At 38.7% G+C, this 144,179-nt stretch overlaps 2 long non-coding RNA genes and 1 pseudogene across 5 annotated transcripts; 1 reads left to right on the top strand and 2 right to left on the bottom strand.

Moving 5' to 3' along the window:
- Nucleotides 1–31,454: 31,454 nt before the first annotated feature.
- LOC309847032 lies at nucleotides 31,455–32,114 on the bottom strand. The gene is made up of 2 exons (XR_014302270.1): nucleotides 31,979–32,114; nucleotides 31,455–31,740 (listed from the first exon to the last, which is right to left on the bottom strand). It is a non-coding gene; the product is annotated as an uncharacterized lncRNA (long non-coding RNA).
- Nucleotides 32,115–48,451: 16,337 nt separating this feature from the next.
- On the bottom strand, nucleotides 48,452–105,191 carry LOC309846350. Of its 3 annotated transcripts, none has more exons than XR_014301862.1 (7): nucleotides 105,135–105,191; nucleotides 94,757–94,836; nucleotides 87,297–87,374; nucleotides 57,785–57,944; nucleotides 55,151–55,245; nucleotides 50,278–50,536; nucleotides 48,452–49,712 (listed from the first exon to the last, which is right to left on the bottom strand). It is a non-coding gene; the product is annotated as an uncharacterized lncRNA (long non-coding RNA). The 3 variants fall into 3 exon arrangements; XR_014301863.1 differs by having other exon boundaries at nucleotides 87,297–87,346; XR_014301864.1 differs by lacking the exon at nucleotides 87,297–87,374.
- On the top strand, nucleotides 101,206–101,823 carry LOC309847214 (eukaryotic translation initiation factor 3 subunit M pseudogene; annotated as a pseudogene). Its single transcript has one exon. The product of its transcript is annotated as a eukaryotic translation initiation factor 3 subunit M pseudogene (transcript).
- Nucleotides 105,192–144,179: the final 38,988 nt, after the last annotated feature.

Below are 144,179 nucleotides of genomic sequence, written 5' to 3'. Positions count from 1 at the left end.
ATAATGGCAATGTATTTGTTTCCCTAATGAGAGATAGGTTGGTTTCAAGTTTTTATTATCACCATATTTCCAGGAGCATTCTTGTTTATGTCCTCAGATACTATAAGAAATGGAAATGGTTATATTTAGAAATGAAAATGCTAGGTTGCATTAGTTTTCCAAAGTACCACAAATTTAGTGGCTAAAAACAACACAGAATTTTTTTTACTTTAGTGTTTAAGAAGTCAGAAGTCTTTGAAATGAAATGGACTAAAATCAAGGTGTTGGTAGGGCTGCATGCCTTTTGGAGACAAGCCTCCAGGGAAGACAATTTTCTTACCTTTCCAGCTTTTTTTTTTTTTTTTTTTTAAGATTGATGTATTTATTTTAGAGAGTGAGACCAAGCAGAGGGAGGAGAGAGAGAGAATCTCAAGAGAACTCCACACTGAGTGTGGAGCCTAATGTTGGGTTCAATCCCAGGACCCTGAGATCATGAGCTAAGCTGAAATTAAGACCCCATCACTTAACTGACTGAGCCACCCAGGTACCCCACTTCTAGCTAAAAAGAAAAACAACAACAACAAAACAACAACAAAAACTTCTCTATATTTTTGGCTGTGTTCACCATCAGTATAGCTACCATCTGTCACCATACAATGCTATTAGAGTATCATTGACTCTATTCTCTGTATCTATTCATTCTGTAACTGGAAGCCTTTATCTCCCCCTTCCCTTCACCCATTCTGCCCATCCTCCGCCCATCCCCTTTCCCTCTGACAACCATCAGTTTGTCCTCTGTTATTTATAGTGCTGATTCTTGGGGGGGGGGTTGTTTGTTTGTTTATTCATCTGTTTGGGGGTGTTTTTTGGTTTTTCTTTTTCTTTTTTGTTGTTTTTGTTTCTGTTTTTTAGATTCCACCTATGAATGAAATCATATGATATATTCCTTCTCAGTCTGACTTACTTTATTTAGCATAATACCTTCTATGACAATTTCCAGCTTTTGAAGGCAGCCCACATCTTTTGGCTTATAACCACTTGCCATCTTTAATTAAGGCCAGCAAGTGAATCAGTAGACCTCTGCATTTGTCAGCACATCTTCTGACTCTTCTGCCTCCCTCTTTCATCCTCAAAAGCCCTTGGGATTACATTAGGTCCAATTGGATAATCAAGGTTATTCTCCCCATATCCAGATTCTTACCCACATCTTCAGTGTTTCTTTTGGCATGTAATGTAACATACTTACAGACTGTAAGGATTAGGACATGGATGTCTTTGGGGATGCTATTATTATACCTCCCTTATAGGTCATAAACATATGTAGTTATTCAACTTTATTAGCTATTGCTAACTCTTTACAAATAAGTATTCTCACATTAAAAATAGATAAGTTTCACCCTTTCCAAACACTTTGTGTTAACAAAATTTATAATTTTGCCCAGCTGACATGCACATGAATTATCATTTTTATTTGCATTTTTTTCTGACTACTAGTGAGGCTTTTTATCTTTTCATATTTTGAGTACACATACCAATTTAATTTTCTTTTATTTCCTTTCATATTCTTTGCCCTTGTGGTAAGTAGTCTGTCTTTTTTATTTTGATTTTAGGATCTCTAAAAAATATAATTTATAGGGGGAGGAGTCAAGATGGCGAAGAAGTAGCAGGTTGAGACTACTTCATCTAGCAGGAGATTAGTTAGATAGCTTATCTAAAGATTGCAAACACCTACATCCAAAGGCAGATTGAAGAGAAGAACAGCAATTCTAGAAACAGAAAATCAACCACTTTCTGAAGGACAGGACTGGCGGAGAAGTGAATCCAAAGCGACGGGAAGATAGACCCTGGGGGGAGGGGCCGAATCCTGGCAAGCAGCGGAGCAGGAGCACAAAATCAGGACTTTTAAAAGTCTGTTCTACTGAGGAACATCGCTCAAGAGGCTAAACCAGGGTGAAGCCCACGCGGGGTCAGCGTGGCCTCAGATCCCGCAGGGTCACAGAAGGATCGAGGGTGTCTGAATGTCGCAGAGCTTGTGGGTATTAGAACGGGGAAGCCAGCTACAGAGACAGAGCAGAGGAGTGCGCTCCCAGCTTGGGGTTACCTTGAACCGGTACCAGGCTCAGTGAGCTCAGAGCGTGGCCGGAGGCCACAGAAACGTGAGTAATTGGGCGCTGTTCTCTGAGGGTGCACTGAGGAGTGCGGCCCTGGGCTCTCGGCTCCTCTGGGCCGGAGACCAGGAGGCCGCCATTTTCATTCCCGTCCTCCAGAACTCTACAGAAAGCGCTCAGGGAACAAAAGCTCCTGAAAGCAAACCCAAGCGGATTATTCAGCCCAGCCAGCCCCTGGTAAGGGCGGTGCAATTCTGCCAGGGGCAAAGACACTTGAGAATCACTACAACAGGTCCCTCCCCCCGGAAGATCAACAAGAAATCCAGCCAGGACCAAGTTCACCTACCAAGGAGTGCAGTTTCAATACCAAGGAGAGCAGCGGAATTCCAGAGGAGAAAGCAAAGCCTGGAACTCATGGCTTTCTCTCTATGATTCTTTAGTCTTGCAGTTAATTTAATTTAATTTTATTTTCCAAGTTTTTTCTCTTCTTCTGCTAAATTTTTAAAACTTTTATACTTTTCTTTTTTAACGTTTTTTAACTAGTTTATATAATATATATATATATATATATATTATACTTTTTCTTTATTTGTTTTCTTTTTTAATTGTTTCTTTTCTTTGCTTTTTTTTTTTTTAATTTTTCTTTGTTTCTGAACCTCTTTTCATACCCCTTTTCTGCCATCACGATTTGGGATCTCTTCTGATTTGGTTAAAGCATTTTTTCTTGGGGCTGTTGCCACCCTTTTAGTATTTTACTTGCTCCTTCATATACTCTTATCTGGACAAAATGACAAGGCGGAAAAATTCAACACAAAAAAAAAAAAAAACAAAACAAGAGGCAGTACCGAAGGCTAGGGACCTAATCAATACAGACATTGGTAATATGTCAGATCTAGAGTTCAGAATGATGATTCTCAAGGTTCTAGCCAGGCTCGAAAAAGGCATGGAAGATATTAGAGGAACTCTCTCAGGAGATATAAAAGCCCTTTCTGGAGAAATAAAAGAACTAAAATCTAACCAAGTTGAAATCAAAAAAGCTATTAATGAGGTGAAATCAAAAATGGAGGCTCTCACTGCTAGGATAAATGAAGCAGAAGAAAGGATTAGTGATATAGAAGACCAAATGACAGAGAATAAAGAAGCTGAGCAAAACAGGGACAAACAGCTACTGGACCACGAGGGGAGAATTCGAGAGATAAGTGACACCATAAGACGAAACAACATTAGAATAATTGGGATTCCAGAAGAAGAAGAAAGAGAGAGGGGAGTAGAAGGTATACTGGAGAGAATTATTGGGGAGAATTTCCCCAATATGGCCAAGGGAACGAGCATCAAAATCCAGGAGGTGCAGAGAACCCCCCTCAAAATCAATAAGAATAGGCCCACACCCCGTCACCTAATAGTAAAATTTACAAGTCTCAGTGACAAAGACAAAATCCTGAAAGCAGCCCGGGAAAAGAAGTCTGTAACATACAATGGTAAAAATTTTAGATTGGCATCAGACTTATCCACAGAGACCTGGCAGGCCAGAAAGAGCTGGCATGATATATTCAGAGCACTAAACAAGAAAAACATGCAGCCAAGAATACTATATCTAGCTAGGCTATCATTGAAAATAGAAGGAGAGATTAAAAGCTTCCAGGACAAACAAAAACTGAAAGAAGTTGCAAACAAAAACCAGCTCTACAGGAAATACTGAAAGGGGTCCTCTAAGCAAAGAGAGAGCCTAAAAGTAGTAGATCAGAAAGGAACAGAGACAATATACAGTAACAGTCACCTTACAGGCAATACAATGGCACTAAATTCATCTCTCAATAGTTACCCTGAATGTTAATGGACTAAATGCCCCAATCAAAAGACACAGGGTATCAGAATGGATAAAAAACCAAAACCCATCTATATGTTTCCTACAAGAAACTCATTTTAAACCCGAAGACACCTCCAGATTTAAAGTGAGGGGGTGGAAAAGACTTTACCATGCTAATGGACATCAGAAGAAAGCAGGAGTGGCAATCCTTAGATCAATTAGATTTTAAGCTAAAGACTATAATAAGAGATGAGGAAGGACACTATATCGTACTCAAAGGATCTGTCCAACAAGAAGATCTAACAATTTTAAATGTCTATGCCCCCAATGTGTGAGCAGCTAACTATATAAACCAATTAATAACAAAATCAAAGAAACACATCAGCAATAATACAATAATAGTAGGGGACTCACTGAAATGGACAGATCATCCAAGCAAAAGATCTACAAGGAACGGTCTTAAACGACACACTGGACCAGATGGACATCACAGATATATTCAGAACATTTCATCCCAAAGCAACAGAATACACATTATTCTCTAGTGCACATGAAACATTATCTAGAATAGATCACATACTTGGTCCTAAATCAGTTCTCAACTGGTATCAAAAGATTGGGATCATTCCCTGCATATTTTCAGACCACAATGCTCTGAAGCTAGAACTCAATCACAAGAGGAAATTTGGAAAGAACCCAAATACATGGAGACTAAACAGCATCCTTCTAAAGAATGAATGGGTCAACTGGGAAATTAAAGAATTGAAAAAATTCATGGAAACAAATGATAATGAAAATACAACGGTTCAAAATCTGTGGGACACAACAAAGGCAGCCCTGAGAGGAAAATATACAGTGGTACAAGCCTTTCTCAAGAAACAAGAAAGGTCTCAGGTACACAACCTAACCCTACACTTAAAGGAGCTGGAGAAAGAACAAGAAAGAAACCCTAAAGCCAGCAGGAGAAGAGAAATCATAAAGATCAGAGCAGAAATCAATGAAATAGAACCAAAAAATAAATAAATAAATAAATAATAGAACAAATCAATGAAACTAGGAGTAGGTTCTTTGAAATAATTAATAAGATTGATAACCCCCTGGCCAGACTTATCGAAACAAAAAGAGAAAAGACCCAAATAAATAAAATTATGAATGAAAGAGGAGAGATTACAACTAACACCAAAGAAATACAGACAATTATAAGAACATACTAAGAGTAATTCTACACCAACAAATTTTACAATCTGGAAGAAATGGATGCATTCCTAGAAACATATATACTACCACAACTGAACCAGGAAGAAATAGAATGCCTGAACAGGCCCATAACCAGTAAGGAGATTGAAACAGTCATTAAAAATCTCCAAACAAACAAAAGCCCAGGGCCAGACGGCTTCCCGGGGGAATTCTACCAAACATTTAAAGAAGAACTAATTCCTATTCTCCTGAAACTGTTCCAAAAAATAGAAATGGAAGGAAAACTTCCAAACTCATTTTATGAGGCCAGCATCACCTTGATCCCAAAACCAGACAAGGATCCCAAGAAAAAAGAGAACTCCAGACCAATATCCTTGATGAACACAGATGCGAAAATTCTCACCAAAATACTAACCAATAGGATTCAACAGTACATTAAAAAGATTATTCACCACAACCAAGTGGGTTTTATTCCAGGGCTGCAAGGTTGGTTCAACATCCGCAAATCAGTCAATGTGATACAACACATCAATAAAAGAAAGAACAAGAACCATATGATACTCTCAATAGATGCTGAAAAAGCATTTGACAAAATACAGCATCCCTTCCTGATCAAAACCCTTCAAAGTGTAGGGATTTAGGACACATACCTCAATATCATCAAAGCCATCTATGAAAAACCCACTGCAAATATCATTCTCAATGGAGAAAAACTGAAAGCTTTTCCGCTAAGGTCAGGAACACGGCAGGGATGTCCATTATCACCACTGCTATTCAACATAGTACTAGAAGTCCTAGCCTCAGCAATCAGACAACCAAAGGAAATTAAAGGCATCCAAATTGGCAAAGAAGTAATCAAATTATCACTCTTCGCAGATGATATGATACTATATGTGGAAAACCCAAAAGACTCCACTCCAAAACTACTAGAACTTGTACAGGAATTCAATAAAGTGTCAGGATATAAAATCAATGCACAGAAATCAGTTGCATTTCTCTACACCAACAGCAAGACAGAAGAAAGAGAAATTAAGGAGTCAATCCCATTTACAATTGCACCCCAAACCATAAGATACCTAGGAATAAACCTAAACAAGGAGGCTAAGAATCTATACTCAGAAAACTATAAGTACTCATGAAAGAAATTGAGGAAGACACAAAGAAATGGAAAAATGTTCCATGCTCCTGGATTGGAAGAATAAATATTGTGAAAATGTCTATGTTACCTAAAGCAATCTACACATTTAATGCCATTCCTATCAAAGTACCATCCATCTTTTTCAAAGAAATGGAACAAATAATTCTAAAATTTATATGGAACCAGTAAAGACCTCGAATAGCCGAAGGAATATTGAAAAAGAAAGCCAACGTTGGTGGCATCACAATTCCGGACTTCAAGCTTTATTACAAAGCTGTCATCATCAAGACAGCATGGTACTGACACAAAAACAGACACATAGATCAATGGAACAGAATAGAGATCCCAGAAATAGACCCTCAACTCTATGGTCAACTAAACTTCGACAAACCAGGAAAGAATGTCCAATGGAAAAAAGACAGCCTCTTCAGTAAATGGTGTTGGGAAAATTGGACAGCCACATGCAGAAAAATGAAATTGGACCATTTCCTTACACCACATACAAAAATAGACTCAAAATGAATGAAGGACCTCAATGTGAGAAAGGAATACATCAAAATCCTTGAGGAGAACACAGGTAGCAAACTCTTTGTCTCAGCCACAGCAACATCTTCCTAGAACATCGCCAAAGGCAAGGGAAGCAAGGGCAAAAATGAACTATTGGGATGTCATCAAGATCAAAAGCTTTTGCACAGCAAAGGAAACAGTTAACAATATCAAAAGTCAACTGACAGAATGGGAGAAGATATTTGCAAACGACATATCAGATAAAGGACTAGTGACCAAAATCTATAAAGAACTTAGCAAACTCAACACCCAAAGAACAAATAATCCAATCAAGAAATGGGCAGAGGACATGAACAGACATTTCTGCAAAGAAGACATCTAGATGGCCAACAGACACATGAAAAAGTGCTCCATATCACTCGGCATCAGGGAAATACAAATCAAAACCACAATGAGATATCACCTCACACCAGTCAGAATGGCTAAAATCAGCAAGTCAGGAAATGACAGATGCTGGCGAGGATGCGGAGAAAGAGGAACCCTCCTACACTGTTGGTGGGAATGGAAGCTGGTGCAACCACTCTGGAAAACAGCATGGAGGTTCCTTAAAATGTTGAAAATAGAACTACCCTATGACCCAGCAATTGCACTACTGGGTATTTACCCTAAAGATACAAAAGTGGTGATCCAAAGGGGCACGTGCACCCGAATGTTTATAGCAGCAATGTCCACAATAGCCAAACTATGGAAAGAACCTAGATGTCCATCAACAGATGAATGGATCAAGAAGAAGTGGTATATATAGACAATGGAATACTATGCAGCCATCAAAGGAAATGAAATCTTGCCATTTGCGACGACATAGATGGAACTAGAGTGTATCATGCTTAAAATAAGTCAAGTGGAGAAAGGCAACTATCATATGATCTCCCTGATATGAGGAAGTGGTGGTGCAACATGGGGGATTAAGTGGGTAGGAGAAGAATAAATGAAAGAAGATGGGATTGGGAGGGAGACAAACCATAAGTGACTCAATCTCACAAAACAAACTGAGGGTTGCTGGGGGGAGGGGTTTGGGAGAAGGAGGGTGGGGTTATGGACATTGGGGAGGGTTTGTGCTTTGGTGAGTGCTGTGAAGTGTGTAAACCTGGTGATTCACAGACCTGTACCCCTGGGGATAAAAATATATGTTTATAAAAAATAAAAAAAAATCTTAATAATATTGAATCCAGCAATCCATGAACATGCCATATTACTCCATTTATTGAAATATTTTATTATTTTCTTCCAATTATGATTTGTTGTCTTGATTGTAGAAGTTTTTATTTTTAATTTTTAAAATTTAAGTAGGTTGCTCAATTTATTCCTAGTATATAAACTTTTTAATGCTGTTATAGTCTTGTTTAACATTTTTGCCACTATTTATGTTACTAGTATATAGAAATACAATTTTATTTTTTTGTAATTTAATTTTTAAAATGACATCATACCTAACATCTTCGCTAAGTTCATTTATTTTAGTAGTTTACAGATTGTTTTGTATTTTTGTTAAAATAAAGCTTTATGTCTTTCTTTCCAATTTTTATGCCCCTTTTTATGTCATATTATAATGACTAAAACCTTAATTACAACACTGAACAGAAGTAGTAAAAAGCGGAAATCTTTGTGTTCTTCCCTATCTTAGGGTGAAAACTCTCAATATTTACTGTTAAGTACAATGTTAGCTGTGTTTTTTCAAATAGAAGCCCTTTATCAGATTTTTTAAAACGTCACTCATATTCTTAATTTGTTGATCAGTCTGTTATGAAGAGGTACTAAATTTTGTGATTTTTCTGCATCTATAAAAATAAAATTTCTATTTAAAAATGTTTTCTCTTTTATTAGTTTAATGTGGTAAATTACATGATTGATTTTTTTTATAAACATATAATGTATTTTTATCCCCAGGAATACAGGTCTGTGAATTGCCAAGTTTACACACTTCACAGTACTCACCATAGCACATACCCTCTCCATAACCCCACCACCCTCTCCCGACTTCCCTCCCCCCAGCAACCCTCAGTTTGTTTTGTGAGATTAAGAGTCACTTATGGTTTGTCTCCCTCTTGTTTCATTTATTCTTTTCCTACTTCCCAAACCCCCCATGTTGCATCTCCACTTCCTCATATCAGGGAGATAATGTGACAGTTATTTTTCTCCAATTGACTTATTTTAGTAAGCATGATACCCTCTAGTTCCATCCACGTCATCGCAAATGGCAAGATTTACATGATTGATTTTTTTAAAAAATTTATTTATCTATTTGACAGACAGAGATTACAAGTAGGTAGAGAGGCAGGCAGAGAGAGAGAGGGAAGCACACCACCCGCTGAGCAGAGAGCCCAATGCGGGGCTGGATCCCAGGACCCTGGGATCATGACCTGAGCCGAAGGCAGAGGCTTTAACCCACTGAGCCACCCAGGTGCCCCTACGTGATTGATTCTTAAAGGTTAAGTGAACCTTTCATATCTGGGATAAATCCCACTTGTTCATGCTTTTTATATATCACTGTGGTCAATTCTCCATTATTTTATCCAGGAGTTTTTGCATATGTCTTCATAAGAAATATTGACTTATAATTTACTTTTTTATTAATGTCCGTATCAGTCATCACTGTGTGGCCTTTACAAAATGAATTGGTGAATTGTTCTTCCTTTTTCTTTTCTGAAGGAGTTTCAAAGTAACACTGGTATTAATTCTTGCTTAAATGTCTAAAAGAATTCATTAATAAAAACTTCTGGACCTGGAGTATTTTGTGTGGGGGAAGATTTTTTATTATAAATTTAATTTAAGAGATAGAGCACTCAAAGTTTTAAACTTTTACTTGTGTTAGTTTGGGAATTTGTGCTTTTTCAATAATTTGTTTATTTTATTATATATTTGAATTTATTGACATACATTATTTTATATAATGTTTATACTAGCACCTTTTCCTTTTTAAATATCTATAGGCTCTGTAGTGATATCTCCTATTTCATTTCTGATACTGTCATCTCTATTTCTTATAGTAAGATATATCCTACTAAGCATTTATTATTACATGTTAATTAATTTATATTTCACTTTTCAACTAAAGTGATTTGGTTGATTTTCTCTGATAACTATTCTCTAAAGTCAATTACTTTTTTCCATTCGATCAAGCAACATTTATTAAGCTTCTACTAGTATGCCAGACACTACCCTAATTATTACATACACACAAAGTAGAAAAGCCATGCTCCCTATCCTGGATTTTACCATTTAATAGGGAATAGTTATGCCAGTAATCACAAACCAATATGATAAGGGCAGTAACAGAGGTACATACGTAGTTCCACGGAAGCATAAGGAAGCCTGGGAAGCTTTTACAAAAGAGGCCATGAATGAACTGAGACATGGAGGATAAGAAAGAACTTTCTAATCAGACAAATGGGAAGAGAACCTTCCAGGAAAAGGGAATACATTTCCCAAGATTACAGACATTGGAGCATACTGTGTTTTTGAAAATAAATTTTTCTCAGAGTTGCTTTAGCTTACAGTTCAAATTAGAGAATTGTAGAACATGAAGGTTGACTGATTAGATAAGGATAGAATCTTTAAATTTCTGGTAGGCCATACCAAAATAATCTACCTTTTATCCTGTTACCAAAAGGCTAAACTATTGAAGAATATTGGCAGTGGTATAATATGATGAAAATTTATCTTTTCTGAAAAAGGAATACAGAATTAGAAGTGAGGAGAATGGAGACAAAAATACAATAAGTAGAACATTTACTGAACACTTAAAATCTACCAGTTACTACATTAAGTCTTATCATCTCACTTAACCCTCACAACAATTTCACAATTTGTGAAAATTTCGAATATGAAATTTTTTCATGATGACTATTTTCATCTACCATATTACATATAAGTAAATTAAGCCTCAGATTGATAAATGATCTTGCCCAAGCTTTCACATAGTATGTGGCAAAGAAAATTCAACGTTTTCACTCAGGTCTGTCTTAACTCGACCAGTTCTGATTGCACTAACCAAGCTGCCTCTTATCACAATTAGAAGGGATACTGCAATCATCAAGGCTAGAAATGAGTCCTGAACAAAGTCAATGGCACTGAGGATGAAGAGCTGAGCCCAGGTTTGGTTCGCTAAGAGGTCGAATGGATGAAATTTAGGGTCAATTAGTTTTGCTCTTATATTTATTATTTCCTTCCTTCTGGTTTCTTTTGAGTCGAATTAATAGATTTTAACATTTTTGGAACAACATGAAAGTTGCACAATAACCATCTGTGCTTTATTTTTTTGTTGTATGTTTAACATCTCTGTATGTATAAAAATATCAACATACTTCTAATTGTTTTAAGCAGCTAGTATTCTCTTATATTTTTATATTTATCCACACATTTGCCACTTGGTTCCTCTTCATGACTTCTTAACAGTTTTGTTTCCATCTTGGGACACTTCCCTTCAGCCTGAAAAACTTGGTTATCCTTGCTCGGTGTACCTACTAGCAATACATTTTATTAGATTTCTTTTGTAGGAAAGCATTTTAATTCCATTCCAGTTTAAGAATTTGGAAGGGGGCAGTGGTTAAGTCTAGAAGTATAGATTGGTAGTTTTTTAAATTTTCTTTCAGCACCTTAAGAATGTCATTTCATTGAGTTACAGGGTCTATGGTTGCTGTTGTGAAGCTGACCATTGGAATTTTTATTGCTTATTTAAGGGCACTATATCTTTATTTGGATCATGTCATATTTTCCTTGTCTTGTTTGATTCTCAGCAATTTGTCTATGAAGTTCCTAAGTGTGATTTTTCTTTCTATTTATCCTTAGTTTTCTCTGACTTTCTGAACCCATGGGTTGATTTCTGTCATCTGTTTTGTAAAGTTCTCAACCCCTATTGTTTCAAATATTATTTTTGCTCCATTTCCTATCTTCTCTTTCTGCAATTCCACTTACCAAAGTGCTAAGTCATTTGTCCATAATCTATATATTTTAGTCTCTGTTCTTTTTTAAAGACTTTTTATTTCTCAATTGGATATTTTCTCTTTACCTGTATTCAGATGAGCTTGAGACATCCCATATGTCAGAAAGCAAGGAAATACTAAAAAACCTTCCTGCCAATGGCCAAATATGAGGTAATTTGAGTGACAAAATAAATGGCAATAGTGTTGGATTATGTATCATAAAATAAAATACTTATCCATTAGTTCATGGTGATATAAATAGATAGCTGGATCAACCAATAAATGATGAGATGAATAACTCTTCAATACAGTAAAGTTCCAGCTAATTATTGCAGAAAGAATGATAGCAGTAGAAAATCTCCACTTGGCAAGCAACCCATTAATAATCGTTGCAGTTAAAAACATCAATGGCTAATGAAATTGGTAGGTGAAATTATGATGAGAATCAGGACATTTGCATGGTCCCAAAGTATTTCCCCACATGATACTTATTAATTACAAGGGAAAAAATAATAACTTTATAGTGGAGAAACCTGGCAGACATACCTCTAATCAAGCAATCAAAGTTAACATCACCAGTAATAAGGCATTATGTACCCACTGATACGATGCACTGCAAAGGGTCCAAAATTACTTCTGTGATATTTTTGCCAAAAATGTATAATCTAAATCCAATCATGAGGAAATATCAGATGAACATGAATTGAGGGACATTTTACAAAATAACTAGTCAGTGTACTTCAAAAGTATCAAGGTCATAAAAGACAAAGAAATACTGAGAAACTGTTCTCGACTGGATGAAATTAAGGAGACGTTCAAAGTAAATGTGATGTGGGATCTTGGATTAGATCTTGAATCAGAAAAAAAAAATTAATGGCACAGTAGATGAAATTCAACTAAGGTCTGAGGTTCATAATATTGCTTCAGTTTTAATTTTCTGATTTATAACATGATACCATGATTATATAAGATGAGATGGTATAATTGAGGGATGAGATGGTATAATTGAGGAAAGAGAAGTGAAGGCAAAAGAGAACTTGGATGTACTATTTTTGCGATGTTTTCTATGTCTATAATATTGTCAAGTAAAATGGCTAAAAAATTAAGTGCCTGTCTTCTACTTAAAATATCTAAATCACAACAGAAACAAAATCTGTTTCTCTTATTGTGTTTCTTGGTTTCCAGTCAATTTGTACTGTTTTAGCATGCCTCATGATTTTTGATGCAATGTCAATGTGGATGAAAAATAAAGACGCTTGAAGATGTTCTTTCCTCCCAGTGGAGATTAATTTCTCTCACAAGCAAATGCAGCACAAGGGGATCGCTGAGCTCCTGTATAGAAGTGGTCAATAAAAGAGTCAAAGAGTAAACCTTCTGGACGACTTTTTTTTTCCCCCAGAAGGCAGGAGGATGTGGGCATGCAAGCACTCAACTGTTGTAACATTAAAGGAGCCATAGATGATACCCAAAGCAGTGGATGTGGTGACTGTGGTCAAATAAAACTTTATTTACAAAAACAGACAAAGTTTGCAGACCTTGCTATAGAGGATTTATAATGGCTGGCTTGTTCTAATTTGCCCTTACTTCTAGTGGATGGCTTTCTGGAATCCCAGGAAAATGCTGAGAATAGTTCCCATGCTCTTTAACCTTATTGGGACTTGAACTCTAAACTCTGTCTCCCCTGCTATCAAAATCTCTATTTAGCCCATCAGCCTTCTAGTTAATGCTTTCCAGTCAGTTCGTCAAAGTCTGGCCCTGGGACAGTCCAGGATTCAACAGTGGTTTGAGGACATTTGTATGTAGATACAGCTTTCTCCTCTTAACTCTGCTTTTCCGGGTTTTGTCCCCACTTATTTCAAGTCTCTCTAGCAGCCCCAAATCCCTAGTGTTTCCAGTGCAGTAAGATGCCTCTCTGGCCTGCTGAGAAGTGGGAAGTGTTCTTGGAGGAGAAGACAGGTACATTTGGGGCGCTCATCTGCAAAACACCCCTTCTTTTAAGAACAATTCTACCTACAATTTCTGGCTACTTTGGATGTTCTCTAAGGCCTTCAGAGAATTGAGGGTTGTGTTGTGTTGTGTTATGCTTACTTTGTTTTGATTTTATTTTGGGGGGATTCAACTTTTATAAATGTATCTATGAAGAATAAGTCTAATATAAGCTACCTCACTATGACAAGCATTGGAATTCTTGCTTAATTATTTTCCCCAGTGTTACTTTGCGTTTTCAGTTTACTATGTGTTTTCCTGTCCATTCTTGCATTTAATTGGATTTTTACTGTTGAATCTACTTTATTTCCCTCTTTTCTTTGCAAATTGATCATTTACTTTCCATTCTTAGTTACAAAGATAGGGTTGGTGAGGGGATTCATATTGGAGGGTACAGGAACATGGGTCAAACAGCAATGGGTGTCATCCGTTCTAATCTCAAAGCAAGGAGGGAGAAGTGACAGGAACCTGGAAGAGCTGTGCCTCTCTTTCTTGATTCCAGCCGTAACCTTATTAAAGGATATGGTAATCTTAAGTGAACCCACAAGAGGAGAGTAAAGAGAACACATCTAGTTGACCTCCCTTCCCACCCTTCCTTTGATCTTCTGCCAGGATTCCCAATTGACAGAACTCAACCAGAAGCTAGAGGGGTGAGAATCAGGATGACATAATATATTCACGTCAGCCTTCCTGGGCAGAGGGTAGGTATAGAGGGTAGGTATATTTGTATCAGGTGGGGTGAACAGAAAATACAACACAACCCCTTCTCAATACACTGGTATCTTAAGTGCTTTAAGACCAACTATTCCCTCTTGATGGAGCATTGATGATACTGGGGTTAGCATAGTTCCCTTCCAATTACCTCCTTCCCACCATTTAATTTAATTTAATTTAATTTTATTTAATTTAATTTTATTTTATTTTAAGAAAGGGAGAGGGAGCATGTACATGCATGCACGTGTGGTGGGAGAGGTAGAGGAAGAGGGAAAGAAAGAATCTGAAGCGGGCTGCCCATCCAGCATGGAGCTGGAGGAGGTGGGGCTCCATCTCAACCCCCTGAGATCATGACCTGAGCCGAAATCAAGAGCTAGATAATTTGATCCACCTAGACATTCCCTTCCTTCTTGACTTTTAATTTATTGTTCTTCACTATTTAGTTTCACCTTTATTTTATTCCCCCAAACTATCTATTATTACTATTACTATTATTATTATTACTATTTTATATAGCCACTGCTTATTTAAATTTACCCATACATTTATCATTTTTTGTTGTATTACTATTACTTCTCATGTGACACATTTTGCTGAGATTATATTGCTTCTTTCTGAATTACATAGTAGAGCAGTTCGTTTAGCAAGGGTTTGAGTATAATCTTCTAAATCTGTAAACAAAAATATCTTTATTTCGCCCTGCCTCTTAGTCGGGAATTCCAGGATGACAATTATTTGTTCTCAGCTCACTGAAGAAATGACTCCATGGTTATTGGGCTTCTATAGGGGGTGTTGGGAAATCTGTTTCTATAATTCATAGTCCATTGAAAATTATCTTTTTACTCTCCTTGCATTTAAAATTTCCTCTTTGTCATTTATGTTCAGAAATTTTCATAAAATGGTTTTGGGTACAGATTTTTGTTTGTTTGCTTGTTTACAGATTTGTTTTTATTCTGTATAACTTGATGTACTTCTTAAATATGAGAATTCTTACTTTTTGTTAATTTTTGAAAACTCTTGGTGACTTTTACTGTTGTTCCACTCACAGACCCCTTTTCCCTCACAGCAATTTCTTGCTTGTCTGATTTTACTCCATATCTTAGAATGGTCAATTCCAGCAAGGTACTTTTTTCAACTCTTTAATTTATGTCTTTAATAATTTTAATAGTTACACTGTAATATTTAAAAACAATTTCCATTAACTGAACTTTTTGGGCATCTGATCTTTATTTCTTTGAATCTGTCAGTTCATGTTCAAGTTGATTGGGATCACATGTATATTGTAATTTAAGAGTAGGCTCATACATGAACAACCTGGGCCCCGAGAGTGTCCCTCTGGAGAGGTTTTGTGTTTCATGTTTTGAAGTGTAAAAATAAAACTAAATCAGGTGGAAGATAATGGCTTCTGAAGGGAGATGGTGGGTACTTAGAGGTTATTATACAATTCCCTCTACTTTTATAGATATTGAAGTGATACTAAGATGAATAATTTAGCCAATTCATTTCCTCCTATAGTCATTGAAATTAATTTGGTTTCCTAGGTAGTTTCGGTTCCTGTGTATACATAGAGATGGGTTGCATTCTTGGGCTAATATACAGCATGATGATAATGAGAACTCCTTATGCCTTTATTTATTTATTCAATACATACTCATTCACTGCACCATGCTAAGCATGAACAACTCTGACATAGTCCCCACCCTTGTAAAGTTCATCATCGGGTAAGGGCACCAGATTATTATCATTAAAGAATATATGCCAAGAACAGAGGAAGAAAGCTGGACTCTGAGGCAGCAAGTCAGGCAAACACAGGTATTGATTAAAAGGGACTAGGAATTGGAAGATACTCTATGAGATACTGTCACTAAGTTATGTTCTTTAGAAGGATAACTATCCTGCTGAAATAGATAAAGTCAGTTCAAGCAAGAGGGTAAAATACTTCTATTTTACTGAACCAAAAACACCCATACTGGTGTTATTTTTGATTGTCATCATCCAGAAGGGACACTGCTGTGTAGACTCTGTCACCATGTCCAGTCCTCACAAGACACTGCAAAGTAGGTGTTTTTTTAAATGAGAAAACTGAGAGAAGTGATGGCCCAAGTTTATGGAGCTGTTAAGTGTATGAGCTGGGATGTGAATTCAGGTCTATGAGCCTCTGAATCATGTTCTTTCCACTACATCATGTTGCCTCCCAAGTAGACAAGTGCCTTCTCCATGGAAATGTGGGATTTTGAACTGCCCAGATATTTTAATATTGTGAATTAAAGGCCTTGTTGGTGTAGGTACAGGGAAGCATTTAATTCATTATAATAACGTCTTTTCTTCGTTCAAATATTTTCCTATTTTTTGATTACTTGCCTCGGTCCCATGTGAAGGAACTTTTGGAAGCGTCCTGCTGGAGTGTCAACATCATAGCTAAATGTTAGGCTCTGAATTTTATGATGTAAATATTTACAAGTGCATGCCAGATCACCAGGGTAACCAGTCAGTTCTTGTCCTGGTTTTGAAATATTGGGGTCTGAAGACAGAGAAAGAAGGTAGAACAAACTTCCAATGTCTGAAGACAGCAGAGTGTAGCTCAGAAGCTTGGCCCCTTTTATTTTCCATGGGTTTACCTTCTTGACCAGAATATCCTTGGTAATAGCATTGTGGTGCCCAACACCGGCCTCTCAGAACCTGCAGCTATAATTTACGACTTTCTTCTTGTCAGAGAACTGGCTTTGACCTTGCCACACTTTAATCCTACTGACCGCCTTTGGAGAATAAGGAATAGCCCATCAGTTTTTCCTCAGCAGAAAATAAGAAAAATAATCACATATTTGAATGAAAAATCAAAACCTCTACCAGTTCAGATCTTTCTCCAAGCAAGAGATTTCTGGGAAAGGAATAATCCACCAGACATTTTTCCAGAAACTCTCACTTCATTATCCCTGCGAAAGAGTTTAAATTGCTGAATTACCTCCTTCTGTGGTGTGTCTGTTTAATTCTGTCAGTAATATTATATAGAAATGCCCAGCATCCCAAACTTGGAATATCTTAAAAAGTAGCTGAAAATAATGCAGACACTTGCCAGTAACCAAATATAGAATTTTTTTTAATTCTTAATTTTAATTTAATTTAATTTTAACTTGATTTTAATTCTTAATTTTGACCGATCTTAACCCTATAATTTAAACTCTTTCTAAAACTCTGAGACTTAATTTCAATAACGATATCATCTCTTATTCAGATTCCTTCAATTTTTCTTACCTGATACACAGTATTTTACAGAATAACATATTTTCTTCTACTGTCAAATACATAGAGAGGACATGACTTCATTTGGGTAATTTTTAAAATTTTAATTAGAAAAAATTTTAATAGTTTTGATGGATACAATTCCTTCATTGGCATAGTTTTAAAGTCATTATGTAAGAAAGATACATATAGGGGATGATGTACTGAATCTATACATTCTCAGAAATTTTCACAGAAGCTTCCAGAATAAGAAAGACTAGCTGAATAGTCCTAACCAAAAACTAAATAAAAAATTAATAAATCACAGTACAATCAATTTTCATTTGAGAATGTGCACGTTTCTTGATTTTGTTCCATTTCCTCACATTTCAAGGGAAATTCTCTCTTGGTTTTGGTACTTCATTGAGGTGATTTTTAAAATATTCTATTAAGCTGATTAAGATAATTCACTGCTGCAGGTGTTACCCTTATACAGTGAACTGTTAATAACATAATCATTCACACTTGCAAAGTGATTCAGCATCTGGTTCAATGCTCCCTCTTCTAGGGGTCCTGATAAGTGCTAGGGAATTATTCTGGGGGAAAAACAAGCACTATCCCTAATAGTATGCACCACAGTTGTCACAGAATGTTTATTGTTTCCATTCCAACTTCACTTTGTTTAACTGCAGAAGCCCTTGTGAAATGTCAGTGGAGAAGCTGAGAAGACGACGCACTTCCATCGTCCTCTTCAGATCGCGTAGTGTTATTTTGAGCATTAATTAGAAAAATCACAAGAATAGTCAGGAAGAAGGGAGTGGGCATGGAGTTGAAACACACTTCAGAGCAAGACTCAAGGCAGCAGTTTACAAGAGGAAGCAAAGAAGATTGTGTCTAATTAGAACTTCGGGGGTAATTTCAAAAGGTCTGGTGTAATTACCTGAGCGGGAAGTTAGCCAGATGGAGGGTAGCACCTCTAGTTAGGAGAAAAAGTTCTATTTATATTCACAAACTCATTCAACTATAATTTCTAAGTACCCGTGAAGGAAAATAAGATTTCTACCTTTCAAAATGTTGTGTTAGGTAGATTTCGAGGTTCTGGGTGCCATGTTTTTGCTAAAACTTAATATCACTAAACAACAAATCATGTGCTAATCTGATATCAAATCCTGCCCCATTTAGAGATAAAGGTACAGACTCTGCTTTCTCTATTCTAAAGGGGTCTTGCCTTCAAACATAATGAAAGATACCTAAGAAGTCATCATGGTGAGTTTTTTTTTTAATGTTTTAATCATTGCATATGTTAAAAACGGTTTTCGAATTCTTCTCTAGACAAACTTTCAAAACTTAGATGGTAGAACACTATAATATAAATTATTTGGTAGATTTAATTTAAAATGTAAAAATATGCTAATTTCCATTAGTTCACAACAAAAAGAAAAAATGTTTGAAGAGAAAATTAATGTGGGGTAAGTGATTAGCTTCAACGTTGAAAAGCAGTGTGGTCAAGATAACCAAAAAACACAATTTTTTTTTCTTTCTGATAGACACACATGTAGCATCTTCCATGCATGTGTTTCCAGAAGAGGAAAGCTTGCTTTGAAATTTAATAGAGCCATGTTGCCATGGAATAAAATGTTAGATTTCTTTATATTCAGCCTATATAGCACATTTGAATTATTTTAGGCATTTTATTTCATATGCTAAGCCTAAGGACAGCAAATAATTAATATTTTAATATGCTACACAGTGTAGCAGCTTGCTGCTTTTATCGTCCAGCTGGGAATTACAGAGCCCTCCGCTTTTTCTCTTGAGCTCCCTGATACAGTATGGCCAACCAGCATGTGAGCTGAACTACTTTCTCTTGTCAGTGACTTTAACCTGACACCGCTAGGTCAAGGCCATGGAACCACACCATTCTGTTTGGAGAAGAGAGACATTTCTTTTGTCTGCTAGGTCATGCTTATTATATGAGGCAGCTTTGCAACACAAATTACTGTCCTCTGTTAGTCACTGGAAAGTCTGTCCTAATCAGCAATGTTAAACATAGTTACCCCCAGGAATGAAGAACAGAGAGGAGGAGGAGCCCAGCAGCCACAGGTGCATGGTGCTGACCACTATCGGACATTTTGGCCATGCAACCAGGGTGTGTGTTGTGGTTGGGAGCTTAGAGCAGAAGAATGATAATAGGAACTAGGTTAGTTGTGGTAAGAAAATGAGAAGGTAAGAAATGAGACACTCAGAGGTATGCTTTCTCCAACCATGTCTTATGGTTTTAAAACTCAAATAAGTGACATTTCCAGGATGGACCTTTGTCTTCAAGACCCTTTTTCTTGGCTGCGGTCTCTTTCTCTGCCATAAAGGAGGCTCATTGCCTGGAGAGGGGTGGAAAGGAGCTAGGTTGCAGAGTTCCAAGCATCACCCAAATTCCCAGGTCGAAGTCATTTGGATAACAAAAGAAGTAGATCTCTAATTCTGTGAGTTCCTCTGTGATGCTTGGTTCCCTGGGCTTCTGCTCAGGCGCAAACAGCACTTTCAGTCACCTGCCAGCAACCTCTGGCACTTGGCTTCTCTGCTGCCATTGAAAAGGGCATGTGGTAGGCAGTGATGGGAAGGTACCCAAGAAGAAATGGTCAAAACATTGGTTTAGTGGTCATCTTATGGTTTCATGAAACCAATTCTTGCATCTGTAGTCAGGCAAAATTTAAGTTGTTGTTACTCTGACTGGGGCTTAGAATCAATGAGAATAAGGTCAAAATTCTCTTTCTTCACATGCGGAGACTCTTCTTTAAACTGAGCCCTTTGACTTATAATTTCTGATTCTAATTACCCTTTCTCTTAACTAGTATTAAAGCTTATATTGATTGGCCAGTGAGTACGTAATAGCATTTCACTAAAATCAGAGGATCTAGGAAAGATTAGAAGTATTTACTGGAAATCTAATTTGGCTAAAAGCAAAGCATCTGGCAAGTTCCTGACTTCCTTAGCTTAAGACTTCTACACCCAAAAGGTAGAAAGAGTACACTGATGTGAATGTTTAGAAGCTCTTATTGGCTATTGGGATAATGTGACCGTGTAGCCTTTTGTAACTTGATAATTCAGGGAGGGAAAGGCTAAGCATAATGAGATAGGCACGCTAGATAAAAGAAAGGTAGGAATGAAAAACACAAAACAACCACACAGTAAATGCAAAAAAAGGGGCTACTTCCAGTACCTAAAAATAACTCAAAAATAAAAATGACAGATAGTGGTACAAAGATGTCAAAATTTAAATCCTAATTATCTTTTCATACCTGATCACAATAAGGAAGGAAAGTAGAAACTTATAAAGCGGGAGGATTTCTTGGGAGAGTATGTGTAAAAAGTAACCAGGAAAACTTTAGAAATGGCACAAACCTTTAAGAAATTGTCAGAGATGTTAGATTGTAGGATATGCAGAAGCATTGGACATTAGGGGGGAAATGTAAAAGAATTCTCTTCAACCAATAAAACTATTTTTAGACTTGAAACAGGCTTTACAGGGCCAAGCTGTTTTATTCTCAAACATAGGACTACAGCATACTTTTTTTAAGATGTGGAAATGGAGCTCCAGAAGGCAAAGATATAACCAAAAGCATGCGGCTGATGAATGGGGGAACCCAGACCACATTGTGCTTCTTCTGAGTGTGTACCCTGTGTTTTCCTCACTGCCGAGAAAATGAACATCTTACCAGATGACTTGCAATATGTAAGGTAGCTACTCTTAGGGCTAAACCCCAACTAAACAAGTTCTGCAACCAGGTGATGGACATTAAGGAGAGCATGTGATATAATGAACACCAGGTAGTGTAAAAGACTGAGGAATCACTGACCTCTACTTCTGAAACCAGTAACACATTATATGATAATTAATTGAATTTAAATTAAAAAAATAAAAATAAAATAAACAAGTACTGCATTAGGGAGGCCTGGCTTAAGATGAGCAGGTCTGCAAATAACTTAGCTTTGGGGTGCCTGGGTAGCTCAGTCGGTTAAGCATCTGCCTTGGGCTCAGGCCATGATCCCCAGGGTCCTGGGATTGACCAGTATGCTGTGCTCCCTGCTCAGTGGGAGTCTCTTTCTGCCTCTCCCTCTACTCCTCCCCAACTCTTGCTCTCTTCCTCTCTCTCTCAAACAAATAAAATCCTAAAATCTTTTTTTTTTTTTTTTTTAAAGAAAACAGAGGCACCTAGGTGGCTCAGTAGGTTAAGCCTCTGCCTTCAGCTCAGGTCATGATCTCAGGGTCCTGGGATCGAGCCCCGCAGCGGGCTTTCTGCTCAGCGGGGAGCCTGCTTCCTCCTCTCTCTCTGCCTGCCTCTCTGCCTACTTGTGATCACTGTCTGTCAAATAAATAAATAAAATCTTAAAAAAAAAAAAAAAAGAAAAAAGAAAACAACTTAGCTTTTTCCATAGACTTATTCTATTCCTTACTCAATATCTTATAAACAATCTTTGATGATCCTTATTCTCCTATACTTTGGCTGGACAACTTCAAGAACACTGTATAACTTATGGGTCACATTTAAAGCGAAGGGAGGCTATAAAGCTCATTCAGAAAAGTCTAGAATTAAGATTTGAAATGGTGTCATCTGTGTAAGTTTTAAAACATGAGTTTCTCATCTAAGCACTTAGAGTAACCAGGCTGCTGATAGAAATAACTGAAATAGAGTAAGAGCAGAGAAATATTGCCAGTTTTTGTCCCCTACTACTAGGGGACAAAAATCAGTGTAATCCTGATGATAAACAAAAACTGGCAGTCTACTTCAGGTCATGCACCCCTGGAGAGAATGACCAGGCTGTGGCATACAAAACGTAGCATATCTGAACAAAGGCAAGCACCACCCACCTCTAGCCAATTACCACAGTGTAGGAACGCTTGCTTACTCAGTGCTACTAAAAATCCTTATTTTTTCAAGGGAAAACTGAACTTTGGGTATTTATGCAAAATCACCCAATCTTTATGCATTGGCCCAATTAATAAACAAGCCAATAACCTCAACAACAACAAAAACCAGTGTGTGCAATGAAGACACTATTTCCAAACTTGATCAGGCCATAAGCTAAAAATTTACTCCCTCTGAACTGAAGGACTTAGGGATGTTTATTCTGAACAAGAAAGAATGCTAATGGTAACCTCCATTTTTAAAAATGGATATTGAGTGAAAGAAGGAATCGGTTATTCGTTCTAGATGAGGAATGCAAACTGACACTTACAGAAGGTAGACCCCAAGGAAGAACTTTCTAAGAGAGATGTAAAGATGTCCCCCAGAGGCATTGCCTCAATGAACTGCTAATTCTGCTGCCTCCTGGAAAACATAATACAGTTTAGGTGATAATCAGGAGAGATCTACAAAACCACAGGAACATTGCCCTGTGTGTATCCAAACCACGATGTATCTTTTTCTCACATAAATGTTTAGCTTCAAACACTGGATTTCAAGAAATGTGTAATTTACCTGAAGGAGGTAAAGAAAAGAAAAAGTAAAATGATCAAGGAAACAGAGCTACTCCTTTCCAGGAAAAATACAAAAGATTAAGAATCTTAAGTGAGTAAAGATTAAGAATCTTAAATGAGTAAATAAAATGGGGAGATGACATAATTATAGATCAGCACTTGATAAGCTCACGTATAATCTGCATTTCTTTTTTTTTTTTTAAGATTTTATTTTATTTATGACAGAGAGAGAGAGAGAGCAAGAGAAGGAACACAAGCACAGGGGAGCTGGAGAGAGAGAGGCAGGGTCCCCGCTTAGCAGAGAGCCCCAAACGGACTTGATCCTTGGACCCTGGGGTCATGACCTGACCTGAAGGCAGATGCCCAGTGACTGAGCCACCCAAGCGCCTATAATCTGCATTTCTTAAGGGTTATGGTGCTCTGACTTTCTCTGACTTAGTTGCCCTGGTCCATTAAAACTTCTTGGATCCCTATGATGTCTAGGGACATTTGTGGGGTTCATATTTCCATGGGAAACACTTAGAAAGCTTTGCCCTGGCTCATAATTTTGGAATGTTTGAATGGTAGGAACTCAAGAGATCACCTAGGCCAATTTCTCATCTTCTGAGGAAGTAACTAAGGCTCTGAAGATTTAAGTGATATTTATCAGTTTCCCAAGTACAGGCAATGAAATGGGAACTCATAAGCTCAACCCTACACCATTTCTATGGCCACATTTCCTTAGTCTTTAATCATGAACAAAGGGGCCAGTTAAATGTCAGTTTCAAACCAACGTGGAAATAGGAGAACACTCCTTGAGATTAAGGGAGAGAAAGAGAGAGAAGTAAAAAGAACAGCAAAAGCACCACAAACACTGAGAAATAGAGAAATATTATAAATAAAATAAATATTACCCATACCAGCTCCCCAGGACTGCATGCCTTCTCAGCATACCTCACTGCAGAACTGTTCTAGAGCTAGTTCCGTGTCCAGCCTCATGATATTAGGTTTAACTAAATTATAGGACCCTTGAGCTCAGGCAGATGTAAAATTGTTGAACAGAAAGCATTCTAGTGTTCATATTTCTGCTCAGTGGGAGATCAATTTGCAGATTAGATGTTAAGCAGGAAATGACTCTTCTCATTAAACGGTGTCTAAGTGTTCCTCCTTCCAGCTTAGCCTGTGACTAAAATCTCTGATCCCACAAGAAAAAAAAAATGTGGTCCAGGAAGATGGCAGGCATAGAGTGTGGACTTAGAGACCGCTATGGCTAGGTAATCACACAGATGTTTTCATTAGCAAATGGTCCAAGAAAGTTGGATATAGGAAAATGTCTTCTATTCATTCATTATTGAGTTTCTATGATACACTCTGGGCATGTTAGGGCTAATGTAGTAGATGAAGTAGTGGGTTAACTTCTTGCCCTCATGAAGTTTTCATTCTTGTTGGGAAAAGGGAAAGAGCAATACACAAATATAAATAAAAATCAATAACATAAAGTAAAATAATAATAGTTATTAGGAAAAATTAAGTCTGGTGAAGAGAGAGGAGAGCAGGAAGTATACACTTTCAGAGGTGATATTTGAACAGAGATCTAAGTAAAACAAGAGAACGAATGAATACATAAATGGAGAAAGAATTTCTGGAAAAAGAAAACCAAATTGAGCTCAAGGAACAGCAGAAAGATCAGGGCAGTGAGCACAGGAGATAACGGCAATTCAAAACTGACAGCTAATCAAAAGAAAGACTGTATTTTCAATTTCACTTCAAATGTATAAATAAAAATGAAAATTTAGTAATGATAACCTCAAAGCAGGAATGTGAAACTCCAGTTTTGAGCAGTTTATTGGAGAAAAGAGTTTAATGGGGCCAAGATAAGAAATGTCAGAATTAAAACTAGTGACTCATCTTTATTACTTGCAGATTACTAACAACTTATGTGATAGAACCGCAAGTGGATATTATATATACATTTATATAGGATAAAAAATGATTGGAATTTTAATACACTGTTGGAGTATAGTAATTGTGAATAAGTTCCTTAGCTTTATAAAATTCAGGATAAAGAATTCCTTTAGATACTTTTACTCAGAGATGCCTAAATGACCACCGTCATTATTGCACTGTCCACTTTCATGAGTTATAAGAGTACAGATTGATAAAAATATTCTGGCAAGCTATTAGGCTTTAGTGTATAAGGAGCCTTGAAAAAAAACTCATGCCATTAGACACAATAATTCCACTTCTAGGAACCCATCCTAAGGAAATAAACAGATACAGACAAAGATTTATGTGCAGGGATATTCACAACAGCTCTATTTATAATAGTGAAAAATTAGAATTGGCCTAAATGTCCAACAACAAGAATTATGGTGCATCCATATGACAGAATATTTTGCAACCAAAATATTTTTTCTTTGAAATCAAAGATTTTTAATAAGAAAGGGGAACTCAAATGAGCTCAAATAAAATGGGAAAACATTCAAAAAGTTAAAATATACAAAAGATGTATGTGTCCATACCTATCAAGGAGGAAAAAAAACTGAGAGGGGATAGCACCAACCAGTTTAGTAGTTGAGGGACAGGGAGTTTTTATTTTCTTCATGTTATTTTTTCCCAAATTTTCCACAAATTGAGAACCTATCACTTCCATATATTAAAAAATAAAGAATGTGAACATTTGACTCTCTTCAGATGGCTCCCCTTTGTCAAGATGGAAACTTACTATTTCCTTCAAGTCTTCAAGTTGGCTCTAACAGATAGTATTTAATATATTTGTCCAGCTCATATCTAGGTCCGGAAGTTATACTTGCCTTGAATGTAAGAATTTCGATTTTTAAAAAAAGATGTTTAGGTCCCTGCCAGAGTTTTCCGCAGTGTGTCCCGTTGTGTTTCCAGGAGATGCTCTTTGAAACAAATATCACCCCGATTAAAAAAAAAAAAAAAAATGGGGAAATGTTACATAGTGCATCCTCCTCTTAAAAGCCACATTGCATGGTAAGATGTTCAAGTTTCCAAGATGTGCTATAATATAGAAAATGAAGTGAACTTGTTTACTCAACATATACCAAACATGATGAGAAAAAGATTTTGTTTATTCTTCAAATGCTTTCTTAGAACATTTCTTCAGCCCAAGAATTCTATGGGAAACGCTTTGTAAAATATAGTATTAGATGATTTTGAGAAAAACAAATCAGTAAAAGACTGTCAAAAATGGAGTGCTTGAGGGAAATGTTTTCAGAATTGTTAAGACTAAAACCTTTTAAGTTGATAGTAAAGGTACAACTATGACTTAATCTAATGTTTCCATTTTACTTCTATTAGAAACCTGATTCTCAACAGGATCAAATCATATTGACTATTTACTCATAGGCCTGGACATAGATGAGAATGATTCAGTTTAGTTCATTGAATTCGATCACTATGTGTTAGAGAAAGAAAACTCATGATTTGGTTAAAGCCCCACTTTCCCTTTGTGCCTAAATCCAGAGACAGAACAGCATAGTAATAATTTAACATTTATGGATCGAATGAGTGAGTTGAAAAATAAGTTATTCTCATCCAACACCTTGAATACAGCAAGAAGGACACAAACCGCTCTACGTTTTTGTAAGGATCTTATCACTGAAAAACATGTTAAAGTTGTCATCTATTTTAAACCTTGTGTCTCCAGAGAGCTGAGCATTCTTTAAATTAAAAAAAAAAAAAAAGACTGATTGATTGATCTGAGAGAGAGAGAGAGAGAGAATATGAGTGGAGGTAATGGGAGAGGAAGAGAAATCTTCAGGCTGACTCCCCTCAAGCATGGAGCCCAAGGTGGGACTCCATTCCAGGACCCAAAGATGTGACGTGAGCCAAAAACAAGAGCCAGACCCTTAATCCACGGAAAGATGAGCATACTCAACCTCATTTCCAAGAGAAAAGCAAGGATGTTAAGTGACATGCTCAGGGTCACATAGCTCTGTTTAGTCTTCATCCAAGATTTCTTGGCTCTTTGCTTCTGGATAGGAAGAAATGGAGGTAGCTATCTGAGCTAATGTGACTGGGAGAATAGCCAACCACTAGACCCTACAGAACACCTCATTTTCAGTGACTATGATCCTATGTCCACCTGTGGGACCCCAAAGTCACCAAGTCAGCCACTAAAGAACCCAGTTCTTCAACAACCCCTTCTGCTCTGCTGTCCTTGGAATCAGTATTTGAAGGATATTCACGTTTTTAAATCAAGACTTATTATTCTGTCATCAATAGGGTCATAAGAGAAACTCAGAATGGCCAGGATGTCCCCTACCCATTTGGAACAGATAACTCTTTCCGTTTCCTGAGTCAGAGACCCTTAGGACCAGGACACACGGCTCTCAGGACTTTGCAGAATCTCCTTTGGCAGGTTACAGCTTCTAAAGAGAAATCTCCATCCTGCCTTCTTCATAAGGATGCCACAATGATTTCTTGAATGGGTTTAGACTTTACAAAAGACAAACAAACAAACCTATACACACAAAAAAACCCCACCACCACCACCGACAACAACAAAAACTATCTTCAAGGTACTTCTCCCTTTAAATCATACAAAATTCCTTAGGAAGGGAATTTAAAATGGCCAAATGCTGCTTTAAAATATAGGGAGAGGAGCACCTGGACGGCTCAGTCGGTTAAGCGGCTGCCTTTGATTCAGGTCCTGATTCTGCGGTCTTACGATGGGGCCCAGCATCTGGCTCCCTGCTCAGTGGGGGAGGCTACTTCTCCCCTTGGCTACCCCACTGCTCCCCCTTTATGTTCACCCTCTCTCTTGAATGAATAAATAAATAAAATCTTAAAATATATATATATTGGGAGAAAACAAGAACAACAAACTAAAACAATAATCATTATACCTATCATTTACTGAGTGTTTTTTGTCAGTCACTGTATAAACACTTTTTCACCATTTTATATAATCCTACCTTATGAAATAGATCTTATCCCTGTCTTACAGATGACAAAGAATGAGGGTTAAGGGAATAATAAGAATCCAGCCCTACCTAGGTTACTCGGCTCATGGAACTTCAGTGTCAGAGGTTGAAGCCCCCCCACATTTAATTCCTCCTAAACCCACACACTTAATATCTATATTACTAACTTCCAGAACTTCAGAATGGGATCCTCTCCTCAAAGGTAATATGGCGATATGTTCTGTATCAATAAAGTTGGTTAGTTCTTGAATTAAGGCACCAATAAAGCCAGATGTCAGAGCTCTAGTTCGTGTGTGGGCTTGTTGATTTCTTTCCTCTGGCCACAGAGTGGGTCTCTAATCTCAGCCAGCTGGCCACCCTAAAACGTGCTGTTAAGAGACCAGACAGCAAAACACTGTAGATGGCTTTGTGAAATCCACCAAAGTTACACACACAGAAAACGACATAAGGTCAAAGTACTATTATTGTTGGTCAATACCGTCTTCTCTGCATGAGAAGGACAGGGTTATATAAAATCTTGAAGTTGAGTCTAACACTAAGGAATGGAGAGGGTGAAGCACTGAGCTCTGTTTGTCTGTGACATGACCTTGGTGGAGAAGTTTCTTTCTTGTGGATATCGACCATGTTTCAAAAATTCCAGTTATTACATTTTACCAAATGGTGTTGAAGACACCAAGCATGCTATGTGGAGATGCTGGCTCTCCCACCGAAGAAAATGGGTCGACTTATTAAAATGCCAATTAGCAAATATGTAGGAAATGGGCTTTTCCCCTTTAGTTCGATGAGTATTAAATCAGTGTTAGAAATAAGGAAATATTCATTTCAGCGTAGGATAAAGAGTTTAAAAGGTCAGTTTGAGGTGTTTATAACAAACTGGAATCAGAGTGAGGCAAATAAGAAACAGAAATTTCCTTTTTATTCAGATAGAGAGAAAAAGTACACGGGTAATTGCCTGAAAATTATACTGGCTTTCAAAATGAAAAAAAAAAATGAAGCTCCTCTGATATTGCATGAGAATGTAGATGACACTAATAATAGAGCACATAACGTTTCTTCTCAAAAACCTTTAAATTTTGCATTTGGTTGTAAAAATATGCACAAATATAATGGAATCAAAGTAGCTTGACACTGTAAACATTTTGCAAGTTTTAACTTGAAAATCTGGTAGCTTAAAATCCTAGTTTGAGAAGTTCTTAGTTGAAATAATTGTATACCTTGAAGGAAACCACAGACACAAGTCCAGAGCTGGCCTCTTTCCTTCAAAATTAGTGGGGGATGCTGGCCCTCAATGGCCCTCAGCCATTGGCCACGTGCAGCCTCTCACGACGTCTTCACAGCTGTTGTAATCTAGTGATCCAATAAGCCATAAATTTCAAATATTTACCAAAATTACCACTCTATTTGAGCACCTCTTTTTTTTAATAGAAAGACAAAGGTTTCGATGAAAATAAAGAATGGAATTTTGTGTGTGCGTGCAATGCGGAAACTAAAAAGGAGATGCGTAGAGCCCAGAAAACCCCAAGCGCAATTAATCAGATGGCAAAGTTCTTGCCAAGGGCATGAAAACCAAATGCTTTTCTTCACTAAATCTAAATCAACGTTTGTCCGAGGCTCTCATTTCATAATCATTCTCCTCATCCCTGCCTTAACTTCTTTTTTTCCCTTTAACCACCATTCCTCCATATCTACTACCCCAAAGGGCCAACCTCAGAAGGCACAAAAGCCCGCTAATGCTGGGCGAAAGTTGGCACTTCATTCTTCATTCACCCTCTGAGCCTTTATATTTTTCCACCCTCAAAGACAGATCTTGGAGATGGGTAGAGCTCTCGCCTTCCTTAATTTTGGATTTCTTGACTTTTGTCACTTTAAAGCAGATCGTTCAAGTGATTTAAATGTGACTCTCCCCGCCTCCCCCCACTCCTTGGGGTAAAGGGGAGGGTAAAGAATTTAATGTTATTTTTAACTGAACTATCTTGTTAACCTTGGGGGACATCCCTCGAGCTGAAATCCATTCAAGTAATAATAGCTCAGCAACTCCTTCCCTGCAGAGAGCTCTGCCTAGAGTCAGTCTGGAAAAACTCTTTAACAGCACAGTCTCTGCCTGGCGCTTTTCTTTTGGTTTCTGTGGAATTTTTCTTAGTAACAATTTTTAGCTGAGGGGGTTAGCGACAATTGTAAACTAAGGAGCGCTGAAAAGAGAGTGTGGTGGGGAGGGCTGCTTGGAGCTCTAATTAAAACAAAGGCGGCTTGTGTGAGCGCTGTCCTCCCCTTGGTGCAGAGGGGCAAACAGCACAAGATCCTCTCGGAGCCCACAGTTCTCCAGTCTGCAGGGACTTATATTTTTAAATACAATTCAGAGTAATGCCCCTTTGTTGATTATACTCTCCTTGCCAAACTTGAGGACCTCCGGAGCTGCCAGACATTTACTTTTAAATTTCGTCTGCCAAGCTGCCTTCCAAATGCTGTCATTCTCACAGAAGGTAGGGCAGCCCGTGATTACCAGCTTACCAAATTCTAGGAAGCTTGCTCCGACCATATTTCACAGGGAGCCTGGTTCTGAGACTGAGCAGATCAAGCCAGAATTTGGTGTCACTTTCATCTTTTAGAGGGACATAGAATTGTTCTTCCTTCCTGATAGTGCACACAAGCTTGAAAGGAGAGAACACCAAAGCAAACTTCTCAGCTCCCTGTGTGAGAGCGGCAGGCAGAGAGTATGCAATCCAGACCCAATTCAAAAAGACTTGTCAAAAGGAAAGAGAAATGCACAAACACGTCTGTACCTTGTCCTCCAAATTTTAAAAGCATCTAATGTTACATAGCTCATGTGAACTTTATTTAAAGCCCAGCCGTCCAAGGAGTATTCCCTTTATGGTTTTAGTGGCTGTCTTCTTCCCTTGCTGTTCACGACTGATTATTTTATAAGCTTTTTTGTAGCTGGGTTTATTTGACTTCACCTTTTAAATGTAGCTTTGTTTCTGACCATACAGGAAGTAGAATGCCAAAGGAAAACTCTGCATGGGGTGGGGGTGCGTGCAGGAGAGGGGCATAGGGTTTGAAATAACTCTTGGGAAGACAGGAAACTAATTTGGGGGTTTCTTGATTTTTCCAGTGTGACTATCTATAAAAGCTGAACGCCAAGTTTTGATTCCTAGGTTTTATGAGGAGTACAAAACTAATACTTGGCTAGGTGTTCTCCCCCCACCTTGATGAAAAATGCAGGCAGGAAAAACAAGGTGTAGCATCCGTTTTCAATTAAAAAAAATAAAAATTTAAAACCTCTCCCTCTGGGGCTGGGACTGAGCCAGGTGAAGGAATGGGATGGGTGTAGTCACTGAGAAAGTAATGAGATGAAAATACCCTTCTGCTTGAAGTAACTTCATATTTCAGAGGGGTTCCCCCAATAAAGAAAGTTATACTCTGCTATCATTTTATTTCCAATAGTTTTTCTTTAAAAATTCATTTACTTTAAAATTTTACTAATTCCCAAAGGCGCTGGATTTGATTTCTATTTTTTCTGTGCATCTCTGATTTCTCTTCGATCCCACAGGGGTAAATATTTGACATCCAGCCATTCCCAGGGGTGGCAGACCAATGTACTAAACACAGAGTCGTTTCAGTTCACCAAGAGATGAAGTCAGGCTCCAGGGGATAAACAACCGTCCATAAATAACCTCTCAGAAATAGCCCGAGGAACATGTCCTGCAAAGAAAGCCTGGCTCAGTACATTCTATTTTGTTTATTTTGCATAAAAGTTTTCTTTGTCTAGATTCGCACCAGCATAAAAACACTTTCAGTAAAACAGGTCGTTCAAACAAAACCAAGTTAGAACGAACACACACACACACACAGAGAGAGAGAGAGAGAGAGAGAGAGAGAAAGGCCCACCTGAAAGGAAATAACTGTTGCTCCTTGAAATGCCAGGAGAAAACGAGCTTACCTGTCATTCTAGTGACTCAAAGGTGGAAAGAAAGGGAAGAAGCCGTGGAGAGCGTTCTATGCCAAGTGCTGATATTCACAGCCTCTGCCTGAAGCCCAGGGCCTGCAGGGCACAGCTGAGCACATTTTCAGTATCTGGCTCCTAGTGGCAAATCCAGCTGTTGTCAGTAGTAGGGACACAGGCTTCAAGACTTAGTATTTGGTCAAGATGTAACTGACCCATCACTACTGTGAAATAGCTTGAGCCACTTTTCGACCATTCGGAGGAAAGGTACTATTTTAAGACGTTCTTTTGGAACTGTGTTTTATGGAGATGACTTCAAGCAAAGGAAAGGGGTGGTGGGGAAGTAATAGATGGATCTGTACCGTATACTGTATTCACTTCCGAATCTGTCATTTAGCTCAGTTTCACTTTTAGTGGCCAAAGAAGTGGTCCAATTTATCTATTTGGATGACTTATGCATATCCATCAATTTCAGAGGATTAATAAAAATAGTACGAGCTCCAAAGAGCCCACCCCCATGGGGTAAGTGTAATTTTTATATTAACAATTACCTCCTCCCTTTTTAACAGTCAAGTACTTCCATTGTCATACATCTTAGTCCATTTTCCTTCTAATTTCTTTGGTTTCTGTCTTCTTTATTTTATTATTACCACCCTAGGTCAAATTCTTATCATTTCAGAAATGTATCATTATCATATCCAGCCTCCAAGCTGGCTTGACTGCCTTGAAGCTCTCTTTGCCACTACATCCCCAACTCCACCTCTGGGTTAATTATCTGAAAACTGTGCTTGTCATCATGAATTCACCCGGCTCAGAATTGTGTTGGCATCCACTTCCTAAAGGAGGAAGTCCAACCTCCGACTTTCCTCCATTCTTCTAAATTTCATGTCTACTTCGTTCACTAAACATACATGCTAGGGGCAATCCTTTAAAATCTCTCATGGTGCACGGCCGTCACCTTTATTTACACAGTGTCCCTGCTTGGACTGTCCTTTCTTCAGTTTGATGCTTCAGGGTTTAATTTAAGCCCACCCTTATTCCACAATGACCTTTGGTTTTTCTGAAGTGCTATGGAATAATACGTCACTTACTTTGAATTATTAGTTTATCCTACTTACATAGCTTATAACCTTAATGAGATTGCAAATTCCTTGAGGACCAGAACTGGGTCTTCCAAATTTTTTCCTCAGGCAGCATATGTCCACAATTAGTGTTAAAAAAAAAAAAAAAATCCTTTCTTAGGAATGTTTAAGCTACTTTATTAATATGTGGTTATGAAGAAGAATATTTCTTTGTGGAAGTCTTTCCAGCTTCCAAAAGAGTGAGACCATTTTCAGTCTCTCTTAACCGATGGAGTGGTGAACTCTCCAACCAGAACCAGACACGAGGGACAAAAATCTATGGAAATGAGAGAAAAAATGATTAGCTATTTTCTCTTGTTCTCAACTCAGGAATCTGTACACCCAAGAATGTATTTTTCCTTATCAGGCTTCAAAAGGATATTTGCCACATAAAGAACCCCAAAAAGATAGAACCTGTATAATGGATAGCTTATTAGGTAGCCCAGATTGCTGAGATTCTGCTACTAATTTCCTTTTGCTATCTTGAGGCCTTTAGTAAAGTCACATTGGATGTTACAGTCTTGTGCTAGGAAATTAAAGGGATGGTCATTGGTCCCTTGTTAAGGAGAGAGTTTTCCCCATTGGTGGCCAATATGATGGTGGCAACAGTAGATGCAGAGATAGTTCAATCTAGAAATCTGTTGTCTAACTCTCCTCCTCACCAGGAGAAGACAAAATCAAGAGTTCTGAGTTTTATATGACTTTTAATTTAAATAATGAAGGTGACAAGTAGCATTTCTTTTTTAAATTCTTATTAAAAGATGTATAATACTGAAGTCTCATAGACAATATTATTATTATCATTCATGTATTCAATTAGTTGAAGCAGGTTAAAAATCTATGCTATATAACAGATACAGAGAAAATTTCATTTTCTATAGCTAGAACTTGTTCATAAGCTTCTATTCCTACATAGTTATGGAAAGAATTTTAAATTTCCCAATCAAATAATTAGTCACTTTTGATTTAAGTTTTAAGTAAGACTTTTCCATATAATCAGTCTGCTGAGGCAAATTTTCAGTTGTTTGACTTTTTTGCCCCCATCTTTTCTTTTCCTTTCTCTTGAGGCAGCAACTTGGCACAGAGGAAATCTTCCATTATATTTTAGACCCAAGAGGATGAGGTGAATTCATTGGGCTGTGATTCCTTACCTCACATTATATAAAAAATTAATTTGAGAAACAAACTTACATGTAAGTGTCAAAATTTTTTAAAAATATTAAAAAAATAAAAAAAATAATAAAATAAATAAGATAAAATAAAAAATAAAAAAATAGGAGCAAATCTTTTTGATTTGGGGTTAAGCAATGATTTCCTATACAGGACCTAAAAAACACAAACTTTGAAACAAAAATATTGATATATTAAACTTCATCAAAAATATAAAACTCCAGAAAAAACACTATGAAGAAAATAAATACATAAGTCACAGAGTGGGAGATAATATATGCAAAGTACTTACCTTCTGAAGACCTGCATCCAGAATAGATAAATAATTGTTACAACTGAATAACAAGAAAAGGAAATTTTAAAAATGAGCAAAGATTTGAAAAGAATCTTACCCAAAATGTACACAGATGTCAAATAAGCATATAAAAAGAACATCAACATCATTTGTCATCAGAGAAACTAAACTTAAAACCACATGCAGTACCATTACATACCTTTTAGAATGGCTGAAATCAAAGACAGGCAATACCAAGTGCTGTGAGGATGTGGGGAGGTTCAATGGGACAGCTGCTCTGGAGATAGTTTGTTGTTTCTTTAAAAGGAAAGAGAGGCTGCCAGCTGTCTTTCCAAGTCCCCATTTTCTGACACTTCCTTATAGTGAAAGTTAGAGATGGCAATAGGCTTAATCAGAAGGCTACATTCTGCAATCCCCTTATTTGTTATCTGTGGGGTTAAATACTTGTCAGTAAATTATAAGCAGAAATTGCTGGGTGGGAATTCCAAGGAAACCCTTGAAATCATCACTTTCAATAGAAATATAAGGAAAGCCACAAATGAGCATCACATATGTAATTTAAATTTTTCTAGTCATCATGTAAAAAGAAGAAGGGCTCCTGGGTGGCTTAATGGTTGAGTGGCCAGCTCTTGATTTTTGCTTGGGTTGATCTTGGTGTTGTGGGATCGAGCCCTGAGTAGAGCTCCATGCTTGGTGTAGGGTCCACTTGGGAGTCTCTCTTTCCCTCTGCCTCTCCCCCCATTTGTGTGCTCTCTCCCTCTCTTTCTAAAATAAATAAATATTTTTTAAAAAAATAAGAAGCAGGTGAAGTTAATATTAATAATATACTTTATGTAACCCAATATATTCAAAATGTTATTATTTCAGCTCAAAATCAATAAAACAAATTATTTAGATATTTTACAGACTTTCTTTTTTGTTATGAAGTCTTCGAATTTTGTTGTATATTTTACACTTTCAGCACATCTCAGCTCAGACTGGCCATATTTCAACTGCTCAATAGTCGCATGTAGTTGGTAGATACTGTATTAGAGAGCAGAGTTTTAGATAAATAAGCATTTTCTTTTTGCCCTTCTGCCTTTTTTCCTTTGGAAATGGAATATATTTGTCTTGGGCGGAGTTTCAGCAGCTTTCTTAGACCATGAATTTCCTTGAAGTTGCAAACTGCAGAAAAGAACGGTAAAAGATGTCTGTTTCTGGACATCTATGTAATCTGCTTACTAGCCCTTAGGCTGCCCAATTCTTAGTATCAAACAGTATAAGCTATCCAAATTTATTCTTATCAATAAAAAGGATCACTGGATAATAATGAAGACAGAAAGACAGTGTATTATATTGGATAAAAGCACATTTTTAGAAGCCGTGCATCTAGTTGCAGATCCGGACATTGTCACATAGTGATATGTGAACTTGAGTAAACTATTTAAGTTCTGCAAACTTAATATCTTTACTTAACATAAAGTGGAGATAATAATATCTCCCTGTTAGGGTTATTGTAGGGATTAAAAAATGTTAATATATGTAGCATACTTATATTATGTGTATCACATAGTAAGTACTTTATAAGAGTCAACTGTTATTAATTCATTAAGAAAATGTAATAATTCTGAACTTGTATGCACCCAATAATGTAAGCTCCAAATATATAAGTCAAAATTGACAAAATTATAGAAAGTAGTTAATAAATCGACAATCCTAGGTCAAAAGATTGACAAATACATTTCCCAATATTTGACAAAAGAAGGATTTTAAATTTAAAAAGCAATTTAAAAATGCATACATAAATGAATGTGAATAATGTATCTTGGGTAATCTTTACATTTGATGATCTTCCAATTTGAATCCAAGCTTTCTGAAAACTATTACAAATATGAAACCGTATCAGTTTAAATAGTTTTTATTGGGGGAAAATGCTATTTTCTTAGGTTTACCATGTTATTTACACTTGGGGATAAAACATCTATTTGCTTAACTCCTTAGTTTCCTTCCATTTCATTCACACACTAAATATGTAAAAATCTGTTTTTCAATTTGACATAAATCATTAATTTCACGATTTATTTTTCACATAAATATTAAGATTCTGGTTACAAACTCTTAACTCACTGTGTATATACCTTAGCAAAACAGCATAAGCAAATGAGTGGATAATGCTTTCTTTGGAGGCTGATGAATGTTCACTTCAGTGGGAAGTTTCTAACATAGCCTTCCCCCTGCCTCCCCCCTGCTCTGGGCAGCTATTCCCTTAGTCTGTCTTCCAGTAAGACATAGCAGGTGGAAGTAAACCCAAACTTCCTAAATGTTAAGACACTTGCAATGATTTCTGTTTATAATATATCCTTTAAATTTGGGGTGTTACCCCCCACCTCCCCCACTCCCAGTTTTTGACTATCTTTAACAAAAAAAACTACATTCTGTTTGCTTGTTGGTTCTACTGAGATAACTTGTCTCGTTTGTGAAGAATCAATTTGAACAGGATTTGTTTAAAAACAACAACAACAACAGCATTAGCTCTATATTAGACTAGAGCCTGAGAGATGGAAAATGAAACAGGAGTCAGCTCAAATTTACTAAACAATCTCAATCGTACAGAAACTCCAGGCAACTAAAGTACCCTCTGGAGAGTAACATTTCATTCATGCTTAGGAAGAAGTTATTTACTTCGTGCAGGAAAGTACTTTGCTCCAAAGAGGGGCCCTGGCTCACCATAATATTGGGTTTGGCCTATCATGGGACTAGACCTAAAATATTTTATGTTCTCAATTTATTTTCTCCCACATCTGGATTAAGGATAATTTTTCTAGACCTGAATTATGGAAAATTTCTCTTGTCAAATATATATGCCATATACTTGACTGTAAACATATTGGTCTAATTGCAAAATTTACCACTGGGAAAGCTAATTATTTAAGGTGTGGATCCAAAGCAGAATTTCCCCACCTTTATGTAAACCACAAACACATATCTCTGGTCACTTGAAGTGTTGAACTCCCCTGCAAGGCAAAGAGGCATTTCCTGCTGGGCCCTCCCAGGAGGGGAGGCTCAGACCTTTGGCTAGGGGTTGTTTCCACAGGCTGGAATCCTTTTTTCCCTGGATGTGGGGGTCCTCTTAAACACAGGGGAATTGTGGTGGCCCTTTGAGGTTGCACAGGGAATTATTTGAGTGCCTCCTTTCAGTTTCACTCATATCCCTTAGCATTGCTCTAACAAGGAGCCCATTCTCTTGTTAAGGGCTTCTTTGGCAATGCCCTGGGCCTAGGTATTGCTGAACTGCCTCCTGTCTTTACCCCCATGTTTGCTGGAACCAAGAGAGCAAAAGAGAGGGATTCCCTTTTAGCTTTGTGCCAGGCACTTTTATAGTTTTGTCTTGTTTTTATTTTCCTACAGGGAAAAAAATAGGAGTTTCTATTGTCTCAGAGCACTACTTTTCAAGTTCAAACTTTAATGGCAAAAACAAAAAAAACAAAAATCATACATATTATTAAAATAGAAATATTATTGCTTTTATTTTTTAAAGATGGCAATGGCAATGCAGATAGCAAGCATGAATGCTTATCAAATAAAATTTCAATTGTACCTTTTATGGATTAAAATTTTACATATTATTCAGTATATATTCATTAGGTACACGCTGTGTACTCGATCCTAAGTATCTGTATTCACAGATAAAAACTGTGAAAATAAATAACACTTGGTTTTACTCTGAAAATATTCACACTCTCTCCTGGGAAATGTGTGTAGCAAGGTGACAGGTATGTAAATATATAATTATAATGCAATGTACATGCTATTGTAACTCAGAGAAACATAAGTTCTGAGTACTGTGTCTTACAACAATTGCATAGGGTAAACAGTATTTGATGTGGGTCTGGAAGGGTGAGTTGAATTATAACATGGAGAAAAAGCACTCTTTCTAAGAAGTGAAGACAGTATGTTAAAAAAGGAACAGTGACCAAAAATAGTGTGGCATGTTTGGGGAATAGTTAGTATTTCGGTATGGACACCAGGCAGTGTTCAATGGGTAGAGTTGATGCTAAGTGAGTTTGGAAAAGAAAATATTATCCAAGAGATAATGCATGTTAGACAAAATGTTAAGGCTTTGGGATTTTGTTCTCTGAACAATGGAGTTTGCCTTTGAAGGCTTAAAGAAAGGGACTAATAGGATTTTTTATTGAGTACTTACCATATGCCACACATTGTTCTAAGTGCTCTAGATAAATTTACTCATATAATCCCCATTATAACCATATGAGGGAAGGGCTACAATGATATCCACTTTACTGATGGTCCTGGGCAAGTTGTCGGCTTCCTCATATCTTCCCATTGATCTGTATGTCCTACACAATCCCAAGCAAAACCATAGCTGGCTTTATTTGTTTGTTTGTTTGTTTGTTTATCTTTTCCCAATATTGTCAAGCTGATTCTGCATTCATATAGAAATGCAAAGGTCCTAGCATAGACAAAGCAACTTTTATAAAGAAGAACAAAGTGAGAAGATTTACACTACTTAATGTAAAGATTTATTGTGAAGCTATAGCATTCAGATTGACAAGTAGAATGGAGAGCCCAAAGCTAAAGCCTCATATTTATGGACAACTGTTTTATTATTGTTTACAGAGATGTAAATGCTATGCTGACAAATAATAGTCAATAGTCTATCTTTTCTTTTTTTTTTAATTAATTTGTTTATTTTCAGAAAAACAGTATTCATTATTTTTTCACCACACCCAGTGCTCCATGCAATCCGTGCCCTCTATAATACCCACCACCTGGTACCCCAACCTCCCACCCCCCCCTCAATAGTCTTTTCAACAAATAATGTTGGAACAGTTGGGTATCCATAAGCCAAAAAAAAAAAAAAAAAAATCCGTCTCTCACACCATATAAAAACTTAATCACATGAATCATACACTTACATTTTAAACCTAAAACTATAAAAGTTCTAGCAGAAAACATAGGAGAATCTCACTGTGACCACAGATTTGGCAAAGATTTCTTAGATATGACACCAAAGCTCTTATCCATGAAAGAAATAAATGAGAAGCTGGACACCATCAAATTTTAAAACTTCTCTTCAAGAAATACATTAAAATAATAAAAAGGCAAACCCCAGATGGAAGAACATATTTAAAAATCATGTATCTGATAAAGGATTTGTATGCAGAATATGTAATAACTCAAAAATTTAGTAATGGAAGAACAAACTGCCCCATAAAGAGATTGCAAAAGATCAGAAGGGATACATCTCCAGAGAGGATATGCAGGTAATAAGTAAGCACATGTGAAGATTTACAACATCATCAATCATTGTGTAAATGTAAATTAAAACCAAAATGAGAGGGGCACTTGGGTGGCTCAGTGAGTTAAAGCCTCTGCCTTTGGCTCAGGTCATGATCCCAGGGTTCTGGGATCGAGCCCCACATCAGGCTTTCTGCTCAGTGGGAGCCTGCTTCCCCTCTCTCTCTGCCTGCCTCTCTGCCTACTTGTGCTCTCTAATAAATAAATAAATAAATAAATAAATAAATAATTTGAAAAAAAATTTTAACCAAAATGAGATACTATTACATGCTTATGAGAACACCTTAGGTTAAAATGTTGGACCACATCAAGTGCTATCAAGGATATGGAGCAACTAGAACTCTCAAACACTGCTGGTGGAATGAAAATTGAACAGCCACCACTGATTAACATTTTGGTATTTTTTACGAAGCTGAACATACACCCATCATATTCTTCAGCCGTTTCTCTACTAAGTATTCATCTAAGAGAAAAGAAAGCATATATCCATACAAAGACAAGTAAGTGAATATTCACAGAAGCTTAAAACTAGGCAAAACTCAAAAGGTAAACATGGATAAACAAATCACAGTATGTTTATACAATGGAATGTTGCTCAGTAACAAAAAGGAATGAACTACTGATACATCCAGCAAGACAAACAAATCTTTCAGTAATTATTGTGAGGAAAAAGAGCCTGATAAAAAGAATTCCTACTCTTTGATTCCATTTCTATAAAACTCTGTAAAATGCAGATGCTTGCTTCTAGGGACAGAGAGCAGATCAGTGGTTCTTGGGGAGGAGAAATAGAAAGATAGGAGGTAGAGATTACAAAGGGGAACAAGTAAATTTTGGGGATGATGGATATGTTCATTATCTTGATTGTAGTGCTGGTTTCCCAGGTGTACACGATGTCAAAGGGGATCAAATTCTATGCTTTGAATATTTGCAGTTTATGTTATGTCAATCATACCTCAACGAATCTATTAACAAACAAAATTTAGTGGAAAGATGTCTGAGTCTACCGTGTGATTTAACATTAAGCCTGGGGGCAAATCTGTGCACTTGAAAGCCATCATTACAATGAAAAAAGGATTACTAGTAAGTTATTCAGATGATTCTTTTCTTTGTTCATCCAGCAAATATGTATGAAGTGCCTGTTGATGGCAACAGTGCTGGGGAGGACTAGACATAGACATACAGTGGAGGACAAGCTGGAGTCCCACAGCCCTCAGAGAGTCTGTTTGGTCCACAATAGCAATACAGTAGAAAGGCTGAAAGAACAAACTTCAGGGTGCCTGGGTGGCTCAGTCGGTTGAGGATCTGCCTTTGGCTTAGGTCATGATCCCAACACCCTGGGATAGAGGTCTGTGTCAGGCTCCTTGTTCAGTAGGAAGCCTGCTTCTCCCTCTCCCTCTGCTGCTCCCACTGCTTGTGCTCTCTCTCTTTCTCTCTCTATGTCAATAAATAAATAAAATCTTAAAAACAAAACAAAACAAAAAAGTACAAACTTCAGAGCAGAAAAATCTCTCCAAGAATTCCCCCAAAGTCTTCTACTTAACTTTTTCATCTGTTGAGATTGGGCCACAGAGTTAATTTGTTACAGAGTCAGAATGAAAACCCAATTCAAGAGATTTTTAACTTCTCTATTGTCCCTCAATATTAAGAAACTCTATCCTAATTAGAAAGATTGAAACAAAATTGAAAGTTATCAACTATCTTACTATAGATTTAATGTTTTGAAAGTCATAACTATGTACCATCTAAAATCTTCCTTTATACCACCACAGCAATAAGTAGCACCCTGGGAAACCCTGGGCCAAATGTTCTCTAGACTCACTTTTAGCCTTAATATCTTCAAATCTCGTAATCTGGATTTCATCCATGTGAAAGTCAAGGATAAGTCATGCCAACTGTAATTGCCTTAGCCTTCTTTATCCTACTGGGAAAAGATAACATGTTTCTGTTGGGTCATGGGATATAATGTAAGGTTCCACACCGGCATGCAGATGATCGTCCTCACCTTTGTCCTTCTATATGTTCCTGGAAGTTGGTGGTGGGTGTGAGGATGTGGGGAAGTAAGATGTGGGAGACAGCAAGAGACTCCAAGCTGGTTCAATTCTCCCTTGGTGTGCTCAGTACAATGGAAAAGAACTGCTTGCTGAACAGAAGTGACCTCATGGGCAATGTGACTTCTTTAAGGTTCTTGGGCAGGGTCTTGACCTCTTTCATTTGATGTTGGATGAGCCACAGTTTCTAGCATTACTTTCAGTGAAGAAGAGTCTCCTCCCAGCACCTTGCTACCATCCAAACCTGCCAGCTCCCTCACACAGCAACTTTTCATCGTGGACAAAGTAATTCCATAGTAGAAGGTTTTGGTCTCATGGTGAAGATTCAAAACTTATGTTCAAAAGTTGAATGCTGAGCACAGAAGAGGTATGATCCTTCTGGGTCATACTCCATTAGAAACACACAGGCATACAACTGTGACATGCCTTAGTCACCATTTAGTTCTATTCTCAAAGGGGATTTTTCTTAAGGCACTTGCCAGCCACAAAGAACTGGAACAAAACTGGTTTCAGAGATTGCCACTCCTGGGCCAAAGCCAACATTCTCCTCTTTCTTCTGACAACGTAAGGCGTAGGCCATCAGTTCTGTGTCTCTCTCCTTTCAGGCAGGGTTTTCCACCTCACCACTTTTGGTATTTCTGACCAGATCATTCTTTATCTGGGGGACTGTCCTCTGCATTGTATAATGTTTAAGAAAATCTATGGCCTCTACCTGTTAAGTTCCAAGGGCTCTGCTCCCTAGTTGTGACAACCAAAATTGTCTCCAGATACTGCTGAATGTCTCCTAGTGGACAAAATCAGCCCCGGGAGAGAACCACTACCTTAAGGTAACTTTATTTTGGGGTCCTGAGGAAGGTCCTAGTCTGTCCCAGGCCTTTTTCTAATCTCAGTCTCAAGGAGATGAGACTGAGAATTTCCTGGGCCTCTCTCTTATTCAGATTTGACTGTTTTCCCCTCAGCAGGTTATATAACAGAAAGAAGGGCTTATTTATTAAGTTAAACAAAAGGTCACATCCATCTTTTCCCTGAGGCCAGGAAGCAGTGAGCCTGTTTCACTTATAGTTACAAAATTAAGCAAGGTCACTTAATATCTGTTCCCAAGTGCTGACCTTAAGCCAGAACACATACTTGTTTCTATTAGTGAGGATAAAAGAAAAAATAAACTCTGGGAGGGGATCTCATTTCGTTATAGTTTTATTTGGGGTCATATCCAATTAGCACTTTTTCTTTTCAATACGGCCTATTATTATATAAATAAACCACACAGAGGCTGCATTTTAATCTTTTTAGATTTTTAAATATTGTGCCTTGGGAGGTTGAATACACTTTTCAATGATAATCACTGGTAAGAGAAGCATATTTTACCCCACAGTGATTCTACAAATCGAACGTCTAATATCTTCCTGTAAGAATAGAGTCAGAAAAGGTAAGTAAACAGAAGGCAGTCTTTCTACATTTCTTGAAACCAACTTTAAGAGAACAAAGGTAGCAATTAGGATTCATTTTCTCTCCTCATCAAGACCATGTTCAGCCCCTCTGCTGAGCCAGCCTTTGCAAGAGATGGCATTTTTAATCAGTGATTGATAGTACCCACAGCTTTCAGGCGGGAGAATGTTCTTAGTGACCTCTACAGGGTTGAGGTACTGAGTTATGTTTCAAAAGCTTGACAGTGCCAAGATGTCTAAGCTTGTGAAGTTTCAAGACCAACATTATCCCGAGTTCGTTGATGATTTCAAAATGTAGATTAGCTTTGATGATGGATTAGAAGCTACAGGAAGAAATTATGAAGGAACAGTACTTCTGAGCTAAGAAAAGTCTTTTGAATCTGTTTTTAGAAAACTGACCAAACTTCTTTCATTGTCTAAAATCTTACTTGAAGTTATCCCAAGGGATTTTCCCAGAGTTTCCCAAGTTTTATCCTAGATTCCATATATTTTCTCTCTCATCTCTGTTTTCCCTTAGTGTTCCCATATACGCCTATATCTTAAAATAGTTAATCCTTCCATACACGACTCTAAAATCTATCTCTTTGGGCATTGGAGCCTGGGTGTCTCAGTCAGTTGGGCATCTGACTCTTGGTTTTTGGCTCAGGTCATGGTTTCATGGGTCGTGGGGGCAGGGATTGCTGTTTGGGTATTTTCTACCTCTTCATTTCCCTCTCCCTCCAACTTGTGCTCTCTTTCTGTCTCTTGATCAAATAAAAATGGATAAATCTTTTAAAAATAATATAAAATAAAATCTATCTCTTTGGGAATCACACCATGCCTTTAATTACCTATTGTATCCACCCTTGGATGTTGAGTACTTTAAACTCGACATGCCTAAAACTAACTTAACACCTTGCCTTCCAAATATCCTCCTCTTGGTGAATACCGTCATACACTCGTCATCCATGTCCCAAATCAAGGACTCATCACCTTTCCTCATACTAGCAGGACCCATATTTCCTCTCATCATCAGGGACTACATTTCATCATCTGATCAAGGACAATGTTCTGCTGATTCTATTTCCTAAATATCTACCCAAATTTTCCCATCTCCCATCCCACTGCCATGTAAGTGGCAGGAGTCCTGTTCTGGTTTTGCACTGGTGTCTAGATTGGTGTGTCTGCCACAACTATCTCACCTCTTCTCTCATCCTTTGCCTTGTTATGGAAATTACCTTGCTACATTAAAAACAGATCTGATTGTGTCACTGCCCTGCTTTAATATTCAATGGTTCCTTGGACCATCTGGCCCTTCTCCTCCATGTCTTGTAGATAACGCTCTTAGGGACTTGAGGAAAGTCTCAGAGGTCACAAGAATTAGATCTTTTTCCTAATTCTCACATAGGGTGGGTTTTCTCTGTCCTTTAGAGTGCCACCCACATTCCAACTCTTCTTGAAATTTTTTTTGTCAATTAGCATAAACCTTCCAATTGAGTTCATTTATAGCATGTGCTCTCCTAAGCGATTTAGAAATATTGATTTACTTAAGTTTGAAACAATCTAAAGTAAGTTTTCCTGAAACTAAGTTGAAATATGCATGAGTGGAGCTATATAGAGACACCCTTGAAAACACTTTTCCTTCAAGATCTTATCCGTCACCTAAGTAAGGGTTCTTAGAAACTGTGAGAGGTTGTGTTGATGTCAGGACTTAATTTGGGGGTTCTAAATTCCCCCTGCTAATATGTTTGCCATCTCTTTTTCCATCTGGTAAGCTTTTGCTTATTAATTGTGTATTGAGGATACTGAACTCAATGGGTTATAAATGCAAAGCAGTCATGTATTTTCTGAGCACTGCTTTAAAAATAAGGTAGCACGTGATTTGGGGTATGTAATTACAGCTCTTTATGTCCCCATTTCCCTTCTTAAAGACAGGAGAAATAATGTTACCTACCTCATAGTTGTTTTAAGACTTAAATGTATTATAACATATGAAATGTCTAAAGAAGTACCTGGCATACAGTAAGCACTCAATAAAAGTTGGCCATAATTTTTATGGTCCTATCTCCCCCTCTAAACCACAAGCTCTTTGAATCCCAAGAGCCTGCATAGTGTCTGGCACATTTTGAGTGCCTTCAAAGTATTGGCTTAATAACATAGATGAAGTAATCAAAATAAGGATTCAAAGAATTAAACAGAATTTGAAGTTGATTTGATCACATAATGCCTTTTTTCCTAAAGATTTCAAAATAGCATTCAGACAATACTTGATTCTCCCAGGAGACAATGACTATAGGTAATATCTCTATGACAGAATAATTTAGCTGGATTCAGTCATGGAGAGATTCAATTACTTTCCTGTGAATTAGTAGAAGAATCTGAACAACTACTTTACTGGTAGACTGTGAGACTTCTAAGCCCACAAAGATGGCAGAATCCACCTTTATATTTTTCCTGTACCTGGTTTTACCCCAAAGAATAGGTTTGAAAGATTATCATTCCATAGAATTCTGAAGGGTTTTATAAGATGCCTTTATGTCAGGGGCTTTGGAAAGCAAGCCGATCATGTTACCTACTTCCTACAGGCATGTTACCACTACTGCCATGACATCAGATCCCAGTTGTATCATGATGCAAAAACAAAACAGAAATAGTATTTATTTTCCTGCATAATAACAAGCAGGTGTGGTTTCATCTGTCATGAAGGAAGTGCCCTCCATCACTCTTTCTCTGAGGGTCATGAAAACAAAACCAAAATGAAAAGGGAAGAACAAAATCAATCATAGTTATCTCTTACCCTTCCAAATAGCCAAGGATTTAGCACAATGTAGACTAAACATCTGGGTGATGTTTAAGTTTTTCCGCACTTTTTATCCATATTTCTACCCAAAGATTGAACCCTGTATGGAAAGTCTTAACCATTAGCCTATGAGAGCTGAATTAACAGAGTTAATCATCACACAAAGTGTAGTTATTTATGGAATTAGAGGTGGTGGGCGGGGGAGAAAATGAGGAAATCGTAGTCAAAGTCAGTGGTTTTGTGGCCAGCTTTCTCTGGATTTATACTAATGAAAAAAGAAATGTGCTTCTGTCCAGAAGATCGATTCCAAAACAAATAAAAACACTGTCGCACTAGCCCTAAAGAGATGCCCTAACTTTCAATAAGGGCCTGGGAGGAGGAAGGTCCTTGGAGAATTATCGAGGAGTGGATGACATACAATTTTGTTTGCTAAACATTCTTGACCTTCTGTCCTCTATAAAAATAGTTTCTTTCAGTGCAGCTGAGAAAGCTATGGTTTTGCTGTCCAGTCAACGCAGGCCTGCCTCCTACATCATGGTGAACACGGGTATGGCTTCATTTCCAAGGATAAAAGCAAAAGGTGGCAGGCTTAGCCATCTCCTATTCCAATGACCCAAATGCATTGCCTCCTTCTTCCTCATTTAGAATCCTCCCCTGGGAAAGCGACTCATATGATTCCAGCTCAAAGTTTTTGACAGTGTCTAAGACCCCACATATAGAACATTTTTCTGTTCCTGTCTTGTTTTGCCCCCTTTGCCTACCCCGTGACTTACTAGGTTCCACACTACCAGGGAGTCCTGCGGTATCAGGCGAGACATTTTGATGTAATCCCACCACTGTTGTCAGAGCTATCTGAGCCAGAGGATTTATTAGTTGTGAACGCTCATTTTTGTTTTTCCTGGTCCAGTGCCAGTAAATAAGTCACCCAAACCATGGCTGAGTGTCATTTGATAGGAAAAGGCTGGGATCACAAGGAAGCCTTCTGTCGTTCAACCAAAAAAATAAAAAAACAACAACCGGGCCACCACCACCACCACCATCACAACAAACTGCTGAGGTAAGCAGTGTCCAACCCAGCTGCAACAACACGACCGTGGTGAGACAAATGAGAGCTTTCACTGCAGGATATGGAGCTCGAGAGCCCTAGCCTGGACCTGTGAACCCACTGCAAACCCCAGAACACGTGAATTAATGCAAGCGGCAAGGGACTGCTTTTTCAAACTATCAGCTCTGCCCACTTCGATCTTTCTAGAACATAAACACAGCCCATCTGAAAGGCGACTAGAGATGCAAGTCTCCTACACACAGGCACAAATCCACAGGAGTATATACACAGACGTACACACACGTGTGTGTGTGTGTGTGTGTGTGTGTTGTTGGAAAGTCATTAGAAGAACTTAATGGAATTATGCCCTACGTGAGTCGTGACTCCGGGGCTGGCTGTGAGGGGTGGGGCGCGGTGGGGGGGTGGGGTGCGGGGAGGGGGTAGGGCAGGGAGGCCAGAGTGGGATGTAGGTTCCTGCAGGGCTTCAGGAGGCCCAGAATGGGAGAAGGGGAGGAGGGGAGGGAGGCGGTCGGAACTTGGGAGGGGACTGGCTCCAGCCAGAGCCGCCAGCTCCCTGTGACTGTTGCCTGGGCGATGGCTGGGGATGATCAGGAATGCTTGGAGCCGGTATCCTTCTTTTGGACTCCGGGATGGAGCAGAAGGGGGTGGATGGCTTTTCTCTTTCTGTTTCTCCCTTTCATATTCAGCAGATTAGAGCGGCGGGTTGCTGTGGCGACCACGCGGAGGAGGGCTCCGCACACCTGCACCACCAACGCCAGCCGCCAACGTGGGCTTGGGCTGTCCTGGGGCAGTTTTTTGCTGTGGGAAACACTACAACCACCACCACCACAACAACAAAAAGAGTGAAAGAGAAGGGGGGAAGGGAGGTAGGAAGAGGGAAACAAGGAGGCAGAAAAGGAAGAGAACATATTCCCAGTTGCAGTTAGGGCAGTGTTGCTCTTTAATAAAAGGAGATAGGAACGCACAAGACAGGAGTCACAGCCCAGATACTTTGTCCAGGTAGCCGGTAGGGCCGCTCAGGTGGGGCAGGAAGGGTGGGGGCAGTCACCCACAGCCTAGAGCCACCAACTGCACACACCGTGGAGGAAGGAGTCCTGAACACAGGGAGAGCTTTAAAGCTTTAACTCTTACTAAGTAAGAGAGGCTTAACCGGAAAGTTGGTCTGTGACTCTCCAGAACTAAAAGCAACTTGTCATTTTTCTGCAGACTGAATTTCCAACGAAGAGGAGTGCATGCTAATGTGGGGGAAACACCATTATGTCTTTTCTTTTTGAGTTTGCAGAGAGGAGAAGGGGGAGAGGGGAGGAAACCCCATGAGCTCCTGAACTTGTGGAATGCTCTGGCATGGTTCCAGGTTGTGCTAATGAAGAAGTCAGCTCCATGCAGGCTCCGGGCCTCACTTCCCTCTCTGAAGCCCTGGACTCTGCCCTCAGTTGGCCCCTTCCTCCCTCCATCTGCCTCCTTCTCTTCCCATCCTGGGATTGCCTTCTGCATTGTTGTCCCTGTTTCCATTAGCAAAATGTCCCCACACAATAGCCTTTGCGAAGCACTCCACAACGACAATATTTACAGAAGGTTAAATAAAATATGTATAAAGCGATTGATAGTGAATAAGCAATAGACCTTTTGAACTCAGAGCATGCTGAGTTGGTTTATTTGTTAAACTAGATTTTCCAGGCCGCTTTAGCTATTTTAATGTCTCTCAAGCAATGCACTTAAAAGGAAAGATGATTAGAGAGAAATATTCTTAAAAAAATTTTCCCCTCTTTTCCAAGCAATGTGATTAGCAGGCAGTAGACCTCATGCCTTCCATTTTTAACATAACTGAACCCCAGAACATTTCCTTGGGATGACACAGTCGGTGTCACAACAGACCGAGATGAGATAACTGCCTGTCCATCCCATCAGCACATACACAAACAACACTGCACTGTTGTTCTTGAGGTCTTTACATATCTTTATATTGACTCTCAGGGAAAGAATCTCACAAGATGACCTAATCTTGGAGTACAGCATTTTTTTTTTAAATCCTGTTTACGTGTCTCCACCTTTAATAGAAAGTTCAAGAAACAGTTTCACAAAAAAGATAGCAGTACACTAGAACGGGGATTGGCAAGCTCTCTCTATAAAGGGCTAAATATTTTAAGCATTGTGATCCCTACAGTCTGCGTAGCAGCAACGTAACTCTGCTGTTATGATCTGGAAACAGCCCCAGACAACATGCAAGTCAAGGGCATGGCTAAAATAAAATGTAATTTACGAAAACAGGCAGAAGGTTCACTAGGTCTGTGTGCCAGTTTGCCAACCTCTGCACTAGATCCGTCCTCTTCTAAGTGTAACATGTTGAATAGGTGAGAATGCTCACTCATCTCTGAGAAAATTTCAGTTTCAGTGCCATTCTTTTCAGTTCATCTTACAGTGACATCTCATAACCGAGAACAAGCAAGCAACAAAGTCGTCCAACTGAAGAAAGTCTCCAACCTGTTCACGGGAATAGAATTTCTTGATTCTGTTAAAAAAAAAAAAAATCAAATAAGAACCTTGAATGTAAAAGGACAGTCCATATTTGTGCAGTTACAGGATATATTTGTCTCATCTTATAATGTGTGACCCTTGGACAAATAAATGACTAAGCACATTACATTTAGAAAGAGTAGAATTTGTGTGTCTTGATGGTCATGGATTTTGAAGGCCTATTTGGTGCCCATTTTCTATAGAGTCTTGTGCCAAAATGCCTTTATCAAAGGGAAGCAAGCAGTGCATTGAAACATATTTTGTCGACTGGGCACCATATGTAGAAATGACAGCCAGAACTCCCTGCCAGTTCTCTTTCAAAGGGGAGGGTGGGTCTACAGAGGTTCAAGTGTCTTCCACTGCTTCAAGATTAAGAAGTCAGCAGGTAAGGGGTTGGCGGTACAATCCCAAATCTCCTTCTGAGAATGATTTCTTTCCTAAATACAGATTTTGATTATTACTGTCTCTGAGACTTATTCTTTATTTTTAGGAATTGTATATGTTATTCTTGCTATAACTTTGTACACAGACAGCAGAAGGAAGTGGGAACATATGCTCACCTCATTCCAGTGTATGAATTCCAATGTGGATTATAACGTTGAGGCCCCGTATGTGATCTTATTCAAGACTGAAGAGCCCATTCTTTGGGAATTACACTGATACCTGAGTATGGAGTTCTGGAAATGTGCCTTGGTGGAAACCCTTGTCCAGAAGTGGTGGAGTTTGTCCAGAAAAACATTTCCATTGTCTATCACTGACCAATACATGAAGACTGAATCATAAGCACAATAATCATGTTCCAGAGCATTCCCACAAGACCTGGGGGTAGAAGCAACACAAATGAATTGGAAGAATAAATTTGAATTTCTGGAGAAACATTCCAGAAATAGCTATGATAAGAAACTTGAGGAAAAGCTAGGCTTATTTGGGTCTGGTCAGTTTGGGATTCAGAGTATTATGATTCTTTCCAACCTGGTAAAGCCGGGGACAAAGAGTTAAATTACTTACTCTGGTCCTTCATTAAGAAGGACCAATTTAAATGTATTCCCTTGTTGCTGCAGAAAGACTTAGCACTACTTTGTTAGGGACATCAATGCAGACAAATTAGCCATCCAATCTGTGAGACATATGGAAATGACCACTATATAGGAGAAAGTTGTGGTTCCATTTTCAAAAAAATAGTAAGTGTACGAAAGATACAGAACAGGAGGTCCCGCTCCCTCCTTTGGACAGCTTGTATAGAAGTGGAGAGATACAAATGATCGGTCTTACTCTTCTACTCCATGAGTAGTAAATAAATATAATGTTAAACTAAGGTAACCAGAATGTCATGCATGAAAACCCAGAAACAACATTCTCCTCTCATTTTTTATGTGCATTCTATACAAAATAAAATCATTCATGTTTACGATTAAGATTAGACCTGTATGATGCCCATAATTTCATGTTAAAAGGATGAGGAATTTTCACAAAAGAAATAGGATCCATTCCAAGAAGCTATTTTCCAGATGAACTTACAATAGGAAAGTCTTTTGACAGAACATTTTGGTGTTACTGAGGAAGTCAGATAGCAGTAAACTCTCACTCAGGGAAATACCAGAGGCTTTCAAGAAAGTTGGCATTTCCCTTTACTCTTTAAAACTGATTTGGGAAGTGACCATCATGGTGTTTTAGTGCTTTGTTGTGGGGGAGGGTTGCATCTGAATGTTATCATTTATGGATGGATTCTAAGAGAAAATACAGGTGTTAGTGTTTCTTTCTCTGTGTTCTGCCAGATTAACTTTGGAGCAGACACCTGGTGAATCATTGTCTGATAGGAGGGATTGCTTTAGACAAGTGCGCTCCTGGTTGTGATATCCAGATCATCTTCTACCCAGTTCTGCCACAGAGTGAGGACTGGCCTTCCACGCCACTGAAAGTCAGGATTCTAATTGCTATTCCCATCTTCTGTAAGAAATAATCAATGTTGACTTGTTGTTTTGAATTTTTTGTTTTTGTTTTTGTTTTTTTTAACCAAAGGAGAAAAAAAAAAGATAAATAATATGCCTGGAGAAAAACCGCTTCTCTATCATCCCTAATACCAAATAGTCAAACCCGCAGCAAGCGGATAAATTCAGAAAGAAGAAATAGATTTGATAACTGAAGCTTGACTCTTCAACTTCAGGGTTAACGTCAAATGCAGGTTGATGTCTAATGGAGAATAAACTGCGGAGGAGAAGAGAGACAGCAAGGGAAAGGAAACCACACTTACTGTTTACCCAGAACGTGCCGGCACCTTAACTAACAACTCTAAGGCCTACAAAAACCCTGTAAAATAGGCAAAACTATTCTATTTGCAGACGTGGAAATGGAAGCTCAGAGAACTTCCAGAATTTGCCCAAACCTATGGCTGGCAAACAGGGATTCATGGGAAATCTGTGAATTGGAGGTCTTTGGGACAGCAAGAGCAAAGATTTCTTAGCTTGCGTAAATCTTGTAGGAATGTAACTACCTGCAAAGGAATTTTAAAAATGTCATCTCTGACCGCCAGTCAGAACTACCATAAAAAACAAAGAAGTCTTATTAGTTTCATAAACGTGGGATTATGACTGACAATAACAAAAAATAGAAGTATGCTCCTGGTTCCTTAATTTGCTCATAATTATTACTGTCCTCGTGACCCTAGCCCAAGTTGACCATTTTCTGAGTCATACTGTCATACATAAATAGTAACAGACAGAAGAAAATACCATTGTTTTCTAGGATGAGTTTATGATGAAGAAACACACTTTTTTTGGAATTGTGTAATTTATACAATATAATATGATGTCCATATTATGTGTGCCCTATAAGGGAAAGAGAATTAAGTGTGCTTCTGTTCAAAATAATGGCAATTGAATTTAAATGATTATTATTTGTGCTGAAAGAAAGGCAGGCAGGCAGGTAGGTAGGTAGGAAGGATGGATAGAGGGACTCAGTAGATCATAAGGAGCCACTTTCCTTAGTGTGGTTACAAACTGTGCATTGACAGAATATTACCAACAGTCCTTTAAAACCTCAATAAAAGAAGCAGCGAATTTCTTCTGAAATACTTGATGTCCAAAAATATGAAGTTAAGGTTCTCAAGCCTTTGTTGATTTCCTTGAGAAAGGACAGAAACAGCTAAGGGGAATTCAAACTGCCTAGTCCTTAAAATGCTAATCAGACGCTAAGCGAAGTTTCCAGGGACCTGGACGGTATATGGAGCAAAGGCTGAAAGATGGCAAAATACGGGAACAGCTGTGGTGACCCTGTTCATCAGGGGCCTCAGGTTCTGAGGGTGAAATAAAACTCCTGAATATTCTTCTCTGTGGTGGGAAAGTCAGGGAAATGGGGAAGAAGATGAAAAGTCTAACTGCTGAAAATACATGCCTCACCTTCTCCTAACTTCAGGTTATGTATCTCTGCATTTTCTTTCCATTCAGTTTGAAGCCTCAGGCCTGTATGAGGCATCTTGTCAGGTCTGATGAAAAGTACTGGAGAAATAGGGTATAGTCTGCTCCCAGATACTTCAAATAGCCCAGAAGCGGGAAAGCAACAAGCTTGCCTCTAGAAATTTGCCAGCCAAAGGCAAGACCACTTATCCCATGTCTAAATATTTCAAATATGTAAATCACACTAATAATATTTACATTAAATCTCTTCTTTCTTCCAGTCTTGAAAATAGAGTCCCTATGCTGACTGGAAGACCAGATGCACGGTATAGGGAGTGTAAGATTCCTCAGAGCTCTGCAAGGAACATGGCAGCTTTCACAGAAAGGGACATGAGCTCCCAGACCATTCAGGGTTCCTTCCTACCCCATGGGGGTCTCAGGCACCAGAAGACACTCTTGCCTTTAATCACAAGCTCTGTACACTGCTTTTCTCCCACATACACACTGCAGCCAGACTCCCCTTGGCTTCTGACGGCCAGGTACTGGTGGCACATTCCATCTTCTGGAGAGAAAGACCCAGAGAAGATGGCAGCACAGGTCTAAAAGTGGTCTCAGGGAACTCTGGGAAGAAAATTCTGGATTCTTGGGTACTGGACTATGTTCTAGAAGGGGAGGTATGGGCTACAGATAAGAATAACCCTTGGACCCTCAGACACCTGCCTTGGCATGAGGAAAGCCAGAACTTGGCTTTTCCAACATGGTGCCAGAATGGGGGCTGGGGTCTGAAGACAGTATTCACAAGCAAGGTATTAAAATTGGACGAATATAATACAGTTCCTCATAAATATTATCCAAAGACCCTATTTCAGGTTAGATTTTTTGTTGGATTAGTATTCTTCAACTACCATGAAGAATAAGAGAAGGCATATTCTAGGGATTTCTTACTACTAATGTTCTTTGACAGAATAAAAAAGATGGAAAGGGCTCATTTTAAGTGTACCAACCTTCATAACCAATTTGCAGATATTTATAACCACTTACTGGTCTGTGAACTCATTTTTTAAATAAACATAAAAATCACTATCATCATGTTAGGTTTTCTTTCTGGAAATTTTAGGATTCCAATTCATTTTTGGAAACATGTCTTCGTATAAGCCTCCGAAATTTTTTCATTGTAACTGCCGCAGGAATTCCTCTCAAGCTTCTCTTTTTATTTATGTCATTGTGCATTTCTCTTTCTGTTTACCCCAACTGTTAATCATTTATTACTTTAGTCTCTACCTAACCAAACCTTTGATCATCATATTCATATTGGCTTTCAGGTACCTTAGTCACCAAATGATTCAATCACTCTATTGCCCTTATTTTGAATGATTCTTTTTCTCTACATTTTTCTGAAAATCCAGTCTTAGCTCCCAATACTGATCTTTCTGCACGAGTTCCAAATTGTATGGTATATCCTTTTCTGCAACAATACATTGTAAATGAAGCAAAGATCAGTTCTATTTTCTCTTCTTTTTCCCAGATACAACTTTTTGTATTAATATATTTAAAGTTCTCTACCTGTAAATATATTAATCTGTGATATAAGTTATTCAAAATTTTAAGTAGATTCTTCCAAATCATTTATTATTTTTGAATCACAACTGTATAGCTATGCTTTCTAAAAATAGATCTGCAAATTTCATTAGTTCTTTGGCATATTCAGGCTCCTTACTAAGTGCATTAAAATGGAAATGAGATGATTCTTCATTTTGTCAACAATTTTCAAAGTGACATTGGATAAGACCCTTATTACTAATTATAATTTAGCCTCATTAAATTTGAGCCTATCCAGTTCCTTAGTCACTCCCATGTGTAGTATATTATGAGCCAAGGAAGATAAATTGTTGTTCAGTAGTTAGTATAGAGTTAGTGTATGGAATTTGGTTCCTTAATTTGGAAGAATAAATTAGTGGAAATTCCACACCAAGTCCAGATTGAGGGTCAGCCTTCAGATAGATAAAGAACATAAGAAAGGTGACAACCTACTGACTCTTACCTGGGTATGGTTGGTGAACACTCTCCGCATTCCCTTGGCAGGTGGCAGAGGAAGGCGGCCTGACTCCGATCCAGGTTCAAGTTTCACTCTTAACCCTTAAAATCTTCCAGATTTAGACAAATTATCTATGCTCTTTGGGTCTTGAGAGCGATAGTTTATAAAAACAGAACAATAGACTATCTTTAAGGCCGCTTTTAACTTTTACAAACTATTTCTTGATGGTTCAAGGAGGTCTGAAATTTTCCCCCATCAGTTACTAATGAGTCACTGAAAGTCTGGACCACAAAGATTGGAACATCATCTCTATACTCCCACAGTGAGGATGCACTGAACACTTTAACAGAAGCACGTATTTTCGGTTTAGGGATGGATGACTAGAAGCAGAGAGGAGGTCTGAGACCACAGCAACTTGAGAATGTCAAATCAGGGAGAGTGGGCAAGAGGAGTGAAGAAGCGAGTATCAGAGGAAAACGAGGAGCCACTGAAGGTATCCTAGTTAGGGACATTCCTGGTGAACATGGCCCGCCAATTATTGCCAAGCTCTGAGGTTGCTAAGTTAATGTGGGCAGAGCTCACCAGCAGTCTCTGTAACAATGTTACCACATCTTTCAGTGTGGTACTAGATAGATAGTAATCTCCTCTTGAGTTGGCTTGTTCCCACACACCCATCTACAGAGAATCATACCCATCATTAACACTCCACTCCAACGCTAACTTCTTCAGGTCTCTTCTCCAATGTCACCAGGCAGAGCTAACTTCTTCTAACTCCACATGCTGAATGCACTTACCACCATTTTTCTCAGTGTTCTAGACCACTCGGCTCCACGTTAGCAGGAGGTGTTCCAATATGTGTGTGTCTCTCTCTCCCCTCCCCCCGCCACCTGCAAATTGTGTAAATAGGCCAAGAAGGACAGAAATCCCTGTCTTCTCTTCCCAACCCTTTCTAATCAATGTTCTGCTCCCCTCAAGACCTTTCCTTGGGATTCTCTAAAGCCTTGCTGAGAAACCAAAAAGTGAACATGACTGGCGTCTTTTCCTGTATGTCCCTACTGTTATAATCCAAGTTCTCCTTCAGGCAAAATAAATAGTTCTGACTAATTCAAGGAAGGTTGGGAAGGGAGGGTAAGTAAGAAAAATACAAAGATTAATATTTTTTCATCTCCTCGTGCTACACTTGAGTGACCAACTTGGGTTCTAGTGTATAATAACAATTATTATAATTCTTTCTATATAATAAAACGTTTTTGTAGGCAGCCTCTTAACCAGGGATATCCATCAAAATCACCAAATAGTTTTTAGCTTTTTTTTTTTTTTTTTAACCTCTACATGCCTGAGCTCAATGCTGGCTATCCTGATTTAGTGGGTCAGGGCTGGTTCTGGTATCTGAATACTAAAGTTCTCCAGGGATCTGGAGCACCACACAACTTTAGGTGGGAAGCTCTTATCACTTAAAACTCAGGACTCTGAAACCACAGACTTGACAGTGACCTTGAACAAGTTACTTAACTTCTCTGAAGATTAATACATACACATTCATAACATTTTATGCTTTAAAAATTGTGGTGGAATTTTTATCTGGGCTTAGAATAAATGGAAATGCCAGTTTATTTCAGAGAACATACACATACTCTAGTTTATGTTTAAAGCAAACATCTGGAGACAGGTGCTAACTTTTTATGTTTCTTTTCTTTTCTTTCTTTCTTTTTTTTTTTTTTTTTTCAGTTTTATTGAGGTAGAACTGACATACAACCAGATTTTATTTGTAACCAAAATTTTGATTTGGTCTGCTATATAGCACCACTAACAGTTTTGGAGTTAAGAAAGTAATATGGTTTGTTTGGATTCAGCTCCCAGAGAATCACTGTTTTATACTGTATCTACCTAGAATTAACTCACCAGCTCTGACATTTTAGGAAATGTTATTTTCTTCCCCCTTCCCCACTCCAGTTAATCTGTAATATTTGTGACATTGAAGAAATGTGTACAAGTTGATGTTGCTTTATAAGGATGATTTTTTTTTTTCGATTCACTTTCTCAAATGTGTCACACTTCCCAAGAACATTCTTTCTAGTGAGTGTGTGTGTAGCAAGAGATGTCTTCTGGCAATTGTGTTAACAGTTAATTTTCTGGTTCTCTGATTTGAAAACATGTTAGTTTTTAAAAATCACTTTTCCTTAGCTTTGTAAGCTTTCTTCTTTTGACCTAGAGTGTTCCCGCCTGATCCATCTAGACTCTCCCCATTCTTCAGGTCCCGATTTTTGTAATATCTTCGCTGATCACTCCTGCTCTGTTCATGGCTACCTTTCATTTTGTCCACGAGTTATTGTCTATACTGTGTATTTAACACTTACCATAGGCTCTGGCATATCTTAATATGTTGTTTCACTGTCTCAGGAATGGATTTTGTCTCCCTAATTCTTTAGGCATCATGCTAATGGAGTCTCTGTGGAATATTTCTGAGCTTCCTCCTCAGTCCCAAACAATTTCTCGCAAATAGCATGGGCTATTACCCTCTGAGGAATACTGACTGAGGAGTATTGCTCTTACATCTAGTAAATAATTATACATGGCATCATTAAATAAGTTATATCAGAGCATTATTTATTTGGGCAGAAACAAAAGATTCCTTCCTACTAATGTCGGCTCTTTTGGCCTCCCATGCTGCTCCCAATGTAAACTTCTTCACGAGTTTGATTCCTAGAAAAATCAGGGTATCTTCTGCTGACATTGAATTAACTTGGCTCATCTCAGTTTTTCAGAAATAAGAGAACCAGGCTGCATATTCTTTCCTTTCCTGTAAAACAAAAAACAAAAACCAAAAAAAGACAAGAAGAAGGAGAAGGAGGAGGAGGTGGAGGGGGAAGGGGGGCGCAGAGGGAGGGGGAGGAGGAGATGGAGAAGAAAAAGAAGATGATGACTTTCAAGTCTAGTTCCCAGCCTGTTATTTCAATTAGAGTTCAGTAATATTTACTGGCCTTCCTAGATGCCAAACACTGAGGTCCTTGTTCTATCCTAGTCGGGTTTCAGCTCCATCTGTCCAGAGTTGAGGCTTCCCCAAGGATTCCTAGAAGCCTATTTCTTATCTACTTCCTTTCCCAAGGTTTCTGGCAGCTTTGCACAGTGGCTAGAGCTTCTCATGAAGTTCCTGATATTGTTTCATGTTCCTTTTCAGAAAGCAGGGGCAAGCGAGGGATCTGAGTTATTAAAGGCTTAGCACAGCCGAGGTTGGGGTAGGGGTGTGTGCAGTGGCTCAGGAGCAGGTGAGAATGTTTCTCACTGAAATACCATTCAAAGCCTTATCTACTTGCAAGGACAAAGGCTTTGTTCTCCTCAGCATTGTAATGCCAGCTCCTGCCACTTCACAGACCACAGGGCAACTGATAAGTATTTGTTGAAAAAACACAGGAGATCAGATGCTATCACTTCCAAGATGCCTTCCCTGGCCTACTGAGTAGAACTGATTACTTCCTTTACTACATTCCAATGCACTATGCATCCTCCTTCTCTAATTAAATCTATCTTAGTGAATGGCACTGATCTGTATAGAGTAGATTTATCTGTCGCAGTGATTCTTTGAGAACAAGGCCTGTCTTACCTATTTTAGTATCTCCAACACCAAGTAAGCACAGCCCTTAAAGTGACAGCCATGTGAAATTGTTCCCTATCTTTGTAAAGCGATCATCAGTAGCATTATTCACTACATTTCATAGTATCCTTTTAAAAAGATTTTTTCCAGAAATTTCTTTCTATAAGTATATCCAGAATATATGTGATTTTTTAGACAATACTTTTGCTTTCATTCCATGAACACTATATTTGGACCCAGTTATATTTGGACCCAGCCATGGTGAGGATTCAATGGCAATTATTCTTGTATTAGTCTTACCCTTGGCTCCAATGTAGGTACCTAGCACTTTTTTACCTTTGCATTTCCTGTCTGCTTCTGACATATGCAATTTGTTGTACTTATGTATCATATAACCTTCCTCTTTTGAAATAAAATGGAGTAAAAGTATACACCTATAAAACAGTATGTGTACATTACTTTTACTCAAGCATTCAACAAAATGAAGCTAGAAACCATTGAAAACTCAGGACAGAATACGATATGCTGCTCTAAATCCTTTGACTTGAAGAAATGACAGTCAATGAGATTTGGGATACAATGAGTATGGGGAATGGATCGGGAGGTGTCAGAGCTCGTGCGACTCTTTGGATGGTGCATTCTCTGAAGTAGGAAGAGCGGAGGAAGCCCAGGTTTGGGGAGGCACTGACATAACTACTGTAATGCAAATGGTAATTATTCTCACTCACAGCCCTGTAGCCTTGTGTGGTTCACGAAGCATTCTAACACAAATGATGGTTGCAATGATGAACGTTTGTGTACTGATCTGAAGTTTATGAATATTATTTCATTTGTGTCTTACAGCAAGCCTGTGAGTTGCCAAGGGTGGATAGAAGGTCATTCCCATTTTGCAGAGAGGGAAGCTGAGTTTCCAAGGAGCTCGAGGACTTGGAGGGAGTGTTGGAAGGTGCTCTTAGGTGTGGGGGCTCTTATTTGCTGTCCTCTGGTCAACTCCTTCTCCCCCTACTTCATGGTTGCTTCTAATTTGGAAGCACATCTTAGTCAGGGCGAGGGAGGGGCTGAAGAGATGATGTAGCCTTCCGGCTGTGTGAAAGAAGATAACTGCGGAAGTAGGTATTACTGTTAAAAATTGTCCTCATTCATCAAGCTTTATTACCTGATGATTTCCTGTGAATGGCTGGAAGCAGGGCCTGAAGCCTCACCTGTCTGATTTGTTACATGAAACTATTCCCTCATCTCCTGGGTGGGAGCTCCATTCAGCAGAAGTTTGATACACTGGAACATTTAACTGGATTCTTAATTCTAAAACCATCTTAAACAGAAGAAGTAAAAGATACTTCTGACATAATCTGTTGTTTTTGAGTAAAGTATGGGCTAGCAGCACGTGTTAGACATGAAACATCAATCGACTGATTGCTTAGCATGTAGGTTTCATAGAGAGTAGTGACCGACAACCAAGGCTTGGAAATACTGTCAGACTCTGGTGAGAGACATTTGCACACACTATGAGCAGATGAGAACTTAGAGCATGCATGTACTTGAACACAAACAGAGAACTTTCCAGTTTGACCTCGTGTACCCCTGTGGCACATAACCCGAAAACGGGAAGTGGGGAGGGGGTTAAGTTGAAGGCCATGACAAGATTGTATCTTCAGTGTATGGTCCTTTCCTGAGAAGGACATTTTCTGATTCTCTATCTTACTTTTTTTTTTTTTAAGATTTATTTATTCATTTATTTGAGAGAGAGAAAGAGGGCAGGGGGAGGGGAAAAGGGAGAAGGAGAAGAAGGAAGCCGACTTTCCATTGAGCGGGGAACACAACTCGGGGCTCAATGTCATGACTCTGAGAGCACGACCTGAGCCAAAATCAAGAGTTGGATGCTTAACCAACGGAGCCACCAGACGCCCCTCTGATTTCTCTGTCTTGACCACATTGCTGAATTAAATGCTCATGTAGCAAGCCTTGATGCTCCTCACTGGTCAGATGTCACAAACCGCATGTACACACCCCTACTGATATAAGATCACAATTGTTGTCAGTTGACCACCAGAGTCAACAGTCCCTGTAATGCCTTCTCCGGGCTCTGTCTGGTAAGACAGATTTTAGGCAGACTCTAGGTTTGAAAGATAGGTGGTTAAAACATTCTTGCAAGTGCTAGTTCTCGTCCCTAAAGCAAAAAAGACCAAGAAGGCATTAGATAAAGTATGACGATGGCTCAGTTTTCAGACAGATTTTCTGGAAATCTATGACCTCCACCAGTCTTCAGGGGAAACAAAACAAAACAAAACAAAAAACAAAACAAAAAACAAAAAAACACTACCATACATTTCTGAATGTTTGGGCCAGGCTCCCTTAGTCAGTTCTCTATTTTTCTTACCACCCAGAGACTGAAGCATTTGGCATACGTGGGATTCTAGTATTTTGGAGCTGGAAAGGAAGCTCTCCCACCCTGGTTTTATCTGTAGGCTGGATAAAGGTTTGGGATTTAGCAATAGGCTTTGCTAGCTCAGCTTGTGAAAATCACATTCTTTATCAACTCCCCAGATGGTTTAGATCATTAAAAACACAACAAAACAAAACAAAAGCCCTTCAGAGTGTACACTGTGAAGATATTCTCTAATTTCCAAGAAAAATAAATATATGTCGAATTTCTCACAGATTTCTCACACTTTCTCAGTATACAGCCTGAATTGCTGTGCTGAATGGGGAACTTAAAGCCATCGTTTTTGAAACTGCAAAGCCTTGTGCTGAATACTTAACTTCCAGCAGCCCCTTTGCCTTTCTAGCTTGTCCGTCAGCCCAACTCTAAGTCAGTATTTATCTATTGGGGCTTAGCTGGAACTGAAAAGTGGATGTCTTTATTCCATGAATTTGGGGCAACTGGCTCTCAGGAAGCAACAAAAACAAAAAGGCTGTTTCGAGTCAAAGAGACCTCAAGAAACGATCCCACCATCTGCTGAGGAGAAAGGAATGAGCCTGTGGGCCCGCAGCTCTTTATTGAATAGAAGAAATAGTATTGTCGTCTAAATTTTCTGCAACGCCCTTTGGATCAAAATATGATAATCGCAGCAAATAGATGCAGCATAAAGATGCGGCCACACTTAATGGAGACTCAAAGGGCCAGACCACTGCTTGGCTTGGAACGTGTACCGTCATTTGGAAGCAAAACTGGGGGGCTGAGGGGATTGGGGTCAGAGGGAGAAAGGGAGACCTTACATTCAGCCGGCACGCACCAGTGGATAAATGGCTGGCAGTTGCCGAGCTGCGTTGCAGGGGAGCTTTTAGCGGTTTGCCACTGCCAGCTGATGTCTCTGTGAACATCAGTGCCAAGAAGCCAAAAATGAAAGCAGGTGCAGGGGCAGAGGAACCGAGTGTTAGGGAAGGGGGGGGGCGGGAAGGGGGGTTTTCAGCAACAGAACTTCTGTTGTTAAAAATTGGTGGCCTTCATTAAAACCTAAACAATGCCTCACTTTAACTCTGCCTAACATTTTTAGTCCACTAGAATCCTGCACACACACACTTAAGACCAGCCTCTTACATTTATGCGCCGGACTAAGAGACTGTGTTTTGTTTGTCTCTCTCCAAAGCTGTGGATTGTCTGCAAGACTGCTGAACTCTGATTAGAGCAGCTTTCCTTCTGAAGCCAGGAGCATCTGCTTCTGCAAGTGCCCCTCTCCTCCCCTCCCTCTCCAAGTGCCCCCTCTTCAGAAAACCCCACTTCTGCAGAGCCAGGGCCTGGGAACTGGGAATATTCCTGAACTCGGCATGTCTTTGCCGAGACTCGGTGCCAGTTCAACTCTCTGAAATGCTGCTTTCCGATGAGAAAACAGACGGGACTCAGTGCCACCCGCAATTCACGTTCCCTCAAAAGCTCTATGATCCTTCAACATCGCTCCCCAAGCCCACCCCAAGTCACAGCTGAGAAAAACAATAGAGGCATCCGAAAGAAAAAAGGAAAAAGGTAAGGGGTTCAGGACCAACAGAGGAAAAGAACTAAGGCTTGCCACAGGGCACAGTAAAAATGGAGACTAAAACAGAAAGACACCGGCCCCCTCCGCTGCCCCGCATGGCTGAGCCATTCTCAGCATGGACTTCGTCAGTGACTGTCCTCCCACACTGCAGAATGTGAAAGTCATCTTTCAGGGAGATAGGACAAAAATACAGATCACACACAGCCTTCTCACAACTGTGATAGAGGGAGAGCAAACCCTGACAAGAGGAAACAGCAGGCAATCTGTGCTTGGTTGAAAATACGCTGTGGTTTGTTTTTTTTTCACCCCCTAATGGACATTACTGCAAAGGGAGAAATATAAAGTATGTTGGTTTGTTTTTACAGGCTTTAGAAAAATAGAAATAGCAAGTTCATCTATAAGCCAGATGCTCTACCCAAACTAGACAGAGCTCAATCTATTAAAACTATGATGCTACGACACTGGGGTCACCAATTTTAATTATCATTTAAGACAGACAAGTATTGTGATTGTGGGAAAATGGTAGCGAAAATTAGGTGTGTTCCATGACCTTAGACTCGGGGAGTTTATATTCAATCTCCGTTGCTTCTACCACCAAGAGCTACTGTCTTGTCCACGGCAGGTTTGCTTATTATCAGCTTTTCAAACCCAGAAATAAGTTTAACAACTCAAATCAGAAACATAAACGGGGTCATATGCCAAAGGGTCAGTGGGTGAAAAGGAACTTAGTTCATAAAGCAAGTCGAGTCTGGGCTTTAATCTGAACGAGCTATTAAGTTGGGACAACATGAAACTGCAAAGTTTCGAGAAGTCTGAGAGAAGTGAAATTCTCTAATAGGAAGAAAAAACAAAAAACAGAAAATTGGCCAAGGGTAGGCAGCGGCATTCCAAGAAAAGACGCAGAGATAGCTAATAATGTAAAACAAGTTTCAAGCTCAGGACTAAAAAAAGCAACATTTCAAAGAAAAAGCGTGTTCAACTACAAAATGTACAGATGAAAAAATATATATTCTCAATATTACTGAGGATGGGAGTGGGATGAGCTCAAATCTTGAAGGGAAATTGAAAAATGTGTATCAAAACCTTTTTCACTTACAGAAATTGATCTCAGATGTTGAGAGATGTAATATATTTATGGATGGAAGAGTTTGTTGTGGCAATATTTAAATATTTAAAAATAGAAATATGCTAATTTTAAAACTATAGGGGATTTACTAAGAAAATTATGGTATATCCATATATTGGGTTTTCAAAAAAAAAATTCTCTTGACATGGGAAACTCCTTGCTTATATTTGCTTAGTGAGAACGACAAAAAAGAGGCTGTAAAATAGCATAACTAGGATGACTGTAATTAATAGTGAGGCAGCTATTACAAAATGTTAACAGTAGTTATTCGGAATTTCGGGATCATAGGTGATTTGTTTCTCTTAATTTTTCCCCATATTCCTTATGGTTTTCAAAAATTGTAAAATAAAACTTTACGTATTTTGAACTTTGTGTTGAAGAGTATTCTGTATACAGAAAAGTGCCCGAATAAAAATGTAGCTTAATGAATTTTAAGAAACAGAAGATATCCATGTCACCAACACTCTCCTCAAGAAACCGAACATGACGAGCCCTGGTTCTCTCTCACAAGGACGCACTCTACCCAGTCTGTAATACCATGGATGAGGTTTGACTTTTGTGTATTTTAAATAAAGGAAGTATGCAGTATTTGAGTATTTCTGTCCAGATTTTGTCATTTAACATTGAAAAGATGCTGTTTTAGCTAGGAGGTGTGACTAGGAAGTTAAGACCATTCCTGCAGGGCAATTTGCTGAATCAGAGCTTTTTTGGTGCCTCCAGGCCCTCATGCCTTTCCACCTCCCCAGTGCATGCTCTGAATCTAGCATTGGGCCTAAACCTGTCAAGATCTCTCAATGGAAAATGTTCTTTCCCTTCTGGAACTCTTCTACCATATGTATCTTATTTAAGGAATTTCGTCAGGGTCATATTATGTATTGTTGCACCAAACTTTTAATTATCTTCTCCATTTTAAAAAAAAATTTATTTGACAGAGATCACAAGTAGGCAGAGAGGCAGACAGAGAGAGAGAGAGAGTGAGAGAGGGTGAAGCAGGCTCCCCGCTGAGCAGAGAGCCTGATGTGGGGCTCGATCCCAGGACCCTGGGATCATGACCTGAGCTGAAGGCAGAGACTTTAACCCACTGAGCCACGTAGGCGTCCCTCCATGTTTATTTTCTTATGACTTTTTCATGCTTAACTACCAGTCATTGGATGCCTACTATATGCTTCAGCTACACTATACACATAATAAAATATCATCCCCATATTATAGAGAAGGTAAGTGATTTCCCACTTGGCTAGAAGTGATAAAACCTGTCTCTACCCATATCCTTGGTTGTTGTAACAGATAGTCTCTCCAATGCACCCTATTCTCTCATCTGCTCATATTTTATCCCCTCACTAGATTAGAAGGTCCTGGAGAATAATAATAATAGTAATAGTAGTAGTAGTAATAACGACAACATGTATTTATCTCTCTTTGGATTTTTCCTCCTAGACTAGTGCTTGGCATGTAGTTAGCATAATGTTTGGTTCCTGAGCATAATAAGCAAGAAGAATTTTTATTGGACTTTTCTAGCACCATGACACTCTTTATAAAAATATTTTTGTTTGATGAAACTGTCATAATTATTTATAGTGTTAAGCATAAAGATGAGATTCTGATTCTAATCATTCTGTGGAGAAAATGGGCTTGATAACTGACACAGCCAACAAATGTATTTGGAAAAGTGGACAAGAGGGAACTCTGGGTGGTTCAGTTGGTTAAGCGTCCAACTCTTGATTCCAGCTCAGGTCATGATCTCAGGTTCGTGAGATTGAGCCCTGTGTCAGGTTCCACGCTAGGTGTGGAGCCTGCTTGGACTCTGTACCTCCTCATCTTCTAAAAATAATGAATAAAAGAAGAAAAATGGACAAGGTAAACTAGATGCAGTGGTAAAACTAATATATCTGACATGAAGAATGGATCCTCTTTTATTATTTTTATTTATTTACTTTCTTGGGCCCTGTTTTAAATATCATCCTACATATGACAAAATTATTTTATGCAATACTTATGAAATGAATTAAAATACTGGTCAGAACATACCTACAGGAAGACAAAGAAAAAGAAAATAAATATTTTAGTATAAAATAAAAAGTAATAATTTTAATCTTTTTCATAACATTAACAAACATTTTAGAAAAAGTTACAAAAGCTTATAGTTATATATGGGTCTATTGTAGGAATGAATAATAATATTACAGCTTTTTCATTAAACTTTATTTTTTTTTTAAGATTTTATTTATTTGTTTGACACAGAGTGGGAGAGACCACAAGAGATCAAAGAGACTGGGAAATTGGCAGGCAGAAGGAGAAGGAGGAACAGGCTCCCTAAGGAGCAGGGAGCCCGATATAGGGCTTGATCCCAGAACACTAGGATCATGACCTAAGCCAAAGGCACGAAGGCACTCCCCTTAAACTTTAAATAGTGCTAATTCATAGTTGGCTTTGTCAAAATTCATCTTTATATCTTCATGTTCAATATACAGAGTAGGCCAATTTGTCCATCTATTTTTATGCATAGTTAATCCAAGAACACATTTTATTAAATTTTAATTTCAAAAAGTCTCTTTCACATAAAGTAACATGAGGTAACACATCAGATTCCAGATATTACAATACTGTTGATATCTTTGGTTTCAATTTGAGCAGCTCTCAGATACATTAAATCAAATAATTTTAAATACATGTTCTTATCCTTTGGTTTAAGAATTTTCCTAACCATTAGTTATGAAAGTTACTTAAGATTTATAACTTCATGTTCACAATCATTGGAACATGATTTTTTTTGCATTCTTTATTTTGCATCTGCTCTGTAAATGCAGGGAAATATTGTACCACAGGGGCTGGAGAAATAAACTTCGCAAAAGCAAGCTCTAAGAATTTCAAACTACTGCTAACTTGAGTCAGCCTGTACCACAGCCCAGTGTATGACCGGGACTCTTGAATAATTTCCATGTAGAATACAACATTTATAAAGGAATAATTAAAGTGTAAATGCTCATGTAAAGCTTGTATACAGGGGTGCCTGGGTGGCTCAGTCCGTTAAGTGTCTTATTTTTGGTTTTGGCTCAGGTCATGATCTCAGGGTCATGAGATCAAGCCCTGTGCTCAGTGGTGGGAGTCTGCTCTAGATTCTTTCTCTCTGCCTGCCTTGGCCCCTCCGCTCTGTGCTCTCTCTCTCTAAAATGAATAAATAATTTTTTTAAGCCTATGGACATTATTAAAACTCAACATTTGCCTCTAAAATCCCTATGTTGAACTCTTAACCCTCATCACCTCAGGATAGGACTGTACTTGGGTCTTTAAAGAGATAATTAAATTACATTAAAATGAGATTAGCAGTGTGAACCCTCATCCAATATGACTGAGGTCCTTATAAGAGGAGACAGACTGAGGGGTGCCTGGGTGGCTCAGTGGGTTAAAGCCTCTGCCTTCAGCTCAGGTCAGGATCTCAGGGTTTTTGGATTGAGCCCCGCATCGGCTCTCTGCTTGCCAGGGGGCCTGCCTCCCCACCTCTGTCTGCCTGCCTTTCTGCCTCCTTGTGATTTCTGTCAAATAAATAAATAAAATCTTAAAAAAAAAAAAAAAAGAGGAGACAGACTGAGATGATAGACCATGAGAACACATGTATGTTTGAATATATGGGGGCAGGCCTAGAAATGATTGGGAAAATGTTCGCCACACTCTAATGGGCAGTAATCACTCACAAGTGGTGGAGGGTAGAGATTTCTACTTTTTAGATTCGTGCCCTTTCATATTGTTGGGATAATTTTTATGACAAGCATGCATGGATTATATAATTTCAAAAGGTAATAAGTAAAATGGGGTCAATAAATGGGAGTTTTTATATAATAGAACATGAGCTCATTTTTAAATCATAGTTGGAAGACCTGAGTATATAAGGCATGTGAGAATCCTATATGGTTTTACAAGGGAGAGATAGAAACAGTGTGTGGACATTGTACGGAGACAAATTTTAGAAAAGTATAAGACAGGTTCTTTGCCACCCAATGATCTAATAGACTAGCAGCATTGTTTATATAGGAAAAAAAAATTGAAATCCACCTAAGTGCCTTACAACAGAGAACTGAGTAAGTAAAATGTGATATATGTATACAATCAAATAAAATACAACTGTGATAATGAGTGATCTAGATCTGGCTTTATCCACAGTGCTAAACCCCACAAATATATTGCTGAGCAATACAAGCAAGTTGCGAAAGTATACACATATGATACCGTTTATGAGCAGTTAAGAAACATGTAACCCAATACTCTGCACTTCAGTTTATGGATATGCATTTATTTAGCACAATTTCTAAGCAATGCATAGGAATGGTGAACACCAAATCTGGGAGAGAGGTCAGCAGAAAAAAGGAGTATTAAAAAAAGATAGCTAATATAATCCAAGTTTTAGGATTATATTAGCTATGCTTTGTTTCTTATGCTAGATGGTAGGTACATAGGTACCACAATTCTTTATGCCTTTACGAGTGATGTATTTCTAGTAAGAATCATAATAATAATACAATATTAATAGTCACTTAGCACTGACTCTGGGCCAGCCAATATGCTAAAGATTTAGTGTCTATCAGATTATTGCTTCCTCACAAAAACCCTCTCAGATGGACACTGTTATTAGCCTAATTTTACAAAGAAGCCGACCAGTCAAAGCCCAAGGAAGCTCGGTGACAAGTCTGAGATCACATCTAGTAAGTCAGGAGCAGAGCTGAGAGTTGAGGCCAAGCAGCCGTCTGTGTGGTTGTCTCCTAACTACTAGTAGACATACATACAAAAAGGGTTTTCTTGTGAGGTAATGTCTTGTCTTGTCTTTTTTTTTTTTTTTTTTTTTTTTTAATGTAATGAGTTACCTGGTGAAATAATGAGGTCCTCCGCCTTGCAAATGTAAACAGAGGACTAAGTGTAAAGTTGCTTGGGCAACATTACAGTGCGGTTTGTGGGAGGTTGGGCTTTGTAAACCGAACTTTCCTTCCAGCACAAAGTCTCTGACTTTGTAATGTCAGGAAGTTTCTTTGGAGGAAAACACACGAGCTCTACTTTAGGCATGTGGAGTTGGAGGTAAAAATGTGGCTAGCAAATAGAGATGACGGAATTCAGTTTGTGTTACAGCTAGGAATTTGTTAGCCTAATAGTCCAAATACAGAGATGGATGGGATTATCCAAGAAATATGGAGAAAGGAAAAAATGAAAGGCCCACACCTGGAACAGGAGACTATCTCTCTCTCTCTCTCTCCACATGCACACAAACACCTCACATACCGCACGCACACTCACTTGCACACATGCATTTTGTTTTTGAAGTTCATATAAACAGTTCTAGTTCTCCTTTTCATATGTGGGGACACGATTCTCAAATATGTGTCAGGAAATGAAGACATTACTCTTTTGAAGTAGGTGCTGAATACAGTCGCTTTTCAATCCAGCATACCTATCCACCCCCTCCATTCCATCTGAATTAAAATCCGAAGAATTTTTTTGAAGACGTACACACATATACACATGCACCCATGCACGTACACACATCTTGACCACTTTTCCTTTTTTTTTTTTTTACGACTATTCCTTATAATTATATCTGTACTCTTAATGAAGTAACTAGATCCCAATAGCAAATACTCCGTTTCAGCGTCTATACTTGTCAATTAAGAGAAACTATAGTCCACACACAAACACACACACACGTGTGTGTGTATGTCTCTCTCTCTACATATTTATATTTACATTTATATTTATAAGTACATATACTTTTGGATTTTTTTTTTTTTTGCCTAATAAAACATTTTTGTTCAAAAAAAAAAAAAAGAGAGAGAAACTATAGTCAACACCATAATAATTTTTAGAACTAAGGGCCCCTTGAACATTTTATAAAAGCATGCTCTTTTTACTAAACTTTAAGACAATTTCATTTTACATGGTGAAACTCATTTTAAGGAAATAGAGCACTGTGCTTTTAGAACGCTCACTTTTATATATTCACAGATTAACCCACTAGATACAAAGAAGAATTTTTTGTTTTTTCTTGAGCTCAAGCAGGTCAGATCAGCCCATGTGCAAATGGATTATTTCTCAATGAATGGATTGCAACAATTGTCTTAAAGGATGAATTTCATCGTATGTGAGAGAAAGTGTTATTATCATCCAATCCTGGTGGGATTTTGTTTTAGTTCTTCTTTAGTAAGAAAGCAGCTGTTCTGTCTTCTCTGGGGTATTGCAGAAGTGGGGTGATTGAAAATGGGAGCAGATAGAGAAAGAAAGGGAGAGGCAGAAGGGAAGCTAGTATTTATTGACTCTACTAGGTACTTTTCACCATACAAAGCTATATGTATTTGATACTCGCAATGATTTTTTCCTATTATTATGACCCCATTTTTTAGATTGTACAACTGAGTCAGAGACGTTAAGTAAATTTCCTCAAAGTCTTAGAGGACACAGACTCAGGTAACGTCTTGGCTTCCAAGTCCACACTCTTGTTTATATCACTATGTACAAATAAAGATTATTCGAAAGCATTTATCCTGCAGAAGTATCATCTGTGCTTCCACACCTTACTTAGTATCTGCAGTCAAATCAGAACTGTTCTCCAGCTATCAGAACATATTTTAACACTTGCTTCATACCTGATCGGAAAGGAGGACTGTTTGCCCTCAGTTTCTACCAGTTCTTGTTGCATACGTTTCTTTTGGTAATGCTTAACATAATACTTGGAGTCGCTGTAGTTTACATTTCCAAAATGTAAATTTATTTTATTCCTTGGTAAATAAGGATCCTCATTTGGTTTTACGTAAGTCGTTTTCTGTTTGTGCCAAATATCTTCCATTCTTTTCGACTTTCCCTGATTATTGGTTTGTAAGCATTTTATGAAAAGTTTTATTTTTAGTGGTAAGCTTCTTTAAATGAGGACCCAAAATCAATTGGAGACTGGGTCTTATTTCCTGCTATACCTCTTTACCTCCAGCAGCACCTAGCACGGACTAGATAATCAATAAATTATCACTCCATTCTGCCACCCCTCAGCACACTTCCATTCTTGGTTTTTCCACTGGCAACCAGTAATGAGAAAAGACACACATGAAATAATATGAGTTTGATAACACACAAAAGATATAATCAATTTTGTTAGCTAGCATCTGCTGTGTTGACCTTCCTATGTATATTATTATATTTAATTTCTGCAACATTTCTGTGAAGTTGGTATTGTTATTACGATCATTTATAATGGTCACTTAACAACTGAAAAAAACATGGCTTGAGAGAGCAGCAAGAATTTTCCTTTTTTTTTTTTTTTTAATTAAGTAGGCTCCATGCCTGGTGTGGAGCCTAATGTGAGACTTGAATTCAAGACCCTGAGATCAAGACGTGAGCAGAGATCAAGACCTGAGCTGAAGTCGGCCACTTAACCAACTGAGACACCCAGCTGCCCCAGCATGAATTTTTGATTTGAATGTTTCCTTTTAAGGAAATTAGGTAACTGGTATGTTAATGAAGCCATAGGTAGTGAACAGGAGTGTGGGTAAGGAAACAACAGAAAAGCAAAAGAAGAGCCAGATAAACCCCCATTAGAATAAATGCTAGAACCCTAGTTCTTTTAGCATCTTCTGTTCTCTAGTCTAATTTGGTGGAAGGTTGAGAAGGGCAGAAATTCAGGTTGGGATGGGCCTGGAGGTAATCACAAACTTTCATTGCTGTATTCATTAACCTGGTTAACAACCAATCTCTCCTCATCACAATAATGGCACCGTTGCTGCACTCTTGCCTTGGCAGCCCCTCTCGTCTCGGTGGTTGATGCCACTCACTTGATGTCTTTGGTTCCAAGCAGTAATAATGCCTTCTGCCAGGTGGCTGCTCGTAGCACTGCCAGCTTTCGGCCTGTCCTTTTAAATGTTGCCTCACCCACTTGATGTTCATTTAATAAAGAAAATAAATGTTGGGCATGCTACCATTAGAACTATCTCTGGTTACTGTGTCTGGTAGAGGCGTATACCTCCTGCACTAAATGGGGCAAGACTGCTTCACAGCAAAATTACAAATATCTGCTCTGGGATGGATATTCCATCAGTCTTGTATGTCGGTTGGGATTGGGGTTGATTCACTATTTCTCCTGTTTTCCAGGAGTACGGGAGGTCTGTTAACTTAGGGTGCAAGAGGTATGCCTTCTCCCCACATGTCATGTCTCAGACATGGTGCTGTGTGCTGTGTTTCTCCCTTTACTCCTCAAAATCATTTCAGCCAGGAAACTTGTAGTCCATGAAAAAACTGACATGCCCTGCTCACTGGGAATACTAAAGTTGAGTCAAATGCAGTGGTAGGTAGAGAAAAAGGAGGTTTTGCCCACCTCCTCCTTTTCCTTGCTCTCTGGCCAGGCCATGCTTGAGAACTAGCTCTGGTCCAGACAGCACCTAACACTAGAGCAAAGGAGAAATGGGTAGGAAAGACCTGAGGCATCCACAAGGTCTGCAGAAGTGAATGCAAAAGACAGGATGTCTGGGTGGCTCAGTCTGTTAAACATCTGCCTTGGGCTCAGGTCATGATCTCAGGGTCCTGGGGTCGAGCCTCAAGTAAGTCTCCCTACTCAGTGGGGACCCTGCTTCACCCTCTCCCCCTGCCCTGCCCCATGCATGCACATGTGTGAGTGCTCTCTATCTCAAATAAATAAATCTTAAAAAAAAAAAATGAGTGCAAAAGAATGGGCAAACAATTATAAAAGGGACATCAAACAAAGAAAAGAAGGACCTGCTCTTTGTGGTTTGACTTTTTCCCTTTGCACAGAGTATTTGCATGCAGAATCATAGTCAAATCACACATTCCCACCAAGACTTTAAATTGGAGCAATTCCATGGCTCTTCCAACGTCACGGTGCCTTGGATAGAACATCAGCCACCCTAAATGCTAACTAGCCCAATGGCTAGTTTCCAGCAAAGCCTACCCAGTGTCTGTAAACGGCAAATCAAATGTCAAGGGTCTCAAAGAATTTAAAGTGAAAGAGATTAGCCTTACTCATCTGGGGTGTAACTGTCAATGTAGAGATAAAAACTACTGTTGAATTACCAACTTGCTTAATATTGCATATGAAAAATACGATTTAGAGCAAGATTGGAAGAAATTCAAATAGCTAGCTACACACAACATACACTCGCTATAAATGAAGTATTGCCATTTACTCTTGCTGAATCTACTCCCCAAGGTAGTTTCACTTTTCACACCTAGAGAGACCCCAGCAGGATCACCTTCCTCGCGTAAGGATTGTCTGATGTTCACAGGGCAGCGCTTCAACAGCAGAGCTATTTCAGCCTGTTCTCTGTGCTTAGGGTCCAAGAAGCCTTTAATTAACTACTTACTCTAATTACTCTAAATAGAAACTTATCTGTTCCTGTGTCCTCTAGACCAAAGGACTCAAAGTCCTCGTATCACAGACGTCCAGAGAACCTTCTCTTTAAGACCGTGTGACTTCTGTGGCTAGAACAGAAAAACAAGGAAAGCAAAAAAAGCCACGAGTCTGGCTCAGGCCTCAGCCCATCATCAGTGCTCCATTTATGCTGAAATAATTTGTTCAACAATCAAAACCAGACTCTGCTCTTTATGATTTGAATTAGGTCAACTTTCTTTTTTTTCTCTCTCTCTTTCTTTAAAGGGTCAAAAACCCTTTTAAAAGTCAATTTGAACCGGGCAAGGGAAGGTTTTTAAAACAATTGCAGTGACTTCTTCAGACTGGTGGATGCTACATCGCATGTAAGAAAATTACAAAAAGTTCTGAGAGAGCTGGAAGAAAGCGGAGAGGAGTGTGGTAAAATAAATAAATACATACATACATAAACCAATAAACCAAAGAAGACAACTGTCATCTGCCTGGGGCAGTTCTGTGTCCTCTGCCTCCTGGATGTCGTTTCTATGCACAGGACAGCGGAGCAGTGTCCTGCCTTTGGGGACAAGCTGGTAGGAAATAATATGTCCTTGTATTCAGAAATATGAAAAATATATAAAATTAGATATATTTTGTGGAGTATTTGGAGTATGATTTAAAACATGTAAGCATCAAGAAGTCTAAAACATGAATAAGATTAACCTCTTATTAATCTTGTAAGACATGTAAAATGTACTACTAATTATAATATGTGGCTCATAAGGTGCCTGGGTGGCTCAGTCAGTTAAGTGTTTGCCTTCGGCTCTGGTCATTCTCCCAGGGTCCTGGAATCGAGTCCCACATTGGGCTCCCTGTTCCGTGGGGAGCCTGCTTCTCTCTCTGCCTACTGCTTCCCCGGCTTGTGCTCTCTCTCTTCTCTCTTTCTCTGACAAATAAATAAAATAAAATAAAATAAATAATAATATAAATTCACCCATTTGCTGTAAACTGAACTGATGAGAAGAAACAGTGATGGGTTAGCAAAAGTACGTTTCAAAATCATCAATCCAGGCAAGGCTTATGAAGTGAAATTCTAGGTGATGGGCCTTAGGTTATCAGTCTTTTGATTTTGTACCTTTTGAACACCATCCAAAAATATGAATCTGCTGTTGAAATTCTATGAAAGGGAGAGAGAAGAGAAATAGCCCTTCTCTTGCCATCTCGTACCCAAAGCACTCACAACCTGCACAAAATAGATCAGCACTACACCACGCAGCTTGTCGAGTGTGCTCCCCCTTTGGTTTACGTTTTGCTTCTAATCCCTTTGCAGAGGATGAATATTTAGCAAGAGCATGTTGTTTTTATAGTTCTTTTTCCACTTCTGTCTCTGACTTTACACAAATGATACCAAAATGAAGATGAGAATAGGAAAAGTCAAGCGTGTATTCAATTTGGAACAACAAGGTTTGGCTTTTAAAAAAATGCTCTTTTATGTGTTTGGGATGATGTTGGTAAGCTACAGGAAGAATTTTGCCTGTTGAGGAGAAACAAGGAAAATAGATGAAAACTAATTATTCATGCAGTCGTATTTATCATCTACCTTGTGCAGACTTTTAGAAAAACTGGAGTAATGGAGCCACAGTCTTTTTATACATGAAAGTGTGCCTACGTTTTCTAGTTCTTGGGTTTTTCATTTCATGTCACCCTCGGTTAATTATTATAATTTGTATGGCAGATAGGCTCATTAAATCATCTTTCTCGATGTAATGCCGATTCTTTCTTAAAAGCTAAATAAATCTCCAAACTCCCACATTCCTCTCTAAAGCAATAAAAAGAAGAGTGGCTCTTTCCCTAGGACAAACATGTCTGAACACTTCTCCAGTGATGATCTGCCTGTGTCCTCCGCTGGGGAGAAAGCATTCTGGTCCCCCATTTGTTGGGAAAGACCATCAGCTTTTTTCATATCATGGCACACTCCAAATCCTGGCTGCTCTTCACACCAACACACAATTTGTCCGCACTGATTTTGATCACATATGATAATACCAGTTCTGCATTTTTACTCTGCGAGCTCCTTTGACCGTACACTTTAAAGATCTATACCTTAACTTCTAATAACTAAGCCCTGTTATTTTCAGTGATGGTGTGGTTGTTAAAGCTTTTAAACTATCTCTTGTCACTGATGTTGCTTTCCCAGAGATAAAGACGCCAAGCCAATGTTTTGCCTGTAAAGCTTCCACTTAAAAATAAGTCTGGGGGTGCCTGGATGGCTTGGTTAGGGGCCTAACTCTTGATTTCAGCTCCTGTCATGGTCTCAGGGTTGTGGGATTGAGTTCCCCCACCCAGCTCTGCCCTGGACATGGAACCTGCTTAAGATTCTTTTTCTCGGTCAAGATGGCGGAGAAGTAGCAAGCTGAGACTGCTTCAGCTAGCCTGAGATCAGCTAAATAGCTTATCTAAAGATTGCAAACACCTGAAAATCCATCGGCAGATCGAAGAGAAGAACAGCAATTCTGGAAACAGAAAAACAACCACTTTCTGAAAGGCCCCTCCCCCAGAAGATCAACAAGAAATCCAGCCTAGATCAAGTTCACCTACCAAGGAGTGCGGTTTCAATACCAAGGAGAGCAGCAGAATTCCAGAGGAGGAGAAAGCCAAGCACGGAACTCATGGCTTTTTTCCTGTGATTTTTTTTAGTCTTGCAGTTAATTTAATTTTTTCTTTTTCATTTTTTGTTTTTTGTTTTTTTTTTTTTCTTCTCGCCTTCGGGTAAAATTTTTTTTTTTAACTGTTACCTTTTTCTTTTTTAACGATTTTTTACTAGTTTATCTAATATATATATATTTTTTCTTTTTTACATTTATCTCAGGTGTTTTCTTTTTTTAAAAAATTTTTTTCTTTTCTTTTTTTTTTCTTTTTTTTTCTTTTCTTTGTTCTTTTTTTTTTTTTTTTTTCCTTTCTTCCTTTTTGAACCTCTTTTTATCCCCTTTCTCCCCACTCACGATTTTTGGATCTCTTCTAATTTGGTTAAAGCATATTTTCCTGGGGTTGTTGCCACCCTTTTAGTATTTTACTTGCCCCTTCATTTACTCTTATCTTGCCAAAATGACAAGACGTAAAAATTCAACACAAAAAAAAGAACAAGAGGCAGTACCGAAGGCTAGGGACCTAATCAATACAGACATCGGTAATATGTCAGATCTAGAGTTCAGAATGACAATTCTCAAGGTTCTAGCCGGACTCGAAAAAGGCATGGAAGATATTAGAGAAACCCTCTCGAGAGATATAAAAGCCCTTTCTGGAGAAATAAAAGAACTAAAATCTAACCAAGTTGAAATCAAAAAAGCTATTAATGAGGTGCAATCAAAAATGGAGGCTCTAACTGCTAGGATAAATGAGGCAGAAGAAAGAATTAGTGATATAGAAGACCAAATGACAGAGAATAAAGAAGCTGAGCAAAAGAGGGACAAACAGCTACTGGACCATGAGGGGAGAATTCGAGAGATAAGTGACACCATAAGATGAAACAACATTAGAATAATTGGGATTCCAGAAGAAGAAGAAAGAGAGAGGGGAGCAGAAGGTATACTGGAGAGAATTATTGGGGAGAATTTCCCCAATATGGCAAAGGGAACGAGCATCAAAATTCAGGAGGTGCAGAGAACGCCCCTCAAAATCAATAAGAATAGGCCCACACCCCGTCACCTAATAGTAAAATTTACAAGTCCCAGTGACAAAGAGAAAATCCTGAAAGCAGCCCGGGAAAAGAAGTCTGTAACATACAATGGTAAAAATATTAGATTGGCAGCTGACTTATCCACAGAGACCTGGCAGGCCAGAAAGAGCTGGCATGATATTTTTAGAGCACTAAACGAGAAAAACATGCAGCCCAAAATACTATATCCAGCTAGGCTATCATTGAAAATAGAAGGAGAGATTAAAAGCTTCCAGGACAAACAACAACTGAAAGAATTTGCAAATACCAAACCAGCTCTACAGGAAATATTGAAAGGGGTCCTCTAAGCAAAGAGAGAGCCTACAAGTGGTAGATCAGAAAGGAACAGAGACCATATACAGTAACAGTCACCTTACAGGCAATACAATGGCACTAAATTCATATCTCTCAATAGTTACCCTGAATGTGAATGGGCTAAATGCCCCTGTCAAAAGACACAGGGTATCAGAATGGATAAAAAAACAAAACCCATCTATATGTTGCCTCCAAGAAACTCATTTTAAGCCCGAAGACACCTCCAGATTTAAAGTGAGGGGGTGGAAAAGAATTTACCATGCTAATGGACATCAGAAGAAAGCTGGAGTGGCAATCCTTATATCAGATCAATTAGATTTTAAGCCAAAGACTATAATAAGAGATGAGGAAGGACACTATATCATACTCAAAGGGTCTGTCCAACAAGAAGATTTAACAATTTTAAATATCTATGCCCCCAACGTGGGAGCAGCCAACTATATAAACCAATTAATAACAAAATCAAAGAAACACATCACAATAATACAATAATAGTAGGGGACTTTAACACTCCCCTCACTGAAATGGACAGGTCATCCAAGCAAAAGATCAGCAAGGAAATAAAGGCCTTAAACGACACACTGGACCAGATGGACATCACAGATATATTCAGAACATTTCATCCCAAAGCAACAGAATACACATTCTTCTCTAGTGCACATGGAACATTCTCCAGAATAGATCACATCCTCGGTCCTAAATCAGGACTCAACCGGTATCAAAAGATTGGGATCATTCCCTGCATATTTTCAGACCACAATGCTCTAAAGCTAGAACTCAAACACAAAAGGAAGTTTGGAAAGAACCCAAATACATGGAGACTAAACAGTATTCTTCTAAAGAATGAATGGGTCAACCGGGAAATTAAAGAAGAATTGAAAAAAATCATGGAAACAAATGATAATGAAAATACAACGGTTCAAAATCTGTGGGACACAACAAAGGCAGTCCTGAGAGGAAAATATATAGCGGTACAAGCCTTTCTCAAGAAACAAGAAAGGTCTCAGGTACACAACCTAACCCTACACCTAAAGGAGCTGGAGAAAGAACAAGAACGAAACCCTAAGCCCAGCAGGAGAAGAGAAATCATAAAGATCAGAGCAGAAATCAATGAAATAGAAACCAAAAAAACAATAGAACAAATCAACGAAACTAGGAGCTGGTTCTTTGAAAGAATTAATAAAATTGATAAACCCCTGGCCCGACTTATCAAAAAGAAAAGAGAAAGGACCCAAATAAATAAAATCATGAATGAAAGAGGAGAGATCACAACTAACACCAAAGAAATACAAACTATTATAAGAACATACTATGAGCAACTCTACGGCAATAAATTTGACAATCTGGAAGAAATGGATGCATTCCTAGAAACATATAAACTACCACAACTGAACCAGGAAGAAATAGAAAGCCTGAACAGACCCATAACCAGTAAGGAGATTGAAACAGTCATTAAAAATCTCCAAACAAACAAAAGCCCAGGGCCAGATGGCTTCCCGGGGGAATTCTACCAAACATTTAAAGAAGAACTAATTCCTATTCTCCTGAAACTGTTCCAAAAAATAGAAATGGAAGGAAAACTTCCAAACTCATTTTATGAGGCCAGCATCACCTTGATCCCAAAACCAGACAAGGATCCCACCAAAAAAGAGAGCTATAGACCGATATCCTTGATGAACACAGATGCGAAAATACTCAACAAAATACTAGCCAATAGGATTCAACAGTACATTAAAAAGATTATTCACCATGACCAAGTGGGATTTATTCCAGGGCTGCAGGGTTGGTTCAACATCCGCAAATCAGTCAATGTGATACAACACATCAATAAAAGAAAGAACAAGAACCATATGATACTCTCAATAGATGCTGAAAAAGCATTTGACAAAGTACAGCATCCCTTCCTGATCAAAACTCTTCAAAGTGTAGGGATAGAGGGCACATACCTCAATATCATCAAAGCCATCTATGAAAAACCCACCGCAAATATCATTCTCAATGGAGAAAAACTGAAAGCTTTTCCGCTAAGGTCAGGAACACGGCAGGGATGTCCATTATCACCACTGCTATTCAACATAGTACTAGAGGTCCTAGCCTCCGCAATCAGACAACAAAAGGAAATTAAAGGCATCCAAATTGGCAAAGAAGAAGTCAAATTATCACTCTTCGCAGATGATATGATACTATATGTGGAAAACCCAAAAGACTCCACTCCAAAACTGCTAGAACTTATACAGGAATTCAGTAAAGTGTCAGGATATAAAATCAATGCACAGAAATCAGTTGCATTTCTCTACACCAACAGCAAGACAGAAGAAAGAGATATTAAGGAGTCAATCCCATTTACAATTGCATCCAAAACCATAAGATACCTAGGAATAAACCTAACCAAAGAGACACAGAATCTATACTCAGAAAACTATAAAGTACTCATGAAAGAAATTGAGGAAGACACAAAGAAATGGAAAAATGTTCCATGCTCCTGGATTGGAAGAATAAATATTGTGAAAATGTCTATGCTACCTAAAACAATCTACACATTTAATGCAATTCCTATCAAAGTACCATCCATCTTTTTCAAAGAAATGGAACAAGTAATGCTAAAATTTATATGGAACCAGAAAAGACCTCGAATAGCCAAAGGGATATTGAAAAAGAAAGCCAACGTTGGTGGCATCACAATTCCGGACTTCAAGCTCTATTACAAAGCTGTCATCATCAAGACAGCATGGTACTGGCACAAAAACAGACATATAGATCAATGGAACAGAATAGAGAGCCCAGAAACAGACCCTCAAATCTATGGTCAACTAATCTTCGACAAAGCAGGAAAGAATGTCCAATGGAAAAAAGACAGCCTCTTCAATAAATGGTGCTGGGAAAATTGGACAGCCACATGCAAAAAAATGAAATTGGACCATTTCCTTACACCACACACAAAAATAGACTCAAAATGGATGAAGGACCTCAATGTGCGAAAGGAATCCATCAAAATCCTTGAGGAGAACACAGGCAGCAACCTCTTCGACCTCTGCCGCAGCAACATCTTCCTAGGAACAACGCAAAAGGCAAGGGAAGCAAGGGAAAAAATGAACTATTGGGATTTCATCAAGATCAAAAGCTTTTGCACAGCAAAGGAAACAGTTAACAAAATCAAAAGACAACTGACAGAATGGGAGAAGATATTTGCAAACGACATATCAGATAAAGGACTAGTGTCCAGAATCTATAAAGAACTTAGCAAACTCAACACCCAAAGAACAAATAATCCAATCAAGAAATGGGCAGAGGACATGAACAGACATTTCTGCAAAGAAGACATCCAGATGGCCAACAGACACATGAAAAAGTGCTCCATATCACTCAGCATCAGGGAAATACAAATCAAAACCACAATGAGATATCACCTCACACCATTCAGAATGGCTAAAATCAACAAGTCAGGAAATGACAGATGCTGGCGAGGATGTGGAGAAAGGGGAACCCTCCTACATTGTTGGTGGGAATGCAAGCTGGTGCAGCCACTCTGGAAAACAGCATGGAGGTTTCTCAGAATGTTGAAAATAGAACTGCCCTATGACCCAGCAATTGCACTATTGGGTATTTACCCTAAAGATACAAACGTAGTGATCCAAAGGGGCACATGCACCCGAATGTTTATAGCAGCAATGTCCACAATAGCCAAACTATGGAAAAAACCTAGATGTCCATCAACAGATGAATGGATCACGAAGATGTGGTATATATACACAATGGAATACTATGCAGCCATCAAAAGAAATGAAATCTTGCCATTTGCGACAACATGGATGGAACTAGAGCGAATCATGCTTAGCGAAATAAGTCAAGCAGAGAAAGACAACTATCATATGATCTCCCTGATATGAGGAAGTGGTGATGCAACATGGAGGCTTAAGTGGGTAGGAGATGAATAAAAGAAACAAGATGGGATTGGGAGGGAGACAAACCATAAGTGACTCTTAATCTCACAAAACAAACTGAGGGTTGCTGGGGGGAGGGGGTTTGGGAGAAGAGGGTGGGATTATGGACATTGGGGAGGGTATGTGCTTTGGTGAGTGCTGTGAAGTGTGTAAACCTGGTGATTCACAGACCTGTACCCCTGGGGATAAAAATATATGTTTATAAAAAATAAAAAATTTAAAGTTTTAAATAAAAAAAAAAAAAAAAAAAAAAAAGATTCTTTTTCTCCCTCCCCTTCTGCCCCTTCCCTCTCTCTCTCTCTCTCTCTCCCCCACCTCCATCCCCCAAATAAATAAATAAATAAATAACAGGTCTGAAGAAATTTTAAATAACTCTTCCTTTCTCTGTTCAAGTTAACAGGTGATTTGTTATCGCTAAAAAGGCTTCCTCCAAAGAATATCAGTAAAAAAAAAAAAAAAATGAAATATATTGGCTGTGGTAATGATTGATAAATAGGTAAGCTACAATTACATTTAAAAAAAAGGAAAACAAGGAGGGTTTGTAGGTGTGGAAGGGGATACCGTATAAGCAAACAGAAAACCTGCTCAGAATGTGGGAGAATACAAACAGGATGTATAAATCGCAAAGCAACACCAGAGTTTTCTGCTAGCCAAGAGACATAGAATTCAAATTCTCTTTTCATCTGGTAAGACACCAAAAGGACATAAATAATGGTATTCAGAATTATTATTTAATGCAAGAGAGAGCCAACGTCCAAGTCAGAAGGTTAGGTAACTCTTTTCTAAATGTAAACAACTGCCTTAGGCTGGCTTGTGCACAAATACAGAACATTTTTATTTCAGTTCCACGATTATAAACTGAAATTCTCTTGAACACTCCCCTCAGGATGTTCCTCCAATTCCTAGTTACTTTTAACAGGATAAATGTATGTTCTAAAATAGGGTAATGGATAAAAAGAAATAATAGTGAAATATCTAAAAGTCACAGACTGTACTCGATTATCTCTTTAGCTTCTACACACTTTTCTGTATTATCAATTTCCTGGCTTCGTCATTGTCAGAATCACAAATCATCCTTCAAGATTTCAATTCATTTAATTTCAGTCATGTCAGAAAGTAGAAATATTGTGCAAAAATAAAATATAATTGAAAGCATTTTTCAATGTAATATCTGTATGAGCACCCTGGGTCCCTGTTTCCTCATCTTTAAAAGGAGCAGGGAAAGAATATAATCTAATGTCCTTTTCAGGTGAGAAATTCTGTAATGCATGCTTTTACATGTCTGTACTCAACATGAGAGAAAATATGAAGGTAGTCACACGTAGCTACTTTCAGAAACGACTTTAAAATGGAGTCCCAGGAAGTTGAGTATGGACGATAACCAAACCTTCAAGTCCTCTGCCAAAGCTTGTGGACTAGGTGAGAATTTAGTGGTAACAATTAGCTCTTCTGACCATGGAATAATAATGACAGTGCAAGATCGCAAGGGGTTGATATCTATTAACTCTCTCCTATGAACCAGGCACCATGGGGGAATCAGATTGTACAAAGGTGAGCTCATAGCGCAGTGAAGGAGATAAAGGAGTGAACACAGACCTCAGTGCGGTTCTGATCAACACTGTGACAAACACTGTGATAGAGATAAGCGCAGAATGCAATGGAGTAATATGGAAGGAAACCTGCCAGCTGAGAAGGAGCCATGGAGGAGAATGCATACTGACAGAATCTCAATGTAGGTGACACTAGGTGAATAGCAGTTTACACTCTAAAGGTAAAACTCTACATTTATTGGAGAAAATTGCACCTTCTCAATCTTTGAAGTCGTCTCCGATCCCTCTGGCCCTTTACTTTTCCATATGAATTTCAATGTCAGTATCAGTGTCCTATGAAAACACTCTCAGAATAAGGAAACTGAATTTATCTTGAACATGATGTCTTTCTATTCATAAAAACAGTGTATCTATTATTTAATTTTGTTTTAGATCCTCCCGCAACATTTTAAATTTTCCATACAGAAGGACTTGTACATATTTTACTCATTACTCTTCTGAGTGGAATATTTAACTACATTAGAAATGATATATTTTAGGGGCACCTGGTAGCTCAGTGGGTTGGGCCTCTCCCCTTGGCTCAGGTCATGATCTCAGGGTCCTGGGATCGAGTCCCGCATCGGGCTCTCTGCTCGGCAGGGAGCCTGCTGCCCTCTCTCTCTCTGCCTGCCTCTCTGCCTACTTGGGATCTCTTTCTCATTCTATCAAATAAATAAGTAAAATCTTTAAAGAAAAGAAATGATATATTTTAAATGATTAATGTTCTATTAAATCTTATTTATCTTTTATATTAATCCTATATCCAGGAACTATGAAGAATTTCTTATTAGATCTAATAGTTTTTTAGTAGACTTGGATTTTCTATGAAAATAATCCTATGACCTTTAGATAGTGATGCTTTGGCTTATTATTCCCTTTTAATTTGTGAATATTTACTTGTTTTGATTTTTCTTTCCCTGATTTGTCCAAGACTTTTGAAACAATGTTGAATACAAATAATTATGCTGGGTATAACTGTCTAACTTACTTAAAAGAGAATGCCACAATTTTTTTAAAAGTTTATTTATTTATTTGAGAGAGCGAGAACATGAGCAGGGCGAGGGGCAGAGGAACAAGCAGATTCCCCGCAGACAGGAAGTCCCATGCGGGACGCAGTCGGAGGATCCTGAGATCACGACCTGAGCTGAAAGCAGCCGTCTAAACTACTGAGCCACCCAGGTGCCCTCACAAATTTTTTTTTTCATCAAGAATGATATCTGCAGTAATTTTATTTTTGCTACATTATGAATGGGTGTCAAATTTTGACCAGACTATTTCCTTCCTTATTTTTTTATTATAAAGTATGCCTATGTACACAAATATGTCGTTTTTAAAAGAATAATTAAACAAACACCCTTGTCAATACTACCCAGGTTAAAGAATAGAACAATGACAGTATTTTTAAAGCCCCTGAATCTTCCTCTTCAATCATATTATCTTCACAACCCAAAAGAAAAGCACTAGCATGGCATTTGTGGTAATTATTGACTTGATTTTCTTTATGTATGTATCATATATATGTATCCTAAACAATAGAGTGTTGAATTCTTTTTTCCTTTTTTTTAAGATTTTATTTATTTATTTGAGAGAGAGAGAGCTTGAGATGGGAGAAGGTCAGAGGGAGAAGCAGACTCCTCATGAAGCTGGAAGCCCAATGTGAGACTTGATCATGAGACTCCAGGATCATGACCTGAGCCGAAGGCAGTCACTTAACCAACTGAGCCATCCAGGTGCCCTAGAGTGTTGAATTCTGCTTGTTGCAAAGCTTCATACAAATAGAATCACACAAACAGTACTCTTGGTAATTTTTTTTTTTTCTCAGTATTACAATTTTGAGATTCAGGCATGTTGCTATGCAAGGCTATCATTATTCACTTTCACTTTTGTAGGGTATTCTGTTGTATGTATTATAATTTATTTAAACATTCTACTGTTGATGGACACTCAAGTTGTTTCTAGTTTTCTGCTATTACAAATAATGTTTCTGTATGCTTGCTTCAGCAGCACATTTACTACAATTGGAATGATAGATCAGCATGACCCCTGCTCAAGGATGACATGCATGTTCGAGAAGTGTTCCATATTTTTAGGATGAATACTTACCATTTACATTGATATGGATGGACAGCAGGGTATTATGCTGAGGAAAATAAGCCAATCAGAGAAAGACAGTTATCATGTGATTTCACTCGTATGTGAAGTATAAGAAACAGTGCAGAAGATCATAGGGGAAGGGAGGGAAAACTGGATGGGAAGTCATTAGACAGGGAGAAAAAACATGAGAGATTCTTAATGCTCAGAAACAAAGTGAGGGTTGCAGGAGGGGAAGTGGGAGGGGGGTGGTGTAACTGGGTGACGGGCATTAAGGAGGGCACATGATGGGATGAGCACTGGGTGTTAGTTACATGCAACTGGTAAATTATTGAACACTACATCTGAAACTAAATATATACTCTATGTTGTTTAACTGAATTTAAATACTAAAATAATAATAATAATAAACAAAATAATAATACTTTTACGAATCTTGTGTTCTGATGCTCATTTGCAAGAATTCTTGCAGGTGTGAGTAGGACTAGATTGTTCAGTCTGAATTTTACTAAATAGGCCACACGGTTTTCAAGTGACTGTGCCAATGCTCAGCAATAAAGCCCGAGCACTCAACACGGAGCCACATCTTCACCAAAGATTAGCCACGGCAATGGTTCACAGTTCTGCCCTACTAGTGGATATGTAAAGATGATACATTGTGGTTTTCATTTACTCTTCCCTGAGGTTGAGCAACTTTTCCCATGTTTATTGGATATTCATATTTTCTGTGAAATGCATATATAAGTGGTTTGCCCATTATTTTCCTGAGAGCTGGTATTTATATAAGTGTTCAGGACATGAGTATTTTGTTAGTTATATGTGCTGTGATACCTTATCCAAGTTTGTGTTTTTTATTTTAAGTATCCTTCCATTTTCATTCGGGAAAGAGTTCTTAATCTTGGTGTCATCAAAATTATCTATCCTTTTCTTTGATTTTTGCAGTTTTCTGACTTGCTTTAGAAAAATTTCCCAACCTCAAATTTGTAATGATATTCAGCATAATAGCAGATTTCATATTTTGTATTTGCTCAAAATTTTTAATCAACCTGCTGTCAATTTTATATCTGGTATGAAGAGGGGCCTGAATTCATTTTTAGATATAATAGCCAACTGTCCTAACTTTTTTATGAAATGTCCATCTTTTCCCCAATAATCTACAATGCCCTCTGTCATATTAACAGTCTGTTTATGTTTGAGTCTATTTCTGGGAATTTCTATCTCCTCTGTTTCATTCATTTATTTGTCTCTGCCTGTGTGAGTAATATAGTTTATTAATTACTGTACCCTTGTAATAATTTTGATGAATGGGAAGGCAAGTCCCTAACATTTTCTACTTCTTCAGTTGTCTAGACAATTTTTGACCTTTTAATTTCATATAAACATTTTAGAAGCAATTTATTATGTTTCAAAAAATTAAAGATCTTGGGGCGCTTGGGTGGCTCAGTCAGTTAAACGTCTGCTTTCAGCTCAGGTCATGGTCCCAGGGTTCTGAAATCGAGCCCCACACTGGGCTCTCTGTTCGTGGGAAGCCGGCTTCTCCCTCTCCTCCCCATTCCTGCTCGCTCTCTCTCTCACTATCTCTCTCTCCCAAATAAATAAAATCTTTTTAAAAAGGCAAAAACAAAAAATGAAAGATCAATAAAAGGAAAATATTATTGGTATTTTACTAGCCATAAAACTAATGTGGAAAAAGGTGACAATTTTTGCAGGATGAATTTTTCAATTCATTAATCAGTTATAGGTCTCTATTTTACATCATATTTATGTCACTCTACATGATTTCAAGACTTACTATAAAATTACAGAAATCAAAACAGTGCCGTATTGAAAAAAGGTAGATAAAAAGATCAATAGAATCCAAAATTAGCTATGGACAACTGATTTTGTCCAAATGGGCAAATGTAATTCAGCAGAGAAAGTGAAGTCTTCAAAAAAAGACATGCTGAAACCATTGGAATACTCTTATACAAAATATATACATATCTATAAACATTGGTCCATACCTCATATCTATGCAAAAATATTAACTAAAAATAAATGATAGGTGTTTGTCTAATACTTAAAGCTGTAAAATGTCTCAAAAAACAAGGGAATAATTCTTGCTATTTGGAGCTGATAATAATTTCTTAAACACAGAAACAAAAGCATGGTCTATAAGAATTGAATATATTTGATTAATATATTAAGAGACGGAAAAGCTAAACCTCAGGCTGGAAAGAAATATTATAAATCACATATCTGATTAAGAACTTATATCTAGACTATATAAAGAACCCCAACACTCAATAACAAGGAAAAGAAAACCTTAAGAAACAAGCAAAACATTTGAACAGATATTTGACCAAAATGGAAAATGAGCAGCACATGAAAAGATTAGGGAAGTTAGTCATTAGGAAAATGAAAATTAGAGCCACAGTGAGATACCACTACACACCTACTTGAATGGATAAAATGTTTTAAAATACTTACCCTAACAATTGCTGACATGGATGCAGAGCAACTGGAACTTTCACACATTACTGGTGGGAATGCAACATGGCCCAGACACTTTAGGAAACAATTTGGCAGTTTCTTATAAAGTTAAAAATACATTTATCATACAACCCTGCAATCCCACTCCTAACTATTTACTCAAGTAAACTGAAACCTTATGTTCACACAAAAACTTATATGTGAATGTTTATAGTGACTTTATTTGTAATTGCACAAAACTGGAAGCCATCCAAATGTTTGAACTAGGGACTGGTTAAACAAATTCTGGTACATCTATATAACAAAATACTACCAGAATAAAAAGAAATGAATAAGTAATACACAACAGTGTGGACAGATCTTAAACGCTTTATGTTAAGTGAAAGAAGTCAGTCTCAAAGTCTATATCCTATATTCCATTTATATGACATTGTGGAAAAAGCAAGATTATATGGACATAAAACAGATCAGTGATTTCCACAAGCTACTGGAAAAGAGTCGATTGTAAAGGGCTAAGGCCAATGGCATATTTAGGGAGGGAAGTGGGTGATGGAACTCTTTGCTATCTTGATTATGGTGGTGATTAGAAATTATATGTATTTGTTGAAACCCACAGACTAGTACCATAAAAAATTATGAATTTTAATGTACATGTTTTATAGCTTAATAAAATAATAAAAAAGTATCCTATTTCATCTGATTTTAATATAATTAAAATATTAGTTTGCTAGTATGTCTTTTTCTATCCATCTTTCTGTGACCTTATATTTAGAAGAGCACTTACTTTAAATAGGACATAATTTTTTTTCTATTTTAAAGAGTCTTGCTTTCTTCTTTTTTTCCTTTAAGATTTGTTTTATTTTTATTTGAGAGAGAGAGAAAATACAAACATAAACAGGGGGAGGGCAGAGGGACTAGTAGACTCCCTGGTGGACGGGGAGTCCACTATGGGGCCTGATCCCAGGACCCTGAGATCATGACTCGAGCAGAAGGTAGACACTTAACTGACTGAGCCACACAGGTGCCCCTTACAATCTTCATCTTTTAATTTAGCTCCTTCATACTTAATAACATTACCGATCTAGATTGGTTTGAATTTACCTTTTCATTCATTGTTTTGCATTTGGCCTATGCATTTATTTTTTTTTTTTTATTTCTTCCTTTTTGTATTCCTTTGGAATAATTATCTTTTCCTTTTCTCCATTTTCTATTTTTACTCCTCTGTTCTTCATTTTCAAGGCTGCATCTCCTGATTCTTTGTGGATAATTAGCCCTTGTTACTTGACTATTAGGCCTTTATCCATGTTTACTATCCCAGGTTTCAAGATATTAACAATTCTGACTTCAAATTCTTCTTAGGTTCTGGAAACTGGAAATTTTGTCTTTTTTTTTTTTTTTAAAGCCCAGTGTTTATTAAATATGCTTTTAGTTATATTTTAGCCAGCATTTGTATGTGTTTGGAGTGAGAGGGTGCTTGTGAGCTCAGTTTTCCATTATGTAAAATCCAGAAGTGAAAAGGGCTTTAAAACTAAGAATTGGAGAGTATGAAGTAGTTCTTTGTGGCCAGAACCTGAAGTTCTTAGTGAAGGGAGAAGGGTGGGAAATTACCAGTTGGGCAACACTCAGATCATGAAGAGCCTCACATATTGTGCTCAGGATGACAGATATTGTTGCAAAAGTGATACAAAGAGAGAGAGTTTAAACAGGAGGATGGCATGACCCGAATTGTATTTTAGGTAGATTGTGTTGGCTGCTCTGGGTGATTGAAGCTAATTATCATTGATTTTTGCATGAAACCTCATCCTTTGTTACTTCCCTTTAGGAAATTCTGATTGGGGGCACCTGGGGGGCTCAGTCGGTTAAGCATGGACTCTTGATTTCAGTTTAGGTCATGACCTCAGGGTCTTTAGTTCAAGCCCTGCATTGGGCTCTGCACTGGGTATGGAGCCTACTTAAGATACTCTCTCTACTTCTCCCTGTACCCCTTCCCCTGCCTCCTCTCAGAAAGAAAGAAAGAAAGAAAGAAAGAAAGAAAGAAAGAAAGAAAGAAAGAAAGAAAGAAAGAAAGAAAGAAAGAAAGAAAGAAAGAAAGAAAGAAAGAAAGAAAGAAAAAGAGAAAAGAAAAGAAAAGAAAAAGGAAAAAAAAAAAGAAGAAAGAAATTCTGATTCATGGCAGAAATCTCCAAAGATCTTTACATGTTCCTCAGATGTTCTCTGTTGACTGATTTAATTACAATGAAGATGTGCCACTTATACCATCAGGGGGGAAAAAAAAACAAAACTACTTTCAGTAGTTCAGGGGAAAAATATAAATCCAAGATCTCTGGCTTCTAATTGAAAATCTATATATATATATATTTAGTTGGGGAAAAAAAAAAACAAAAAACAAAACCAGGGAACCAAGTGTGAACTACATAACTGAAGCAGATGAAGAGACAAAGGAATGTCTTTGCAGAGGTAATGTTCACAAAACCAATCATTCTTGCTTTGTTGCCCTTTGCCAAAGGAACACAGAGGCCACTGGTAAGGTTCACACCAGCTCTGCCCTGAATATCTGTGCCCCCTTTTAGATTTTTCAGCGAACTGATTTAGCACCTTCTCTTTCACTGGGTATAGGACAGCTGGACATAGGGGGCCATGAGAGTAAACAGAGAAGCTGAACTCTATCAGGACCCCTCAGAGTTTGACAATGATTCAGAATTGCACCTTCTAATGGAGCCTTCCCTTTTGACTTCCATTCACACTGGCCTGCCCTTTTTCTGAACTCTTACTACACCATATACCTTGGCATTTGTTTTCTTATTACTAAAACATAGTATTTCTAATGGATATGATTTATTAGGCTTTTATGGTATTCTGGGGATACCTTATGTCCCATGTACATAAGCAATTAATTTTTTGTGGTTATTTTTTAAAAACTCTATGAAGTTAAACACTATTTTTCCCATTTTACAGACGAAGCAACAAAAATTTATAAATAAATTGTCCAGGATAAACCAGCTTATTCATTCACCGCCAAATATGTGTCTGGTATCTCTATTTCAGTTTGTAAATGTAAGTGCTTGGCATGTATATTTTATTTAATCCTCATAACTCCTCTGGACATAGATATTACAATCACTATTTTACACATGAGGAATCTGAGGAGCAGAGGTCTTAAGTAAGCACGAGTCGTCATCCAGATCAGACCACCTCCAAAACCCATGCTCAAAACAATTTCTTCTTCATCTGACTTATCCATCTATTCCTGGACTACTCAGTATCTGGACCTATATTTTTACGCTACAGGTCCCCATACTGCCCGACAAATACTGAAAAAAGAGAAAACATGTCGACATAAGAGGAGTGCCCAAAATACTTATTAATAATTATCAGAGAAATTTAAGGAGAGATAATATAATGTATCTCATTATCTAACATCACCTGGGAATAAAAGTTTAATATGAATGGGTCTTTTCAGATACCTCAAACAAAAGTGTTTATATGTAAATTATTATGTCTTTGTTTGTTTGTTTAAGATTTTATAGTTTGAGAGTGAAAGAGAGATCACAAGCAGGAGTGGGAGAGGAGTATAGGGAGAAGCAGACTCCCACTGAGCAAGGAGCCCCATGCAGGGCTCAGTCAATCTCAGGACTCCGGAATCATGACCTGAGCCAAAGGCAGATGCTTAACAGACTGAGCCAACCAAGCACCCACATATAAACTATTGTTAACGAAAACCCTTCTAGCAGAAATATGTCTTGCCTTCTTACACAAGGTGGTCAATATAATTTAATCTACTATTGTGAGTCAAGATCATTGTCAGAAAATCATTTTAAAATTTATTATAATCTAAAGATGCTAATGTAATATGTTTACAATATCTCATCTCTGAATGAAAGACTCTCTTTAACTCTTATCAGCTTTAAGTTGTTTATCTGACAAGATCTGCCCTGTTGATAACATTGTAAAATTTGCTGCTTCTAATTCCTTTGGGTGGAGGGGGAAAAAAGGATTCTAGCCCAAATGAATTGTGTGCAGTAAGTAGGCTCCGGCGTGAGAGTCTGATGTTACCAAATAGGCCTAGAGGATAAATGCCATGGCACTGTTTTTGCTACTCAAAAGGCCTTTTAAACTGACTTTCAAGGTTTTTTTGTTGGTGGTGGTTTTTGTTTTTGTTTTTGCTTTTTGCTTTTCTGGGGTTTTGCTGAGGGAAAGTAGAACCAGGTTCGAACGATCAGAAGTCTGATTCTTTACCTGAATTTATATTTATGATCTTGGTTACAATGATAATAACAGTGAGTGTTTCCCATCAGGTACCATTCTCCTTTGTTCATCTCTCTGTCTTTTCTAACTCCTTAAACTTGAACTATTAATAGAATGGGGGCTACTGGGATGGGGTGGGCAAAATGGAGTTAGTATCTAAAAAAGCTAGATGTCAAAGTTAAATATTTTTGGTTATCGTTTAGAAATAATTTCATATTTCAACTGATGATTTTGGAACTCTGAGGTTAAGAGATTTATCAGTTTACAAGGCTCCTTGGAGGTAGGACACCGAACTAGATCTCAAAAAATCCATTCCCATGTTCCTTCACAGTTACTACTATTTGCATAAAGGAGTCATTGCAGATTTCATTTTCCCTTGGAATGGCAGTACAGTAATGATCTATAATTCATTCTCATCGCTTAGTGTCTTTAGGTCAGCCTAATTTTTAGATGTCAAAAGTGAAACAAAACAAAACAAAACAAAACAAAAACCAAAATCCTGAGTATTGTCGAGCAGAGATTAACAAATACAGTTTGTACAAACTAGTCAGTTTAAAATATTTTCTGCTGGCGTCTTTTGTGAGTTAGGAACACTGGAGGTCTATGAGCTGTGAAAGGCAGACTCAAACTTGGTATTGATCTCTTTAATGAATCACGCCATCCTTCAGAGTGTCGTTCTTGAAGACTACTGTGCTTCCAAGCATTCTTCTACACACGGGAGATCCACCAAGAAATGAGAGGCAAAAACCCCATCCTTGTGGAGGAAAACAATGAGATAATGAATCTAATAATAGGTAAGCAAGTTTTATAGTATGTTAGAAGTGTTATGGGGTCCCAGGGAGAAAAAGCTGAGTGAGGAAAGGTGAATGGACGTTCTGAAGGGGAGGGACAGAAGGAGGGATGTGTTTGCTAAGCAGGTTGTGGCCCCCAGAGCTAGTTCTGCTCATCTCCATGTTGAATTGACTCTAACTTTTCCATATATGTAAGTAGTATCCTCTTAGCTATATATTAAACTCCAGTGGCTTACACTTCTTATAGTCTCCACATTGCCACAGTATGGTAGGAATTCAAAAAGTACTTGATGACTTACCATATATTTGTTCTATTTCCTGGATATCATTCAAGTAAAACTATGTTTTAGATTAAAACTGCACTTTGGAAGTGACAGAGTAAGTGAGCCATAAATGTTCATTTAAAATTTTAGATTTTTTTCTTAATTCGCTAAGACATTTGGGGAGTAAGGTGTACAAAAAAAAAAAAAATTTTTAAGTCTTATTATTTCCATTAAGCCACAGTCACCCATTAGGTAGGGTTTCCAGTCCTTGACTTTGATGCTAGCTTGAGTGCCAATAGTTCTTCATCACTAGGAACAGGAAATTTAGCCAGAAATCAGAGGAAATGGATGGCATAGTGGATAACTTAGAGTCCAGAAGAGCATGTGAGGCCCAAAGAATGATGGCAATCTCTGTTTCTTGGAAGTCTATGGCTAAATCACCAATCCATGAAAGATGTCCTGGGGGTTTGAGTCAGCAGTAAAAAGGAGCACATGTTCTCTTGCATTGTGAGACTGTTAGGTTTGGGAGAATACAATTAGTTTACATGGTTAATTAGAGGCAGGACTGAAAACTCAGTCTCTAGAAATTCATTCCCCTGTTCCTTCAACATTACTATTATTTGCATAATGGAGTCACTGCAGATTTCATTTCCTTTGGAATTTAGCAAAACCTAAAAATGACTTTAGGCCGCAACTGGAGTTCTATCTGGCAGTGAGCAGGAGAAACTCTTAAGGCATCCTTGCTCAGTTCCAGACAAACAATCTGATTACATCAGTGAAGATGGAAATCCGAAAAAGCCAAAGCACTCTGTATTTCACAACTTTTTAGCTTTATAAAAATGGCAGCAATAATCAAAGCTGACATTTATTGATTTATTTATTATGTGTCAGACTCTCTCCTGCCTGCTCTATGTCCATTAATTCACCAAATCCTCCAAAACATTCCTACAAGGCAAAATTCTGATTGTTTCCAGTTTACAAATGAGAAAATCTGGGACAAAGAAAAGATAAGGAACTAGTTCCACAAATACACAGAAAGTGACAGAGCCACAAGGTAAATCCATTCTGGATTCTTAGATTTGGAAAATACCTTGGAATGTTGATGTCTAATGCGTTCTAATGGGCCAGCAGTATTGGCTTCCCTGGGAGCTTTGCTAGATGTGGTAGAAACTCAAGTCTCACCCTAGATCCAGAACCAGAATCTGCATTTTAATATGATCCTCACGTGATCCATATGCCCATTAAAGTTTGAGAAGCACTCTCTTACAATGTCCTAGATGATTATTCAAATAGCCTCTTGCTTCCAAGATGACAGCACTTTAAACAATCATTCCTATTTCTTTGTAGAAGGGCTTTCACTAATTTTTTTTTTTTTTTTAGAAAATTTCTTCATATTTCAGTTTTCTTATTTTTACCTTTTGGTCTTCAGGTTTTATTTTCAAACCTTGCATAAGGCTAATCCCTTTTCTTATGCTATCTCTTTAAGCATTTGAGCACAGTTACCAGTTTAGATCTGACTTTACCATTCCCATCTCAGTGCCTGTGTCCTAAGCTCTCACCTACACTGGGACCAAAGCTCGTCATTATCAGACAAAGCATCCATATTTTAAAATTGTTTACCTAAGCTCTGCTTTCTGTCCTGGAGGCACTGCAGTATACGCATTCCTTCTTGGTGTGAATTGAATTCTAGGTATGGCCAGTCGCCGCCCCCCCCCCCCCCATGCTGGGAACATTTCTTTCATCCCAGACCTTCTTACTGGGGCTTTGCCTTTGCTTTTTATATTTGAGAAGTAATTTTATGCTATTTTATTTTATACTTATTTCTAAAATGTTTGCAGCTCCATATACATTGTACACATTCTCCTGCTGCTCATGGTAAGTAAGTAAAAAGTTGTGCTCTATATCATCTGTTGTCTTTTCTTCCTGACCTCTCCAGTAGAGAACTAACAAAAACATTTCTTTGTTCACTTATTATGAAGCTTACTGATATATATATATATATATATATATATATATATATATATTTTTTTTTTTTTTTTTTTTTTTTTTAAATCCCAGATCTTCCTCAAAAGCCAGATATTTGCCTTTGGAAATGGTTCAATTTTCTGCTGAGTTTTTAAGAATTTTACAGGCATTGCTTAAGACTTTAGGTACTTACTGTTATTTTGACCACTTAAATCACGAATTCAGAATCCAATACTGAAAATCATCTTCTCTGTAGTCTTCCTTTCTAGTGATCTAGATGAAAATGCACATGTACGTATTTAGAACTACTCTTCCAAGAATCCAAGATTGAATGGGTAGTGGTTGTCAAATTTTGTAATACAGGAGTATCACCAGAAAAACTGTTAAAAATGAAAATTCCTACACTCAGAGGTTCTAAATCACAGGGTCTTAGGTATGAGATAGGATTTTTTTTTTTTTTTTTTTTTTTTGACAGAGAGAAATCACAAGTAGATGGAGAGGCAGGCAGAGAGAGAGAGAGAGGAAGCAGGCTCTCTGCTGAGCAGAGAGCCCGATGCGGGACTTGATCCCAGGACTCTGAGATCATGACCTGAGCCGAAGGCAGCGGCTTAACCCACTGAGCCACCCAGGCGCCCCTGAGATAGGAATTTTTATTTTTGTCAAGAACCCTATAAGACAAGTGGTTCACAGACGGAAGTTGAAAAATCTAGATCTTTCTCAGAATTACACAGTCTCTATCAATTTATCAGCATCTGCTTCATGCAGAATGGTTCATTTTATCTGGCAGGAAGTGATCATCATTAAGCAATATTCACTCAATGCTTTCTTTGTATGAGTCCCCACACTAGATACCTAACCAAGTGTGAAAGCTTTCAAAAATGAGGAATGTCATATTTATTGTCATTGCCACTGAGCTTTCCCAAGAAACAGCTACAAGAAAAATGACATCAGCGGTAGGGAAAGGCCACGGAGTTCTTGGCGTTCCAGCAACTGCTGAGGATATATGTCTCCTTGACACTTTACACGCATGTACAGTGTCATTGTCAGTAGCTGTGTTTTTGAATACAAATAAGGAGATATAATGGTAAAATGGGAGGCTAGAAATCTTATGTACTATCTCCATGCCCATAATTTTCCATTTCCTTTCTAAGACATTTCCCCTGATAAGAAGCTTTATGAAAGAGCTTTACTGTATATATGAATAGTCCAAGTACATAAACTGGACTCAAATTTATTACATATCTTTCCAGACTTAAATGGGTTGAGAAATGGGTCAACCAGTCATAAATACTATTATATATATTTTATTATTACCTGTTTGCAGAGATTGTACTTAAGTCACTTCTGCTTTACCTCAATTCAGTAACACTCTTGATTAAAATGAAAAACCTCTCACTGGTAAATTAGTTCCAAGAATTGGTGTACTCTGGGGCTCTGAATTTATTCAGGTGTTATCCATTTATTTAATGTTGAGTGAGCACAACAAAATGCACATGTGAAAGTTATGGTTTAATTGAAAAGCATATAGCATAACTTAACTAGACCCTGCTGCATCGTGCTAAAAGTAGCGGTATGTGGGGCTAAGTTTAAAAAAATCTAATTATAAGAAGAAAAATGGTAAAGTTCAGCCAATGCCTCCAAGCCAGTATTTAGTCTTTTCAATAGGTTATGACTATATATTTGGTAATTTACAAAACCTGGCACCGTATGGCATTGATATATACAAGAGAAACACAAAACACACACGTATACACATCAAGAGAAACTCCTTACAAATCAGCAGTCACTTGATTTACAAATTCTTCTGAGTACATATAATCTAGTTCATGTGTCTTTTGGCTCTCATTCAGGATTTTTTTACCCTCAGCCTAGGAGAGATAAATAAGATTTTCACCTGGTAGAAATCACCCGCTATTCATCATTGGAAGTCTAGGTCAAAATGTAAACTCTCTGATATTGAGAGATGGCCTCGGTGTTACCAAGTTGATAGACATAGTGGGTAAAAAACACTCGTACTGGGGAATGGTGGTGACATATGCTGGTGGACTTCCATGATTGAATGGATGCTCTGCCCTGCCTGTTTCCTGTAGACCTGTAAGTTAGCGTTAGCTTAGCTAAACGTGGCGATTAGAATTAGGGTCAACTTTCATCAGTCTTCCCAAATGGCCACTTCTTTTTTCTCAACTACACTAGATAGAGGATTGGACTGTTAGAACACAAAACTGGGAAGACTTATGTTGAGCTTGTTTTCTTGTTTTCTGGCAGGTTTACTGATATTTATTTGGTCCAGAAAGGAGCATCAAGAGGTTCAAAGCAGATTAATTCCTTCGAAACTCAGGGATCCTCAAAGAGCATGGGCCTCTGTGGCCCCTCAAAGCTAAGGGGACACTTGATTTGTAAATCAAGTGACTATTGATTTGTAAGGAGGCTCTCCTGGGATGTGTGTGTGTGTGTGTGTGTGTGTGTGTGTGTAATTTGTCTGTATCAATGCTATACCGTGTCCTGTTTAACTTTGGTAGTCTTTGGTCATTCCCTTTGTTCCTTTCCTTTCATAACGAACACCTTCATCTCGAAAATATGCTAAAGGTAAATGTCTGTAAGAAAATTTGTGAATTTTGATTGTGGAAATCCAGTCTTGTGACTGGCAATGCTAGCCTTGGGTCTTCAAAAGCATTTACTAACACTTCACCTCATGAATGAAAAATCCCTAAATTTAGCAAATTTTAGTTTGGTTGATATCCTTTCCATTCAGTTGTCAAATATCTTTTGTTTCATACTGGGACTAAATTCAGCCATGGGTTGGCTACTGAAGTTTTAGATATAAATATAAAATATACAGATCATCATGTAACACACTAGACAATTAATCTTGCTACCATAGTTGAGGAAGATCATTCTTAAACCTGGTGTGACTATGTTCGAATATGAGAGTTGAATTCAAACATATAGGAGTTGGGGAGTAGGATGTAAACCACACATTTTACTTCAATCATTTCCAATATACCTGGCTTGGGGGAAAAGAGAGATTAACCAGTCAACTGCTAAAATCTCTCTTTTGTCTATGTATATTTCCTTACAGTATGTCAGATGAATCATGATTCTTTGTAAACTAGCCCTTAGGGAAAGCTCCAGTTTACTATACTGAAGATGGTTTTAATAACAAGTGAAGTCATTTCTCATTTCTTAGAAATAAGGCATCAAGAAAAAATCTCTAACTAACAGGTCATGTTGATGTAGCCAAAACAGTTATTCAAAACAATGCCTTGTATAAATGGGTTAAGAATTTCACCCAGATTCTTTTGTTAAAACCATTCCTTTGGTGAGTCTTTGCAGAGTTTTTAGGAGCATATTTAACTAATCATTATAATTAGATGAGAAAAAGAAATTAGAGACAAGAGAAATGGGAAGGAGAAGGTAGAATTATCACTATTTGCAAGTAATATGATTATACACTTGAAAAGTCCAAAAGAACCAACTGGAAAACTACTCCCCATCAGAATGTTATCAATTCTCCTTAAGTTAATGGATAGATTTAGCACAATAAATGTCAACATTTTCAATTAGACAATCTAATTTTTGGAAGATTTTATTTAAAAATGTTTAAAATGCCAGAAAACCTCTGAAAAAGAACAATGAGGGAAAACCAGACCTATAAATTTTAAAACAGATAGTCAAAGTAACTAAATCATGGGAGCATACATAGACAAACCGATGTAATGGAATAGAAAATTCAAGAAACTGCGCTACTTCAACATGTGAAAAGGTAACAGGTCCCGTCAATAGGGAAATGACAGTCTCTTCATAAATAATGCTGAGACAACTGAATAACCACTGTTTCTCACAGTATGCACCATAGTGAATTACAAATGGATCAAATATTTAATTGCAAAAGTTATATAAGTATAAAATGACAACAAGTAAAGGCTTTCATATATATGACTCAAAATCCAAAAGAAAGTTTGATATAGTGGGCAGAGTGAATATCAAAAAATTTTAATGGCCCCAGGAGTCACCAACAGAGAATCTAAGAGAAGGAATACAGTGAAAGTCTGTCTTTAAGCCCCCATTCACCACTCGTCTAGTTCCACGCATACCCTCACCCTCAGGAAACCATCTGTTCTACCAGAGTCTTCCTTGATTGAAAATGCAAGAAAATATAGATATGGAGATACACACACACACACATACACACACTCCCTATTTTATTTTAATTTATTTTCTCACCATACCACACATCTTCTCCAATTTCCATCACCCAGCCACCCAAACCCTGCCACGCCCCTTCCCCCCAGCAACCTTCAGTTTCTTTTCTGAGATTAAGAGTCTGTTATGGTTTGTCTCCCTCTCTGGTTTCTTCTTGTTTCATTTTTCCCTCCCTTCCCCTATGATCCTCTGTCTTGTTTCTCAAATTCCTCATATCAGTGAGATCATATGATAAATCTCTTTCTCTGATTGTTATTTCACTTAGCATAATACCTTCTAGTTCTATCTATGTTGTTGCAGATGGCAAGATTTCAGTTTTTAATGGCTGCATAGTATTCCATTGTATATAAACCACATCTTCTTTATTGATTCATCTGTTGATGGCCATCTAGGTTCTTTCCATAGCTTGGCTATTGTGGACATTGCTGCTATAAACATTCGGGTGCACGTGCCCCTTAGGATCACTACCTTTGAATCTTTAGGGTAAATACCCAATAGTGCGACTGCTGAGTTGTAGGATAGATCTATTTTTAACTTTTCGAGGAATCTCAATACTGTTTTCCAGAGTGGCTACACCAACTTGCATTCCCACCAACAGTATAGGAGGGTTCCCCTTTTTCTGCATCCTCGCCAACACTTGTCATTTCCTGACTGGTTAATTTTAGCCATTCTCACTGTGTGAGGTGGTATCTCACTGTGGTTTTGATTTGTATTTCCCTGATGCTGAGTGGTTGAGCACACACCCTACTTTATATAAAAAAAATATGTTCTATATTCACTATTTTGTACCTTGCTGTTTTCATGCCAGAGTATATCTTGGTAATCTGTCTGAATCAGTACACAGCATTTCCTCATTTTTTTGGTAAATATCTGATATTCTATTACAGAGACATGCCATTATTAATTTAATAAGTACCTCCTTGTTGAAATTTCAGGTTGTTTTCAATAATTTTTCTCATAAATATATTAGACATGCAAGTAACTATTTAAAACAGTATCTTGACACAGCTCTTAAAAATATAGCAATCTCATTCAGAAAACAGGCTTTACAAGAAGGTGTTATAAAAATCCTGAAGGCATATCATAATTAAGTCACTAAAGACATTGTTGATAAGATATAATAGTTTCCCCCCAAAAGAATCTTACAAGCAAATTTACTATGATGTGACAGGCAGTGTTAAGAGACTATCTCATATAAAGTGAATATGAAATTATAATCATTATAATGATCAAATTACTGTAATTAGTACATAGAGCAGAGAATTTATCTGTGCCAATTCCACATACTAAAATAGTTTAGGCAATAGTTATCTTATCAGTCACAATCCTTCCCAGAGAAGAAATAATGACAACTCTATAACATTCTATTTTCAACTTCGGGGCACAGAACTTGTTAAATGTTATTTTTATTTTAAAATGATGGTAGCAGAGATAGGATTGTGACATAATGTATTGTAACGGATTCATTTACTCATTTTGGCAAATCCACCTATTAATTATCTCAACCTCATTCTACCAATAGGGTTAACCTGATTACTCACCAGAAATAAGAATCAATATTTCATGTGTCTATTTCCCAAATTTTTGTCCAAATATTCTCTAAGATGTAAAAGAATTGCACGGTATGTTAAAAAAAAATGAGATTTTCATCACCTTTGACTCAGAAATCTAGCAGTTATAAGAAATGTTATCCTTCTAAAGGATTCTTGATGGAGGATCATAGTGGTAATAATTAATTGTACTTTGTTCTGATTCTGACTTTTGATTTTGAGGCAATAGAGAAATACCAGTCCTGAAACGCATCTGGTAAGTAGGAGAGCTGTCTGGTTGGTGTCTTGTTTTAACTTTTCATAGCTTCTAAGAAAACCATTGTCCTATATTTTCATACGGCATCTCAGACAGGTGTATACTATTCTTTATATATATATATATATATATATATATATATATATATATATTTTTTAAGGCTTTTTAAAAAATTTATTTATTTTGACAGACCACAAGTAAGCAGAAAGGCAGGCAGAGAGAGAGGAAGGGAAGCAGGCTCCCCGCTGAGCAGAGAGCCCAATGTGGGGTTCCATCCTAGGACCCTGGATCATGACCTGAGCAGAAGGCAGAGGCTTTAAACCACTAGCCACCCAGGCGCCCCAGGTGTATACTGTTTTTAGGAGTGATTACTCATCCTTTGGAATTTTAGTGGTCTGTCCCTGTGGATTTGCCTGTAACAGCTTCTCATCTTCCAAAGCATGAAACACCATAGCTTATTTTGGATGTTTAATTGATTCAACATTAATGCTGCTATGACATTTCATAATTCCTTCACATTGATAAGTTAAATTATGAAAGGTCTATTACATCTAGAGAATATGTTTCCATAAACATACTTGGTAATAATCAGACTTGAACAATGGATAACAGTACATTTGCGACCAGAGGAGAATGGTTCATTGGCTCTCCAGAAAAAGCATATCAGTAAGTATCCAGCTGATACACTCATGTGTGGAATTGGTAGGAAGTTACACAGAGGACAACACTTCCCAGCTCGGGCTGATGCCCACATGTATATTATATGAGCCTTGAATGATTGAGATGCATTTCTTTTTGACTATCTTTTGACTATTTTCTTACATTAAAACCAGTCAAATTTTGGGAAGACGAACTTATTCATTCTTTTAACCATTTCTGTGAGCACTAGATTTGCGTCATATGTCAAGTTTTATCAGAATAATAAAGCCATCATTGATTCACTTGGTCTATTACATGAACGGAATATAGCAAAAATGAGACTGCTTACTTTTAGGGGAATGACAGTGGAAAATAAAGAAATTTCTTAGACACACTGCTTCAAGAACTTCAGATTGGAGCTAATGATGTTGAAGTGTTTGTTATTGATACAGTAAGAACTAAAATGGTCTTGTTGTCATTCAAGGTACACATCGGACATTTGGAAAACAGCAATGGCAACAGCTGAATGACACATTTAATGCCTGGAAACAAAATTTGAAGAAAGTGAAAAAGAGCCTTTTGAGTCTTTCTGAAATTTTACACTATGTATGAAGTTTATATATAAATTATAAAATAGTTGTTCTGTTTTATATATATATAATAGTATATATATATATATATATACACACACACACACACACACACACACACACACATATGGCATAAAATAGTTCTTTGAGAAAATCTAAATCATAACAAAACATTATAAACTGAAAAGAAAAAGAAACCTGAACAGGAAGATTCAGGCGGTCAGAACTCAGGGGAAGAAACTTAGCCTTGCTTTGGCCAAAATGAAAAAGGATATTCTTTATTTTAAATAATATGTATACATGCATAATGAAGATGCCATCTTGAAACTGATGAGTTGTTGAATATTCAGTGCTAAAATGATTTCAAAATGGTAACTAACATAACATGGAATCGCACAGATAGCAGTGATCAAATCCTGTGTAATTTCTCCAGAACAAGAAGGAATTAACTGAATAAAAAACAAGCAAACAGGGCGCCTGGGTGGCTCAGTGGATTAAGCCGCTGCCTTCGGCTCAGGTCATGATCTCAGGGTCCTGGGATCGAGTCCCGCATCGGGCTCTCTGCTCGGCAGGGAGCCTGCTTCCCTCTCTCTCTCTGCCTGCCTCTCCATCTACTTGTGATTTCTCTCTGTCAAATAAATAAATAAAATCTTTAAAAAAAAAAAAAAAACAAGCAAACAAACAAAACCAATCACAAGAGATCAATGTGGAAAAAATAAAGTCTCTGAGGGGTGAGCTCAGCTAAAACCCTGGCTGTGGGATTCTGGACCCGTTACCTTCTATGTCCTGTGGTTCCCCATCTGTAAAATGAGGATACTGGAAACTCCTTCAGGGAAGTTGGTATAAAGATTAAATGAGGTTATTGCCAAGCATGAGACTAGCATATAGTAGGCATCTAACATTTTTTGTTTCATCTTTTCTTTCCCTTGCTTTTATTTTCCATAAACACAGAAAATCAGCAGCAGCATCCATTTGTTCCCGGCCTATATTGCTTATATTGATATATGATAATAAGTGCCTTGATTAAATTTCTCCCTCTATCCTTATTGAGAGCCAAATCACTTCGAAATCCTTCCTCATAATTTTATATGTATTTCTTATCATCATGATACAAAAGATGTCTGGGAAAGCAAATTCTACAATAATTATCAGCTGTGCACAGTATTTTACTTCCTCCCCATCATTAATATTTTCAATATTACAAGACAGAAATCCTTTGCCTTCACTTAATCACATTTTTCCTCCTGTCATCGATATAGATGCTGGTCAATCGATCCTCAAACCACATAATCTTTCTTTATTTCTTCTGCAACAATGTTCAGATGAAAACGACACAGGTCACCTCATTTGTTCATACAGAGGGCATAAGAGTAGTTGTGGCAGATTTCAGGTACTTACTTGATAGGCATCTAGTTTAAGAAGTATGTGGCCTCAATCCAACATAGTTTCCATAAGGAATTAAAGTGAAAATCTAACTATAGGAATAGTAGTTTCAGTGTTTTTGTGAATTCGGATGTGTAAGTCTATTCTCAAGTATATGAAAGCCATATATTTTCAACTATATTAGCTACTGTGGAAAAGCACTGGAAACAGACAAAAAAAATCAGTTTGATTCAAAACTAGAAAAATATACTGGGGTCAAGGAGCCCAATGAAGATTCTTTAGTAGGGAGACGAATTATCAGGACCTGGGTTTCAGGAGACGATTCTGGAAAAGGGTTTAAATTCCTTAGGTAAGGCAGAACCTGATGCATTACAAAGTGTAGCCAAAATGTCAGATATTAGAATCTATCTAAAATTAATATTCTTGAAAACTTTTTATTTATTTATTTTAGAAAGAGAGTGAGAGCATGTTATCTGGGAGAGGGGCAGAGGCAGAGGGAAGAAAATCTCAAGCAGACTCTACACTGAGTGCAGAGCCTGACAGAGCTTCGTCTCATGACCCTGAGATCAGGACCTGAGCCCAAACCAAGAGTAGGACACTTAACAGACAGAGCCACCCATGTGCCTCTACATTTAATTTTTTAATGTTGAAATGTAGTTTGATCAAAAAGCGGATCAATACATCCTTAAAAGACAACACTGTCATCTGTCATATATGTGATGGAAGGAAGTATGGAAGGAGTCCGTTCTTCTCTGGATTCCTTCCCTTATAGTTTAGCTTCCTCTCCTCTCTTCTCTTAGTCCCTCCCCTGAACTCCTCTCTTTCTCATAAAACTACTTATTTAAAATGTCACTCAAGGGGCACCTGGGTACCTCAGTTGGTTAAACATCTCCCTTAGGCTCATGATCCTGGGTCTTAGGACGAGCCTGGCGTGGGGTCCCCAGCTGAGCAGGGAGCCTGCTTTTCCCTTTCCCTCTTCCCTTACTCCACCCCCAACTCCCGTTCCTGCTCTCTCTCTCATTCTCTCTCTCCAATAAATAAATAAAATCTTTAAACATTAATAAACAATGTCATTCAATTGCTGTTGCAGAGATTTTGAAAACTTGGAGAAATCAAACGCCATGGGCTACTGTTTCATGGGTGCCTCTGATGGCTGGTCCGACTCCAAGTCCACCAAATTTAGCAACAATCAGAGGCCTTGCAGCCTCACTAAGGGAGATAGTACTTTTGCGGGGGTGCTGGAATGCAGACAACACCTGATGTCTGGGAAGGGAAAATAAACAGAGGTAAATGACCATGCTGATCTTGGCAGGACTGCAAAAACACAGCCTAAAATGCCCAGCCAATCTGATAGGCCTGGAAGTCCTACACACACAGTGACCAAAAAGGAAGTAGAAATCTGACATGTAGGAAGCAGGAGAGCAAAGGAAGGGCAGGAAGCTTAGCAAAACATGGAATACCCAGCCGTCTGAAATATCTCTGTATGTGTACACACAGGACTCAGCTTGACTGACCAAAAGGCTCCAGTTAGAAAGCTCACCCTTTTATGTGGCACTCTGGTGGCAGTTCAATCCTACTGAAAGAAGCTACAAACCATTCACAGCGTTGGTAGGCAAAATTTCACTTTCAACAATTATTGTTTTCAGGAACAAACGTGAGCATCAGACTCAGGGAAGAACTCTGAAAGCTAATCAATTCAATACATTTCACAGATGAGAACATCAAAGCTCAGAGGAGAGAAATGATTTTCCCAGTCCAGCTTTGCTGACTGGAGCAGAAGGAGGTAGAGAACTCAGGAATCCTGGTTGCTGAATTAGGGTATATCCGCCTTCTCATAGCTTGTACTCCTACTCTACCCACAGTCACTTCTTGTCCCCTCTCCAGCTCTCTCCCCTCACCACGTTGTCCTCCTCCCATCACTTTGCTGAAATAGAAATTTAAGAGAATTACCTGGGAACCTCCAATTATGAATTGTGGAAGTTGCTCATCATCCTTTATATTCCATCATTCCTAACAAGTGAGACCAACCCAAAGTGGAATATATATAAATGGTGTTGACTGAACATTTTGTAATCATGCCTTGTGCTCCAGAACAGGTGGTAAGGAAAAGTTAGACTGGAGTGGAATGTATCATTGCTTCACATTTTCCTATGTGTACGTGTTATTCTGGTTGCCCAGTTTACCCCTGCGATGGGATAAAAAAAAACAGTATCACAATCACAGCAACAAATAATCTTCCTATGACTCTTTCTCGACTCCCAATTTTAGGACTCCAGTCCTTTTTTAAATTTCTTCCCCACTGCTGGGTATTTCTGGAATTCTCCAAAAAGCGCGTGTATGCTGATGTACAGAGCTGACATTTCCCACATCCCTCACTGATCCTATACCGGAGAAATTGTCAGTCAGCCACTCTGAGTCCGTCTCAGAGCCTCCAACTTCTGCAGCTGGTCTGGAGTGAAACTTCTTGGGCTGCTGGAGCCAACTAGCAGAGGTCCCCTACAGTCACCACACACTCCCCTCTGTCGTCTAGCTCTATGACAGACGTCATGTTGCCTTTGGATCCTCTCAGACTATTCTCCGGTGGTGTGTTGCCCTTGTATTAAACTTGTCTGCTTCTGATTTCTCTTCCCTGAGGATGATTTATTTACCAGAAATATTTTCATGGGGCCTTATGAAACGAAGATTTCTGACAGACATATCCCACAACTCCATTAAGTTATCATGCTCCATATCTGTAAGATATGATGGACTCCAAAGCACACAAAGATGTATGGGTTGAAAATGTAAAGCACTGGTGAGGGTTGAAATGTAACCCACACTCCACTAGCAAACCATGCAACCGGGACTATGTCTGGTGAGACAGTATCTTTTTCTCATTTACAGTTGGGCTGTGGCCTTGCCTGAACCCTTAAATTGAGGCTTCAAACAGGAATCCCTGCTATATGGAGAACACAGACCATAAATCACATTTCCTCTGTAGTAGACTTTGTCATATGGCCTGGCAGTGGGCATAGAAACTGTAAGTATCACTAGGTAAGATCTGTGAGGTGGCAGGTAGTTCCTATCTAGGGAAAATCTCTGGTCTTGGCAGTCTTGTAAAAACAACATGAAGACAAAAACAGTTAAGGACTTTCTAAAGGGCCAAATGCTGGCTTTCTCTCAACTTCTAAAGCTAAACTCAATTAAAGCCCATGACATGTCTTTCATGTTCATCTGTTGAGTCACCGAAACGTTGTCGTGCTCAGGACCATATTCTGGTCTCAGACAACCTTCCTACTCCAGGCTTTGGGTGTTCCTGGTTCAGTACCATGTAACGTCATATTCTTCCTTTCTTGGCACGTAATACTTTCATAAAATAAGGAAATTTGATCCATAATTTTAGTATCATTGCAATTGTTGCTATGAAGACTTTGGGATGGGAAGTGGTCTAATGACCGTTAACGAAGGCCAGATTTCAGAACACCAAGTGGCCTGGCTTCTATTCCCCTTCCTCCTGAGGGGTTATGCCCACTAACCAGCGAGGACTGCCAGAATTCCATCTTCAGTCGTTTGATTCCAAACAGTATCTTACTGTGTGTAGTCAGCTAAACTTCTTGCTTTTTGCAAATCTATACTTCCCAAAAAGTTTCTCAGTGTATCGTTAAAGTTCACCGATTCAGCCCTTGCCCTTTACAAAAGTCTTGGAACCTACATACAAAGATTAAACCCGGCTGCATAAAAAGTCAGACAATCCAGCCAAGGAGCTGAAGTGGTTCCCACCCTTCACACTCGCCACACCCCGTCAGCCAACAATAAATCCCCTCCCGACATAAAAGTCCCTCTCCCCCACTCACCCGAGAGAGTAATCCCCTATTGGCAGGAAGCCAGAATGAACAGATGTGTCTGCCCCCACTTCCTGGGGTGGGGTCAGGCAGCATCAGCTTTGATCAACCAAAAGGAGGAATTTCCAGTGTCAACGGCCCTCTGCTGAGAATGCCCCAGGGTCTACTCCAAGAAGTAAAGGGACCAGGGATTAAAAAACAAGTAGGAGCATCCCAACTGGGCAGAATAGCACAAAAGACCTGTGCATCCCGAGAGGTGATGGCGTGATCGTTCCCATTTCTTGCACAGTAGTGTGAACACAAGTAAATCCACCTTTCATGGCCAGAAGCTCTTTCTGAGGAAAGGAAAAGCCTTAGTGGTGTTGAGTTTAGTCCTCCCTGTTATTCAGTCATTCTTGCCAGTAAACTAAACACACAAGAAAGAGTATTAACCCTTATGCAACTCAAAGATGTGTTACAGTAACGTTAATTAATGTTTGCATTGGACCAGACCGGGAATAGTTCCATGCACCACTCCGCTGACTCCCATAAGGCATCACCACTGTTTCCACTTGTGAATTTCCACTGGAACCACATATCACCATCTCCAGATGAGCCACTGAAGTTGGACATATCTGAGAGCCTTGTTTGGAACTTTGGTCGTATGATGAGAGCCTTAAAAAGTATTGCAATATCCCTCATAGAAACTAAGGAAATTTCCATGGTGAAGTAAAAGAAAGTGTCTTGCTCAGTCAGCCAACTTTTGCTGTACACAGCCACTCAGGAAAACTATCCATCAGCAAATGTTGTCTGTGATCTAATCTTAGTAGGAACCCATAGGACACTTTGGTAAATTTGTTAGAGCAGGCTAAGAATCTTCACAAATAATACTAAATCTCAACCACGAAGGTCCATTGCTCCTACACTTCTCAGTCCTGTGCAGGTTGGGAAGGGATAGGGTAGGAAGAGGAGGGCCTCTGTTCCAAGCAGGAACCAGATTCTTTCCCTTCAGGGGCTCTGCCACCAGACCTCGGAGTCCTATACTGCAGCTCCGCATCTGGCCAGCATGTGAGGGAAGACAGAGAACAGGGAGCATGTGCCAAGACTTTCACAAGCTCAGCTTGGAGGTAGTCGGTGTGCCTCACTCTCCTCACCATATTCCTTAGGAGCTGCAAGGGAGCCTGGAAAAAGTAGTCAAGTTCTACATTTGCCCAGCAAAGAACAAAAAATTGTAGGTTAATAGTTGCTGCAGAGTTAAAGCACGTCATGGGTCAAAGATTTGGATAAGAGTTTATGCATTGAAGGAGGGGACATTTTTGTTCTCAAGAAAAGGGTATGCCTATTCTAGTTTAGAAAACAAAATGGATAGCCTTTTCTGGATAGCATGGTTTTCTAACATTGATCTTTCCAAAACGTTCAGATGGTAGAAGATGCAGACAGAAGAAAAACAAAGCAATTAGGGACACACGCACAAATGTCCTGTGACTTTGTCTGACGTGTGAACAAGAAAGACTGCATTTTGCTTCATACACTTATGTTTCCCTGGCAGCTAAAGAGCTTTGCAGGCAAAGTCAAATTTTTCTAGCATAATATTATTTTTTGTATTTTTTTAAAGGAAGTCTTGGGGCACCTGGGTGGTGCAGTCAGTTAGGTGTCCAACTCCTGAAATTGAACTCAGGGTCATGAGTTCAAGCCCTGTGATGGGTTCCATGCTGGGTATGGAGACTACTTAAAAAAAAAAAAAAGTCTTGCTCAGTTGTTTATTATTATTATATTTGATTTAAAATGCAACATGTTTAGGGGATCATGGAGGATGGGGATAGGTGCATCCTGGGATTAAGATTTTTTATTTTAATTTTGAAAAGTACAACTGTCTTGAATGACTTCAAGTTTGCAAAGTATGCAAGAAAATTCATATTAATGAATTAAGTTAAAACTGTGCTCTGAATCAGTTTGGGATGTCACTCATATAAACAAGGTGCAGTGCGTGGGAAAAAGGAATAAGTGTCAATTTCCCGATTTGGGGTGTCATTTGCTGGTGATTTAGGAGCATATTCTTGTTTGGGGAACACATTCTCAAGTGTTTCAGGGTGAACAGGAGGGCATCTTAGCTTTCCCAAAGTTCAAGAACAAAGCTAAGGATGATGGGCATGCAGGTGAATGAGTGTGGAAATGTGATAGCAAGTTGACATTCAGGGAAGACGAGTAAAGAGGTTAAAGTTTTCTGTACTATTCTGACAAATTTTTGTAAGTCTTTTCAAAAGAAATAAGTAACCCAAAAAAGAAACTTCATCCTTTAATGTGAAGTGTCTCTGGTTTTCAAATTGCACACACTTTGATATTTTTTAGTAAATCCAATTCAAATTTAAATTGCTTTTAATTATTTCTGTGGCCAAACCACATTTTCTTATGAAATTTCATCTCAAGAGTGGACTTGGGGAATCCCAAGTTTCATTCAGGTTAAACATCTAACTTTTATTAGGTGCAAACTAGGTTTTCATTTAGTGAAAATATCTAAATTTATTAAACATACAGAAATTCATCACCCATATTATTTCATTATATAACTTAGCAATAACTTAGGGTTTAGGTATTGTTATTGTCCTTCTCCTTTCTTAGATAAATTATCAGGATTAGGATTGGCTGCATATTATAGAAAAAGATCAAAATGACAGTAACTTACATCAATTTGAAGTTTATTTGTTTCCTAGCTACATCTGAAATATGGGCTTCTTTCTTTCTGCTTCCTGCTTTCTGCCTTGCAATCTTCCTTAAGTGACTTCAGTTCCAAAAATCCACTTAGGTGGCAGCCTAAGGTGGCTGTCCAAGCTTTGGACTCACATTTACATTTCCAGGTAGCAGGAATGAAATAAAGCAGAAACCAAGGGCACTCATCTCTTTCTCTTCAGGTAGCCTTGTCCCAAAGTCCCAAACATTACTTCTATCATGTCTCACATTACCTGATGCCCACACTCAGCTGCCTAGGAGGCCGGTGAAGGTCATGTTTTTGCTAGGCGCATTGCTCTGAATTCTGCTGATGAAAAGTTCTGTCAGTAGTAGGAGGCAGCCAGCACAGTCTACCAAAGAGAGTGAGTATTTATCCTAGGTCACCCAGCTAGTAAATTGAGGAGCCTTGGTTGTCTAAGTCCAGAGCTTGGGCAGTCAACATGATGAGAAAACACCCAGTGCTTCAGGAGCTAGCTCCCCCGGTGCAGGCATCAGTGGCCTTTGCATGATGAGAGGCCATGCAAAGTTGCTGAATTGATACCCGCACTCAGTATGGCTTCAAGGTCAGCAAGGACATCAAAACCAAACACCACCATAGGAGCCAAAATTGGGAAAAAATTATGAGCACCATGGACTATATACCTGAGTACACATGGGACGTTCTTAGTAATAATCAATCGGGAGAGACCCCAGTAGAGAATGGGGAGCCGGACTGTGTCACTATTGTGGCCCCTGCTCTTCCCTGTGTCCTAGGGAGTGATCTGGGATATATGGGAACTCTGTAGATATAGTAGAAACCTTCAAATATTTTCTCAGAGTCTGAGGGCTGTAGGGGGCTCTAGAGATGGGTGGAAATGATTTGGACTCATTCTTCCTTCTTACCCTCTTCCTGAGCATACTTAAAAGCTTTTGGCATAGCTACATTATTCTTACTTCATGGAATAAGAAAAAACATTTGTACCTACTCCTGCTCTTCTCCAGAAGTCAAGTTCTTTACATCTCTTTCAAAATCCTCCAAAAGCATTTGAGGGCATCTCCATTGGGAGGCCACCAGACGCTAGATGCCTACAGCTAGTCACCAAGCCACATCCTAACAAACTGTCCGGAGGACAGTGAAGGGCCTGCCTGCGGCTCCAGTCCACACATCAGAACACCTCCAAGGAAACAGGAGAGAGCCGACAAGTTGCCAGTAATGGCAATGGTTGATTTTTTACCACTCAAGCTTGTGAAACAAGCAAGTTTGACACACACTTTATTCACTGTGGTATAAGCTCATGTTCGTAATGAAATCTTCTTAAGCCAGAGGAGGAAAAAATAAAGTCTCCCCAAATAGTCCAAAGTAAAATTGCTTCTGGCTATTTCCAAACCTAAAGGAATGAGCCAAACCAATTTCAATCAAATCTTTTTGAATGCACAACAACAGCAACAACAACAAATTTCCCCTGAGTCTAGGGTTGCGAAGGTCAAGGTCTAACCTGATGTAAACAAAAATGTCTCAGTAGAGCAGAGTTAGAGGTTAAATAAATGTTTCTAACAGCAGGGATTTAAAACGGAACCATTAAAAATAGATTTCGCTGCCTGTGTAAAAAGAAAAGAAGGTAATGACTATCTTTAATCTTTTTCTGAGTTCCGAGTGAGAAATACAGGTTCATGAACACATTCTGGAAACAAAAGAAAAAGAAGTAGATTTAGAATTAGAAATATGAATAACAAGGATGGAAAATAACAAGGAAGGGGAACATACTCCATCTCAAGTGTGGTACAGCTGAGTAATTCTGATAGAGTAATAAAGTCTTTGAATTTTATTTTTAAAATATATTCATCTCTTCCCAAGTCATATAGGGCCGTTGACAAAAAAATCTAAACAAAAACCAAAAATTACTGCTAAATCCCAATACCCATTAAAAGTTCATTGTTATTAATATTTTGGAGTAGTTGTTTCTTTTCTGTGTGCCTTCACACCTGTATCTGTAACTTCCTCCAATCAGCATCACACTGCAGCAAGTCAAAGTCAGCATTATAATGTATCACTAAATATTGTTCTAAAGTCTGGTTTTAAATTGCGTTAGACCCACTCTCCTTGTGTACACGCATGATTTCCTTCACAACGCCTTTCCTTTCATCCGAACACATATTATTTAAAAATTTTCCCTATTAAATTAGGTCTACAACTTGTGTTTTCCTGCCTGAATCTCTGTGAATCCCAGATTCTTTCTTCATGATAGTTTGTTTCTTTTTTTTTTTAAACAGAATTACTGGACCAAGTGGCAAGAACATATTTAGCAATTTACAAACCCATTTTCAAATGGAATCCAGAAAATCTGTACCCATATCATTCTCACCCATGTTTCTCCATCGTCACAGACAAATATGTGTCTATATGTAAATTGACCTCTATTTTAATAAGTGAGATATTTTTATTTCCCTGACTTCTGATAGAATAAAACATTGGTCACATATCCAGTATATTAAAGTTCCTTTTGTGGTCCCTTGCCTCTTCATGTTCTTTACTCTCTCACAGCCCATTTGTATTTTTCTCATTAATTTATTAGAACTCATGTATGCAAAGTGGCAAATATTTTTGTCAGTTTTTCATTTGCCTAATTATTTTCTTGACCATTATGTTGTCACCACTGTTACAGAGAATGCTGGTATTTAGGTAGTCGAATCTATGAATTTTTTCATTAGTTTGCTTCTTTATGAAGACCTTCCTTGTCCCCAACTAGGTAAATATGCAGTTTTGTTCAGTTGTGTCTCTTATATTTAGATTACATTAAAGCTGAAAGAATTATGACACGGACTAGCTTAGGGAGTTTTGTGGGATAATACAGTGCACTCACTAGGGACACGGCCAAGGAGAATAACCAGCATGTCCCAGGCTTCTGTAAATAGAGGGAATTCCTGATGCTGTAATACAGGAACTAGAATGAAGGAAAAGATTTATGAACAGTGAGGGAAACTGTCCCTGTCAGCTGAAAGTCAGAGTGGTCTTTACGATTGTTGTCATAGCCAGCTCATGAGATCTGAAAAACAAAGCATTTTCATATAGCAAGCGACTGCAGTAGGCATTACAAAAAAGTGAGCCTCACACATATGGCAAAGCCCAGTAGAAACAATTAATACTGTGTAAAAGAATTCTTGAGGCAACTATATTTAAAGGCTGAGCTTTGATTAATCACTTTTAAGCAGGCACAGGATTGGCTTTTAGAAGTCCTGATGGAAGAACAGGACATTTGGATCGGGGTTGTTGTCACACAACAAGATAAACAGAAAACAAAGAAGGACACAAACACCAGAGGAAGATTTTTTTTTTTAAATTGAAGACCAAAGAGAGTGCTTTTCAGCCACATTTTTGCTAGCAATTTTCCCAGCTCCATGTATATTTTCTTCATGTTGCCATTTCTGCCTGATTTGTGAAAATTTTGCTCCAGTTTAAACTTTAAACTGTAGCGTGGGTTCATCCTCAAATATTTTTCTTCTGTTGTTTTACAATAACTATGGTCCAAAGATCTCATTTGAGTATTCAAGGCAAGATTCCAAGGTGCACATTCTCATGGGACAGCTGTCATCTGGATCTGGGTGCCCAGAGCAAAAACACTAGGTGAACAGGCTTTTTTTTTTTTCCCCCCCTTTTTTAAAGATTTCATTTATATGAGAGAGAGAGAGAGCGAGCACAAGATGGGGGAGGGTCAGAGGAAGAAGCAGACTCCCCTGCCAGGCAAGAAGCCCAATGTGCAAGTTGATTCTGGGACTCCAGGATAATGACCTGAGCCGAAGGCAGTCACTTAACCAACTGAGCCACCCAGGGGCCCAGTAAGGAGGTCTTTCAGGGATGTACAGAAGCAAAGCTGAAGACCATCTGGGAGTGCCCCACCACTCAGGGAGTCTGCTAGGCTGGGTAAGGCGAATCACTGGTTCTGAGGAGAGACAATTGTCAGAGGAAGTTATCAAGAGAGCGTTAAGCAAAAAAAAAAAAAAAAAGAAAGAAAGAAAGAAGCTAGCGTTAAGTGATACACTATATAGTGTTGTCAAAAGTATAAACATAGATATCTGAATTGGTTTCAGATAAAGCTCTCCCAACTTCTGGTTGCTAAAACATATGCAAGCTATTTAATTTCAGTAAGCCTCCTATTCCCAATCTGTAAAATAAGGTGAATGTTCTCAACACCATCCAGTTGAAGTGAGGATTAAATGAGATAATGTATATTAGGCATTTAATCTTCCAGCCACATAGTCACAATTATTTATTGGCTCAATAAATGGGGACTATTCCTGTCATTATAAATAACAAATGAGGAGAATTAATCATGTGTTCCCAGAACAGACCCTCCATAAAAATTCAAGCAAAATGATCATAACCTAATATCTGCCTATGAAATATAATTGATTAGGATCCCATCAAATAATATTGTTATTGAAATTCCTAAAAAAAATCATGTAAAAATTAAAGCTCTAATACAAAATGGCATTACCAAATTAGGGAGAAAGTGAAAATAACAGTCAATATTACAAGTCATTCGCGACCTCATTTAAAGTTGGGTTGCTCATAGGTTGGTAATAACTTATCATGATACAGCAAAACCAAATATTGATTCACTGTTCAATATTTTCGACTCCTTACCACATCCTGGACATTATGCTAACTATTCCCATTTAAATGATCTCATTTAACCTTAATAACCACAGGATGAGCACCAGTAGTCACATTTTACAGAAAAAGAAACCCACTCTATTAAGGATTTAAGAAAAATGTGTGGTATCAAACAGCAATAGTTAAGCTGCATTTTCACCCAGGTCTTCGCATTTCAAGCTTGATCCTCTGTCTGTACACCATGAAACAAACTGAAATTAATCTACTGTAAACTGTCCAAACTCACCAATGGCTTCCCTTGCAAATGTAACCAGAAGAAGGAAAACATACAACCATACCCGTCCAATCTGAAACTAGGAAAGTAATTTCAAAGCTTTGGCTGACGCTTTCTACAGCTAGAGGAAGAGCCATGAAGAAGTGTTTGGAATTTTTAGTTTGTTTTTTTGTTTTGTGTTTGCAGGAAACTTGGAGAGTTGGAAGGCATCAAAAGAGTAGACTGAGTTATAATATGGTGACGTGCGGTTAAAGGACAAGTCAAAAAATTCTCTCTACGGATTAAGATTGAAACATCTGAAGATTCATGTTGGTCTTTGGGGGAAATGGGAGTTTGGCCCAAGAATTCCTGTTGGACATTTAGAAGAATAAAAGACGCATCTCAAACCTTCACTGGTAGAAAGATACCTAAGCGGCTTGGTCTTGGGGGTTGGGGCACAGCCACTTTGGCCTATTCCTTGGGAGTTTGGGAAGGCAGAGTCCACTGGGTGCTTAACCCGGATGTGGGGAAGTGTGCCATGGGAGGAATGAGACTGATGGAGGCCTAGACCAAGACTGTATGCGGAGGTGGGAGCTTCCTTAAGCTAGATAAGGAGGTCACAGACGGAAAGATTTCAGTGCACCCAGAAGATGCCAACAGACTGCAAAGGCTTTACACTGTGTAACTTTTAGTTCTTGAACTACAGGGATAATCATATGTCGTGTACAGTTTTTAAATACCATCACTCACGGTGTATCATCTAAAATAATCTTGTGGTGAAAGAGGCAGGGACGTGAGTGGAAGAGATCTACCCACCCGTGTTCACACACTTGTCCTGAGCTCTCCTTTAGCTAGCAGCAGTGCTCCCCCTGGGAAAGCCTGTCCCAGTGCCCCTCCATTGAGGCCGGGACATGGAGAACATCGACAGGCTGGCAGAAAGCAGGCAAACTCCTTTTCCCCAAATATTTTTCCGAGACTGGTCACCATTTTGGGGGAAGAACAAACTGAGAACTGATTTATACTTAAAAGAAAACTGTCCACAACTGACCACAAATAATTCTGCCTTCTTCTAAATATGCGAAATGCCATCTACCAACCCAGCAGGGTTGAGTTTTTACAGCAATTAACGTTAGTGGGAAATAAACTTCATTGTCCAAACTGCAAACTAAAAGGAGCAGTTTAAAGTTGGATCCTGGTTCTCCTGAACTATAGTGTTTTTCTTCAATGTGAAAGACAACAAAGTTGACCTTCTGGTTACTCCCACTGAACCTAAAGGGCCATCTAAGGGAAAACAGGATGTGGCTAAGAACAATGACACCTCTGCAAACCACAAACAGAGCCAGGAGATGAATAAAGCCCTGGTGTTTTTCAGAAAAGTCTGAAGAAAAGCATGGATTCAAAAGGAGAACAATGATTGTGAAAGTACTATTGTTGATTTTGCCTGCAAACCAAAATTTTCACCTTCCTTCTCTTGCTAGTCTGTTTTTATGGGTATATAATGCCTAGAAACCATCTGTGCATCCACTGCCCTCTTGAAGCCCACTGTGTGGTTTTTAATGCCCATTGTCTTTATTGTGATCTTTTAAATAACAAGTTTGTTCAATTATTCTCAACAGGAATCCCTGGTCATATGAAACACAGAACATATATTTCATATATATATGATTTATGTATATATATATAATTTATATATATAATTTTATTTATATATTTATATATATTACATATATATATATATATATATATATATATATATATATATATAATTTTTTCAACCAAAGCATTTAAATTCCTTAAGCTATGAAGAATGTTTGGGAGGCAAAGGAATTATTGCAAACTCTCCCAAAATAATTCATATTTGGTCTAAAACACTTCATAGTAAGACTTCAGATTTCTGTTAAAACAGAGGTCTGTGACTAGGAGATATTTAGCACTTTTTACAATTGCTGTCACCATGGGAGCACCTGTGAAAATGAGTAAGAAGAGAAAAGATCCACTCCAATCAATAAAGCAATAACAATGCATTAAGATATTACTCCCTGTAACACTCAGCCCGTTCCTCCTGCTACATTTCCTTTCAATGTCCTTAATCTAGGTACAAGGATTTTTAGAATTTGAGGCAGTTGTAGAGGAAGACATAATCATTTCAACCTAACTAATTTAGAAGAACATTAGCTCAAGAGCAAAATATTAAGCACAATCTATTAAATTTACTATTTCTGCTATTCAGCAATGTAACTGATCGTTACAAATAAGTACGATATAAAGGCAATAACCAAGGCACTTAAATTAAATGAAAGAGCAATGTGAAACTATGTCATTTTTCAGGAGTTGATTTTACAAATTCTTTTCCTTTCTCACTCGCTCCCCCACCTTTGTATCACTTGTAAAAAATAATTAGAAATGGTAAAAGTCAATATAAATGTCCAGATCCTTGTGTGTGAATAGGCTATTCATGAAAAAGTTGGCTCGCCCATTTAAGGGTCACCAAGTGCAACACAGAAGCTCCTGTTAGCTTGGAGAGGAAAATGGAGGCACGAATATTTCTTCTTGGATCTTAGAGACAGAGGGTTAGGCTGGTGGTCCCATAGTTTCCTAATGACCTAATCTATATCCTCGTTTGCATCTCAACTTTAAAAAAGTCGTCTTACTGTTTCTAATCGCGAAACCTACTAAGGTATAAGCTCCTTGAGGGCAGGAACGAAGATTATTTGTCTTGTTTTTCTCCCCTCAAGATTCACAAAGTGTTTGGCCCATATCTTTGCAACAGCTTAATAATTGCCTGATGAAAGATACAACATTTGTTCAAAACGTACTTTAAAAAAATCTGATCCTTGATTTTAAACTTGGCACCTTTTCCTTTATCTTTCCAGCTTACCCAGCTTTCACTTAGGTAACAACAGCAGCTTATTAAACCAGAATGACATCTCCCACGAATTAGTCTGATTATCCACGAACATCCCTTCTTTGAATTCTGTTTTGCTATTTACCTTATTTTATTTTATTTTTCCATCTTGGCACTTGAATACCGTCTGTGTTTTGCTAAAATGATATTGCTGACATAGGTAGAAAACACTTGAAATTTATGTGTTCTGCAATTTCTTACATTTTGTTGCTGGAACACTTTGAAATCCTTCAATTTTGTACAGAAACTGTCAACATAAAGGACAAACTGGTGATTTATAGATAGAAATGTGAGTCTAAATTTCTGTGTTGCCAAGCTGCTCATTTTAAAAGCACAGTGAATTACAGGAGAAGTAAATCCACAGAACTGGAATGCTTTACTTCATTTCTCAAAGTATGAGTGATAAGCAATGTTCTTCTTCAGTGAATGATTTTTGTTTATCTCATTGATCATTTGCACTGATAAATGTCTCATCCAAGTTCCTAGTCATATCTTTTTTTTTTTTTTAAAGAAATAATTACAGTAATCTTTTGGGGGTATTGAATATTAAATATCTTATCCCCCTGCATTTCATGGAAGGCTCTAAAATTATATGCCAATTGGTACTGCAAGTTATGGTTTTGGAAAATGGTAGCTCAAAGACAATATGAATTTGATCCAAATTGAAATTATTTCAAAAGCTACATTATATAATAATGCTAGTGATATAAATACCAAATACAGAAAGGAGAGTCATGCCTACTATCTTGGGGGGAAAAAAAGTAAAATTTAACTTAAGATAATGAACAAAAGATTTATACTTAAAGAACTGCAATGACATGATAATACCTCACCCACCCAACAGTAGACTACAGCCAATTTTCCAATCAGAATGTAATTACACAGACCTCCAAAAAAATAGAAACAGAAATTACAACATCCTCAATATATCCTCTTACACTGCTGTTACCCCTGGCTCTCTGTGTGTCCTCCTTCAAAAAGTAATATAACAACAAAATAATAAAATCAGAATCTCTCTGTTATCTCTCTGCTATCCACGGCTCAGATCTGTTCTTCCCTCTTCTGCACTGTCTTGATTTGGGTGATGGGCTTTCTCGTTTTCAGCTCCTCTCTCACACTTTAGCCTGTGGCTTGGCTGTAACTACTACGTTACTTTGTTTCTTGTACCTGAATTGTAAATGTTCTGATATTAACAGCTGATGCCAAGTGCCTGTACTCTTTTCAGCCGCTGTTTCTCAGTAGTTCTTATGCGTCAACTCTTTTCATCCTCACACAGTTCTGTTAGTGTCCCCATCTTAGAGACGGAAGCCAGGCTTGGAGAGGCTAAGTGGCTTTTTCATACCGCTAGCAAGAAGCAAAACTAGGATTTGGGTACGGAGTGTATGACTTTAATCAAAATGCTGTACTCTCTCACAAACATCACTACCTAGAAGCAATTTATCTCTTCCTTGAAACCTATTTGTGTGCTCTGTGGTACAAGGGAATGACCATAGCTGGGTTCCAGGTATTTAGAGCCTGATAAAGAGGAACTGATTCATTAGATTTAATCATAGACACTTAATGTATATGTCCCTCTGACTTAACTTTGGAAGAAGAGCAGTTTATTGGAAAATATGCTGTCATTCTCTGGGATCCTTCAGTTGATCTATGAAGAGCTTGGTCTGGCTAAATGGCGGTCAGGCGTAGGGACTGAGAAAGATAATGGGCTATAGAGGGCAGAGATACCTAACTACAGACCTGTCATGGTGCACCTGCAGTCTGTGGCCAACTCTTTGGGACCAGACATTATAGAACCTGAACTGGGACATAGTTATAACTTAAAATGGCTGTGATCCTGCCTATTATTACAAATGAGAAGTTACCAGCCTGTCGAAGTAGTCAATCCACAACCAGAAAAGGATAATCTTCACTAAATAAAGCAGGTCAGGAATCAAAATACAGTTTTATATTTATCATAATCTACACAGCTAAACGTACTAGCTACTCTTATTTAAGTAAATGATTATGGCTTTATTTTATTGTGCTTAACCCTATTAACTTCCTCTGGAATTAATGCTTTATGGAACATGTTTCAAAAAATGCTGTTAAATTTGTAAATGAGAGAGATGTTATGAGGGTAAGATGAAATAATATGCCAAGAATGAAAATGAAATTTATTGAGTGCCTTCTGAGAAGACTCTTTGCTAGGTGATTTATATGACTTGTTCTGATGTAAAACCCAAGGGGGAAAAAAAGCCTATAAAATAGATATTTTCCCATGTTACAGGTAAGGACACTGAGGAGGACATTTCACTCTCAAAGATGACACTGTGCTCACCACTATATTTCCTTTAATTTTCTCTTCAATTACTTTGGCATTATCACCCCTGTTTTTATAGTTGATGAAAATTAAGACTTCAAGAGGTTACATATCTGATTCAACATCAGAGATCAACCGAAGAGCCAGAACTGAAACCTAGCTCTAATCCCCACATCTATAATTCTTAACCGACTGATTTAAATCCTTGAAATTAATTTAACACTAAGAACGTAAATCGTTCCGTGAACATTCCTAATGTAACAAAAGGTGCGATCATGGCCCAGGGGCTATATAGAAAAGAATGAAAATTAGCTCTGTGGTAATATCCAACTGCCTACTCGACATCTCTATTTATGTCTAAGTAACATGTCCTAAGTTGGATTTTTGATATTTCCCTCAAACCCCCTCTGCCTACAGCTTTCTTCACCTTGGTTGATGGCAAATCCATTCTTCTTGTGGGGGGACAGAGGGGGATACTTGGATCACACCAGTTCTGGTAAAAGGGAGAATTTAATATAGATAATTGTTAACTGGATATAAAGTAATTAACTGAATAGCTGAAAAGGCAAAAAAGGGTATGAGGGGGGTAGAAAGAGCAGGGAGCAGCTACCATGGGTGTGGGGAGGGGTGGTGGGTAGAGGAAAGAAATGAGGCTGAAAATGTGACTATTTCGTAGCTCAGGCCCCTAAGGAAGGGCGTGACCAGCATGTGCTGGTGAAGCTGAGACTGTGAGATGGGCTAGTTCCTCAGGAGCTAGAAGCTTCAGGTGGCTGCCGAGGGAAGGATCAGGAAGCAAATAGGAAGCAGGAAGTCCCTTCCTCTCCCTCAACTGGAGCACCCCCCTCTTACTGCCCTTTGGCAGAATCGCACAGGGAGCCACCAACAAAGCAGATAGGTGGTTTGCAAAGTCTCAGCCCCGGCATGAGGAGGCCAAGTTTGAGATGGATGCGTTGGGAGCTGAGAGACAATAGCTTCATTACTGGCACACCTACATAAACAAGTTAACCAGATCTTGCCTTCTGTCGCTGGAAATCTTGCCAGGGCTTGCCCTGTTCCTAGAGGGAAAGGCAGAGTGCTTACAGGGACCTACAGGGCCCAAAGTGAACTGGATCCCAGGTCTCTGACCCCACCTCCAACCGCCTTTCTCCTCACTCTGCTCCAGCTGCTGCACTCTGACCCCCTTGTTCCCCCTCAGACATGCTTGGCATGCTACTACCCGACAGCCTTGCTCAAGCTGTTCCCTCAACCCCTCCGGAATGTTCCTCCCCCAGATATCTGGATGGCTAACTCTCCCACTTCCCTTCAGCCTTTGATCACATGTTACCTTTTTAAGACTTGTCCTCACAAGCCTATTGAATATAGCACTCTGCCCCACCCCTACCCCCTCACCCCTGCCCTGCACTCCAGATTCTCTGAGCCTGCTCTGTGTTTTCTTTTTTCAACAGCATTCATCCCTTTCTATCATATTGTATAATTTATTTATATATTATGTTTATTACGATATTAGCCTCTGTCTTGCCTGCTATCAGGTAAGCTCCATAAGAGCAAGGATCTTTGTCTCTTTGCTCATCCAGCTCGGTTATCTAGAACAATGCGTAGCACAGTGGGCACACATTAAATACCTACTGATGTGCGAAGATTTCACTTTAATGGGCTCTCTGGAGTTATTCATAGGAATGGTTAACTCCAAATGCTCCAAAAGTTATTCACATGGATTATCTTGTAGAATCACTGGGACATTTTGCAATTGTTTTACTTTGAAAGTACAAAGAACTGTGCTTTCCCCACCCTACTACGCAGATTAGTTGGCTTTTCCTAGGGGAAGTCTTGCAGAAGAAGGAGAAAGTCCTGAGCTAGAGCAGTTCAGTAAAGGAAGAAAACTTTTGTCTCATATAACTGACTGACGTGGCTGATCCACAGGCAAGTAACTGAGTTGATTGGTCAGCAGAATACACATACATAAAATAACAACCACACCACTGAGATATTAAAGACCAAATCAATATTTTCACTTATATATTCCTAATTATTTTCTCTAAGTTGAAAACACTCTGGTCTTAAAGGACTATTTTTCTGCCTGGAAATAGTCACATTTTAAATAATAAAAGTGATAGGTAGGTAGCTGTTTGCTTTCCAATATTTCACTAACTTGAACCAATATGCTTTATGTACCTTTTCTAAGTGCCTATTGCATTTCACAATAGAGGAATGAAAAAAAAAATGTTTTTAAAATCCTGTACAGCAAGACTTGGGTCAACACAGAGAGACGGAAAACAAACTGAGGGAATCCCATAACACTATTGTACTTTGAGACCACCTGCTACATTTACTTTAAAATTGCAAGTCCCCTCGCCCTTCCACCTCTGGGAGCTCCCGGTGTGAGGTTTTTGCTCCACCCCGGGGAGGGTGAGCCAAGGAATGCTGGGAAGTCCCAGTGGGGGTGGGATGGGGGTACAGGGCTGTGTGGGTAGGCAGGCAGCAGGGAGACAAAGGCTCCGCAGTGTTCTCTCTCAGACAGGACAGGATCAAACTCCCTCTGAGTGATTGGCCTCTGGGGTACCCAACAATAACAGACTCATGCCGGTTCTTAAAACAAAGTAACAGCTTTCACTAAGCCAATAACTTCTGGCCTGCATGAGCCCTTGGGAACCAGTTTCTCCCTCTCAGAGGCCTCTGAAAACCCCCTTTCCCCACCACTGAAAGAAAAGTGAAAAAGTCGTCCTCCAGCCTGCAGAATAGACAACAGATGATTCCAGAGGGCAGATGGGCTGCTGCTGGACAACTCTGGGTGTGTATTGGGAAGCCGGGTGGGGGTGGGGGTGAGGAGAAGAGCTGTGAGAAGAGAGCTGATAACTTGTCGAGGGAGCTGTGACAAAGCACCAACGGGAAGAGAGCCGTCCTGTTCAGCCTGAAGGCAAAATAAACTGACGGTGGGGGCCTGGAAGACAGGACCCTGGGAAGTCAGAATAGGCAGACCAGACGCTGTCCCAGCAGGCCCACGCCCAGGAAAACCCTGCCTTGCCACAGAGTCACGGGCGATACAGACCCTCCTAGTTAACAGGAAGAAAGCATGAGAGTCATAAGAGCGCTTCCCATAATCCGATCTGGGTCACCAACTATGGTAACCCAGCCTGTAAACATCGCAGGAGGATGTCAGCCTTGGGGGAAAAAAAAAAAAAGGAAATTCTACAGAGCATTCTCTTCTCCCCACCACTGGAACTCGCTGGTTTTCTGGAGCATTCACCCATACTAAAGTTAATAATTTCCTCCCTGTCTTCCTAGAATCTGGAACTCATGCCATCTTTTCTTGCCCCATATCTAAGACACGTCAGGAGAAGGTCTCATAGAATGAATGACCCCAGGAGGTGAAATGATAAAGAAAAGCTGGCCTTCCCTGGCCTCCTTAACCTCCTTCTTTCTTCCCTGCCCTGTCCTCCCCTAGTGTAGTTACACACACACACACACACACACACACAGCCCTCCTCTCTTTGGCTCAGGTTGCCCTCCTTCCTCCTTGCTTCCAAGAAAAAGCTACTTCCTTGGAAATAAGGAAGGAAGGAAAGGTTTATCTAAGGTTTTGGGTTTTTTTTTCTTGTGGTTTTTTTTTTTTTTTTTTTTTTTCTGAGACGTTAAACACAGTAGAGGTTAAGTTCAGATTTGTTCCATTTCAAGTTGGAAAACCATGTTGGAAGAAAAATCTCCTGAGAGAATGAGTAGGCCAGTAGCTTCTCCCCCTCTAACAGGCTGTAGCCATAACTTCCCACAGGTAAGTATATACTGCAAGCTTGACAGCTTTCAGCAAAGAGCTTTTTCCCAACAGAAATGTTCATTGGCAGCTGAGAAAGTGGTCCTGGGAGCAATTCTACCTGTGATTTTGGTTGCAAAACTGCTTCAGGCTCTACCTCAAGAGCTAATGGGCTGTAAACCATTAGCATATCCATAATCCTCAAAATACACTGCGCAATGTGTAATGTCCGTTCGGGATACTTTTGTTTTTGAAACATCTCCTACCGAGAATGCTGTCTTCTCAACTCTTGATTTAAGTAATAGTCCTTTCTTCAAATTTAAATCCAAACTTGATTTCTTTATGAAGTGTGATCACCATACCTGCATAGTTAACAGTTCTGAGGGGAAAACTAACGACCCAACGTGTCCTTCACTGGGAACTACACACCTCTGTCCCACACTGAGGGGATAAGTCAGGTTTGTTCCACATGACTCTTCTTTGTAGTCACAGTGGACTAGACCCGAGGTAGACCACCCGCCCCGACACCAGTCTCACTCCACTAGTTGGAAAAAATCAGTCAGGATTCTCTTGAATCAGAGCTAAAAGACACAAAAACAGAGTCTTCAGTGAAGTATATCCCCCCCCTTTTTTTTTCACTTCTTAGTAAAGTAAAGTTTTCTAGTGTTTTAGTTTCTGTGATTTGCAAAATGGAACAATGGTTATGTTTTAACTTTTCCAAATATGAAGTTTGTATTAAAATGTGAAGGTTAAACTGCTCATACCCTCCTCTCCATAACGGAGATGTGCATGCTCCGTCTGAGGTAGACATCTTTCCCAGTTGACAATGAGGGTTGCAGTTGGCAGATGGGACTATTGGACCCATACAATTAAATAAACTTGGGTTCATCCTATTGGATCATGCCTAAGCAACAGAAGCCAGTCCAAGGAAAGATGAGACAGATAGTATGAAGGTAACTAGAGCTGAAATTAGGCATGAAGACCCTGAAAGATGGAGTAATGACATTTGTGACCTTTGGGAGACCCGGAACTGATTCTGTTTCTTGTGTTCACGTAGCTCCAGTTCACAGTCGAACAAACTATAGTTTAATTCCTCTGTTTGGAAGTTTGCCTTCTCATAGACACCCCTTCTAATGTGGTGTGGAACCAAAAGCTTTCTGTTTCTTAAAGTCAAACCAGATTTGATTTAAGATACCAATATAGGGGGCGCCTGGGTGGCTCAGTGGGTTAAAGCGTTTGCCTTCCGCTCAGGTCATGATCCCGGGGTCCTGGGATCTAGCCCCACATCGGGCTCTCTGCTAGGCAGAGAGCGTGCTTCCTCCTCTCTCTCTGCCTGCCTCTCTGCCTACTTGTGATCTCTGTCTGTCAAATAAATAAATAAAATATTAAAAAAAAAAGATACCAATATAGGTGATCTGGCCTTCAAATTATTACAGCAACAGATCTGAAATCCACTGTCCTTTGAATAGAGTAATTTTGGATTTTTGTATATGTATAGATTTTGTATATGTTATGTATAGACATTGCATAGATTTTAACTATGCATAGATATTGTCCAAAAATATTGTAATTTGAAGTATTAGATTTTCAAATGCTATGACATATTTAATGAATGATAGTTTTGTTGGATGGTATTTATTTTCCCTTCTTTCTTACGTCCTACAAACATTTAGTATACTTAAGGCAGATAATGTGGTATTAGAAGTTTGTGAACTTGAACTGCACACTCATTGTATGTATAATAGCATGCTTGAATGAGAGAAAAAAAGATTATGATTTACTTCTTCAACATTTAGTAAATGGAGGCAAATGATAATTTCACTGATTTGCCATGCTCACACTAAATGTGTGGAACAATAATGAAAACTAATTATTCATTACAATTTTTTAAAAAATACTCTAGTGGGACACCTGGGTGGCTCAGTCAGTTAAGCATCTGCCTTCGGCTCTAGTCATGATCCCAGGGTCCTAGGATTGAGTGCCACATTGGGCTCCCTGCTCAGCGGGGAGTCTGCTTCTCCCTCTGCCTTTCCCATGGCTTGTGCTCTTTCTCTCTCTCTCTCTCTCAAATAAATAAATAAAATCTTTAAAGAAAAAGTACTCTAGAATGAAACCTAGAGAAAGGTTTGGGGATCTTTCAGAAAATTGAATATATAATCAGTAGAAAGGCCAAAATTTAAATTCAACTACCCTTAAAATATATCTAATAATGTTTCCAACAGGACACAATCTTTATTTTAAACCAGGGCAAACTTGGTCCAAACATGTTGTCTTATCTATTTTATACTATAATATCTGTAATAGCCATTTACAAACTATTCTTCTAAGAGACAGGTATCCAGTATCAAATGCCAAGAGGCCAAGGGTTGATCTACAAATATCAAAGCAATGTCACTATAGATGTTTCACTGGGCTTCTGACCTGGGAAGAAAAGTCACCAAGCCAGTCATCAAGATTTAGAACAAATGGGCATAATTCACCCCCCCCCAACTTGTGTCCTTTTTTCGTTTCTTCGAGCTCTCTTCTGAGGATAATAGACTTTGTGTATAATTCTAGCTGACTAGAAAGAGGCAGTTTCTTTCTTTCTATATTTTTGTATGTCTGTCTTACCTCCATCACCAAACACCCCATACCCTGACACACTTTTTTCATCCCTTATTCTCTTCTAAATGTTTCAATATCCATATCATGTAGTAACTATTTCCCTTTTTTGCAATCTACTAAAATATAAAAATTAATAAGCATTTTTCTGAATAAATATATATTTTTTTGGTAAACCAAAGTTTTGCTATTGGACTGTCTGAGGATTACTTTATCAGGACACAAGTGTTAAACCAAGTGCAGGACAGGGTGCCTACTTTCAAATCCCAATGATGACCTTGCACAGTTTATCAACTTGAACCTCTGGTTGCCCTGTCTTTCACAGACAGGGGATCACAATGGTACTTGCCTCATAGGATTATTGTGAAGATCAAATAAATGTATAACTATAAATAATGCAGAATTATGTTTGGCAAACAGTAGGAATACACATAATGTTTCACTGTTATTATGCTGCTAGAACTGAACTGAAAGTCTTCTAAAATTGAAACAAATAAACAAAAAGAGATACAAATTTAATACTCTTAGTTTGGTTCCCCTTTCTTTAAGTCTTACCCTAATAATTTGATTTGACTTTCGGATGAGCTAAGTGAATAGCTTCCTACTATTTAGAAGCAACATGATTAGAATTCCTCCCTATGCTGAGGGCATGTTTTTGTTGCTATGCACTACGTGTAGCCTTACTAGACAAAATAGGTTCTGCTATCTAATTATTAGCGGAAAGAATAACTTAAAATTAAGTATACTAAAACCAAAATTACCAGCTTTAAAGATATTCTCTGGCATTTAATTGGCTTTTATCCAAAAATTTTATATGGGGTCAAATCATTCAATTATCCAAAGGTATGGTTTTCAATTAGTTAATCATTGAAGCCTCACAAATATCTAAATTGATTAAAATTTGACATGTGCATATGTGTCACAGAATTTTTTTTTTCCCATTAGTGGTAACTGGTAATTATACCCATTTTGAATTTTCTGCATCTAAAATGTATTGTGATAAAATGATACGGCATATAACCAGCCTCAATTGCTATCCTTTCATTAAAATGTTGGGTCTTCCTATAGTTACTCCTTTGCTGTGGAGTGGTAATCCACTCTGGCCTGTTTTGGGGGTAAGCTCATTATTTTCCTTATCTGTGTCCCTCCCCAGCTGACTGTCAAATCATGTTTCTCCTCCCAATTGTCACCACAGAATATTCTGGCCAGAGATGACAGCCCTGTATTTTCTGCAGGTCCATTTGAAAGAAATAATATTACTCTAAAGGTTCTAAATATTATTCTTAGATCTCACCAGATTATCCAAACTGCTTTTTCATTGCTGGGAGACTTATATGGCGGAAGGGAGGTTTTGAATTGCACTCTTTGGAGGCAATAGCGCTATTTGCGTATCAGTGAGGATCTTGTCTATTATATCCATTATATCCATGAGACGACAAAGAGAAAGAGAGAGAGAGAGAGAAGAAGCATTTCTTGTTATAATGTAATTATGTCCTCTGTGTCCCCTCTGAAGTCACCAATTCCGTGTAGACAAGTTAATCATTTAGAGTCCGTCAAAACTCTGGATTTAGGGCTGCAGGTAAGGACACAAGTAAAAATCCTTCCCTATAATACATATGATTTTTCTGTCAATCACCATTTAATTTATCTAAAACATTTCTTAAAGCTCAGCAGTCTTACAAGTACCATCTAATGGCTTTTTCTGTTTGGTTTCTTTGGCTTATCACAAGTGCTGATAACTTCTTGTGTACATTAACTAATAGGCCTCTTTCAAAGTATGCTGACATTTAGCTTAGTGTTAAATGGTTTTTAATGAGCTCTCCACCAACCCCCTCCATCCCACTTTTCTGCAAATGAAGCCCATTTTCTCTATAATATGGAGAACTAATGGTACTGTGCATTCCAATGAATGTGAACCAAATCTGGATCTTAAGGGGGTAACTTCAAACCAAATTAGTGTCACAAAGACAAAACATTTTCATGGTTGACTACATTATTTTTACTTTTTAGCCAAACATTTAGCAACCTATGGACATAGCCTCTGTGTCAAAGTATTCAGCCCAAATGCTAAGAAGAGTTTAACCACTATTTGAGAAATTTGATCTTTGAGACAATTGAATCATAAATTCTGTTTAGTTGGAGTCTTGTGTAAGTTTTATTAAAGATTTGGAAATGGTGATGGTGTTTATCATCCCACATTTTCTCAACAAATGTCTCAATTCTCCCATTCATGTTTTCGGCTTCATCTCAGGGAAAATGCCTCCGGACCTAAGTAAGCGAGGTAAGAGTTTAGCAGCCACTGGGTCATTTTGGAGAGTAAGAAGCCTAAATGATACTCGATACTCTAGGCAATCAAACTAGATGATTTATTCATGTTTTGTAATGTCTTGGGGATGATGTGTATATGTCTGTGTGTCGGGGAGGGGGTGTACATGTCATCCTTCCTTTCTTCAAAATTTGGCCAGGTGTATATTCTTTCTTTCTTTCTTTTTTCTAAAGATTTCATTTATTTGAAAGAAAGCATGAGAGAGAGAGAGACAGCAGGGGGAGGGGTAAAGGGAGAGGCCGACTCCCTGCTGAGCAGAGAGCCGGATGCAAGACTTGATTCCAGGACACCAGGATCATGACCTGAGCTGAAGGCATATGCTTAACCCACTGAGCCACCCAAGCGCCCCTATTCAGAATAGCTCTTCATGTGGAACCAAAGCCCTTGATACCTGGTAGTCCTCTGTTGCCCTTGGTCCGTTGGTTTCTCAGCCAACACAGGCCTACAGCCAACAGGCAGGGGAGAGCCAGACCATCAAAACCAAAGATGCCATCTCTTTTCTGTGTTCCATTGTGTCTCCTTCTCTACTGCCACTTTTTTCTGGATTTCAAAACATGTCCTAGTTCACTGCATGCCTGTTTCTAGGAAAGGGAACAAAGGAAATAAAAATAATGCATCCTATATAGGATCTTTAGAGAAAATCACATAAATATTTTATAGACCGTACGGTAAATAATGTATATGTTTAGAAAGGCAATGTAAATATTTTATAGACTGCAGAGTAACTGTTAAGGTCGAAATGAAATCACTATGTTTGGAGAAATACAGTATGCCCTAAATTGTACCACACAATTATTCTGCAGCTCAGTACAGTACACTTCATAAATCACTGCCTTCTCGGCGTTACCTGGGAGTTCGAGAATCCCAGCTGCCAAATGGGCTCCTCCCGTCTTTCCCCACTGCTTTGAAAGACCCCACTCCCACCTCACCACTCAAGGCGCTGCTTTCAACTGTGGCAGTGATCAATACATGCTCCTTGCGAAATGGAAGCCGGGCATGCAAATGAACTCACCCAGATCGCCTAATTTTCATGGGGAGGGTGGTGAGAAAACTGATCAGGAACGGACGGACAAAACCCCGAATGAATTCCAGATGTAACCTGAGTCTCCATGTATTTTTTCAGGTGGCTGAGGACACATCATCTTGGTTTCCTGAAACTCATTCCTTGTGAGTCTAGATTGGCCAGCCCAGGGTTCAGTTATGCATCAATGCCCCCGTGATGCTTAAATATTATAATATTTACCAGATTGTGTGAAAAAGACACAGGTGCGTTCTGAAAGACGGATAATATAAATATAAAAATAGTCAGAGGAAGGGCAACACAGCGTCAGGCAGCGCCTCTCCCAGCTAATTGAAACAAAACTGAAGTCAAGAATAATGTGGTAATCTAAGTACATATAATATAAATGTTTCTATAATTAGTTACCTGAAGAGCAGAAGAGGAGGCTCGCACCCTTTATGTTTTTTAAATGGCTGCAGTAATAATGTCTTTGAGAGCGGAACACTCCAGATATCAAGTAGGAACAGAAACAAATAAACCAAAAGGAAACCTGTAGGCTTAAGAATTATATTTAGAGTGCTTTGATTAAGTCAGTCAAACAACAAGAAGCAAAGGAGACCTGAAATGACAGAACACAGAGAAGAAGCCAGGGTAGGAGGAAGGGCACAGACACGCAATAAAAACCACAGCACATTAAAACTGTTCGACAATATGAAAAGGGCTGCAGTGAAATGCCATTATGGGGAGGAGCTAAAAGCAAAAGACAGTACAATGTCCCTAAAGGTAGGAATGCAAGCATAAGATCACCTAGGATCACCTAGGAGCTTGATTTAAATACAGATTACTGAGCCTTTCTCTCCAGAATTCCAATTCATGGGGTTTATGAAGAAGCCGGGGAAGCTTTTGGGTAAGCTTTATAGATCATTTTGAAGCAAGTAGATTGTGAGCCACACTATTAGATGCCCTTGATAACCATAGCAGAGTGTGAGGGCAAAGAGTGATGGATGGAAGGGAAGGAAGCGTGTGCGAATCCGAGTGGGACCAGCTCGCATTTCAACTGTTGCAAATATATGGTGCCAAAAATCACTACTGTTTCTATAATGAACACCATGCATCTTTAAAAAAAATTTTTTTTTAATTTATTCATTTGAGAAAGACAGAGCGCGCCCAAGCAGGAGGAACAGCAGAGGGAGAGGGAGAAAGCAGGTACCCCGTTGAGCAGGGAGCCTGATGCAGGGCTTGGTCCCAAGACCCCAGGATCATGACCTGCCCGAAGGCAGACGCTTAACCCACTGAGCCACCCAGGTGCCCCAGTACCTTAGTGACTTAAAACCACAACCATTTAATTACATTTGACAATTGCGTGGGTCAGGAATTTGGATTATTCTTTTGTTCCCCCACGGGATCAGTAGTAGTCCATGTGTTCAGCTGAGGATATAGGCTGGTGGAATGAGTCCAAGACGGCTTTATTCTCAAATCTGGTTCTTTAGAGGGAAGAATGGGAAGGCTGGATCCAGGAACAGCAACCGGAGCATCTACTCATAGACCCTCCAGTACGGCAGGCCACGGGTATCTGAACTTCCCAGTGGCAGCTCAGGGTTTCCAGAGAGGGTTTCAAGAAACATGAAGAAGAAACTGCCTATTCCTTAAGGCCTGGGACTGGAAATTGACACAGTTTCTCTTCTATTCTGTTCTATTGTTTCAAGTTGTCACAACGCCTGACAGATTCAAGTGGAGAGGACAGACCCTACTTCGCAAGGAGAGGAGTGTCAAGGAATTGTCACCTAGACATCTTGAATCTACCACAGAGAATATTGCAGACATGCATGTAAATATTTCTTTCTCTGCTAGCACATCAAGGGTGACGGAACACATGATCATTAATTTCTTTACTCCTACTCCCCAAGGTGAAAAAGTCTTCAAAAAATAAACTAACATTCAGGATGCATAGGACTCACTCTCTGGCCTTGCTGATACAGTATGGAGTTCTCTAAAGCAAAGACATGAAATCTGGCTTGGCATAGTAACCGACTGGTATACATTAATGTGTTTTGTAGTATAACACAAAATGCTGTGCTGCTGAGAGTAAGTAAAAGTGACTTTCAAATAATTTGTTGATGTTTAAAAACAGAGTTGAGTTCAGTGTCACTCTCACTCACATGTGAAGTTACATGTAGTTCCTAGAAATCTCCTCCAGTATGGGATAAGCCTGTGGGAATGTTCCGAGCAGGTAGAAATCACTAGGCATTACTGGTGATAAGGAAAAATTCCTTGAAGATGTAACTTTGTGCCTGAGACCTGACAGATGAGAGGGAATTAACTGTGCTGAGTGGAAAGAGTATTTCATGCAGAGGGGCCATGTGTAAAGGTCTTAAGACTGAAACAGGATTGTCTTAAACATCATGGAAGAAGATCAAGACCAAGGAGAACTAGGGCACTTGGCTGGCTCAGTCAGTGGAGCATGTGACTTTTGATCACAAGGTTGTGAGTTCATGCCTCATGCTCGGTGTGGATCCTACTTAAAATAATAACAATAACAATAACAATAATAATAATAAAAAAATTTTAAACATTAAAAAAAAAATAAAAGACCAGGGAGAGGTAAATCAAGTTAGGCAGTGACTTAGAGCCACTTACAATTACTGGGGTAGGGGGCGCCTGGGTGGCTCAGTGGGTTAAGCCGCTGCCTTCGGCTCAGGTCATGATCTCAGGGTCCTGAGATCTAGCCCCACATCGGGCTCTCTGCTCAGCGGGGGTCCTGCTTCCCTTCCTCTCTATCTGCCTGCCTCTGTCTACTTGTGTTCTCTGTCTGTCAAATAAATAAATAAAATCTTTAAAAAAAAAAAAAAAAGAATTACTGGGGTAGGGACTTCATACTCAAAACCAAAACATAACAAAAACACAAGAAATTGACTTCGGTAATAACTAACGACAACCCTCTCCAATTAAATCTTATCATATTTGCAAACAATTGGCAGAACTGGCTAGGTTTAGTCTAATTTTCCTTCCTGTCTCCTGCGTACCTTTTGAAGACCTGCATGAACACCCAGGAAGAGCTAATGCCTGGGAGTGGACAGGGGAAGACAAGATCTTGAGACCATTAACAAAAAGATAAGCTGGTTTTCAGTTCCTTTTAATTTCTAGTGAGTTTTATCATAGAGTTGTAATTTTTTTCTTCTAGGATATCCCATTTGATTAAATTTTTCCTTACTTTATAGAAGATCAAACAGAGAACCCCAAAGAAGTTAAGTGATTGTGACCCATGCCAGTTAAGAAGCAGAAGCTAGAAGCGACTCATTATGGCCTATTTTAGACCATCACGACCCACCACAGATCATTGGATGAGAGGATGAAATTCCTGAAGTACGACTTTCAATTTTAGACAGATGAAAAAAGAAATCAACTTCTGTTGCAAAGCATTGTAGATTGGGTTCTTCAGGAAACAGTCTGAGACAGAAATAGCATGTATTAGAGAGTGCTTTTAGGATCAATGCCTAAAAGGGGAATGGGAGAGAAGCAGATCCACAGAGAGAGAAGTTGCCAGGCAGTCACGAGGCCTTAGCCAAACTTGTAGGGAGCGATGAGACTGGGATGACCTCTCAGAGTTGTCCTGTGTTGAGTTCAGAGAGCCAGGCCTTTATACCCTTGCATCAAAGTATCATTGGTCTGGGCTGTCCTGCAAAAAGGAGCAAGTGGCTTTCTTTAGAAGATGCAATTCCCAAAGATGGCTGAGTGCTGGCAACCAAACTCTCCCTGCAGTGAGGGGTATAGATCCTTTCCCGGGGGCGGGGGGGGGGCAGTGAGAGGTGGAAGGATGCAGGTGTATCAGAGGTAAGACATCACATGGCCTGGGCAGAAGCAGCACAACTTCTCACCACATCTACTATTATCACCGCCACCAAGTCAACATAAGTTGGGTCATTCCTTCACTGTGACAATCGCCCCCTGGGTGATCTCTCTGTCAAGTTCTGTCCAGCTACAATACATTGGCCTTATCTCAGACCAAGTCCACCTCAAAAAACAGAACTGAGATCACGTCACTCCATTGTTAGAAAATCTTCAATGAATGTGCTTTTCAGATACGGTGAACTCCAAATCCTTTGCGACAGCCTACGAGGTCCTAGTTGACTTGGTCCCTCATGCTTACTTGTTCTCTCTTTTAAAAACACAATTTACAGTTAGAAACCTAACGAAGACAGAAATTTTTCGTCACAGCAGAAACTCTCTTGCCTACTTTTGCAGAGGCCTGTCACACACCTGTCATTGGCAGAGGTAACCACCATGTTCTTATTTTAAAAGTCTTGCAGTGGGGCTCAGTGGTTTGGGCTGCTGCCTTTGGCTTGGGTCATGATCTCAGGGTCCTGGGATCGAGCCCCGCATCGGGCTCCCTGCTCCGCAGGAAGCCTGCTTCCCTCTCTCTCTCTCTCTGCCTGCCTCTCTGCCTACTTGTGATCTCCATCTTTCAAATAAATAAATAAAATCTTTAAAAAAAATAAAAAATAAAAAAAAAAAATAAAAGTCTTGCAGTGATTTGGGGCACCTGGGTGGCTCAGACGGTGAAGCCTCTGCCTTCGGCTCAGGTCCTGATCTCAGGGTCCTGGGATCGAGCCCCACATTGGGCTCTCTGCTCAGCGGTGACCCTGCCTCCCCCTCTCTCTCTGCCTGACTCTTTACCTACTTGTGATAGCTGTCTGCCAAATAAATAAATAAAATCTTAAAAAAAAAAAAAGTCTTGCAGCGACTTAAAACAACAATAAATAGAATTGTTTAAGGATATCTAATATTCCTAGTAACAGACTGGATGGTTGACCTCTCTGAGAAGGGTGTGAGGGAGGGCAAGTCACCAATACTCCGAACCACTTCACAAAGAACACATGTTAAACCTCTGTCACCCCTCAAGCCAGTATTTCACATAAGGTGGCATAATAGTCATAATTAGCATTTTGCAATGGTTACTAGAGATTCGGGTTTCATTCCCTGATGTTAGCATGTATGCTTACATTTGTGCCTAATAAGCATCTTCTGGTTTGAGTTTGCTTTGCTCGTTGGAATGTAAATGCAAAAGCATTGAATGTATTCCTTTAATGAGGATCACGCGGCTGCCAGTAAACAAAATGGATGCCACCGCCCTTAATTTTGAGCAAAAAGAATAACTTTGGAGTGAATTACACCCCTGCTAGTCCAAAAATAATGGTTTTAAATAGGTGCAGATGTTTAAGGGGCTTGTAGCTGGAGTTCTTGTTGGTGATTCTTCAGCATCTTTCATAAGACTCGTTTTGGCAAAGGTATTTCCCTTTAGCTTTTGAGACTTTTTTTTATTGTTGTTTTATGGGATAGGTTACAACTTAAAGCTAAGGGATTTCAAATGCTTCAACCTCTGGATGTTTTTCTACCTAGCAAATCTTCTTAAAATAACTCTGATTGCAAACTAAGGGTATGGATTAGCCAAGCTTACTGGCACTCATCCAAATAGTCCCAAAGCAGTGTGGACAGGATGGGGAGAAGAACCGAGAAGCGGAGGATGATAGGGCCCCTGGTGGTGCTGCTGAATTCTTGGTGCTCCCGCACTGTGTTTGGGAACTCACTGAGCTTGTAGTAGGGGAGCAGTTGGGTTGCCAACTCTCTGTGAAATGGAGGCTTGTAGATGGATCCTCCTGCAGATGGTATATGCACCTACTCCTTCTTCCATCTCTTTCCGATGACTGCTCTGTTTTGATGGACTCTTCCATGGGGAATTCTGGGACATTAAATAGCATCTTATTATTGATAAGCAAAGTTGTACCAAATCCACAGAGGAAACAAATCACGTTTACCTATTTCAAATGCAAACTCTTGTGAAAAATTAAATTTGTTGTATTTGAATATTCAAACAGTTCCCACACATACACAGTTCAAACCCACACTTGATAGAAACATGCTTGCAATGATCAAAGCTGCTAATGAACTCCTGAAGCCATCACTCAGAGGAGAATTACATACTCAGTTTCTTCTTGGGAGCATAATGGAACTCGGGCATGTTTCTCAGTATTGTCCAATGGTATGGTCCTGAAAACAAAAATGCCTAATGTAATGCATATGCTAATATTTAAATGTAGTTACTGAACAAGTTGAGTGCACAGCCATTAACCCAGTGACACTGAGGTCGCATGTCCAATTTGTATTCAACTAGAGAATGTTCAGATAGAGTTTGGGTACGAGTGTCTGAAAGATAATACTAGAAACAAACCCTCCAGTTTTAACATGATTGAGCTTTACATTGTTTTTTGTTTTTATTTCATAAAATTCATGACACAGTATTTAAATTTTCAGCATTAGGAAGTTTCAGAATCTCCCCAGAAAATATAGAAGAAAAACTATACATATTATTTGGAGATATACTTCATGCTGTATAGAGTGTCATATAGCATTTGCTGCAGAGTCAACCCAAACATAGTGGCTTGGACATTTTTTTTTAGTGGACAGTTCTGGGTGGATCTTTTTCTGGTTTAGGCCAGATTCCTGATCTCATCTGTATTTAGTCATGTGTCTGTGATCATTTGGCAGGTTGTCTGGGGCCAGATGGTATCGGATGACCTCGCTCACAGGTCTGGTACTTATGTTGCAATGTGTCAGATGGAACAATGGAAGATCTTGGCTCTCTGATTCTGTTCTCAGGATAAGCTAGGCCAGGTCTATTCATATGATGACACTGGCTGGGGCCCATTGTCAAGTTCCGTTGGTCAAAATATTTGTGGCAAAGCTTAAAGTAATTCTAGGTGAGGCCATACAAGTATATGGATATAAGAACAAGACAAGGGGCGCCTGGATGGTACAGTCAGTTAAGCGTCCACCTCTTGGTCCTGATCTCAGTGTCCCAGGATCCAGCCCTGCAACGGGCTCTGCACTCCATGGAGTCGGCTTAGGATTCTCTCTCCCCTCTCCTCACATCCCTCCTCCAAAATAAATAGATAAATCTAAAAAAAAAAAAAAGTAAAAAACTGAGGACCAATTATTTTATTAATCTACCACACATAAAAAGTATGAATTCAATGTTGATAAAATATTGGGAATCATAGAATTTAAAAACTGAAGCATTAATTAGAAGAGCTAATGCCATTGAATGACGGAGCTGCCTCTAAGGGGGCACATTCTTTGAATAATGCCCTAGTATTTTTTCACAGCCTCCTATATCATTAGGGGTTCAATCTTTCTCTATTCCAAGATGTTTCTTCCTCTGTGGAAAAAATTCCACTAGGATAACCCTCTTGGTCTCTCTACAGACTCTCACTTACTGCTCCTCATGGAAGGTAGAACATATTCTCTTCGGTGTGTTCCAGAGGCATATACTGGTTAGCTCTATTTCTGTCACCATGAAGGTGAAAGTGGTTGAAGACAGCACCTGTTCTTTGCCACAAGGTAAAAAGCAGAGACCTGTTCAGTGTGATTGGGTATGTGAGTCTGTTGAAATTTGTGACTTAATATCACGAAAATCAGCTATGGACAGATATAAGCCACACCTTCCTGAATCGGCTTTATTACGTATGTATATGTAATTATAGGGTACTGTTGTCTCCCATTTGCATTAGTCTTTGATCTTATATCTCATTTGGATCAGAACTTGGGGCCTTTAAATCCTAACACTGGTTGAGGGATGGATGTATGAAATTAACCTTTTCCAGTGAAGAAAAGTAAGTAATACATGGAACACAACTTGAAAACTTATTTATTAGCTTTTGTTTTCCCTTTTTTTAAATTGGACTTATTTGTCAGAGAGAGAGAGAGAGAGAATAATGAGGCGGAGTGGTAGGCAGAGCAGACAGCGGGAGAAGCAGGCTTCCCCACCAAGTGAGGAGCCCGATATGGGACTCAACCCCAAGACCTTGGGATGATGACCTGAGCTGAAGGCAGCTGTCTAATCGACTGAGCCACCCAGGCATCCCTTAGCTTTTATTTTCTTGGGTGCAATGTCTGATGGGCTGTATTAGACCCCTCCAGAGCACTTATTACAAATTCTTATTTCTGGGTCTCTTCCAGACCTACTGAATTTCTGACAGTAAAAAAGAATGGACCATCTTCAGCAAGCATACAAGATGGTTCTTTAATTTAAATTGCTTTTAAATTATAAAAGGACTAAAAATATATTATTTCCAAAGTAATGCTGCTCTCTTCTGCTCTCCATATATCCACGTATCACATTTTCCACCTTGTCTGCTAACCAAGGTAACCATCATTTTTGCTTTAATATAACTCTATATAGACCTTTTTCTTTGATATCAACATACCATGTGTGTGACCTAGATAGTATTTGCCAGATTGTTCTACCATAAATTTCTATCATTCCCTGCTTTCCATAGTCTATTCTTTTGAAGCAAGTCTCTAGGTCCAAGCCACATAGAGGCTGGGGAAGGAGAGCAGCAAAGCTCCACATCCTGGGGGAGAGGTACTATTTACATCAAGCAGAATTCTTCTGCCAGGAAGGTTCGTCTCTTCTCTCCTAAGTGTTTATTTATTCCATCATTTACATCAGCATGGGCTCCTGTATATTTATTTTATGCTTTGGATTATAATCCAATAATATTTTATTGTTTAAAACATACTGTTAAAATGTGTTTATTTTATTACTCAAATTGTTCCAGCTTTGCCACTGGAAGTTCTTTTATGTTGGTTGCTCTGGCCCTTTAACAATACCATTGTCGTTTGTTTTCTGAGAGGTTCCTTATTTTGAGACACCATAAGATGCTCCAGACTCACTTTGTGTTTTCCCTCTTTTGCTCTTATAGTCGATCAATTTCTTTGTATATTTCAAATTATTTTTCTTTATATATTTTAGATGGGTGCTGTGTGAACATTCACAAGTATTTTTTTTTCCAGTCTCTTGCTTGTCATATAATTTGATATCAAGATAATAGTGCATATCAGTTTTTAGTTTTTTGGTGTGTTTTAAGATTTTTTTTTACTCTTTCATAAAAACATGCTCATATTTTCTTCCAGGAAGTTTATAGTTGTGTTTTTACTTCTGCATTTTTAATCCATTTGGAATTTATTCCTGTGCATGAAAGAGAAAAAGATATGGCTTTATATTTTCTCCACGTAGATAACTACCTTCACATCATTCCTCCTTGTGTGGAATTTTTGCTTCTATCATCTGACACATTACCAAAAAAGTGCTTCTGTCTTAGGGTTCCCTCTTCTGCTCCATCGATCTATTTGTCTATTCCTTCACCAATACCACAGAGTTTCCATTACCAGAGCTTTAAAATATATCTTAATTTGTCTGGGCATGGACTTTCTTATGGATACCAGTTTTGAGAAGCCCAGTAATCCAATGCAGGGTTTCTCAATCTCAGCACTAGTGCCATTTGGACCAGTTAATTCCTTGTCGTGGGGGCTGTCCTGTGCCTTATAAGGTGTTTGGCAGCATTCTTGGCCTCTAACCACTAAATGACAGTATCACCCCTCCACGATGTGACAACCTAAACTGTCTCCAGATGCTGCCAAATATTTTCTGGTGGACAAAGTGGCCCAGGTTGAGAGCCGCTGGCCTATGTGATGAATAGGACTTTTGAAAATCTTCATGTAGATTATTATATTCCTGGATATGGTGATGCTGGATCCATGGGGGAACTGCACTTCCCTGTCCCCTTGAAATTAGGCTTAGATATATGCCTTACGAGGACAACGACAAAGAAGCGGATGTTTTATGTGTCCCCACTAAGTGGAAGCATTGAAAAGTCAGTGTTGACATTTCCACGATCCCCTTTCTCCTGCACGGAGAGTTTGAAAGCGAGCGTTAAGTGTAAATGTGTCTTCCAGTGACTTGGTTGAACAGAGCCCCTACTAAGCCATGTTGAATATACAGTGTAAGCTTGAGATAAAATTAACATTTTAAGCCAATGGGATTTTTGAATTTTTGTTATCATAGCATAATTCAGACTATGCTGACTGATACACTGAAGTCTGTAGGATAAAAGAAATAATGGCGTCCCTCGGTGCTGGGACTTAATTGGAAAATTATTGATCTCATCTCTTTGCCTTCTGTGCCTCCATGCTAGGGGGGAAATGTGAGCAAACAAGCTATCTAGGAAAGTGAGGTTGGCAGAAACTTTTGTTCCTTATTAGTGCTTCCAGATACCAATTAAAGAAGAGGGAACTAGACCTTCTGGTGACGTGAAGAGAGGGTTCTATTCCAACCTCCATCGGAAGCAAGAGCATGGGTTTTCCTGTATCTGTTTGATGGTTTCACTTCTGCCAAGATGCTTCATATTATTGGATATTCTTTTAAACACCATATCCCTAGGAAAACCCCCCAAAACAACAAAACTGGGTGAAAGAAAAATAGATAAACGCCTTCATAATTTTAGGGAAAAAAATCAACAGAGAACAGCATTTAAACTTGAAATTCAGTCTAGTCTTGGGCTTGATTTTACCTGTACTTGCTTTTATCAGTACTTCTAAAAACACTTGGTGATTTAGTCATTAGATGCATCAAATTTGAGGCCTTGCTTAGTGACCATTAGTCTCCAACTCAAGGAAATAAATCACATTCAACAAAATAGTGCAATGACCTCTTCAGGTTATTTATGGTAGAGGCTCCCAGTATTTTACCATGGTCTCTGCAGAGTACTTCTTTCATACAGTCATCAAAGGCTTGTATAATACAGTGTCTATATTTAAATGTCCTGTGCTCTCTGCAAATCACTCCCAACGCCAGTGAAACAAATTCTAAGGAGTTGCTCTGTGGAGAGTTTGGATTATTTAAAGAGCCTCCAGCTCTCCACACACCCTTTGGAGCCATTTCCCTGGAACGGAAACTCTCTCTTCTAATTTTCTAAATTGGTAGGTGTGCACCATTACTCACCAAGCAAATTTATTGCCTAAGAAAGTGGAAACAAATGTCATTGGCTCATGCCAGGTATAATTCCAACAGGTGTACAGCTGTCCTGCCCAGCTACACCAACCCATTTCCCCTCTCTTCGGCACCCATTTGCCAGAGACTACTTATTTATGTTACAATTGTTTGCACCCTGGTTCCAGGGGATCCTGCCAAGCAATGTCATTCTCGCTTTAAGTGACTTCTGTAAACAAATGAAGTCAGTTCTCTAACGGGAGGGCTAATGGTACTGAAATTCAGTTGCTTGAATGTCAACATGGGTACTTTTGATCACCAATATTGAATGGGTCCTTCCTGGATGAAAACATTGGGAGCATTTACACTCAGGAGCAAATCGTTTCTTTGAAGTTGTTCTGCAAACAAGATGAGAACAAAAATGATGTTAATAATGGGAAAAATCTTTCCAGACTCCGCCCAGTGCAAGAGTGTCTGGCGCCTCGTTGGCTCTCAGTAAACTCAGTGAAAACACGGAAAATGCCCCATCATCATGGATTACCAAAACGAAGACTTGATGGTTTTATAGAAGTATCTGCACCGAGAAAGTGAGTGGTCAAATTTCTCAACTGTGCTTGTCTGGAGAGTGTCATACCATTGTTTAAAATAACCCTTCTGCCGTTCTTCTAGATGACAGCATGGAATATCTTCTGTACAAAGTGTGGAAATGCAACTCTGCATACTTTTATTACAGTAATTATGATGAGAGTAGCAAGTTTATGGTCTGTTTACTATGTGCCAAGCACTGTAAGCTCAATGCTTTCCTGGATTGATCCATATGGAGGCTCCATGAAAGCAAGATACCAGCACCGTATCCCCGATAGCTAGAGGCACCCACAGTGCCTGGTACGTGAGCACTTGTTGAATGAATGAATGATTACAGGATTCCATTCAATCTTCATTATTATCACTAATTCGCCAATGAGGAAATGAAGCTCAAAGTTCACCCGTCTCCAATAGATGGAGGGGCAGGATTCGAACCCAGGTTATCTGTCCATAAAGCTTATGCCACGACCCCTCTGGTGTCCATTTACTCTTTCAGTATCAAACAGCCTGAGAACAGAAGATTCAAGGAGAGCAGTTTCACAAGGATTCACTGTTTCCTAGTTGCCCCCGACTTATTACAGTAATCACAGAGGGGCCAGTACAAGTCTCATTTCCCTGCCCGTTATGGAAAGAAGTATAAGTGCAGGGTAAACAAAGGGTGTCATGTCGGAGGAACTAGGACGTGAGAGATGAGAAAATTATAGACATCTTGTGCAACTTCAATGCGATTTTACTGGTAGTATCATAGCAATTATACAAGTCTTTCTGTTCACATAAAGCGCTCATGTAATCACTGACACCTACAACTGACCTCTTCTTGGAAGATGACAAAGAATCCATTGTGCTGGGCTTTATTAGACAATTACAACAGGTGAAAACTTCTGCATTCCTTTTTCATTATGCCTTTGGCACTTCTGGGAACAGGAAAGGCACTGGGTTGCTTACATACCTGACCAGGGCCATGCAATTTTGAGCGGGCCAGGGTAGCTACTCTTGGGTGAAGCAGTGGAGAATAATGCCTTCATTGTCAAGTGAGCGGGAAAGCCTGCAGCTGCCCTGCTGAAAGGTAAATAGGAGGGGAGATTCTCTTCACATAAAAACCAATTCTAATGCACCCTACATTCCTTGGACCATCACATCAAACCACACGTGGCATGAAAAAGTGCAGATTTCAATTTAGGTAATGTACACGCCGTTGAAGGTTAGCAGAGGACCATGACCAGGCCAATTCATCTTCAGTAGATTAATGTCTGGGTTAGGCAGGTATGTCATAAAACATGGCCAATGCAGGGAGACGCTCAGAGCTGGCCGCCCTTTTCTCTAATGTACTGCAATGCTTGCCTGTAAGAGAGCTTTGGTACTGGTAGGGCTATTGCTTTTAAACGTTGCCTCTGACCCAGATAATGTCAAAATGTCTGAATGCATGTGATCCTCTTTTTCCAAAAGAGCATCTCTAATGTAATGCAAATGCACATTGTAGGGGAAATTCCAGCTGAGAAAATGAGGCCTTATATTTCTAAAACCATATACATGTCAATAGCCCATTATTCTCCTGTTTTAAATGTAATTGCAGCCCAGCTTTGAATGAATTCCTGAAATAATAAAATACATTGAGCAGCAGTCACTGACTCTTGCAGTTATTTTATGCCTGCTCTTCCTCCCCTCTGTCCCTCCCCAGCCGCAAAAAACCAGAAGAGGTGGTGGGGAAGGAAGGGGAGGAAAGAGAAAAGTGAAAGTCAGATTCCTTGTCTCCAGCGTGTTACCAGAACACTCTGTGCGGAGAAACTCCGCGGCATCACAACATCAGTGCCTCTGAGCCATTCATGTAAATGTATTGTGCATGGTCTGGTTTCTCATGACAAATTATTTCCAGGCAATTAAGAATACTTCTAATTGTTTTCTTGGGAAGGCACTTCCTTCAATTTCCAATTTTCCTTTAAAGCTAACGTTTCCTCTAAAGCCATGACACCCATCATTTTGAAAGAGCACTTCAAAATGGCTTTCTTTCTTAGTCTTGGGAGCTGTCCTGCCTCTTCTTGATAAATTTCACAGGTGTGTCCTACAAACGTTATCGCCAGAACCGGTAAAGCTAAAGGGACCAGCAGTTCATCCGAACACCTTCTGATCTTCTCTCCGCTCTTCGCACCCTCTTCTTTGCGCACAGATTGTCTAAGAAATACTTCCATGGTTCAAGGTAGCATGAATTAATTCTACATCTGGGAGACTCGCAGTGATCTTGTTCATGGTTTTCTCTCTTCAGAAGGAATTGAGACCATGTCTCATTTTAATAAGTAAAGTTCAGATGTCTTAACTTCCTGGAATACAGGTGTGAAACTTACCAAAGACATCTCTAAAAATAGCAGGCGAGACCATTTTCGGAAAGTAAATAGAATGTTAATGCAGCACATCTTGCACGTTTGCAGGAATTCTGACTTCTCAGTGACTTTTCCCTTCCAAGTTATCAGAGTGAAATATGATTCTCTTATCTGAAAAAGTTCTTGAACTCAACTGTTCCTTTACCTGCAAGTGGGTTAATTTTTATGAGGGGAAGATTGTTCTGGTTCAAATTCTTCCCATAACTGCCTGTAGGGAAACTCCTTGGGGTGATTGCTGTGATCTTTTGGCCCCATCAAATCTGTTTTCTAATCTTTGATTTCTGAGTTCCATGATGAAGGGTGGTGTCACCGGAAAGAAGAGAGTCTATTAACTTTATCATCTAGAATGTTTTTTGCTGAATGTAGCGAAATACACAACCAAAAGTTGCTTAAAATAGAAAACATTTCTTGTTCCCAGAATAAGAAGGCCAAAGGAGTGATTCCTGGGTTGCATTTGGGACTTACTGATTGCTGAGGGCCCCTCTCTTTCTAAGCTTCTGCTCTGAGTATCCTCAGTCCTGCGAGGAGGTCTCCCCCAATGGTGCAGAATGGCCACCGAGGTCCCAATTATCACATCACTACTTTCTGGAACCTCATCCTAAACAGAAGGGGAGCAAGGAGTGATGACAGCAAAAAAATCTTCTTTGTAGTTTTTATATCATCCCATTGACTAGAGCTGGCTCTTATACCCACCCCATAACAATAACTGTCAGAGAGGAAAAAGGTTATCTATGACTCACTTATTACAACAGGGGGCCCCTCCTGGGATCTCCCACATGACCACCCAACAAAACTGGGGTTTTCTTAAATAGGGAAGAAAGGTAGAATAGTGGACAAACAACTCATAACATTTGTCCCATTAAGGTATAAAAAAGTTAAGTGCTATCATCTTCCAACTAGCCATTCGATTCTTACCATTAAATCTACTGCACTCTCAGTTAACTCTAACAACTCAGTCAGATT

The sequence above is a fragment of the Mustela nivalis genome (assembly GCF_964662115.1).
Source record: "Mustela nivalis genome assembly, chromosome: 13".
Lineage (NCBI taxonomy): Eukaryota > Metazoa > Chordata > Mammalia > Carnivora > Mustelidae > Mustela > Mustela nivalis.
Note: the sequence above shows the minus strand (reverse complement) of the source record. Positions and strands in the feature narration are given on the sequence as shown.